This window comes from Physcomitrium patens, chromosome 6, assembly GCF_059467195.1.
Source record: "Physcomitrium patens ecotype Gransden chromosome 6, ASM5946719v1, whole genome shotgun sequence".
NCBI classification, from domain to species: domain Eukaryota; kingdom Viridiplantae; phylum Streptophyta; class Bryopsida; order Funariales; family Funariaceae; genus Physcomitrium; species Physcomitrium patens.
In genome coordinates, this window is record NC_143415.1 from 2,860,812 (window position 1) to 3,004,990 (window position 144,179).

The following is a 144,179-nucleotide window of genomic DNA, read 5'->3' on the forward strand; positions in this document are numbered from 1 at the left end:
GTCTCATTGGAATCAACTCCAATAACTTGAGAATATCTTTTGGCAATCAACCTAGCCTTGTATCTCATAATATTGTCCATTGCATCTCTTTTGATTTTAAACACCCACTTACAATCAATTGAAGATCAATTTGGTGGAAGTTGAGTCAATTTTCATGTTTCATTGTCCATGGATGATTTGAACTCTTCTTCCATGGCATTCTCCTTTTTCATAATATCCGTGGACTTCATTGCATCATACAAACTCAATAGATAAGCAAGGAGTACAACATTGGCATGTTCTTCACTTATTTGAAGAAAGATGTGGTTCTTCTACCATGCAGCAAGTTGTTTTCAATCTCTCAAAAGATATCTCCTTTCATTTTATGAAGATTCATCTTCATGCACTCCAAGAGCTCTTGGAATCTTCTTTTCTCTTAAAATTTTTTTCTTCACACTTAAAAGTTAGTATTCTTCATCACCATCATCATCTTTAATATCTTGATTGTCTTCGTTGTTGGTTTTTACAATTATAGGCACCTTGTGATTTAACTTCTTTGATTTTTCAACTTGATTTGGAATTCTATCATCTTTACTTGCATCATCATCATCTTTTTCTTCTTTCATTGATGGATTTAAAGATGTGTCCACAAACACACCATTATTCCCACTTGGACACATCTCTAATTGCTAACAAGCATTCTTGTGCTCCAAAAACTCTACATCAAAAATTTTAATGATTTTCTTGGTTTCTAAATACATGAGCCAATATGCTTTGGTACTTTCATAATATCCAAAAAATATACATTTTTTTTCCTTTACATCAAGTTTGGACCTCATACAATCTAATATCTTTGTATAAGCCATGCATCTATAGATCTTTATGTGTAAAACACAAGGTTTTTTGCCACTCTAAGCTTCTTGTGGAGTCATTGATGTGAGTACACTTGTTAGACATCTATTCCTTGTATACATTACATTGACCATAGCTTCTGCTCAATATTCATGCCCAAGATTTTGTGCATGAAGCATACTCCTCACCATCTCTACAATGGTGCGATTTGCTCTTTCAGCAACCCCATTTTATTATAGAATGTAAGGAGTGGAGCTTTATCTTACAATGCCTTTATTTCTCAAAAATTCATCAAAATGCTTTGATATGTATTCACTTCCATTGTCCGTGTGTAATACTTTCATCTTGCACTCACATTGCTTCCCTTTAAGTGCCTTGAATTCTTTAAATCTTGAAAAAAACTCACTCTTGGCTTTTATGATGTATATCTATACCTTTCTTGAGAAATCATAAATAAATGTCATAAAGTACCTAGCTCTTCTAATTGATGGTGTCTTCATTAGTCTACAAACATCAAAATAAACCATCTCCAATAATTTATTTGCACATATTACAATTCGACTTAATAAAAAAGCTTTTTATTGTTTGCGTCAAATACAACCTTCACAAGTAAGTCTCATAGCATTGTGGCTTAATTGTCGAAGATTCAAGTCACTTACCATAGATTGAAGTTCTTTCATGCTTTTAACATTCAAATGACCAAGTTGTTGATGTCAAATGCCAAACTTGTCTTGGTTTTGTGGAAAAACAACATATACTGCAACTTCAACTCTATTTACCTTTTTACAATTGATGAAGTAGAGGTTGCCATCTCCAAGGCCTTTGGCAACATGTTATCCACTCAATGTCTTCACAAAACTCCCATCCATGTTAAATTGAACTTTATAACCATGTGATACAAATTGACTCACCAAAAAAAGGTTCTTCTTCATCTTTAGTACATGTAAGACTTCCTTCAATCTGATCATCTTCATTTGATCCTTCACTACAATCTCTACTATAATAGAGCCAATTCCAATGGCTTGTACTATGCCATTATCTTCCAATCATACTTTTGATGCTGGAATTGCTTCATAAGTATCAAATGAATACTTGTATAGTGTCATGTGCTAAGTGGCACCCAAATCCATAATCCGCTTAGACATGCCAGCCATAGAGGCTCCTTCACTTGCCAGGAAAGCATAATCATCTCTACCAAAACTATCACTAATATTATTTGTATTTTTTCTATCTCTTCTCTTGGCCTTATAGCAATTTTTAGCAAAATGACGTGCTTTTCTACAAATAAAGTAATTCCTTATGTTACTTTTTGAATTATCACATTGGTGTAGAAAGCTACCTTTGCCTTGTCTTGAGAATAGAGCCGAATCATCACTTTAAAGCTCTTTTTTTTTCCTCTTGGTTACTTCATGTGCAAGTCTTGATGTAACATAATTCATGGTAAGCTCCTTCATGTTGATAGACTCCAATGTCACAATGAAGTAGTTGTAGGACTCGAAAAGGCTCATGAGCAATGTCAACATAATTTTTCTATCATTGACTGACGTGTCAACAACTGCTAGTTGATTTGCAAGTGCTTTTACCTTGTTGACATGAGCTATGAGGTCATCTCCTTCTTCCATCTTTATCATTAAGAACTTCCTCCTTGTCTATAGAATATTAGCAAGGTTTCTACTTTCATAGATGTTGCAAAGAGTCTTCCATGCTTTCATTGGTCCATTGCAAGCAATTACATGTGAAAAATTGGCATCATCAAGATTTGTGGCAATCATGCCAAAAGCCTTCTTTTCATGTCGTTTGTACTTTTTCTTCACCTTGACATCAGCATCATCACTAGGAGGCTCTTCACTTTCATCAACAATGTCCCAAAGGTCCAATGAAGCTAGCAAAAGTTCCATTTACTTCTTCCAATAGTAGAAGTTGTCACCTCTAAACTTTTCAATCACTCTCAAGCCCTCACCCTCACTTAAAGCCGTGTCAAAAGAAGGGATGGATCAAAGAAAATCAAAAAAAGAGAAGATAGAACTCTCAAAATCAACAAAAAGATGTTCTTACATTAGAAACCCAAAATGCCCTCTTTATGAGTAAACAAGTGATTTCACTCTTTCATTACTCTCAACTTTACTTATAAGACTTCTCACAAGTCTTATACACTATCAAAACCTCTCTTACAAAGTTTTCCACTCTTTTATCACCTCTAATGCCTCACAACACCTCTTTTGACTATAAGAAGATCTATTAGGAACTTAACCACATAAAAGTTCAATGTTAGTATATCAATGAGGTAGGTTAGCAAAAAAACACTCCACTAGTGTTCAAAAATAACATTCTAAAGTATATAACAATCTCCAAGTCCGTGAATGCACTTAATAGCAAGTAAGAGCATAACTACATCAAGAACTAGATGCAAAAGGAGATTTAGAAGATAGCAAACTCTAACATCAGCAACAACCATAAGATCTACTCCTCATAACAACAAAACAACTTCAAAGAACTTCAAAAAGCACAACTAAAGGTGAGTGGGCCCATAACCTATTGAAAAAATAGAACTTTGAAGTCTCAACACATAGTATCAGCAAAGTTGTATACAAAGAGAGTATGGAGTAAGATATCTCTCTCTTCCAATACCCAATACTTATAGATTGTGGTTGTTGCCTACAAGACAACTTCCACTCATTGACTTTTACACATAAGATCCTTGGTCCTATGATCCTTTTGTATCTAACATACCTCAATGGTATCCTATGGTCCTTGGATCCTTTGGCATTTTACTAACCACAAAAGTATCCTATGCTAAATACTTATTACTCTTATATAATTTATGGATATTCCGTAGTTCATACTTTACCCTCTTGACTTTCACTCTTGGTCCTTGACCTTATCTTATATCCATAGGATGTCTTTTCTATATATCAAGAATCAACTCTTTGACCATTAGCAACTTATCAAAAGTAATATCTTCTACAAGGTAACTTATTTATTTTTTTACTTTTACATCAACAAGATTTAATTTGAGTTAAAATATCGTTGTTTATAGACCATCCTGATTCAAATGTTTTAATAAGATTGAGTCTATGTATAAAAAAATTTATTTGTAGACTATATAAATTTGATAAATTGAATTTATATTCAAAAATATACTATAAAATGAATTCCACAATAGAAGCTTGAACAAGAAAAGACCAATTAAATTTGGTATAATATTTTCTAATTTTTTACAAAATAACTAATAAACTAATCATAATACTTGATTAAATATTTCAAAAGAAAGAATAGATTATTAATGGTCTAATAAATAATATTTTAATATTTTATAAGATAATTGGATAAAAATTTAAATTATATTAATTAGATATAATTAAAAATTAAAAAATTAATTTACTTATAATATTACTTACATCTTCTAAGTTCTTTATTTTCCAATCTAGTTTAAAAAGATAAGTAATTTGGTGAAGTTATATCAACTTTAATCGTACATTAAGTATAACCATATTTATGTAAATAAATAAAAATAATAATATATTTTATATTAATATTCCATTAGCTAGTTTATATAAAGACAAACTAAAAAAGAAAAATTAATTCTATCTATAAAAAATATGAAATTTAGCTTGTTACTTAATCAAATTTATTTTTAAAAAAACAAAGATTGTTGATCCATTTTTGAAAACCTTATATTTTTAAACATTAAGATGAAATATTTTTGTAATATTTAGCATCCTCATTATAATCTAGGCTAACATCTTATTATAAAAATGAAATTTACATTAGAAAAATGATCACAAATAAAGGTTAATATATAAAACTCCCAATATAAAAACTTAATATGTCTAACTAATAGACCTTCAATCGTCTATGGATAAAGAAATCTATTTAAATTTTTTGAATATGTAATAAAAAGCATAATTAAGGTTGAAAAGTATTGTAGGAATAGGCAAATTTGCATGTGCATCATAGCAAAAATCCAAAAGGCTCTAGTTAGAAATAGAATATTTTTCACTATTTACTTTTCAAAATTTCCAATTCATATAATTCAATTATGATGGCAAGGCAAGAATTATAATCATATAATTTTTAAATTTTTATTGTATTATATTTGGTGATCAAATTTTAAAAAAGTAGTAGTCTTCCAACTTAATTGCAAGAGACTAGAAGGATGGACAAGTAGTAATTATATTCTATTGGTCACTAAATACAAGACATGTGAGAGTCTTACAACTTGATTGTAAGGCAATGGAAGGAAAAGTAAATTGTAATTATAATTATATTCTATTGATGACTATATATAAGAAAAATGGTTGTTCTATAATTCTATTGCAAGGTAGGGAGGAAGATGAATTTTGTAATTTTTGACCATGTTTGTATTGCATTTGATCACCAAGTAAGAAAGGAGTAGATATTTGATATAAGTATAGTTGTAGATAAGAAGAGGGTGAAGATAAAGAACAAAGTATTGCTCTTTAATGATTCTAACATCAAGGATATTACAAAAACTCAAACAACATTACAAAATTTCAGCAATCAATAATTACAATTATAATTAGTAATGCAATATTAAAACAACAATGTTAAGTTAAAAATACATTCTTTAAGCAGTAATAAAAAAAAATGAAACAAGCCATAGTAGAGTATCAAAAAGATATAAGCAATAATCAAACAATGATAAACCATGACAATCCATACACAAATTTTAAAAAGTAGTGTTATGAAACGCAAACATCTAAGAAGAGAGGATTTAAAGAGACGATAACTCCCAAGAAAGGGAATAAGCTTTTAAAGTACATTTTAGCCATGTGCAATAGAGACCTAAATTAAATTTCTATAGCTTGAAAGTATTGAAGAAACACAATAAGCAAGACATAAATAAGTAGAAAACAGCAAGGTTAGACACAAGAGAAGTGTGGAATGGATACCTCTTACTTCTAATACTTTTTACTTATAGGTAGAATTTACATCCATTTTGGCTAGTGTTCATCTTACTTTCATCCAATTAAACCCTAGATTCTTCTTAACTTAGCCGCGACTTTAAATCCTAGCTGCTACTCATAATCCTAGCCACCACCTTAGTAACTTTCTTTCATCCTTTTGCTACCCTTTGACCATTAGCAACTTATCTAAGATAATATCTTTTACCTTCTAACTTATCCTCTATTTACTTTAACACTCCCACTTTGCTATTGATCAAAGGCTAATAAACCTAATCCCTTTGTCAATTTGTAATGTCTATCCTTCATCAATGCTTTTGTGAATAAATCAGCAAGCATGTCTTTAGTTGCACAATACTTCATGTCTATTATTCCCATCTCAATCTTCTCTCATATGAAGTGATGTTGAATGTCAATGTGTTTTGTCTTTGAATGATACTTTGGATTCTTGGCAAAAACAAGGCATTCTTGATTATCACACTTCATTGGAGTTGCTTCCAATTGCACAAGTCTAATGTTTTCAAAAACTTGTCTTAGCCATATTGCCTCTATTGCATTATGACTTACTGCCATGTATTCCGCCTCCATTATAGACCTTACAATTGTAGGATGTCTCTTGCAATTCCATGAAATTGCTCCTACTCCAACAATGAATATATATCCCATTATTCATCTTCTATTATTTGCATCTCCAATCCAATCCGCATCACAATATCCATGCAATGTAATACTATCACCTCCAAGGCACAATTTGAAGTTCAAAGTGCATTTTAAGTACCTCAAGATCCTCTTAATAGTTGCTCAATGAATTGGTCTAGTCTTTGACATGTGTTGACTCACAACACTCATCGCATATGCAAGATCCACCCTTGTACCAACCATTGCATATATAAGTGAGCCTACTGCTGCTTTGTAAGGAACATCTTTCATTTCTTCTTCAACTTCAGCAAATTCTTCAACTGTGACCTTCAATAACTTCAAATTTGCCTCCAAAGGTGTTCTAATGGACTTGCACTCTTCCATGTTGAACCGTTTCAATACTTCTTCAATGTACTTCTTTTGGCTCAATGTAATGATCTTCTTAGCTCAATTTTTCACAAACTCCACTCCTAAACAATAGTTTGCTGAATTCTTTGCTGAATTTAAAGATGTGACTACAAACACACCATTACTTCTACTTGGACACATCTCTAAGTGCTCACAAGCATTCTTGTGCTCCAAAAACTCAACATTACGACTTTTAATGATCTTTTTAGTCTCCAATCACATGAGCCTATAAGCCTTTTTACCTTCACAATATCTAACAAACACATATTTTGTACCTTTTGTATCAAATTTTGATCTCATACAATTTGATATCTTTGCATATGCTATGCATCCAAAGGTCCTCATGTGAGAAACACAAGGTTTTCTCCCATTCCAAGCTTCTTTCGGTGTCATTGATGTAAGTGCACTTGTAAGACACCTATTTCTTGTGTACATTGCATTCACCACTACTTTCGTCCAAAACTCATGTCCAAGATATTATACATGTAGTATATTCCTTGCCATCTCCACAATGGTTTGATTTGCTCATTCAGCAATTCTATTTTGTTGTGGGATGTAAGGAGTGGAGGTTTGTCTTGTAATACCATGCATCTCCAAGAATTCATTGAATTGCTTTGACATATACTCACTTCCATTGTCCGTACGTAATACCTTGATTTTGCATTCACATTGTTTCTTGACAAGTGCCTTAAACTCCTTAAACCTTATGAAACACTCACTCTTTGCTTTGAGGATGAAAATCCACACCTTCCTTGAAAAGTCATCAATGAATATAAAAAAATACCTTATACCTTCTATTAATAGTATCTTCATAGGTCTACAAATATCAGAATGGATAATCTCCAATAACTTGGTTGTAGGTGTTGAAACTCCACATTGAAATAAAGCCTTTTGTTGTTTTCCTTGAATACAACCTTCACAAGCAAGTGTCATAGCATTGTGGATTATATGACCAAGATCTAAGCCATTTACCATGGATTGGAGCTCCTTCATGCTCTTCGCATTCAAATGACCAAGGCATCGATGCCAAATACCAAACTTGTCTTAATCTTGAGAAAATTCAGCAAATGCTGTCACTTCAACTCCATTCACCTTCTTACATTTGATGAAATAGAGGTTGCCATCTCTAAAGCCCTTTGCAATATGATCTCCTTCCAATGTCTTCACAAAACACCCATTCTTATCAAATTATACTTTACAACCATGTAAAATAAATTTACTCATCGAAAAGAGGTTTTTCTTCATCTTTGGCACATGTAAGATGTCCTTCAATCCAATCCTCTTGGTTTGGCCTTTCACAACAATCTCTATAACAATGGAGCCCATTTCAATAGCTTGTACTATGCCATTGTCTCCCATGAGAATATTTGCTGTTGAAATCTCTTCATAAGTGTCAAATGAACACTTGTATGGAGTCATGTGCTTGGTGGCACCAAAATTAATGATCTACTTGGACATGGCAGCCATGGAAGTGCCTTTACTTGTCATGAATGCATAATCATCACCTCTATATTTATCATGAGCATTGTTTGTACTTTCTCTATCTCCTTTCTTAGCCTTGTAGTAATTTTGAGCAAAGTGACCTGGTTTTCTACAAATGAAGCTAAAACTCACATTGCCACGTTGGTTAGAATGACTTCCCTTGCCTTGTCTTGAAAAGAGAGCTGAATCTTCACTTTGGAACTCTATTTCCTTCCTCTTGGTCACTTCATGGGTAAGTCTTGTTGTCACATAATCCATTGTGAGTTCTTTTAGCTTGATGGACTCTAATGCCACAATGAGGTAGTTGTAAGACTCGAGAAGGCTTACAAGCAAGGTCATGACAATATCACTCTCTTCTAAAGGCTTGTCAATAATTGCAAGTTGATTAGTAAAGGCCTTTAGGTTATTGACATGAGCCATGAGGTCTTCACCTTCTTTCATCTTAGAAGTGAAGAATTACCTTCTTGTAAAGATGATATTAGACAAGTTCTTACTCTCATATATGTTACAAAGAGTCTTCCATGCTTATGCTGGTCCTTTGCAAGACATGATGTGAAAAAAGTTGACTTCATCCAAATTGGTGGCAACCATGCCAAAAGCCTTCTTTTCACATCTTGTGAAGTCCTTCCTTTCTTTAGCATCAGCATGCATGCTTGGAAGCTCTTCACTTTCATCTACAATGTCCCAAAGGTCCAAAGATGCCAACAAAAGCTCCATTTTGACCTTCCAATGGTAGAAATTGTCACCTCTAAACTTCTCAATCACTCTCAAATCTTCACCATCACTTGAAGCCATGTCTTAGAAGAGGTCTATCAAAAAAATATCAAAAAAAGGAGTCTCTATGTGCTTAAAATCACCAAAAAAAATTTATACTTACAAAATCTTAGAATGCCCTCTTATGAACAAATGAATGTTTCTTCACTCCAAACACTCTCAAGTCAACTTTTTGAAGCTTCTAACAAGTATGTGAACTCCAATCAACCTCACCATCAAGTTCTTCTACTCATAAAACTCACTTTTTCACCACAACACCAAAGATACTATGAAGGTCTTTGTATAAGGTCTTAATCATTCAATCCTAGGAGTTAAGCACCTTCAAATTGATGTTAGAGATCTATAAGGCCCAAATCAGAACCTCCACAAGTCAAAACACAAGATTAGATCATACAATCTCTAACATCAATAAATACTATAAGTTCTCTTTCACACAAGGACAACAACCAGCAAATGACTTCAACTTATTTGAATAGTACAAAAAAGTGTGTGTGGGCCCATAACCTATTAAAGAAATACAACATACAAGACACAAGTAAGTAAAAATCAGCAAGGTTAGACACAAGAGAAGTGTGGAATAAGATACCTCTCACTTCCAACACCCTTTCCTTATAGGTAGAGTTTATATCCATTTTGGCTAATATTCATCTTACTTTCATCCAACTAAACCTTAGATTTTTCTTAACATTGCCGCTACTTTAAACCCTAGCTGTCACCTTAGTAACTTTACTTCATCCTTTTGCTATCCTTTGATCATTAGCAACTTATCTAAGATAATATCTTTTACATTCTAACTTATCCTTTATTTACTTTAATAGAAAGATTGAAGTTTTTAAAACCACTAGGACTCAACATATTTCATTCAAAAATTAGATTTTGGATAATAGCTAATAGAGATGGTTTAAAAACAATTCCTTCGAATTCATAGTGAAGATGATAAGAATCCTTGCATCTTCTAAAATGAACTTTTTATGTATTAGACACAGAATAAAGCTTCCATAATAAATAAAATAAATCGTATATATTGCATGGATATCTTTAAGACAAGATGTAAAATTGTGACAAGTTTGGTATGCAAACAAGAAGAAACAATAGTATGCTTATCATAGTTTGAAGAAGTACTTATCACATACATCTCTCCATTCTCAATAAAAAAAAATATGGCTATTAGTATTGATCTACGTCAACACAACATGGTTAGGCATATTTTTTTATTACACTTTTAGAGAAAGACCTTTTTGACAAAACTATTTAGAAAAGTACAAGCTAAGTACAACCATGGCAATGCAAATCAAGACTTAGATGACCAATTATCTATTCTTTGTGTGGATTTTTTTACTTTATTAATAACTTAGGATGACTTTGTGATATTTTTTCTATCCAAAAACATCTATTGATCTTTGATAAATATGCAAGCCACATTATTATTGAAGTGGCAAAACTTGTACTAGACGTAAGATTAGACATTCTAATCTTATAATTTTATGCTATATAGTCTCTAGATATATGTGTATCTAAACCAATCAAGACTTATCTTAATGAATATTGAAATTATGAAGTAATAAGAAACTTAAATCAACCTACATAAAAAAAAATTCTTTTGCATTGGATGTTCTTAAAGTTAAGGCATACCTTAATAATAAAAAATATTACCAAAGACTTTAGCTCTATTAAAATTATTCTCTTAAGCAAAATAACAATAGACAATCACATGCGCCAAAGCAAAACCTATTTGCAATTTGTATAACAAGTTGGACAAGATGAAAATGAGGTAGTTGAAAATCCTATAAAGAATGAAGGCAAGAGTATGAGATTGGTTGGTAAAGACATACTTGCCCTCTTCCTTAATGATATCCCAATCAATTTAGAATTGGTTACAAATTCCACCAATGAATATTTTTTTTGTTGATAAAAACATATCTTATTTGGAATTGACAAAAGAGGTTGGCAAATTAGACCCCACTTATCTTAACTCAAAATCTATAACTTGATTTTCAACTTTATCTACCATCATAACATAGTCCAACTTAAAAAAATGCAATTTGAATTCTATAGTAAATTTTTTAAAGTTTCTAATGCTAACTTCAAAGACATATATGAATATAGTGTACTAAATCTAGGACCAAAATCATAAAAAAGAAACAAAAAAAGAAAGAGTGCAAATTTAACAAGAAGAATTCAAATAGTGAAGAATAGTAGATTAAGAGTGATGAATATTTTATAAGAAACTCACTTGTGCGATTTGACAAAAAATTATACTCACAAGGCTGTAGAGCAAGAAGCTATGGCAAAATAGTGCACCCGCAAGGCTATAGAAGAAGAGGCTATGGCAAAAGAGCAAGCTTATAAAGTTGTAGTATGGGAGGCATTGGTATAGGAGCATGCCTACAAGGCTCCAAAACAAAAGGATATAGCCAAAGAATAAGCCTGTAAGGTGCCATAGCAAAAAAACGTGCTTGAAGAAGTGGTGCACTTAAAGGTACATGTAAAGCATATTACAAAGCTCCACGTGTATAGCACTAGGCTTTGCAAGCTTGCAAATCAAAGACTGTGAAGAGTTTATAGAGAGCATCACAATGATTCAAAACCTCAACTTATGTATAGATTATAAAGAAGAAACATAATCTAAAGCTTCATATTCAACATGCAACCTTGTCAAATTTTGGTCCAAACAACATGTATTATTGCCATGCATTAATCACCGACATGCACTCTTGCCATCACTATACACTAATTCAATATACAGCTCACAATAGTGCATTTTACTACAATTCTTAACATATGATTTGTATTCTATGAATGGCACTAATTTATTTTTTTTTGGAAGCCCATTTTAAAATTATGTCATCCATATATAGTCCATATTACAATTGTAGCAGTTGTCTATCCACTCAAACCTTGCTCAATTCCAAAACATTCAAATATCATATTTGTGGCCTATGCAAGCTAATGTCAGAGAAAAATCTTCAGAGAGTCATTAGAATGGAGCTAGAAGATGAAAAATATGGGATGGGGTTTGGAGATGATTAAAAACAAGGAATTGGTTGCAAAAATTTCACTCAAAACTAGTGGATTACATACAAAATGGATGTTTGAATTCCAAAAACTTCATCCACACATTATTGGTTGTAGGTAGTACGGAAATAGCTATAAATCCCATGCAAAATAAGGTGCCACTCTTTTCAATTACAAAAAAGGAGGATTCACAATTGTGAAACTAGTAACTAGTCAAATTTAGGTAGCCTATATCTTGTCTAAGTGGTGAACAAAATCATCAGCTAAAACATTAATAGTAATAATATGTATGGGCAAAACTATGTGATAACACCTTGAATCTGAATTCTCCTGATCACACTTTTCATACACGAGGAAGATTTAAATTATTTCATACACATTTTCCAAGATATGCTAAAATGCTTAAGTTATCAGAAATGGGTCTGCAACGTTAATCAATAACTGTAATGCATGGTGCAACAGTACCCCTTCTGATAAAATTAAACGTTCGTCCAAACTCATGATCGATTCTGACTTTCAAATCAGGGCACTCACACACCCAAGCGACTTCCGGATGCGATCCATTTCCCAAGCGACGGTTCACATGACATGGATTTTCAGTGTGTGCAAACAGGATTCTGGACCATAGCAGAGGAGCCGGAGCGATGGAGGAGGAGGGAGTGCTCCTTTTCCATCCAGCCCGCCAAAGCTGCGACGAAAATCCGCAGAGACCCCTCGCCCAGCGCGGCACGCAGCGTCGGCGAGCCGTGGCTGTGGACTCGACCGACCTCGAGAACCCGGCATTTCCCAGGTCGGAGAATTGCCGTTCGCCCTTGTCGAACAAGCTCACATTCCACGTCGCCCGTTCACGTAGCTTGTGATGCCATCCTTACCACTCCGTTCCCGATGTCTGCCACTCTCTGCCCTCGGTTCATTCTCGTTCCCCTGTTCCCACTGTTCCCCCTGCCCACGCGCTGCGGGTGGGAGCAATAATTTTCTACTCGGCCACCAGGTACTTTTGGATCATCGGGTAAGATCTCTTTGGATATCCCTTGGGTGGAAATGGCAGGCAAGCACCGGATGGAATATTCCAAAAGTACCCCTTGACCGCGTCCTACCACTCTGGGTCGATATTTGACGAGCGGAAACTCACAGCGCATGGCCATCCATGCGTTCTTACCCCCCGTCCCCCGTCCCAACGCCACCTGAAAGTTGACCCAATGCCACTGAAAAATCTCAGTTCTCCGTCCTATGAAAGTCTGGTCGCCAGGGTTCTCACCCCTCCCAGCCAGCATGCAGAGAAATACTGCGTACGCTGTAGCCGTGATTCATACATTCGTTCGTCTTCAAGTGGTGCAAGTAAAGACAAGCACCGGCACCTCTTTACTTCTTTCCCATGAATGATTGTTTCAGCTATGCATTCTGATTGTGTCAATTGCGAATGGAACCCCATCAATAGTAAGGGGAGGGGAGGGGGGATATATTCTCCCTATGTCCTGCGTCATAGACCAATACATTTATGATCCACTCGGACACAATAAATATTTATCTCTCCATTCCACCAACGCCGTCCACTCAGTTACTGTATGCAATACTTGGTTGCAGCATGAGCACGCTCACTGATGTCATGGACCCGCATTTGAACGGTCGAGGGTTTGTTTTCGTATCAAACTTCAACCTTCATTTCTTTACCAGGCAGCGAAAACTTTTAGCTTTTTTAAAAAAAATTCCATCCAACTTCTTCACCTTGTTTTACTCCCCAAATTCTGTTCTCTTCCATTATCCTACTTTGTGTTTCAGATTGTCACAGTGTCTTCGTTTTTGTCTTTTTTGACTCGTGATGTTTGTGATGGTATTTGATTCTGAATATTTGCATCACAGCTACCTGTTGTAGAAGCTTGGTCTGGTTTGTAAGCTCGTCTTGCAACAAGTTCCACGCGCCCCTGTGTACGCTTAGTGTTTTCAGATGCCAACTCAAGACATCCAAACAAACATTAAAAATATTGTGTGGCCCGAAAACCATCTCCATCGTATGGAATTTCTTTAAAGAATAAGAATAAGAATAATAACACAATTTTCTTAATAAAAAAAAATCGTGCTATTCAAGAGCTCACAATCAGTTGCAAAATGTACTGATGTTATTGTTTTGCCTTGTGATTTGCTATTTTTGTTTTAGTTGGGGACAATAACATGAAGCGGGTTACTACACACATAGTACCCAAAAATAACGCATGGAAATGGAACGATTAGTATTTTTTCAATCAGCTAAGGAATGGTCTGTAAAGATGGTAGCAAAGCACGCGTATTCGTTCTCGTGCAGCCTCGAGGCCAGAGGATCGTGAAAGAGCGTCTTGGACGTGGAACAGAGGGAAAGAACACTGGTTACTCCCTCGAGTTATTGCAAAGCGCTCCAGTCCATTGACACCCTTTTCTTCCGAAGTAGTAAGTGGATTTGGGATTGAAGACCTCGGATTAGGTTCAATTCTCAGAAGTGGTGCCGAATGTTAGGTGCAACGAAAGACGGGGTGCAGTGAATGAAAGAGAATCACGAAGAAGAAAATCACACTGACACAGGGCTTCCAAGATACGAGGTCGATGACGAGTCAAGGGATGGAAATGCTGGATTTACAGGGTTGGCATGCTGTGATGACAATTTGAAGGAGGGGGTGGGGAAACGAGAGAGTAAGATCAAGAGAAGGAGCAAACGAATGGGCACATGATGGGAGCAGGGGAAGAGAGCGTGCACAAATATCAGCCCAAACAAGGCACCCAATGCGATGCATCAAACTGTCGTCATTCCAGCGTGGAAGTGCCACGCAATCCGGGTGAGTCCAGATGGGGTCTTCTCGGGGCATCCGCACAAGCGGAATCGCCGCCGATCGCTCCTCCTTTTCATCCGATATCGAATCGGATCCATTCATCTCCCCGACGCTCTCCCACCACCCTCGCCCATTTCCCCTGGTTCCTCAGCCGAGCCTTCCGGTTCGGGTTCGGTCCCGATCCTTGATCGGCTCTCTCCGCTTCCGCTATAAAGTTCCGCACCCTGTTAGGAAGCAGAACATCCGACTACACTGCAGCGATCAATCATATTATCGAGTTATCTGTTTTGCCCCTTTCACACACTCGTGCATCGCCACTCTGATCGTCGGAGCCTGTGCGATCCCATTCCAATTCTAGTCGACCACCATGGCTTACGACATGGGCTACAGCTCCAAGAAGGCATCTGGATACGGTGATGACGCCGAGGGCGAATACAAGGCCAGCACCTACGGGGACGACAACGAAGGCGGGTACAAGAAGTCTGGAGGCTATGGAGACGACAACGAGGGAGGGTACAGGAAGTCTGGAGGCTATGGGGACGACAACGAAGGAGGATCCAGGAGAACTGGTGGGTACGGCGGAGACGAAGAGACCAGGCCCAGGCATGGCCACAAGAAAGACTCTGACGGCGATGGCATTCCAGACGAGTTCGAGAAGAGCCAATACAACAGGGAAGATGTAAGTGCGCAATGCGACAATCGTGTCCCCCTCTTGTTTTGTAGCAATGTCGTTCGATCGATCGCCCTCCCGGCATCGCGCGGTCCAGTGCAGTCATGTCTAGCCGGGACCGATTCGCTCAGGAGCTGAATTGTACAGCGGCGAAGGTCCTGTGGACAGATCGCAGTCTGACGATCGTCATTTCGCGCAATGTGCAGGTCGAGGACTTGAAGAACCGCACGGACATTGACGACGAAGAGAGGGATCACCGCCGGAAGGTGTTGATGGCCGAGGTTGCAGCAGGCGTGGTGGGAGCTGGAGTGCTCGGAGTCGCCGGCTACGCGGCGTACAAACACTTCAACAAGGATGACGACGAGGAGAAGGAGGGCGAGGAGGGCGAAGGGAGGAGACGCACGTCCAGACGCGGAGACGATGAGGAGGGTGGCCACAGGAAGAGCGGGTACGGCGACGACGAAAGAACCGGCAGCTACGGGAAGAAGAAGAGCGGGTACGGCGAAGACGAAGAGGCTGGCGGTTACAAGAAGAGTGGGTACGGCGAGGAGGAAGAAGGAGACAACAGGAGGGGATGCGGGGAAGAGGAGGAGAAGAAGAGTTCATGGTTTTAAGTCTCCTGGTGCCGCGTGGACGGCTCCCAGCAAGGGTCTGTAATTGTTGTGAATTATCAAGGGCGAATTGAACATAATTGTCATTTTGGGAACATGTAACATCTAACAGCTCAGCTGTGGAGGTTCCAAGGTTGCAATCCTGGACCTGAATGTATACGCGACTGGCCTACTGCTCTGTCATTTGGCGAAACTCGGTTTCGAAGATATAATGAAATGAACGGGTTTCGCGTCTCTGATATCTGTGTCGCATTCATGGTGTTGCAAGTTGTGTCGGACCGTCTGGGAATTGGTGGGGGCGAACGATGATCGACCTTGAGGTCAGGCTCGTGCACCGGTCGAGAACAACCGCACAGTTGCGAAGTGCGGCGTTGCGTCGAAAATGGCACTCGCCAGCCGAGAATGGTGCGGAGGGAATAATAGTGCTCCGGTGATGAGAGCTTAGAAAATCTGACACGGTGTGCACCGACCGGATGCGAGATTCCGCAAGGTCGTCGGAGCGACCAGAACATCACCAGAGCAATTCGCCACGATCGGAGTGAGTGGCAGAATGACAAACACACCAAGTGGCTCACTGGAAGCCCCGCACTTGTTCGACTAGATACAAGCAGAGCATGTGGATAAGAAACAATTCCAGAGACCGGAAATCTGTGTCACGGGAATATTTGTATAGAGATCTGTGTTCCGATCGGGGACGGGTAAACGAAGTACAGCAAGACGCCTGGACACTTTGGACTTTCACCAGCGACCCGGTCTTCCATCCGCGCCCCCCTCTGGCTAAGATTTTCTTTTCCGTCGTCAGCTACTCTTCGGCTGCATCGCAAATGCGTTCGCATGCTCCCGAAGTTCCCGATATGGACGGGCCACGAATGGGAGGCGTGACGTGACGTGGAGCAGCAGCAGGGCAAGGTGTTGGCAAGGAGGGTTCTGTTCGGATTTGCTCTAATCAAACAAGAAAACACAGCAGCCAATCCTTGGGAACCATCCTTTGCGAAGAATATCAGGGATTCAACTTACAGGGTGGTGTGTGGAAATGACGACATGCAGATGAGTAAAAGGCACCAATTCTACCTCTTTCTCAATGAAATTTTCAAGGCAGGAGGTTGTCGTTCAGTAGTGACCAATCATTTACATATTCTGTATACACGGTTCGAGCTTTTGGGTTGTTTTGTCATTTATATATTTACACAACCATCAAGATGTAATCAAGATGTACTTTATGTTAACTTTTTGAGAAGCATGTCAAAGATTATTTTTTCTAGATGTGTTGCATGTTTGCCAAGGCTTTATATACTATTTGTAAACACACAAGAAAATGTTGTAGCCACTAGTTTAATTTGCAAATCCTTCTCTTTGAGATCACATAACTAGTAGGGTGGAATCCTTTGCCCAACAATTTTCTTGCAAGTTTGATAGCATTGCCAATTTGATATGATACATTATTATATGATATCTATATTGTTTATTGATACATGTGCAATCATCATCCTTAAACATTTTCTTTTTACACATATTTTTGCATTCTTTGTTATGTCCTTCTACAAACAATTTTTTTTATTGCATATATTTTAGTAACAAAGATTGTGTTTTTGTGCATTTTGTCTATTATCTTTATTTTCTATTTCTTCAAATAGCATATATATATATATATATATATATATATATATATTTTTCTTTTGTACAGATATTGTGGTTTGATTGGATAAACTTGGTCATCTACCTTGTATTTGTTTTAAGAATAGATTTTGTACCAATATGGTTGGTATTACATAGAGCTCTTTACAAGCATATTAAATTGTATTTTTTTGTAGAATAAATAATTTTTTATGACATATTACAAATGTTCAATGATACTTTTATATGACAATATTGTATTTGCTTGTATCTCTATAACTATTATTATTAATTTATTTTGCAAACATATAATCATTCTTGTTAGCACATACATACTTTGAAAATATGTGGACATGGAAGTTATATTGAAAATGAAAAAGACTCAATACAATATTCTAATAGTGCATCTAATATTACTTCCATTGTTATATGGTACTATGTAAGATGCTTTTTATTCAATATCATTTGATACTTTGTCTTATAATAGATAAAAACTTGGATTGTAAGAAAGTTACAAATTTGTATAGAAGATATAGTTGAAACAATTTCATTTGTTTGATATTCTTTAAAAAAACATCAGTCTTCTATAGAAAAGACAAAGATATTTTCTTCTGTAGAAAAGACAAAGATATTTTCTTCTGTAGAAAAGACAAAGATATTTTCTTCTGTAGAAAAGACAAAGATATAACTTGAAGGTAGAATTTGAACATAATACAAACATCTTTCACATACAATTTGATGAAATTGCCAACATGCAAATTTTTAAAGGCCCTTGCTTTTCTCAAATTGCTTGTGGTTTTAAATTGTTCGTTTGTTGTGAATCAATAATGAATCTTTGAAATATATTGAAATTGCTAGTGTCTCTTTCTAATGTATGTACAATTAATGCTAACTTGAAGTAAAATCATTTATAATCTTTTATTGTGTAAGGTATGTGCATTTACATAGAAAATGGTTTTAAGCTTAACTTATCTCAAACATCAACTTATAATTTGTTGTATTTTTATTTATTTATTTATTTTAGTTAATGTAAATTATGTTATGTACTTTTGAGGATGTGCTGTTTTTGTAATTTACGAGTGCCAATTGACAATCCATGATTATGATAATAGATTTTGGAATCTAAGTAAAGATATTGATAGCACATTAAAAAAATAGAGACATAGTAAAGACATTTTAAAAAAAAAAAAAAATAGATATTTTGTAAAGAAAATTTTGATAAATGAAGTTAAAATTTTTACATTAAAATAAGGATTTAGAAATTAAAAATATATAATTTATATATTTAATTTTTGAATAGTATTATTGGATAGGTGTAGTTTTAACATATTTTTATGGAGGCTTGTATGAATACATGAGTTGTATGACCATCAAATATAATTAATTCATAATTATAATTTATTCAAAAATATAATCAATTCATAATTATAGTTTATTTACAAATATAATCAATTCGTGATTATAGTTTATTCACAAATATAATTTATTTATATTTTATTTTTTTTTCTTTTTTTAAATAAAACTTATAAGAAATAGTTTAAATTAGTTTTTAAATATTTAGTCCATTGCAATAATAACCATCTATATTATTTTGGATGGATTTTGAGATGGTTTTAGCATTAAAGTTATTGTGGTGGAAGATTTTTAAGGTTTGATACAAGTGCAATCTCAAAACAAACATCTCTTTAATTCTATATTCTTCTTTTTTTAATCAATCAATAGTAAATTAGATATTTCTACATCTTTTTTGATTTGAAATGGTTGTATTGTACATTTTTTTTGTTTAGAAGATCTATAGACAATTTGTCCTTGTTTGATTTATTATCTCAAATAAACATCTAGTAGGTACAAACTTTAATTGTCTTTGATGCTTCAAATTTTCTTACAATAGCCTTATTTAAGATTATATATTTAAATCATATCTAAGTTGTATCTTCAACATTTTTTTAAATATTATTTATTTTTATATAATAATCCTATCTAGAAGATTTTTTTAGAAATATATATATATATATATAAAGATTGTTGAGTATTTTCATTAATTGGAAGGTTATATTATAAAATGACATTATGAAGTTTAGAACAATCTTGTGATATGGATAAGACGTATTAGATTTCTAAAAGATAGACATATGGCATATTTAAAAACCAATAATAAGTAAAAATAATCACTTGCAATTAAAAATAAGCTACATTGGATAAATCACAAAAGTACAATGGTGGTGAAAATAATATAAGTCATAGGTTTAAGAAACTACATTTAATTTTTATTTAATAGAGAATTAAAATTTGTGATAATGATGTAGAATCTAAAAAGATTTATAATTGCACAAATAATATAAATATTGATGAAGATTTGTGTGGACAACAAAGTAAATTAATAGATTTAGCTTTGATGAAGAATTACTAGTTTTGCTATCCAAGCAAAGATAAGAGAAAGTGGCAAGCAAATGAATACAAATTAAGTATGTGTTAAGAAATGTAGATTTTTTTTAAAATGTATGAATATTTTTAGCTTTGAATATATGCCAATAATTATTTTAATTTATTTGTATATTGTAAAATTAATTAACTAAATTACATAATAGAAGATCTTTGGATGTCATTAGGTATATGTCAATAATCTTGTTAATTTTATTTTGACATAGTTTAAAGAATATATATAATAGATATTCCATATTCCTAGTTAACATCTTAAAAAAAATCTTCATTTATTTATTTATTTATTTTTATAAATCTCATATATATATATATATATTATGATTTTATTAGACTTCATATATTTCTTATTTTTTAAAAGTTTAATTGTTAGATTAATTATTACATAAAATAATCTTTATTTAGTCTTTTTCAAATAACTCTATTATAATTTTATTAAGAACTTATATTTTCTATTAAATAAAATAATTTTTTTTATAAGTCCTTAATAGTAAAAAAATTATGATAAATAAAAAGTAATGTATCTTTGTTTTATTAGAGAAGACATAATATTAAAGAGTAAAGATATGGATATAAGATAAAAATTAATCACAATAGCTATTGCCAAAGACTAAGAAGCTAAAGTTTCTTGGATCAAGATTAAAATACAATAAAGGCATCAATAAGTGTAATCATGGCCTCACTCTTATCTATTAGCTATCAAAAAATAGTCTTATAGAAGCCTTCTATGAACCATAAGATTTGTCATTCAAGTATAAAATTAAAAGTTGATTCAATTATAGCTTTTTAAAAGTAAAAAGCTTGTGGCACATTTTTTGATAGCTACATGGCATACTAGTAGGAATTTTATAATCTAAGTTGTATCTAAGAAACTTCTTCAATTTTTTTCAAAGAATATACTATCTATTTAATATGATTCTTTGTCATATTAATCTATCTATGGAATATATGTAATAGTTTTATTATAATTTTTTTAAAGATAAATGCCACAAAGAGTGATCCAAGTATTTTATAAACTAATGGAGTCCAAGATCCTTAAAATGATATTAATAAAAAGTTCTAATCTTTTTTTTTTATGTATGTGGTTGATTAGTTCTTTCAAGTATAATAATTTTAATTATTATATAATTAGATTTATTTATTTTTAGATAATAATTAGATATAATCTTTGATAATCCAACTTGCCACCTAATTGATTAGTCTTAATAATTCTATAGAATAACTACACATGGACACCCACTTTGAATAAAAGTTGTTACGTTTTGAAATAATTAGCAGTAATTATTTTTTCCTTTATTCTTCTTTTGTTGTATTTTTATTGTTGAATTAAGATCTTTTATTCTATTTTCTAAATATTATGTTTTTGAATTTTTAAGTTTTAAAAAATCAAAAGTATCCATGGATTATAACTAGAATTGATAAAAAATTGAGTGTTTTAAAGAAAAGAATATATTGTATTATTATTTAGTTTGTTTTGCTTATGACCAAAATATTTTTCATTTGTCTTGGTAATAGTTAATACTACATCATAAACATTGCTTCAAATTTTGATTCACATATATTATTATTAATAATACTATTATTTTGTCTATTACTTAACAATGAAAAAGCTAAAGATAATTTAATAGGAATCTTTAATATGTTAAAATATTTCTTCTAAAATCATGATATATAGTAAGGCCTTTGATCACATAAAACTTTACTTAGAAGTTTAAGATATGGATAAATAAACTTTACTTAGAAGTTTAAGATATGGATATATTAAATGCACCATTTTAATTAAACAATCCACCATCACAAAAAAATAGTCATAAGAAATTAAGATTAGAAAATCTGAAATAAATTCTATCATAATAAATAATCAAGGGTGTTTTAGAATAAATAGTAGTTAAAAAAGTTTTTAGGATTGATGATGTAGATTTATTGCTTAAGAAAAAGTATCACAAGTTTAAATGAATACTTTGATAACTTTGTATATTTGAAGCCACTAAAATCATTTAATATAATTTCTAAAATTTTGTCATATCTAACATGTCTTATTGTTAGAAAGTTGTATTGTGCTGAAAGTACATGTGATTATATTTGACCTTATAGAATATTTGGTAGTGTGTTATTAGCTATAGTTTAGTTGGAGATCAAATGTTGTGGTCACATTAGATACTATTTTGAGACTATTTTGAGGTACTTTTAAGAAGCCAGCTAAAAAGAGAGAATGCATTACATTAGTTGAGTTCATTGAAGAAATTGCAATATGGAAGATATGTCAAAACAATTCTAGATGGAGATCCAAATATAATACCTCATATGCCAAATAGCTATTGTGCAAGGACAAATAGAAGCATGTAGGCCAAGAGAGTCAACATCTGCTAGACTGAAATTATATAAGTCCAATACATACTCTAAGACTTTAAAGCAAGAAGACATATGCCAATTGCTCTTTAGCATGCAACAATACCTTCAACTATTTAAGACAAACACCATCAAAAGAATTATGTATGCCGCCAAGTATTTGAAGATTGTGGTAGCCATTTAGTGGTAACATCAAGTTTCAAAGAAATAGAGTTCAAAATGGATTTTGTGATTGAAAGGAGTTTGAGACCAAGTTCAGAAATCAATTTTGGCCTATTAATGCAAAAAAAATAGCAAGAAATTAGTTGGCTAATCTTATACAATGTAGATTAGTACAAAATTATATCTTTCAATTCAAGTCTTTATGTCTCCAAATTGGCAATGTTTTAGAGGTGGAAATGATAGATCAATTTTTACAAGGATTGAAACCTATGGTCTAGCAAAAGGTGGAATTAAGGGATCCACAAATATTTGACTCTAACTAAGATTGAAAAGAAGATCAATACTATAAATTTCAAAAATTATGGAGCACGATGAATAGCACAAAATTCTATGCCGCTATCTAATATTATGCTACAACAATTAACATTGATGGAGATTGATGCCTTATAAGGATTATTGTCACTACAAAAATAACAAATATTGGTGAAAAGGGATTATATTTCTATTGTCAAGAGCTAGGCCATCAGATTGGAGGTTATTTGAAACGTTAAAATTTAAGTACCGACAAATCAAGGAAGATTTATAATCTTGAGATTCATCAAGTCAGTAATGAAATGGAGCAGAGAAATGAGACTTTTTAATAAAGATACCAAAGGCTAAAATTAGTAATAATTACTATCATTCAAAAATAAATGATATGGCCTCAAAAAACTATCAAAAAGATTGATTAATATATCTGACACGTCAATTAAGAGAACAATCATATTGAATGCTTATGGATTGCGACTCCACAAAAAAATGCATTTCAATTGGAATTACCAACTAACTTGGAATTAAAACCAAGGTGATCAAAAGAAAGAGTATATATCTAATAGATGTTGAAGAGAACATATTGAATGAAACATGTGAAGAGAAAATCTGAAGGTTGAATGATAATTATATCTTAAGAGATGGAAGTTTAGGGTAACAAAGCTTAGACATGATGTTATTCTTAGTATGCTATGGCTAGAGGTGAAAAATAAGCAAGTTGATTAGCTAGCAAAGATAGTTTGTTTCAAAGATGGTAGATTCTTTGTACCTCCACATCAAGTAAGATAGAAAAGCAATTTGTGTCTAAAGGCTTACTTGTAGGGATGATTTTTATGAAAATGTAAATATAATATAAGCATCCATTATATATATATATATATATATATATATATATATATCAAGAGAGCGAGAGAGAGAGAGAGAGAGAGAGAGAGATATTTTTCTTATATTTTTATCTTAGATCAAGATTCTTTAGGTTTTTTAGACTTGTCAATAGCAATTTCAATATGTTTATCAAATAAATATATTTTTTTTAGTTCTTTTTTCTTTTTCCAATTGTGTATAGATATACTTTCTTTTTACAATTCTATCTAGATTTGTGTCTATATCATTTAGTTTCATGATTAGGAATAAGTACTTCTATAATTCCTTTATAAATTTAAATTTTATATGGGAAGTATTTCTTGTTACACAATGGATCTAGAAGCATTCTTAGATCCAATTGTATTAATTAAGCTACCTAATTTGTTTTTTAGGATAAATTTATTTCAATTTCTTGAATTTTTCATACCTTTTAAATTAAATATTTGTAATATTTTCGATGTAATATTTTTATATTTAAAATGTTGGATTGTATATGATACACTAAGATTATATAACTAAAAGATATATTAATACAAATAAAAAGGAATAAATAAATGATCTTTAATATGGTACTACATTGAAATATGGTACTACATTCATATATTTTATTAAAAATATTTAAAATAAACTATTAAAATATTTTTTTTAAGTACAAAAATTTACTATAGCTATTAATATAATTCCAAGTCAAGCTTGAAGGAAGCGTTTTTCTTAAATATCTGAAGTGGTAATTTTTACGAGCATTAGTTCATGGCTTGAAGAAGATATTAAAAATACTTTTGTACTTGCATGTCATGGAATTAGATTGAAAAACCAACGTACTTGTGAGAAAGTTGTTAAGTTCCACTTCGATTCTATTGAAGACAATATTGGCGACTGGTATTAATGAATTCTGTTAGTGATGTATTCTGTTGAGCATGAATCCGTCCACACCGATGCGTTTCGTTCCTGCCCGCAGGGTCCGCCGCTCCGCAAGCGCGGAGCACCCTCATCGTCGTCGCGGGTGCCCTTCGTGGGTCGTTCAAACGGAGTTTGCTGCTACTGCTGAGCTCGGAGCCCCGGCGAGGTGATCGATGATCATGCGCCAGTAGAATCCCGCCGCTCTGGGTTGCGTAAGGTTTCGCTGCCATGGGGTTGTACCAGATCGTGGAAGCCTTCCTGTTGATGACCAATGCTGTCGCTATTCTCAACGAGGACCGCTTCCTGGCTCCATGTGGGTTTTGCCTTCGCTACCCTCCCGCCTCTTTGCTTATTCACCTTGGCTGCGTGACCTATATCTTTTGTTGTCATAATCTCTTTCCACATGAAGCCGTCTCGTCGCTGCGCGGTTGTCACTGCTGTGGGCTTCGTGAGCTCTAATTCCCATTGTGTCGTTTCAATTTGGCAGATGGCTTAGGTATGGCCGATATGGGAAATGGTAGGGTATCACCATTCAAGAGTCAGTTGATTGGGTTGATACACGCTGTGCAGTATTTACGAGGTGAGAAGCATAGATCTAGTCCTTCTCATTTCTTTTGTAACTCGGTATAGACTGTTTAGGGAATATTGCTTCAAGCTGTGACCATGTTCATTTTTGTGTCTTTTTCGTATGGTCGTTTGTTCGGTGCCTACATGGGGTTGATGCGCGGTATGCCGATCCTTCCGTGCTTTCACTCTATCGGCTGGACGCGCTTGGTCGTATCAGACCGTGGTCTGTAGGGTTCGTCTTTTTGACAGCTTGGGTGTGATGGGTGGTTTTGCAGTTCCGCTGATTGTTGCCAATAGTATTGTTATCGTGAGCAAGTTGCTCTTTGGATGATGCATGTCCTCGTTCGTGCGCTTCCGAGTGGAAGCCGCTGGTTGTCTTACATCGAGCGCTACAGTTAGTTGCCGCATGCAATATTGCGGCTCTGTCATCTCTGAGTGGAGCAGGAGCTTGTTTTGGCAGCTGCGATGAATTCTGGCACGAACATAATTGCAATGTACAGTGTACCATGTTAACGCACTAAATCGATCTCGTAGTCCGTGGCATCCTAGTTCATGTTTCTAGAACTTCACAATAGGAATATTAGGGTTTCGAAGAAGTCTGCAGAACTGGTTCGGATATTGGTTTGTATATTTGGGCATGTTAAGCCGCTCTTAAATCATTAACAGATGCTGTGCACGTTGAGCCTGTATCTTTTGAAATGTTTCGTGAAAAGAATGTAATGCCAGTAAAGTCGCCTCCGCATTCTTCATGCCAAGGTGCACAGCGGCCCCCTTTTCTTGCATTTTGTTTCTTAATAGATTACGCACGTATTTGGAGTACAAACTGAACGTTGTAGTTATTGAGTGGTGAGAATTGTTCCTCAGTATTGTACTCTGCACGCGATTATTCAGATCTTAGTGCAAATGCATGTTAAATCACACTGAAAGACTGTATTAGGACCCTCTCTATTTCGGGCTTGATGTCGCTGCCCATCCTAGGGTAGACGAGTAGACACCTTCGGTGCTTCACTGTAATCTTATTCCAAGTTGCGATTGGGTTCCTTTCTAATCAAGCTCAAATCCAGGCTTGGCCACCAGGCAGAGGTTTTCAAGCAGGCTGACAACGCTTAGTGCTCAGGCCTGTCAGTGGCGCCCTGACTGAACACTCGATGAAGATCTCGAGCAAGTTAACTATTGTCAAGGAGACTATTGTGTTCCCTGCGTTTAACGCTGGGCAAATTCAACGCCCTGCTACTAAAGGAGGAAGCCCGCAACAAGTGGTACTACTCAAATGGATCTACCCCAGGATTGGCAAGGATCTTGTTTGGATTTAATTTCACCCAGCTTTTGTACGATGTTGGGTCCTGGTGAAGTTAATCTGCAGTTAATAAGGCAACAGATTAAAACAAAGTCTTAGTATGCTTTTCTTAGATTGCAAGAATGATGAAGGCTTTGCAGCTCTGGCCATATGATCAGTTGTTAAGGTTCACGGCACCTCCCTTCTCCGAATCCTTCAGAGGAACTCTCTTACTTGTATTGAGAAGCTCCCTGTTGAATAATTAATTGCCATTAAATCACCATTACACGGTATCATTGCATTTTTGTGAATTGCATTTGCTTTTGAAATGCATATTGCAAGAATTGCCAAAAACAACCCTGTAACACGATTGCAACTTGAACATCTGAAGAATGAGTTAGCCTGCAATTGTTTTACGATGATGATGACTATTTAAGGACCGAAGCTCTTCTTTTTTTTTTATTTTATTTCTATTCTGAAATTGAATCGGTTTTCAGGCGCAAATAAAATGTAATGTACTATGCGTGCAAAATGTTTTAAAGCCAAAGCTCTTCTCACAAGGTATTGATGGTATGTACCATACAGTGCCTCTCAAGAGCAGAGATTAAACCTTAGAGGGGTCCACTTCTCCGGTAGTATGGAACCACTAAATTGTCTTCCGGTATCTGTTACTAGATCAAGGTCAAACCTCTCAATTCCAGACTGGTAATTGAAGTAAAACCTGGAATTTGGTGATAGAAGTTACAATTATCAACTGCACTGCAAGAGAAGGCCCGTCTGCTGAATTAGAAGTCTAGCGCAAGGTGCATAGAAATCCAGGAAGCCTAGGTGTATTTCATTGCAGAAAGTGAAAAGCTTAGATGGCCACCCAGGGCTACAATCCGATTTCGAGCTTGGAATATAAGTTGTTCACAAACTGGAAGATACAAGCAGGTGAGGTAGGGCTTCGAAAGATAAATGAGGAGATAATTTATGATAATTTATTTGTACTCAACTGATTTCTGTGCATCTTCAACATGCCACTTTCTTTCTTCCTTTAGCTGAGATGATCGTATAATTCTTTGAGGAACACTCAATCACGAGATAACGAAGCATGCACATCGCTTTTTCTCCAAAGAATCGTCCATGACGTGCAGACGTCCAAGATCCGAGGAATCCCTGGCAGTATTGCCATGCAAAACCGTCACTTCTGATCATCAGTCGTTTAGATACAGTACGTGGATCACATGCGAATGATTCCGTTTCTTTCATTTCAGCTGCAATAGCGTCACAGACAGACGAGCGACGAGGTGAGGTGAGATAAAATTGCGCCGGCATCCTGGATTCCACCACTCCGATTATGGATGATTACGGGTTCTGTATGCAAGGCTGGTTGATGTTGTAGCACAAATGGTCAAACTAAATCTTAGTTAGACCTAATTTAGAGTACCAGTGGTTAAATAAACTAGTATTAGTTGATTCAATTAACTTATACTGTGACCTAATTTTGTAAAAAAAAAAAAAAAAAAAAAAAAAAAAAAACTTAACAATACGAATTCTTTGGTGGACTTACAAGAAAGCAAAAAACTATATTTATTTTTACATGCCTTTACTTTTATATTCAAAAATAAATAAACTCTAAAAAAATTAATTATCAAAAGAATATATAATATTATTGCTACTAAGAGAATGTAGAGTATCTTAATTTTTTTTATTCCTAAAAGTTTCATCATTAGTGCTTATTTTACTTGCATATAAAGAGGAGTTTTATAAACAAACAAAACAAACAAGAATTAATTTTTGACAAGTAGAATTTTTGAATTAATAAAGATTTTAAAAAAAAATGGCATGAAAGTTTTATGCACACATAAAAAGAATAATAAAAATATAATATAATATAACATTGTCTATGTTCAATTCTTTAGCACAGAAATTCGAGTTAAAAATTTCTATGTTAAATTTATTTCTGTCCATAATCAATCAATTACTATTTAAAATTTCTTAAAACAATAATAATGAACTAGAAATAAATATTGTAAGAATAGAAAAACATCACTTTAATTTATATAACAAGTATAAAAGGTTTTTAGATGTATAGAAGGCTTTAGTATATTATAGAAATTTTTAGAAGTAAATGTTCATCACAATAATTCATTCTAATTTTGAAGTAATAAATTTTATAAGAAATAAATTAAATCTATTCTTAAAAAATGAATAATACATGTGTCAAGTATTTCCCATTAGCTAATATTTTTTACTAGTAATTATATAAATTTCAAAACCTGAAATTAGTATTCAAAATCATAGTTCAACAACCATATATAGATTTGGTTTGTTTTGGTACTTAAGTAAGAGTTTTTAAATATGAACTTTTTACCAAACATATACATTAAAAAACTTCAATTAGTGATTTTAAATAATAAGAATCTAATATAAAATTAGGTTGTTGCTAATGTCACAATGATTTTTACTACTACCACCACAATTTGTTATCCACTACATATCACTTATATCCTTTGTCAATGCTTATATATATATATATATATATATATTTAATTTTAATATTTTTAAAGATTATGATATAGAATATATATATATATATATATATATATATATATACACACACATATTTTAAAAAATTAATTAAAAATGATATTGATAAACTTTTTTTATTAATTTAATGAGTTTTTAATTAAAATTAATTTTACTTTCTAAATAATCTGAAAAAAAAAGATAAATATTGGAAATATTTAACAAGAGAAATTTTTGGATTAATAAAACTAAAAAAATGTGTTGAATGGGTGGCAAGTTAGGGAGGGAACAACAAAAATTCTAACAGCATTGGCAATACTCTAAAATGATAATCATACAAAGGTTTTGTTCTTAAATATAGTTTTAAAGTTCTTTCTCTTTTTTTCTTTTTTCTCTATTTTCTATTTTATTACAGCTTTTTTAATGTTCAAAAAAGAACTAATCAAAATTGTTACAAAAACATGTGTAGAAATTTAGATAATAAATTTGACTAAAAAACTTCTTGAAGAAGTTTTATCTAATAGCTTGTTTAATAAGTTTTTAAAGTCTTATTCTATAGCTCTTAGATTTTATAAATAATCTACATATAAAAAAATAAAAAATAAAACTTTTATTTATAAAAAATAACTTTTATTCATAAAAAAATATTTTAATAAATCTTATTAGAATTATAGTTTTTTTTTTTTTTTTTCATTTCAACATTATACTTTGATATTATGCTTTATTTTTAGTTTTACTTTTAAATTTTGAAATTAATCATAGATGATTTTATCTATGTTTAAAATATTAAAAAATATTTATAGTAATATAATAAGAATTAAAAATATAAAGATTAATTTTAAATTTTAATATATGTACTATTAGTACCTTAAAAGTTCTAGATAATCCAAATATTAATAAGTATAATTCCAATCTATTCATGTAACTGCAATTTAGTTTGTCATTACTTTCTGGAGATATTAAAATTATATAAGGTTAGAATTCAAATCCAAGAACTAATGAACATTTTGGATTATATAACAAAAAAAAGAAAGTCTATGGCATTATAATCAATATATATATATATATATATATACTTACTCCTAATGCCACAATCATTTTTGCTACTACTACCCACTCAATATATTTATTTAGGTTTTATTTTATTTCAATAAAAAATATATACATATATATATATATATATATATATATATTTGAATTTTTATCAAAAAAAGTCGTCTTATTAATAACATTTACAAAGAATGTAGATGACATGTCATGGATAAAAAGTTGTGATGGCAATAGCAAAAATTATAGTGGCATTAACAATACCTTTATGTATGTATGTATGTCAATATATATATATATATATATATATTAAGTAAAGTACATCAGGAGGTGGACCAATTATAGACTAACATCTTGATCTGAAAGCTTCAAACTAGCATCACGTAAAGTTTTAAAATTTATTTCTGACAACACTGTCCTAAAACTACCCTCCTCAACTTCCACGTTCCCAAGGAAAGGAACGGAGGAGCCAGTCTCATCAGGGGGGTCACCCTGCGTTTGCGAGGGTCGCCCTTCACCGTGGCCACCGCGTGGCGAAAGGTCCCTCCTCGCCGCGTCTCGCCGTTGCTTTGGACCACATCTTTGAAGGAATTCCGAGTCACGTCGATTTGCGGAAGGAGCCCCGCATTCGTGTGATGCAGTCCGACCGACGTGGAAGTCCAAGGTCCTCGTGTCACACACCTCTGCGCTTCGCACATCCATTTCCTTGATTCACTTCGGCCGCTTTCCTTCCGCAGATTTTGGTGCCAAGGGCGTACTCGACTTCCATAGCCAAATCCGTGGCCAGAATCCACTGTGTCTGTTTCTTAGTCTGTATGTGAGATCGAAGCAGAAACTTGTGCCACCGCCTGTAGACCAATTTCTTTCTTTCGGGTGTTCGGAGCTGCACTTCCGTAGAGACCGTTTCGTAGTGAAATTCGATCAAGATTTGATGTAAGTAGAATTGTCGTTGTCGTGGAGTTTTCTGATTGTTGAGGCGTTGCTTGCACTGCTTTCAGTAGGATACTGTACTACATTAGCGTAAGTGATGAGGTTGAGTTTTTGTAAGGGAGTCGGACCAATTTTTTTATCGTATTGCTGTAGTTTCGAATTACTCAACCTTATCAATGTTCATCGCCTTTCGTTTCGTCCCGGGAGCGGTTTTTTTTATTTATTTTATTTTATTTTTAAATGCGCTTCATTAGGAAGTGTTTCAATTTCTTTGTTTCATATAGTTTGTGATTGTTTGGACAGAGGTGAAGATATTCAATGTCCTGACAATCATTGTGATGATTCTGTTTATTTTTCTAGTATGAGGTGAATATCACAAGGTTTCTCACATACACTTTTTTTTTTGCTGACTGTGCGGCGTAGATTAGACGACTGTATCGTGATTACTCTCCTTCATCGGTGGCAACAAGGCAGTTTCATGGCAACCCTGCAGGCTTCAAACGCTACAGTCTCTTTGCAGGGACAGAATTCCGCTGGAGCAAAGCAGACTTCTACTGCCTTGTCTAGAAGTTCTTTGTTCGGAACCAAGCTACCTGTGTCACTTCTCGAATGTCCAACTTCTCCAAAACCATCATCCCTTATCTGCAACGCCGTGGTATGTGGTCATTTTTTCGGCAATCCGGCACTGCTTTAAAATAGGGAGATGAGTTTTTTGTTAGTAGTTTAACTGCATGAGTTATGTAGTTGAACTGGTAATTTGTTCTTTTCAGTATTAAGGTCGTATCATCAGAATGTTCATCTGCACCTTTCAATGTGCCAGAACTATAGTTCAAATCCTGCCAGATCTCTTTATAGATCTTCATGTGTATGAGACGGCTGACGTGACAGGTGTGGTGGTCTGATGCAACCAAAGAATTGTTACCCGACTGGCAGGTATTGTCATTAGTCTGTTCTGTCCAAAATGATTTTGCAGGAGTTTTTGGACTTGGATTTGCAATTTCTAGTGCGTTTTATTGATTCCGTTTGTTTGGGATCACCTCCATTTGTTTGCTTGCGAAAGCATAATAAGTATCGACAGCCACATTCGTTATTTTCTTCAGAAAGCTCATTTACGAAGAGTTGAAGCGCTTGAGGCTTTAGAGCGTGATTACGAAGCAGGGAAAGAGCCCTTCGTTGAGCAGCCTACTATTATCGAGGAGGTTTTCGCAATAGGGAAGGATGCGCTCTTTGGAGGCGGAATAGCGCAAGAGATGATTATTGGAAGAACTGCGATGTTGGGATTTTTCGCTGCTATGACTGTTGAAATTGAGTCAGGATGCACTGTATGGCAACAGCTGAGTGTCAGGTACAACATCTCTGTAGCAGTAAAGATTTCCTAGTAAGGCCATCGCTGGGAGTTGTACTTGTTTTGCTGTCTATCTGTGCTTTTGTTTCCCAAGTGTGGTATGTCAACTCCCACCGCAGTTAATCTAATCATCCTACTTCGAAAATTGTTTTGTGCAAATTTTGGGCATACGTTAGGTAACTATTCCCTGCATGACCAGAGCATGAAAGACATGATGTTCAAACGATAGTCGTGTGCAAAGACGTTCTTTTCCTAAATTGATCATGACTATGAAGTACTCTTTTGCCGCGATAGATGCACGAGTTCCACATTTGAAATGCATCACGAAGTCGCTGTTCCATTGAATTAACTTGTTCGTGTTGTATTATCTTTTAATAGGGGCGGAGCAGCTTTGATCATGGTATCACTTGCAGTAATTGCAGGCTCCCTTGCGCCTAAAGTGAACGAACTACTGAAGCGTGAATTGGAAATGCCTGTGAAACCATTTCGAGGTTTTACAGCAAATGCTGAACGATTGAATGGTCAAGCCGCGATGGTGGGGTTTGTTGCTTTGCTCGCCACTGAGTATGTTAAAGGTACTGCAGTATTTTAGGCGCCTCTTGCATTCCTAAACCTCGAGGCGATGGTTGCTTAATAATTGCTGGTTCTCGAAACAGTGAACAAGCAGATGGAGTCTTGAGCGGATGTTCCATCGTGTATATTGTTCGGAGAAAACTCTCCAGAGTCTCCATTGAGAAATCACCGAGTGAAAACATTTTCATAACATGTAGTATTGTACTTCATGTAAGTTTTGGATCTTGATTACGCTTTATATGACTATTTAGCTGTTAAATCACTCTACCAGGACAAGACGTATATTTATTTATTTATTTATATATTTATATTTATGTATAGAACACTATTTAGAATTCAGGTTCACTTTTAGTTTATCGCTTATATTGATTCCTTTAAGTTCCTGTTCTCATGATCTTCCACTTTAATAGTCCTAGGCTGGGTCACATTTGTTGCATTGCTTGCATTTTGCTTGAGCGATAGTATTTACACGTCTTTCTTCATTTTATTTCCTCCCTTACCTATGTGTCATTCATTTTCCAGTGACTTGTACAAACCTTACAAATTCAACAAATCTAGTTGTTGTATTATCTACAAATGCATAAGAAGCAACATTGGACTGCAAGTATTAATATGAAAATTATAGTCAGCATGATATTTACTGTACTATTAATCGCATTCTGTTTTGAATTTTGGCATTACTCTATAAATCCAAAAACAAAAGAAAATTAGCCCATCTTAAATGTGCAGTCAACTTTTGTACCCAGTACAAAATACATCATAGATCTGTACCAGTGGAACATTCCAATGTTCAATAGAAGCGTACAACTTCATGTGACATCCTATTCAGACAATCACACCGAAGTTTGTTTGTCTGCAACAGTGCGGTTATTTCCGACCTAAATTCTCCACATGCCACCCCATCTACGGTTGAGTTGACGAGGAACCGTGAACATTTTCTTACCATCAAGATGATAATGCTAATTCGATTATTCACATCCCGTATTTACCAGTAATTGTTAAAACGTTTAATCTTCTATCCTCCCTTACAAACGGCATCAAAACCAAAAGTGAAATCGTTATTGATCGTGGAACAAAGTATGACAAGAAATTTTTACATTCCATTGTGGCATTCAGGTTATCACAAGAGAACAGACCTAGAGTTTCAGTTATAAAAAGCATGAAAACCACTATCTCTACATCCCAGGAAGCTGTATCATCTCTATAAGCCAATAACGGCATATTGTTCATGATACACTAGAAGCAAAACTAAGGGCAAGCATGAAATGACACTACAATTCGTTTGACTAGCTACACTGGAGTCATCATGATGTATTTGCTGAGCTCAAGAACAACACCCTAAAATTTGCTACTGAGATCTAAACTGAAAAAGTTGCCAGATTTCAAGGACCAGCAAAAAGCAGGTCAAACCAGGAAGAAGCGTAGCCTGGTCCTGAATTTGATTACATTAATTGGTCTGCATAGCTTCTGTATGATATGCTTCTAATTCTTTGTCCAGATCTTCCACGGACTTCTCTACAGCAGGGGCCCCACTTCTACCTCCGCCTCTGCCTCCGCTTCTCCCTACACCTCTGCCTGCACCTCTGCCTACACCGCGTCCCCTGAATGCGCCTCTACCTCGGAATGAACCTGGACCCCGCACGAAAGGCACACTACAGAAACACCATAACAGTTCATTTGTAAGAGGCTAACCAAGACTCTGCCAGCACGTTAAAATACCAAGCAGGACCCGCATGTTAGAAGACCTCAGCAAATCAAATACAATTCTATATGAGAAGGGTCTCTGATGAATAAGAAGAAGAAAAATTGAAGAACTGGACAATACATTGTTACTCTACAACCTGAAGCGATTCAAACGCGAGTTTGGGATTCGGGCACTTAAATAAGCTAACGATTCACAGGAAAAGGAACAAGAAATAACTGGAGTTATTTGCAGGACTGATACCTTCTAAACACAAGATCGTTACGCAAAAGAGCCTTCTATAAACCTCATTGCAAGCAAAGAAATTAGAAAACTTGAATCAGCAAGAAGAAACGAAAAGACAAGAAAAGTAAATGAGTGAAAATGAAATTACAATGGTGAAGCAACAGCGCGTCCACGACCAGCAAATACTGTTAAGCCTCCATTGAATCGCGCAGGGCGTAAATTTGTGCCAATTATCTCAATCTTCATTGGCTTTCCATCCAGCTGGACATTATTATATCTCTTCATTGCACTGAGAGCATCGGGTTTCCTTATGAATACTACCTCCGCTGTTCCCTACAATTCCGCAACAAAGGCAACAGTGAAAATTAATAAAAACATCGACCTCGTATTGTACAGCTAAGACTAAGACGTCTCAAAAGGACTCACTTAAAGAAAACTCTGATGTAAAACTCGCGCTATTTACAGAGAAGGATAAAGAAATAAATAAATAGATAAATAATATTACCTTAGAACGACCGCTTCGATCGTAGTTAATAGAGCATCTCTTCAAATCACCAACTTCCGAAAACAATTCCTGAATGGGTTGAAATGAGACATAGAGAAATCAGTAAGGATACACGTGAAAACAGCCCCCCAATTTGGACTCAAGGATCTGATTTAAAGGTACAAAATCGGATGTGAAACAAAGATTGCAACTAGGTGTAAAATGATGACAAGGATAACACACGGAGAGCCAGTACGAACCTCGTACACATTATAGCAACCAGAAATAGTCGCTCGTTCTTATTACTAGATTTCGTTGCTTAACAATCATGCGTAGTGCAACCTTACCTTAATGTCATCGTTCGAGACTCCATAATCAAGGTTGGAGATGTACAATTTGGTCCCAGTCTCAATTCCTTTACCCATTCCCCTACCACCTGCCGGTAGAAAGTTGTCCGCGTACTGGAAAGCATAATCCGGGACGCGGCGCATTAACTGTTCACAGAGAAAACAAGTGATTGGCGGTTCGCACCACCCATGTAATCTATCAGCAAAAATACCCTCTCACGCAAACGCTTTCCAGAGCCACACATCACACCCCCGCCAACATGCACACACAGAGCATAAACACGGCATATGTACTACAAACGCTGCAGAAGAGGCGAGCCACATCCTACAAATTTTAGATATGGATACCTCCTCCCAGGACAAATGCGTCAAAGTAGAGAAGCTCAATATGAACGTGTCAAAGCGCTGATTGAATGGAAATCATCAAAGTAGGCCCCCAGCATTCCAGCCGAAGATGAACTACAGGCACACCACGTCCATAGGGTCTCCAACAGAATTCCACCCTTCTTTTTGACATCCAAAACACCAAACCCTGCTCCCTTGAAACAGTAAATGTCTTCCTTATGAAAGCTTGGCCCGTTGCTCATATCAAACTCAGACGATTTTATCACTCAAGATATTGAATCCTCAGGCCTCTTTGTGCCTGATAAGTATGCTTCTTTTTTTTTCTCTCTCTCTCTCTTTCTGTTTCCTTATCCCTACTGACTCTTTCAAGGTCTGCCATTGCCACTAAGTGAATAAGTGAATAAGGGGATGCCGCTTTGCTTGCCTTTGCGCTCGCGTAAGGCGTTGGCCGGGCGACTGCCCGGCCCACTTGTCTGCGGGCTGGCCCTGAGGTTTTGCCTCCGGGGTAGCCTACGGCAGCACCGGCGGCAGCAGTAGCTCCTCCTCGCCGAGACGCAGAACCTGCGCCCCGACCACCGCCCCTCCTACCGCGGGTGGAACTCTTGTTGGTCTTAATCAGGTCATCCAACGACATGTCCAACGCGCTCGTCATGATGCCTGTAGCCGAGAAAAACCTGTACTCCTCAAGATCCCGCTCCAACAACCCGTAAAACGCCCTCCGCGCCGAAACCCTAACCTCGACCGTCGTCGTGCAGTCGCCTCGATAGTCCTAAATGCCAACACGTACCACCTCAACACCTAAAACGGTCGCGAGCGGCTCCACGTTCGTATCCAAACTCAATCACAAGAAACCTCCTCAACAAAACCAGATAACCACCAAACCAAGTATCCTTTTCATCACCAGTCGCTAGCGTCGACCTCGTCCAAAACCTCTCAAAAAAGCCTGAAAATATGCAGAAAGCTTACTCCTGAGCGAAACGAAACTTGCAGATCACGGTCGATCGGGCGAAGGTCCAGGAACAGAAATCACAAGGCAGGAACGGCACAGAGAATAATAACAGCAGAGAGATGTCCAACTCCGGAAGCGAAATGGAGCCGAAGCGTGAGGAAGGAACGTGTCGTAAGGGCAACGCAAGGGAGTGCAAAGAAGATAGACAAAGGGGCTGTGGCAGCAAGAAGGGAAGGGAAAGTAGGAAAGGAAGGGCAGCCAGCGTGCGTGGGAGACGCAGGATGAGAAGTAGGACACGAGTGAGCGAGGCCACCACGCCGACAGGCAGGGGGCAGTGCAGTAGTGCGTCCGCCAGGAGCGCAGACTCGCTTTGGCGTCGAGACAAAGTCTTCTCATCCATCCTCGCGGATGAATCTCCCCTTCCGCCGCTCCCTCCATGTTCCGTCCTTCCTTCCTTCCTTGCCCTCCACGACTTCGTCCTCCTTCCGTCGCTTCCTCGACGTTCGTCCTCCCTCGTCCACCACCTCCTGCTCACACTTCCTCGTTCAAGTCTGAAGCAAGCAGAGTGTTCGACTTCAACTGATAATAAGAATATTATCTCTAATGGTGGTTTATAGTGGTATTTATAAATTACCTGCTGCTATTTTCTGAGTATGAAATTGATGTTTATGTGTGAATGAGTTGTACTATTTTTAGGGACACACGTATAAGGACCTGTAGAATTGTGTTAAGGGTCTTGACAGTTTGTAGTGATGAGTTGCAAAGAGAGTGCGTTTTGGCATCTTTAGGTGAAAGGAGACCATCATTCATGACTTTGTTGTGTTGAAGTGGATTGTTACGGACGTCATACTAATTGTTGTTTGTTTGAAAGGCACCATTTCAGAGAATATATTGCTGCCTTAATTAAGGGAAGGAAGGTAATGTACAAAAAGAATTGCGGCAGTTTTTGCATTACTTGTAATGTGAAACAACGAACACCGTGGAAGATTTCGTGGCAACATCGAGTTTGATGTTGGTTGTTGTGTTTCCAAGCCATCATTCTAAATTCACTTGCCAAACCTTGTGTTCCGAATCCTTTTCATCCCCTCAGCGAACTTCTATCCAAAGCAGCTTCGTGTCGCTCATATGGCCTGCCATGGCCTCGAGTTTTCCGCTGTGGTCGACTGGCTTCGGCAATAGTGACGCTCTAATTCGAGGCAAAGGCCAAGACTAGTGCAAACCAAGGTCACCGTTTTGTCCAAGGGACCATCCCACCACTGAGGGCTTCTGAAAAGCGATGAACCTGAATTTCCTTACGACTCTTTCTGCATGCGCCTCAAGTCCAACTGGATAATTCACTGGGTTCATAATGCGTTGACTGACCCTCTGATTCACTGATCGGAACATCAAAATGTGTGACTTAGCAATAGAGGAGCGAAACGGCTCTTGAGCAAAACGAATGCACGCAAAGTTGAATAAATATCTGATTTCTTGGAGGGTCTGCAAAGCGCCTCCTACGGTGAGGCAGCATCCCTTTGCTTTGCGATAAGGGATACCAAACTTGCTCCCACAGCCACAGCACTCAAACATGACTTGGGGCTATTTTTGGTATTATCGCGTCCATCGATCTGCATCAAACAATACCATAACCCTCAGCGTGAAGAAGAGCTACGATTTGCCGTCACAAAAATCATTTTCAGAAATCAAGATCTATGGGTGCTGTTGGCAGTTGCTTCTCATTTTACTAGAAGTTTAAGTTTATTCTGCAAGTGCCTACATAAGATTGTGCTTGTCAACCAGCAATGTAACTTCCAAGGATTTATTGTTTGTACCTCTGATCCAACGCAATCCAAGACAAAATGCTCGTCAAACGCTACACTGGCTTTTTCCACATTCAAGCCCCTTGACTCCAGTAGTTCCATGATGTCCCGTAACAGCCCTGGTCGTTTCTCACATTCAATGTGAATTTTCAATCCTTCTTTGGTGCTCATAACCTCCACCTGATCATCGAAATGTCGCAAGATCAGACTCTAGATACATGCAAGCCACTGGTAAGCACACAGATTTACCTTAATGTCACTCATTTCATTCAGAAAGCAAACAAATGGAACAACCTGCGAGATCCTCACAGTAGGTTGCGAACAGCTCACAAAGCCAGTCTCTAATGGGGCGTTCAAGTCCACTGGCCTCTGTTCTTCCTTGTAGGACGGGCTCCACCCATCTCCAGAACAGACCCAATCGTCTTCGTAACGACTATACTTTGAATCAAGCTCTGAGTCCAGTTCCTTCACTCGTGTTTGCAACTTCTCAATATACTCGTACAATTTTGTCAGGATTGACGCAATCTCGTCCTACAAAACCAAAAATATTCTTTGGCGGTCACATATCTCAATCAGCAATCCCTGCCTATTTTATACTTCTCACCAAGGTCTATGGTAACAGGACACAAAACGCCTTCGCACAACTTCGAAGTCCAATGGCAGAAACTTACTAGGACCCAACCACCTTAACACTGCCTACTTTTTCCACTCTCGAGGGCTTAACGAAACGCACCAATTCCAATCGAAAGTACTCACAGTGCAAGAATTCAGTAAGACTTCTTGGGAGAGCCGAAAATGCTCATGAATCCTAAGCCTTAATCTTAACTCCGGCAATGCTGCACTGTCAACAAACACGCCGGAACTGCGCGATTTGGGAATCTCTAAGGTTCTGTGTACAAAACCGCACTCCTCCTCGTAGTTCTCTACATCCGTCAAGTCTGAAGAGTAGTCTAGGTCCGCGTGGTTAGAGACACCGACAGCATCGCTGCACTCCACTGGCTTGCCCATGCTCACACTCAATGCAAGTCGCACTTTGCACCAACCTTTCCACTTCAAACAACTCGACACACCGAGCGTCACCTCACACCACCAGGCACACCACCATGCAATCACCCTCAACGGCGTTCCTTGCCGCAACCGTCCAGAATTTCCTACTTACAATTTAACACTCTGGAGCGCCACAAATCAAGCCTCAACCCACGAAGATGATGAGAAACAATGCTGTCCCAATGAAGAGCGGAGGCAGACCGAGTAATGGCGACACATGCGGCCGTGAAAGTGATGGTGGTGGCTGGGCGAGCAAGTTGACAAGTTGGTCCGGGTGTCGTGCTATTACATGCATGAACCTGAGCAGGAAGGAAGGGAGCGAGAGAGCGAGCGCAATGAAGCAGGCAGTACCTTCGTGCGAGTTTTAAACCGTGAATGCCCGGTGCAATGTCGTCGCAAAATACTGGGCGAGTGCACCAAGACCACCTCCACCGTCGGCGTCGTGGTTGTGCTAATGTGTGCTCGTGTGAAGGTGCTGCTGCTGCTCCTGGTGCTTCTGCTGCGATGGCCTGCCTGCATGTTAGGAGATGCGCTCCAACCTTAGATGCTCCGCTTTCGTGATCCCCCCCCCTCCTCAGCGATGACCTTTTCCCCTCATCCTCGTTCACACCTGCCACACCCCTCGTTCACTCTTTCAAAGCCTCCAAGTGATCAACTCCCATTGATGATGAGTCTACGGAACGAAGCAACTCCAAATTTGAGATCATTCATTAAGAATAATTACAATGACTCTGTAAAATAAAGGATTTGTAAAAATTATGTAGTTTTCAAGAAATTTATTTTGTGAAATTTTGTGCTGCAATCTTCGGCGCATGGTGTTTGGTATAATATGCATGGCAAAACTTTCCTTGATGTAAAATGAAAAACCATTAGCTTCACATTGGCATATGACATGTGGTATTAAATCCTGTTACTCGCAGACTGACATACAAGAATTGAGATAAATTATAAAGTACCCACAAAGATTACAATGAAAACCGGGGGGCTGCAATCTCGGGAATATTGCGGCCCGTAAAAGAGACGCAGTGGGCACCCTAAAAGACCGGTCTCTACGACTCATCTATTCACAAACTACTGAAGGGGCTCCATCTAATGTACGTAAATTCCGCTAACAGAACTAAAGACAGATTTCTCCTTGCCAAGGAACCCTAAAAGCTGGCCTTCATTAGCTTGGGCTGAGCTGAAATGTAGATCTCCCCGTACGGTTGCGGTTGCTCAACATCCACGTAGTCCTTCGTCTTCAATACCTACCCAGTCCATATCAACAAGTGCATGAGCTCGTATCAAAACCTGGAGGGAAATCAGTCACATGCACCTGCCTCCTTGCACAACACATCCAAATCGATCCTCTAACAAAATGCATATCGCGTCCGACAACATCAGTCCACAGATTGGTTTCGAGGTTGGAAAGGTTACGCAATCACAGGATTCCTGGCGCACTCATTTCACTTAACCGTCACGGCAAAAGGTGTTCCAAAGCCTGGACACTCTAATGCACAACAATTGCGTCTCGTTTTGAAGACCTTCCGAACAACTGTGGTTACCATATACAACACCCTACAATATGCCCCTCTTCATGCAACCCTCGTACAGCCTCAGCAAAGTGCATACCAAGGTCTCGAAAAACAACCGAGCCGCTTCTTTCCTCGTCTTTCCCCGAAGTGTGTAGTCGAGCCCGATTTTAGGAGACTGCTCCTTTTCTCTAATCTCTGCACCACCGGCCAAGCCGGCGAAGACTCCTTGCAGGTATCCACCTACAGCCCTGTATAAACAACCCACCGTCTACCAATTAAAAGAACACAGACGACCAAGACAGCACTGCGTCTCAAACACCACCAATATGTGCACTACGCTCATATGTCCACACTTATTGCAACCGGATTACTACCCATCCGCCGCCTGCCTACTGAATACATGTGAACTTGCATTTTGACAACAGCAACCCATTATTATCCCGTAATGGAAAATCGCAGCAAACATGCTCCTGCGACTGTGAGGTTGTCACTCCATATGCAATCCTAAACTGGAGAAGTAAGATTTGCCAATCTGCCTTACCTCGTGCGAGCTGACCAGCCACCAAACCCTTGTAATGTTACATCTTGAACACTGTCGTCATAACTCTCAGCCTCCTCGTGCAGATCGTCGTCAACGTCTTGAAGGAACACTGCAGTTGCAAATACACGATTCTTTTCAGCAACGGCGTTGAAAACGTCACACCCAAGGAACCGTTCTCAGCACAAAGTACGCCCATCGCCATGCAACAACCAAGTAGGTTCCATCACACATCATATAAGCACAAATAACACAAACACAACAGCAGTGTTCAAAAAGAAAACAGATGAGCGCAAAAGCCGCATGCTGCACCTGTTTCTCTTGGCTCCCCGAGAAACCCAAGTTCCTGGTCAAAAGAACACAAGTTAGCATGCTCCTCACCAGACGTACGCAACTCATGCAGTTCAAAACTCCACCAAGGCTCTTCATGAAATCATCTCCAAACCAATCCTATGCTGGAAATAGCATTAAAAGCTCCCCCTCCAATCTTCCACTCACGCATACCTCTTCCTGAATCTCCTCCCCAACAACTTCTTCCTTCACTCCAACCAACGAAGATGGGCCCTCGTCAATAATTGTCCCGTCGTCCTCCAGCACGATAATAGTTCTTCCATCCACTCCTTCCACGACTACGGCCTCCCCTCCCGCAACTGCCTCTGCTACGGCCTCTGCTTCTGCAGCAACTTTGTGCAACAACTCCGATTCGATGCCAGCAGCTGCCTCTCCTACTATCTCCACGTCTTCTTCCATCGCAACCAATTCCTCTGAGGCCGCTTCCGCGAGAACTTCTTCTTTAACTTCTGCTTCCTCTTGTGCCTCCGACTCCAGCAACAGAATGGGTTCTGCTGTTGGACCCGATTCAGGCACAGGAGGTTCTGAGACTATGCCTGGCTCCGTCTCCAGCATTGGAAACTCTACGCCCTCCTCCGTGGGAACGGAACCTGTTCGATGCCAAGCAAACCTTCGTTTCAGAACCGTCCGTAAATATATTGGGGCACAAAACCAAAGCAAGACACTTCACTACCCGAGACCCTCAATATGGCAAGAGAGGGAGCACTCTAAATCCGACCAACAACTCAACCTCAGGTTCATAGTTACTGCCAACTCAGAAACATATCTCCATGCAATTCCATACCTTCCGCCAACTCAGCAGTTTCTTCTGGTCGAACTTCAGATTCCAGACGGGTATCCACCGCGGCTGTAAGATCCTCACCTGAACACAAAGAATCCAAATATCAAAACTCGGTCAAACTGAGAAATCGGCCTTCTTCCTTCACTTGCAAGCTCTGGACGAAACCTCAGGATCCCGGCACCGGAAATGCCGGCACCACCTTCCAACCCCCTCTACCTTAATATCAACACCCAGGAGGTCAACCTATCGACAGTATTGCAGAGCCAATGCGGACCCAAACATCACGTTAATCACCTCACCCCCTCAACGTATAAACCATCACCATAACAACACTCGTGAACACGCGGAGGGCGTAGGATTTACACCTGCTTCAGGTGGAAATTCAGCAACTGCATCCATGACTGGCTCCACCACAGCCAACTCCAGACCTGGCTCCTCGACCAACTCACCGGCCGGTTCAGCACCCGCTGCTCGCTCATCTTCTGGTTGCTCCCCAGCTGTACTCCTTTCGGCAGTGTCGGGCTCCTCCACTGGAGCTGCAGCGCCCGGGGTAGCGGGAACATCCTCCCGGTTTGCCTCAGGGGTGACTTCCCGTTCACGCCCAGCTGATGGCAAGTCCGCAGCACCAGTCACTAACACACGGTCATAAAGCACCCGCAACGCGTTGCTCACACCTGCACAAACCATCAGACCTCACTTCTCACTAACAGCCCAACATAAACAAGATACTCTCCATCACCCGACCGAACAGACCTCTCTCAACCACGGACTCGTCACAAAGCCGAATCCGTACAAAGCCCAGAGGCAAGGCAGCAATCGCACACAACGACCACAATTGCTGGCACTTCCCACCATGTCTCGGCCCACGCTGCAATAGTAAGACAAACGTTGATGGGTACCAGGCACGGAAGGCTCGCTAAAGATTTGTTGTCCTATTGTCTGTCTGTGCACGATCCACAGCTCACTCCGAGTGCATGGAGCTTTCTTGCGCACCCTCCGAATGTCACTTGAATTCGCCAACTGTTGCCTCATCACGCTGAACACAGTTCATCTCAACCCAAGTCAGCACATGCCTCTCCAACCAAACGCAACATTGCATGTTTCTCATAACCTCAATCATGTTCCACAAAATCCACAGCGATGGACCAATAACGCCTCCTTACTCTCCATGCAGAACCGTCGCCGCGTCAAGCACAAGCTTCCTCTTCTTGCCCACAGCCTTCGGACCTCGCCTCACCCTCCGAGCAGGAGCCTCCTCACTGGGAGTAGCCATGACTCTCAAAGATGGTGTAGCCCTGGCCCCTGTTACCAGTCAACGCTCAGAACCATGCTCATGTCATGCATTACGCAACATACAAGTATCACCACCATCTGCGGATCGCTACTCATCACGGATACTCTAATCAACATACCCTTCAGATTCATTCGCAACCATGACCCAGGGCTAACAGTATCTGCAACACCACAGGATGTAACCACCATAATCCCACTGAGCACATTCTATCACATTCTATCAGAATCTCCAGCTCCTAGCCGGGACCACCAACAACGGCAACACTGTGAAACATCTTCTTCGAATCACACGACTCAACGATAGTGCCACACACCTAACAATGTTGCCAGCACATCGTCATCGCGTGGTAGATCAAGACTGGGCCTCCTCCTCGGTGATGTCAGGCCTGGAATCGCTTCTACTGAGGCTTCTCGCAGTTCCTCTGCAATCTCAGCAACCTCCAACGGCTGCTCCATCGGTTCAACGGTGTCCCTGCATTTCCATGTACACGTTACAAAATCATGCCCAATACCCGCTTGCTGTACTGCTAGAGGCTCCTTCTTCCAACTACGGTCTACAGAAGACCATCCACCGCTGGTCTCTCCACCCATATCGTCTCTAAATACCATGCACACTGCTGAAACTGAAATAAACACCAACTTCTGGGGCTCAAGCACATCACAGTAACACTCACGAACCCTCTAAACGCCAAATCCAACAAAACCTTCCGTACCGAACACTAAACTCTGTGCGTTCCAAGACAACACTGAATGCCAGTTCCTCGTTATCACACTCGAGTTCCCAACCTACAGTCTATAGATATTTACCTCGCTGATACGTCCCTGCTCGACCTCGCCGTTTCCCTTTCGAAAGCGAACAGGTCAGTGGCCTGCTCAGTCGGCGCATCCACTGCAGACCGGAGAGTCTCCACTTCCGGCACCTCTTCCGCTTCCAATCCCAAACGAGGTGGAGAGACAACCCTGGGTAGTTCCTCTGCGGCACCTTCCAAGGCTGGAACCAACTCGTCAGGGACTTCCACGACTTCTTCCCCTGCCTCACCTTGCCCTTCCACCTCCATTGGCCGGCTCACTTCTTCCTCCATCTCCGCAGCGGATCCAACGCGAACCTCTGCTTCAACCGCCCTCGGCTCTTCCTCAAGTTCCATCTCTACGTCCACAGGACCCAGCTGCTCTGGCACTTCTGTGACAGGCGCTAGTTGTTCAAGTTCTTCAGCCTGCTCCACAGGGCGCTCCACCAGTTCTTCCTCCACTCCTACCACGGAAGGGTGAGCTGGGGTCATCGGCTGCAACTGCTCCATATCCATGGCCTCCATCTGGTCCAACCGGTCAAAGTCGATCCGATATTCCTCCACTGCTGGTGCCACTCTGGTTCCACACAACACGAACATCATGTTAAAATCACCCGTTTCTTGCATGAAAACCCCGTGCACGCTGCAGGCAATGTGTACACTGAAAGTATGCATGTCCCGTCCAAACCAAGCACGAACAATAAGCAACGACTCTGCATCATGAAAGGACGTCGTATTTACTCCTCCTCTAAACTCAATCTTGGGCTCCGCTCACGTTCTCGAGCCTCCTTCTCCCTCTCCTCCTGCACACACAACGTCCACACAGTACATCATTAAAACAACTTCAAGACGCATGCGACCCCTCGTCCATCACAAAGACCATCACAAAGATTGCTCTAAACGGCAGGCAGCTGTTGCTGTGAAACAAGCTGCGGATGTATCACGTAGCATAGCTCAATACGATATTTGACCATTCTTCAATGTGGTATGCCACTGCTCATTCACTTAGAGTATTACTTCGACTTCCCAATAGTTGCGACACATAAACCATTTACAGGTCACGCAGATTTCGATAGCCAGTTTTAAGGTCTGCAACGCACGGATGCAGGGATGTCCACAACATCCAACCCGCAATCATCCATCTCCGCCAGGATTTCCATCAGATCTTTCTCTCTCTTACACATTCTGTGCCGCTTCACACAAATATCTTCGCTTCATAAATTCGTGACAAACAGGCTCTTGAAACAGTCATGTTTCAATACTCATTTAATTTCCTTCCTTCTTTACACCAATTCTCCTCATTACCCACAGATTGCCAGGTCATAAACTTTAGCTCTTTTCGTCACGTCTAGCTACTTATGACGCATTTAGCACATACACCTTCCAACAACCAAACGCATGTTCCACAAAGTCTCCTGGCACATGTTTAATCTGGCAATTATTCTTTGCCTCCTTCTGCCGAAACTATGACATCCATCCCAAACTTGTGAGTGTAACTAACCTCTTCAAAATCCAGTCCAATGCGTGGCAAATCGGCTTGAGGAAGTCTCTCTGCGCATCACAACCAGCCAACCAGAAATCAGTCAACGCCTTATGTCGGGTGAGAATTCGGACGGACAGGGTCGTCTTCATGTCTTCCCTTTGTCGACTTCCAATCACAACGACAGGGCATAGCACTTTATGTTCAAGTTGCAAAGTGCTTGCATCTCTTGACACAATCAACGCCTAACGACTTCATCAAAACACTCAACACCACAATCCCCATCTCTCCCCTGTATATGAACAAGAACAAAGGGACAAAAAAGAATCGAAAATAACACCACAGACATTACTATGTGCAAAAGTTTCCTCTCCACATTCTGTTCGCACACCCTTCATCAATAGTTTCACTGGCCTACTGCAAATTAGATTCTCAGCAAGACCCCATCCCATACCATCAAGATCGAATTGCGATCCGAAGTAGATGTTTTCCTCCATCTGATCTTGCAGCGTGATGAGTTCACGGGTAGTGACATGTTGATCCGTAGCCCTGTTCATCCGACACCACCCATACAAATCCCTCTCAGACCAAACTTCTTGGATGCTCTCAGAGTCAACAAGTCACTTCAATTCCAATACTCACATGGACCGCATTCTGTTTGCAAAACCTCCACATAATCCCAAACACCAGATAGGCACTCAATCACAAGTTTCACCAGGCAACACTTGAATCCCTCTCCCACGCCAACCACCAACAACCAAGTCACCCGTACCCGCTGGCAAGAAGCACACTTTCCCTTTCCGCAAGAGGCTCGAACTCGTCAAGATCAAAATTTTCTGGCAGAGTGATCGCATGAAATGGAGCTGTCGACGACTCCGGCGGAAGGTCCACGGCCCCCGCATGAAACGCCTGCTTGATCTTCGTTAGCGCTTCGCTGCAGTCATGGAACAGGTAGTTCACCTTTCGGGAGTAAATCCGAACTACACCCAGCAGCAGGTGCCCAGACAACCTCAGAGCAATAGGAGCTTCCGGGAACAAAATGGAGTCTGCCAAACCACCAAACCCACATTGCGACGTATCAGACCACCTACGACAAATGCATGCCTTCTCTCACGTTCTCCTCCAAGACAAGACCAGATCACACAAAACCCATGCATATCACCTTGCAGTTGGATATCGCGTGCTAGTGTTCAAGTCACCAACCAAATAATGCCCATCCGGCTTACCACACATCACATCTCTCAGCAGTTCAAGGGTTTCACCCCTCAACTCATCCACTACATCATACAGCACATTCCGCACAGATCTTCAAATTAACCCAATCGACATACTCCGTACCCCGCCACAAAATCTGGAGCATCATTGAACCACGCAAGAGTCCTCAAACGTGCTCAAATTGGCCCAAGGGGTACCAAGAGCATACTGACACAAAAACATCTACACCCAGATTGAAAGACGTCTCGAAAAGAGGAATCAGCGTCAAGGTCCCTTGGCATGAAACGTGCAGCACGGCATACCCGCATTAATCAGCTACATCTATTGTACAGCCTTCTCCATTTCCTGAGCGTAAGTACGTGGCTACACGCCCGTTCTTAACAAACCCTCACACCACTTCCTTGACATTTTTTCTCGCACCGGCAGGACATGAGGAATCGAAATCGTCATTCCATCCACTAACCCACCCTACGTTTCCCGTTCATTCATTAAGATACCTCACTCAAACCCAACTCTACTCAGTCTGTCTGACTATTGCCTGCTACTTGTTCATACATTTTTTTGGTTACACGACTGCAAACTGACTTCCAGATGTGTCACCAGGAGTAACTTACAAAGACTGCTCTCTCCAACGTTCGGTTTCCATGCCTTAAACGAGTTAGGAGCACACTTACCGACGGATACGCTAATATTTGTTTCCGTGACCTGATTCTTCCGCAACTTGCGCTCCAAATGAGCAGCTATCCATATGGTCCCCAGCGGACCCTTTTTCGCCAATATCAACTGCGAGTAAAACATCTTGAACCTCGCTTACTCGCCCTTGCCGCTCCAAAGCTTCACGGCCAAGCTCCAACGCTACTTTCTAAATATGCCCTAAAGGCGAAGGTAGGAAAACAACTTCTCGCGATTCGCCAAATGCTATATCCCAACCGGACAGCCTCGCTCTACTATTGCGAGGGTTTCATCCGAAGGTAAATCCAGATAAGGCCTGCGCACGAACCACTGCTCTTTTGCAACCAAAGCAGTGAGCCTCCATCGTCGACTTCAGGGCCAGATATTTTTTATTCTCCTGCTATCTCAGGCCACAGATTTTCACGAAACAGCTAGTTCTTCGAACTTTGATGCACCCCGAAATCGAATATTGAACATACTTAAAAGAATTCTGAGTCGGCTGTGCAGATGGTCTTCGGAAAGGGCAAACTTTAGTCGAGATGCCGCGAGTCAAACACAAGAAAAGATCTCTTTGAATAATGAGCAGCGTCTCAAAACTTGCTCTGTGCCGCGCAGTCAGGGCCCGAAATAGATATGCTTCACGCGTGCAAGACTATGCTTCACGCGTGCAAGACTACGCACTCAATGCAGAAGCCACTTCGTAGAGCTTCAGAAAGCGCTAAACAATCTTGCAGCTTTACCGCAACTCTAAGTCTTTTTTCTGAGACTGGTTGGTGGCAGAGTCCAAAAAACCAGGTAATAAATTTCAAGAAGAGTCACTGTTACATCAACTTCTCGAGCCCGCTGGCGCTCTTCAATGCCCTCGCCGAAGCCCACGAATTACAACAATGCTTAGACAAGACCCACTGTTTAAACTCCTCCCCACGCCAAACTAGCGATGCCCCGTTCCTGAACTTGTTTCCAACTACTCTTCACCTCTATTCAATACCGCTTCGAATGATCCCAATCTCCCATTGAACTGCTGCCGCGCTACACTCTGACCTCCGAAACGCCCAACACGAAAATATCCAAAAAAACAATAGAACAAAAAACACCTGCACGCCGGACGGGGCCTAAACAAGCACCACCGGCGCAACAGGCCAGGCCTCGACCACGATAGTTCCACCTCAAACCCTCATGGAGAACCCGAACAAATCATGGCAATGCACACTGATCCACGACAATCCAGTTCCGCACATTCCAGTACCTTCAAACCATAACACTCCAGCTCTAGGGTAATATCCTCGTTTTAGGGCCGTTTCTGCAGCTGAGAAGCTCAAATAAACGCAACTAAAACACGGAATGAAAGCGGGGATCCGTGGAAAGGAAAGAAAGGGGGTGGGGGGGAAAACGTCGGCGCGGGCCACGGTGGAGCAGCGAACAAATCACGTCGAAATGGTTGGCATCCAAGAGGCGGGGAGGCGTTTGGCGTGAAGGGAGTGAGTGAGAGTGCATTTTCTGTGACCCTCGCAAACTCTCACTCCCTCTGTCTCTCGCAAGGCGTCGCAGCTCTGGAGCGGGCCGGGCCGGGCTGGGCAGGAAAATACGCCAACCCATCCCTCGCCCTGGGGAGCCCGGCCAGCGGACCTCGCCGGTCGCCAAGCTAGGCTGCACAACAGTTTGTTTCTCCATTATTTTCCCTTTCGCATCTGCTGAGAATAGATGAACACTTTTCATCTAGTTTCAATTTCATCCCCCTCTGCCGTTCCCTCTCTCAAAGGAACCAAGTGCGTTGATTCCACGGGCTTCGCCACGTCGTCCAAATATCGGGAGCACTTCGTGGCGGGAATTGCATGGCAACAACACGTGGTGGAATTTCATAGGATTGGCGATGTATGCAATTGTGTGCTATTGAACGGCGATAGGAACTTTCGGCTCCTTTGCACCAGAGCTTAATGGGCCCTTTCACGGGACGGAATTGGGCTCCATGTTGTGCAGGCATGACCGTGGACATTAGAGGAGCCTTTTACCACATATTGGTGCTTGTGGTCCATGATTTGATGTAAATTTTAGTAATATTGGCAAAAAAGTTGGAAGTAGAGGAAAAATTCAATGATAATTGCTAGCTTATTCAGAACAGTTGAATTATTTGAAATAAATTATAATAAAATATACCTTACATGTATTGTGTAGAACTGTATTAAGAGTAAAAAAATTATTGTTTTTGACCACAAAAAAAATTATTAAAGCTTTTGGTGAATCTGTTGCTTGAGCGAAAAAACTTGTATCAAAACATATCATGGAGATGTATGTGTGGTTGGATTTCTTTTCTATAGATACTTTTTCCTTGTTTGTATCATACCCAAAATCTCTTGCTTCTATTTAAATACGTCTATTCCTTAAAAAGGTTTTTGAGGGAAGGTGATACATATTCCTATTCATATTAATTGTTTTTCATGTGGTCAATGTATAGACATACATTTGACACTACAAACATGATTAACTCTTACATTGTGCTAGCAGTATTGTAATCGACTTAAAAATCCACTAGGTTAAGAGTACGAAATAGATGATTTCGTGAAAAAAAAATTGTCTAGTTTTGTAATATATAGTCTTTGCTGAATTAGTAATAAATAGAAACCTGTGACTTAAAATAGCACACTATCAAGGGTTATATAATTATATGGCTTTCAGTATATTTATTACATTAACTAATGTGTTAGTCTTTTACAAATTATACTTCTGGTGATTTTATCGTCAAACAATTTAATCATATATATATATATATATATATATGATTTTTATGTGTATTCTTTATTCTATGTTAATTGCCACAAAACATTTAAATGATGTTTATTTAAATATCACATTGCTACAATTCGTTGAACTCTATCACATGTAAAAGAACAATTAGTTTTGAAATGTGTAGTTTTGGATGTTTACATTTTTTAATTTTTTAAAATTTTTAAATCTTATCCATACCAGTGGCAGATCTTTAAAAAGTCTACTGATTTATCAATTCAAAATAATTCTTTAGTACAAATAAACAAGCATTCTGTTCAAGTTTAAAAACTTAACGGTATTAAAATCTGGACATAATACTTTGTGTTTCCATTACAGTATGATAATTTGGGAAGTAACCATGTAAAGACAAAGAAAATTTATTACTTGCTTCAAAAACAACAGATTGTTTTAAGGAGGGAGTATGAAAGTGGACAATACCAGAAGTTAATGTAATTATATATTTTTTTAATCTTTTTCCAAAAGAATATTGCAATTTTTTGTTTTAAAAAGAGTTAAATTTTTACAGCGAGCTTGTAAATTTGGAGAGGTAGAGTTTTGATAACAACTTGGGTGTATAAAGAATCAATAAGGTGGTTGAGTACTAGTTCTATAGCATTTGAGACAAACCACAATAACTAAAATGTCAGAACTATTAAAACCAATGGGAACAATTTTAACAGTTTTGTTTTAAAGAAGATTAGTTCAGAAGATGTACACTCATTTTTAATATTTGATGTTTAACCTATACTTGTATTATTTTATCATTTTGTTAATGTGTATGTAGTGATAACGCACAATTCCGTTGAAAAGTAATACCATCAAATAAAGGAAGCTATAAAATATGTACCCAAATTTATGATAGTTTCTATGAGAGATTTGAAATACAAAAAATGACTGTTATTTGGATTCCATATATGTGTGTAACATAACAACTCAAAATTTTAATTTTAATTTTATTTAATTACAATATAGACCACTTGACATACTAGATTGTGAATTTTAATGTCTGATTATATTCTAGAAGTCATTCTTAAAGAATGAAACGTATAAAAATTCTTAGATATTTCCCAAGCACAAAATATTTTTCAAATAATAGTGACTAGTTCCAAACTGACTTTCAGTAACGTTTTAAAAAAAATACCTTCTAAAGTTTGTCACAAAGTAATGTGCTGTCACTGCTTTGTAATCTAAGAGTAACTAATAGATACATTTGATGTCATTTGCAATTCAAGAATCACATTTTTTTTTTTTTCAAGTTTTGAATTGTGTTTACGTTGTTATTCATAGATTACCTTTTTATTTTTTATATATAATATAAAATTTCGTATATTTATATATATAAAAAATAATGCATGTTTTTTTGAGAAAAAGTAGAAAGTGTCAAATACATGGTTTTTACAGAATATCTACGAATGTTTTTAAAATGACAACTTTATAAACTTTTATTATACTAGTATTATTATATTATTTTATAATTTTGATTCTTATGGTGTATATATTTTCAAACCAGTTTTTTGTGTAGCATATTTTGTTTTACATGTTACTCATTATACATACATACATACATACATACATACATTTTTTTTTCTCTCATGACACTCTTTGTCGAAATGTAAAATACACACATTTAGTTCCAAATTCCAAGTTTGAAAATTATACTCGTAAGATTAACATCCCCAGCTGTAAAAAATTAAACATGAAATTTCCTTTGAAAAACACTACATCACAATAAAATTTTAATATCCACGAGCATGAACATTTACTACAATTTGAAAAGCAAATAAATCTACCTGTCAACCAGATCAAAATCAACGTCAAAATCAAATCATTCCTATTATTGTTCTCAGGGATAAAGTGATCATGTTAAAATACGGACATTAGTTAATGCACACTATTTCGACTAGATACTCCTTCTTAAGTTTATAGGCCCCTTCAAGACCCACAGTTACAAACCAAAAAGGTATCTGAATGATGCGGGAACCACGTCACACTCACAGGAAAAATGCCTCGTCAGCATCGATGGATGAATGAAATCGATCGATAATGGGAACCAAGACGGTTTGACATGAGTAACGAGTCTGGGGAGGGTCTTGGTCGAGGGACTGGGCTTGTCTTTCCACGAAGGCGACATGGAGTTGACCTTGTGAAGACTTTGGCTTTTTGTCCTTATGCACACGTCGACTCGGCCCATTCAAATTTTAGATGCACTTCCCGCCATGCGTCCCGCCCATTATGGGGCCGAATCCCCGCCAAGCTCCCGCCCTCGGATTCTGGTTGGAACGGGGCAGTTATTTTTTTCGTGTGTCTCGGCTCCGGGGCCTGGACCTCGGAAGAGACGTTGGCGCATTGCCCCGCATTCAAAGGCTCCGGCGCAGCCCCTGGATGCCATCGCTGACACGAAGAAAAACAACCAAAACGATAATCGACGCTTCAGGAGGAGACGTTCCCCTACTGCCACACTCTGTCTGGAATCGTTATTCCATTGCATCCGATTCTGTAGCAGGTGGTTGACGATGAACTCAGATTACAGTTGACATAATCGATGTTGTTTTTGTGTCGGTTGTATTCAGTTTTCCCTTCACATTCAAAGAGTTTGATCTTGTTTCCATGAGCAATGTAAGAAACCGAATCATCCGCTCACCGTCTGCGGAAAATAGATAATTTCTAGACCTGGGAACTTTACTAATGTTAATTACTGGATATTTTTCTCGATCTACAGTGAAATTGAGTATAGTTATTGTGAATACTGTTGTTTGTAATGTTGAACATGTTTTTAGAATCTGCAAGTGCAACTCAAAATCATCTCATTCAAGGATTTACCTTGATTGTTCATTCACTGACGTGTTTGATTCATGACATTAATGTTATAAACTGGGCCATTGTAGTAAGCCTCTGCAAGATTGGTTGTACAACATCACCTCCCTTTTACATACTACTAAGTAAACAAATTTGCACGTGACATTTGTAAAATGCTATACCTAGAGTTCGTCATAGCTGGTGCGTATCTTCGCTCTTTCGCTGTTTCGCTCTTTCGCCTTTTGCTTCAATTTCGATCCAACCTCTAATTGCGAAAATGATACTTTGGTCAACTAAGCCCCACTTTCAGTCTTAAAATGCAGATTTTGTTGGCAGTGCCTCGATAGAAGCATCTCAAAAAAATGTTTCAGCACCAGCTTGATACTTTCAGCACAGCATGCTGACAGTGCCTTCGACAATGAAGTTTCTTTTCATGAAGGATCTCACCTATCTGTTGATTCCGATCCGTAAATCCAAGTTTGTTCAACGGCAAGCGTAGTTCGGGATGTCTGCTACTTCAATCATTGCCAGTGCCAAGTACTGCAGCTAAACTACACAAGTGGAATCTTTCGAACTTGGGTCATACTAAAGCTTGAGACTGACTCAATGTTTCTGGAAAACATGTGTACAACCATTATCCTGTTCAATTAAACCATGAGTCATGAAATTGGGAGTCCAGGGAGTGAATGAATGCTGCGAGGATAACCCAAGCGTGAAGTGAAAGTTTCTCACCATACAACTAGTTTGTGTGCAAGCTCAATCCGTCAAAATACAACAGCATGAATATCATCAAAGTAGCTTGGTGGCCTGTCGTCAAATTTTTGTTCTAACTTCGCCACGGAACCATAGCCAATGGATTTTGAAATGATTACAACCCTCATCCGTCAAATGTATTTCCAGTGTTACGTACACAGCCCGCACTGGGTTCATATGCCGATGACCAATATAAGAGGTGTTCAAGTACTCCATTTCTCTCAGCGGCTTAAGTGCAGACTGGCCATCTTCGTGTATTTCTAGGTACTCGCGAATCTTCCAAACCCTAGTCCAAATCCCTTGCAATTTGGATGTTTAACAGTTAGTGTTTACATCTGCATAATTTTTTTTTATGTTCTTTTTGTTGACGAGACAATACCTCTTAGACATTCTAGTGCCATTCCCAAAGCAGACGAGCACGTTCCACATTCCGCCTCTAGGTCCATCCTTGAAAGGTTGAACTTGCGAATTGTCAACAAACTCCGCAGACGTCATATCCATCGTCTTTTCAACATCCTTAAGCCTGGAGTTTGCGTGGATTGAGTCCAAAATGTTGAACAACTCGCTCGGCCAAAGTTTGAAACATTGTTCGTACACTAAGAAATCACCCATTGAGGAAGAACTGACAAGTGGTTGCCTTCACAAGAAGTGCGGTGTCGTAGGCCATCTCCAAACTCACCATCTCCTCATGCGTGATGATCATGTTAAGAATCCAAATCCAATTCATAAAACGCAAGGTCTGAGTTCAATCTTATCAGGAAATCAAACGGAAACATTCAAACCTTTCCAGACTTATTACCTGGAAAAGGATATCGACCACTGACGTCAAACTTGCCGAATTAGCTATGTGATTCCTCCGAACGCGCAAAAAAAGCTATCCGCATAGGATCCTTCGGATTCCAGGAACGACCGCTCTAAATTTGGAGGCTACGACACCTAGGACACAACAAAAAAGACCCGGAAGCCGACCCTTCGTGAGAAAGCGATATCAGCAGTGGTTCAATGAACTCATGGATAAATTCTGACGGGCCCTGAGTAAGAATCTTCGTCCCACTCCTAAAAAACAATCCTGACAAGGTGACCGCGAAGATCGAGACAAATCGTCGCGATTACTAACACCTCGAGCCGTTACGGAACCAGACTGTTCCGCGATTAAATAGATGAACGAGGACGGTCATCCATATTCGACGAGATTATTCGTGGATGAGAACCTTGGCTGTGAAACACTAATTTAAATAAATACGGACTCTTGCATTGAATTGATCCCTTTTGTTTATGGCTACACCTCAAGGTTTAAAATTGAAGCTTAAGAATGGATTCAAATTCACTAATTCTTTTAGTATGAAGGAATGGACAGATATTTGTTTTTTAAGTATTTGTGGTGATTATAGCATTCTGTTTGAGAATGGACAAGTGACGTGAGCTTCCACAAAATGTTATAATGTTACTGAACTGTTACTAAAATAGTGTAATGTAAAACATTCATTTTGGATCTTGAATAGTATGATTCAATAACCAGGTCAATCAGTTTTTGAATAAAAATGATTAAGAAATTACTTTGATCAATTAAAAATGTTTTTTATTTTATTAAATACATGATTTTGCATTAATTTATTAACACCCTCATCAAATTAATCAATTATTTATTTTTTAATCAAAATTTTGTAGAATTATTTTGATAATTGAGCCATGAGTTTAGGTGAAGTTGTATACATTAAAAAATTATTTGTGTTTTACAATAGTGTTTTAAAATTATTTGTGTTTTTAAAAGGAACTCTTACATAGAGACCCCCTTTTATAACATGGACACCTCCATGTCACACACTCCCACATATGCACAATAATATCAGTCATATTATTACATCCATATTTAGCAACATTGTTTTTTTTCAGTAATTGTGAAAGGTTAGTTTAGCTACTATACTTTGCAAGGCTAAATTTTTAATCTACTCAACAAGAATCTTCTATAGTCAAATTGGTGGAGAATGGTAAAAGAAAAATTACTAGAGAGAGTAGAGAAATTGGGCATTATAAACACAATTGTCCACAATTGTTGAGATGGGCAAGGCCGTAAATTAAATAATACTAATATGATGATGATATTACTGTGTGTATGAGGCATGGAGGAGATGTCCTCATAGTAAAGGGGGATGTCCACCTTATCTTTTATTGAAAGTTTACTCTCAATGTTTCTAGTGTAAATAAAAAAATTAATGTGTACATGCGGGGCTGAGTGGCACAAAGAAAAGGGGATGTCCATGCAGTAAAAGGGGGGTGTCCACTTAACAGTTATCTAAATTTAAACCAAAATATTATTTAACAAAGTCATCATAACTCATGTTTATAATTTTTCTAATTAACTGGAGTTATTTAAATCTGCTTAAGCATGGATTAATATTAATGGATTAATAATGTGTTTGGTTTATTTCATTTAGTACTCCTCGATGGAACAGAAAAGAGAATCAGGGCGCAGTGTTGGGAATGCAGAAGGAGCGCAGTCGGTATAATCACTTCTGACGTTCACACAAACAGTCTTCGCTAGATGGAGGGGTCGAACCTCCGACCTTGTGGTTAACAGCCACACGCTCTAACCAACTGAGCTAATCCAGCCGCTGCGCCAATGTGGTCATCGCTAGAAATTTACTAGGTATTTTAAATACACAGCGAGATATTTCTTACACAGGTACGGTCTTGCCGCGCATGGATTATCTTGAATGTTGTCGTCATCACTGTTCCTACCGTTTAGGCCTCAGCATCCTCTCTTGTTGAGAATTGGGAAGGGGTTGCAGCGTTTACCTTGACCGAAGCTACCTCACTGCACGCGGTGAAGTGCGCGTCGAAGCTGTTCAACAGGCGCTGCGTATAGTCACCTTGTCTAGACGACAAACATTGGATTCGCCTCCTCACTATGGCCGTTGTCTCTCGCGTGATGCCACTTGAATCTGCAATCGTCAGTGAGAAGCAGGTTGCATAGCATCATTTGCTACTCTTAGACTCTTCTTGGACCCACGAAAAGCTTATGCAGAAACCTTTGCTGTCTGGCTCTCTGACCAAATGCCACCTCCAGAAACCTAAAGCTGATGTATCCGTTCTTAACGAGCAGAATCCGCCCTTTGATGCTGTGAGAGGATCGATGTATACCCGTTAATATGGGAAAGCTTCGTCGATGCCCGGGTATCGTATGCACCTAGGTTTCATCCGAGCATCATTCTAGCACTCATTCAAACTGAACGGTGTTTTCACATTCTTCTGTTGTAGTTCTCTCATTACTCGGCACAACATCGCTTAGACTTGCTGCTTTCTTTGTATTAGCTTTTAGCTTCCTTGCCCTTCGTCTTGGTTCCTTAAATTCCTCTACTTGTAAATTAGTGTACCCTTACGTCATCTGCCGCATTTTTCACGTTGTTGGTGCTCACTCCTCGTCAACTTAGGGCATTGTAATCCTGTTTCAACGGAAGGTGCGTTGTCAGGGTTGCGCTTGGATTTTTTGGGCTTTCTGCTGAACAGTTTTTGTATTGGAGCCGTAGATGACTGGCGAAAAGTTCGATGTTTGTAGGTTTTGGTCGTCTATTATCTAGTACATTGAATTGGTGGAAGTAAATTGTCGACGGCCGTTTACATTACGCCTGCGGCCTGTCCAACTCTCGAGTGTAACTGTGAAGATTATTGGCTAGGTTTAGGGTTTAGGTTTCGGGTGATCGAATTTGGGCACGGAATTGGACCGTTTCGCGACTACTGCTAAGATTTTTGGCAATAGGCAGTAGAGTTCTGGAAGGGGAATATGGCAGGCGCCGCGCAAGTGCCGACAAGCTTCGGTCGCGAATTGCGCGTTTGTTTGCGGTGCTCTCTCATGAAAACCTACGATCAGGTTGGTTTGTTTAGCTCTCTTTTGCATGTAGCCTAAATTAGAACAATTCATGAAGAAGACGTTTGGAGGCATTTTAGTTTCTGGATTGATCTTCCTCATTTGCTAATGCAGTGCATGCCCTTGCTCCTGACGTTGGGGAGCCTTTTAATCCAGATTAGTGCTCCAGAAGAAAAAAACCAACTTAATTAGAGCTTGACGTAGTAGAAGTAAAAAAAATCCTTACTCGGAATGCAAAGTTGAACTAGTGGAATCGCAGGTTGAGTTGACCTCTAAATGTCTAGTTTGATACATTGAGGTATATACTAAGCTTGTCTTCACATGTGTTGCGAAATCCAGTTTAAGGAAAATGGCTGCGAGAATTGTTTGTTCTTCAACATGGATAAGGATCACGATCGTGTCTTGGAGTGCACAACTCCCAACTTTGCAGGGTAGGCGATCTTGCTAATTTCCAATGGTTAGGCAATGTCCAACTATAGTTAATAAGTTGATCACGATGCTAACTTCACATGTCTCATCCGGTATTAATGGCTGCAGGACTATGCTTTAAACTGATTCTTGTGCGACGTTACACCCACTTAATTGTCTTTTTCGTATCACAATTTATTTGTCTCGATTTCTTCGATATATTAGTCGAGTCATGCTAAAATTGGCCTAGTTTAGCGCTACACGTTACAACAGTTTTGCATCTCATGAATGCCAACTTCTTGCAGGGTAATCTCATGCATGGATCCGACAAGTAGCTGGGCATCTCGATGGCTGCGAATAAGTATGTTGCCATTTTCTTTTCACGTTTTGCTAATCAACTGAACAGGCTTCTTGTGGTGGTTCCCATGTGAATGGTCAGCTTTATGGTGTATCTGGTTTTATAATCAATGAAAAATCTAAGGATGTGCTGCTTGTTAGTCTCCGTTGTGCCGTAATGGATTAAGAAGCATGCATTTTTACGTTGGATCCACTGAGGTGTGGTAGGTTATTGGATTCATGGGCTCTGGTCAGTACCGGCTAGTCCTAGTTTTGAGTTGCTAGAAGGCAAGGATGGTCTTGTTCTAGTCTGGTGTGCTTAGACTTACGCTGTGTAGGGATTCTCAATGTAGTTGGTTTCCTGTATTACTTGGAGCATCTGATGAGATATCCGTGCCAGAATCATGCTAAGAGTGCATAGTTTGTACACCTGTATAAATTTATCTGTTTTCTGGTTGAATGCACACAAACTTTCGTATAAACTGCTACAGGAATCAGCTGACATATCATTTTCTTCTTCGTGCAGGTAAATTTGTTCCTGGTTGCTATGCGCTCACTGTCACTGGTGAACTATCTGAAGAAATGCAGGTACTCTCGTTTTCACACACATGGCTCTTTCACAATTTTTAATTATATTTCCTTTCGTGATTGTTGGTAATTTATGTTGGCATTCTTTTGTATTTTCTGTTAACTTCTACTTCTGATCGCTTTTTGCAGGCTATTTGCGATGATAATAACATTCGGTATGTGCCACGGTCTTAGGGCCACTATATAATCTATACGAGTTTTGGGAGTGTTTTAATACCTTCCTCCTAATCATCAATTGCAAGAGTTCTTGATGCAAAGGTAGAGATGATGTTGCTACGATGGATCTACTGAAAAAGTCAACAATGTGCCGATTGGCTTTACACAAACAGTAATTGTACATTGATACCATGTTAAAATATGGTGCCCGTTCAGTCAAGAGACTGTTGCATTCAGAACAGAAGATAAGTTGGTGTGGAAATTATCTCCTAATTTTGTTTTGAACTAAAGAATATCGTGGATCTTACTGAAACCAATGCTGCTTGAATTTCGTTTATGTGCTATTGTATGGCTCTTCTGTTTTTAAGTTCAAGCACTGTAATCCCACGTTTATCTAACACATACCACAAATTACCATAACATTCTTTCAAATCACTCAATCTGAATCCGCTAGGGTTGAAGTATTCATATTTCTCCCTTGGTCACGTATGGAGCACATGTAGAAAGTAGCACTGAAACTAAAAAAAGAAAATTTTATGCGCAAGGCCAAGTGCGGATTGAGTAATGATAAAATAGTACGTGAAAGCCACAGCGCAGGTTGTGGAACAACATACATGGAGTCCTGAACACAACATCTGAGGAGGCAACTAAGTACTAGTCAACTGCCTAAGCTGTTATTTGGATAATAACCTGAAATTGCTATGTGCTCACAAAACACAAGTTCAGATAATCATTGAACGATGGGTGGCTCAGAGTGTGGTTCGCTGAAAGTGCGATATTGAAAAAGCTTCTCTGGAATGAGAAACTTGTTGCATCTCCTAATATCTAGTGGTTCTGCATTTGACTGCAAGCATGTGATGAGTCCCTTGTGGTTCACTCTGTGTCGTTTGAATGTTTTCTTGAATTTCCGCTGCTGACGATAACCCTCGTAGAACTATCTTGCTAAAACAAAGCATTACTTTGTGCAATTGGGTTGAAAAATTTGCCACCAACGCATGAGGGGGGGGGGGGGCGGGGGATTCTGCTCGCTTGCTGGATATCATGGCGCTGTTTGTTTGTTTGTTTGTTGCATGGGTGGTTCCGCCTGCAATTTCTGTCTGAGATCATGGAGACTATGTTTCGCAGGATCTATCTGATAGCAAATCTCAAGCCCGTAGCTGGTTGAAAATTAATATCCAAGGTTATGCTGGAATGGGGAACTGCGAGGATCACAACCCGCAATGGGACTAAGCACCTCATCACCATAGTTTGTGTTAAAATGCACATTAAAATGTAGTGTATTAAATTATTACAATTCGTATTGTTTTAAGTTTTACTTAGTAATCACTTGTGGTATTAAGTAGGAGGTTAAATTATAGATATGTTGGGATTTATAACCTTGTGTTCTTTAGAAATTCAAAAGCCGTTGAAAAATATAGGTTATATGTTTATTTATATATACTTAATTCTTAAAATGATTTAACAATGATAAATTTTAGAAATTTTTGGTGAACACTCCTTTTTATAGCATAGACATCTTCCATGTAATTTCATTAATTAATTAATTATTTTTAAAATCAAACAAATGTTGTTATATTTCTAAACCAATATGTGCAATTATTGTGTAAATTTGAATAGTGTGCATTCTTAATTAGTATGATATATATTATTCATAGAAAAGAGCTCTCTAGCTGCTTCTGGAAGTAATGGTGATAGCTATTGTGGGCAGGACCTATTACAAGGCTATACTTGATTTACTAATTGTGGCAATTTTGTGCAACTGATTAAGGTAATGAAATCCGAATTAGACATTTTTCTCAAAGATTGCATTATATGAGAGTCATCTTATAAATAAGCATCTAACCTTAAATACAGATGAGACAATTTTTTTTATATTTCTTTCTTACATACATACATTATTAAGCAAGAAGATGCCTCTCCCCACTTCAATATGCAAGTCCTTTTTGGCATCAATTCTTTTGCAGTTGTAGAGGTCTATCTTTTGAATGTATTATTATAACTCTATTTATTCAATAGATACCTTGTTTGTTTAAATAAAGTACATATCTCAGAGGATATGTATAAATTTGAATAGCTCTCATTTAGGTGAAGCCTTTGCTCGTTTATTTGACAAGTTTACTTGCAAGATGTGGAAATTTTTGTGAATTTGACATCCTGTATGTAAACTTGTCAATATTGATTTTTTTTTTTTTTTTTTTTCTTTTTCCTTCAATTATTGAATTTTCTACTTTGTTTTTGTTTTTTGTTTTTTGTTTTTGTTTTTTGTTTTTTTTGGTAAAAGAAACAAATTCAAGCTAATTTGTATTTAAATAGATGCACACAAAAAATTACATTTTATTTTGTCATTAAATTCATTATTAGAATTTTATATGACCAATACCTTATATACATTGAAGTAATATATATAGGTGCATCTTATATATATTGAAGTAATATTATTTCTTGGTATTGTAATCTTGGTATTCCTACTTCTTATGAAAGTGGTGTGGACTTTGTATGTACATACAAAAGACTTAAAATAGATTTGGTCTTTAAATTTTTAATAAAAATTATCCATGTTTACATATAATAATTGATTATTTACTTAAATATGGCAATTAAATGTGGCTGTTTTATTAAATAAAGCAAAGGAATGAGTTTAAAGAAGCTCACAATATTGAAATAAATAGATGGATTGGATGACATGCTTGTACAAATGTGACTAAATACACAAAGGATTTTTTTTTATCTTATGCATTAGGTTATATTGTTATAAATATAATTTATTTTTAGTTTGCTTGATGTATTAAATTATATCACATCCAACTATACAACTATTACCTCTAAATATCAAGGAGTTTTCAATAAGTGGAAAAATATTGACTATCTTTTCTTCATTGCCTATTATAGCAAAGTTTGCACATAGACAAGAGAATAAAGATGAAAGAAAGGATGAGAAGAAAAAATAGAAACATAAAGAAGTTAAAATCCATGAGAAGAAGCAATAAGAGAAAGAAAATTGGCATGGACACAAGTGCAAGCTTAGATATGTATCAACACAATATATCAAGATTTTGTAATAGATGATCATGGATGAAGCTAACAATAATAAGAAGAATTTATCTGAAAGTGTAGTTTGCATCTTCTTGACAAACTTTTACTGTAGCATGAATGCAAATTGTACAAAAGCTAATTGGTGGTAGAATGACCATGGAAAAAATTATGGCCATTATTATAGAATAAAAAAATATTATTTCTTCTAACCACAAATAATTTAAAAATAGGAAGAAAATAATTTCTAAGATTGGACCTAGTTAGAGATTTAAACAAACATAATAGATGGAGTGGTTGTATAATAAATAGGTAGAAGATTTTAATTGGTATTGAAGTAGGGATAAAATTCTTGTCAAATCTACTTAAGGATATTGTCAAAACTATTAAACATCTTGTCTTCTACTCCTAGTATATTAGTAATAAGCAGCCATTGTGGAGATAATTGATTTTTATTGCATCTAGTGCTTCATGGATGTTAAAAACATTATATAATAAGTACAAACTAGCAATCTCATAATCAATACAATGAAATAGCACAAATCAAATATGAAATTATATACCATTTGAAAATTGTTAAATGTTAATTATTAAATATTAATAATTAATAATTATTAAATATTAATAATTAATAATTATTAAATATTAATAATATAATATTCTTTAAAATATATTTCAAATTAATTGATTTCACTAATATTCTATTTTATTTTGTAGCTAAGTTTTAATTAAGGATATTAAATAAAAACTTAATGGAGAATGTCAATAAGTCATATTTTGTGATTTACATGGACAATATTAAGGATATGAATCTCAAAAGACTAAAAGATCAAGACACTCTTGTGCCTCTTGAAAAGACTAAAAAATTACTTAAAAATAATATAATATTAAATTAGAATGGATATTGCAAAAGACTAGAAGACTAAAAAGTTTTGAAATAAGACTAAAGACTTGAAAGGCATTGATAAGAGTGAAGTAAGTTTCATTCTTGCCTCTATATATACTATCTAACTAGGAGCTATATAACAATGTTCTATAGGACCTCTGACATGTGTCCAACTTGAAAGACATGTGTTTTAATTTGTAAGGTAGTTTTCTATATGTATGCTACATAGTTAGCTTTCACTACAAGCTATCAACATATGCCATACATGGCTAATTTATTGGCCAAGTTTTAAACCTATCAATCAGCTACAAATACATATAAAATCAAATCTGCTTCTATGAAGATTTTAGAAAGCTTTTCTATAAGATATTATTAAATTTATTTATTTTAATTTACTTCTATCTATTTATATTATCTAGATAATTATTAAAGTTAATATATATATGTCTATGATATTACCTTTTCTTTTAAAAATAAGTTCTATAAGGAGTTGTGATTCCATATTGATGAAATTCAAGATGCAATAAATTATATTTGCCACATATTCTAATCTTTGTTCCTTTTGAAGATAGTTGATAGGTCTTCTTAGTCATTGATAATATCCTATTTTAGGACAAAAAGACCACTATATTATTTGATCATTGTTGAAGCCTTTGTAATTCCCTTCAAATATAATATTTATAATTCCATCAAGAATTGTTCCTACCTCTAATAAAATTATCAAACATTGGAATTTTTTTCCAATGTTGTGATACTAAATGTATTATATCTCACCATCTATTTAAGAAATAATATCTTGTTTTTAAGAATCTTCATCTGTATTATGTTATCTTAAAGGCTCCGATAATTATAATGTTTTGATCAATAAATCAATAAATAATAGCTTTTGAATTGAATTTGTTGATTGTTGGTTTTCCATCTTCTTAACAATATACATACAAAGAAACTACAAACAAAGATAGAAGATAGAAGATAGAATACATTTTTTTTAAATTGTTGTTGTTGTTGTTGTTGTTGTTGTGTGTTTTTTTTTTTTTTTTTTTTTTTTTTTAAATTTTAATATCAGAAATTTATTATTCTTCATTTTAGTTTTAATAGATATTGTTGATGAAGAGCATCAAATATTTTTTACTAGATTTGTAAGATTCTTAGTATGCTCCAATGTCTATTTATCAATATCATATATGTACTAGTCAATAAACTATTTCAACCTATTTTGGTGCCACCTTAAATCTAAAACTTCTTCTACCTCAAATTCTTAATTATTATTCACTTTTATAGGAAGATGTAACATTTTTCTTCTTTTCGAAATATTCACTTTCTTATATTGCTTAAAAAGAGACATATAAAATATAGGATGGATCTTCATAGACTCTAATAGATGTAATTAATAAGCAACTAGAATGATATGTTTACAAGTAGGAAATGGTCAAAGCCTATGATAATCCAACTTATCATTATGATACTTAGTCTTGATATTGCAAGAAAGTAATCATATCTTATTGCTAATATAAAATTAAGGTTTTTCCTTGCAATAAAGAATCATATTAGTCTTTTGTTGTTCTTGAATTTCTTTTAATTGTGCCTTCATTATTGTATATAGCTCAAATAAATAATCCACCACAAGATTATTAAATTCTGAAAAATCAAAAGCATCAAGTTATAGATAATAATCATAATTAGAAAAAAAAGATATTTATTGTGTAGAAGAATGTATCATATTATTATAAACAAACTTTGCTAATGATAAAAGAATTTTCTAATCATCTTATTAGTAGCTGATGATATACCTCAAATACTATTTCAAAACTTGATTTACATGCTCTATTTATTTATTGATTTAAAAAAAGTCAAAAATAGCTTTATATCTATCTTTAAAATCTTAAAAAATATTCTTTAAAATCTTACTATAAATTTAGTCCTTATATCTAATATAATATCCTTGAGCAATCCATAATAGTGATAGGTATTATCAATAAAAAGCTTAATTATTTCTTTACTTATAATAATTTTTTTATATAGTAAAAAATATGTGTCAAGGACAAGAACTCAATAAAAAAACAATCCAGATAAGTGAGCCTTCACTCAAAGAAAGGTAAAAAAATATAAATAAATAAGTATGTATATTGAAAGAAAAACTAGAATGGCTATTGCCAAAAGACAAGAAAACTAGAAACCCTTGAAACTAGACTAGAAGCAAAAAAGGAGTTGACAAGAGTGAAGAAGGCTTCACTCTTGTCTCTATATATACTATCTAACTAGGGGCTACGTGGCGACGTTCTATAGGACCTCCAATATGTGTTGACTTTGTAGGACACATGCCTTGACTTACAAGGCAATTTTTTTCTACATGTGGGCTACATAGTTAGCTTGATCTTCAAGCTAACAACATGTGTGGCACATGGCCAACTTGTTGAGCACGTTTTTAATCCAAAAATTCAATTAAAGATACCTATGAAGTCAAAGCAGCGTCTATGAAGCTTCTAGAAAGCTTCCATATTAAATACTATAGGATTAACTTACTTTTAATTACTTTTACTTACTTCTACCTATTTGTATATGTAATTACTAGCTTATATGAATATATCCGTGACATTACTCCCCCTTCTACGGACGAGTTCCACGAGGAGCAGTCATCATATGTTGAGGAAATCTATGATGCGATAAATTGTATTCGCCACATACTCTGATCTTTGTTTTCTTCGAAGATGATTGATAGGGCCTCTCAACCATTGGTAGTGTCCCATACTAGGGCGGGAAGACCACCCAGTTATTTGATCATTATTGAAGCCTTCATAACTTCCTTCGAATAAAATATTTGGAACACCATCAGGAGTTGTTCTTATGTCTAGTAAAATCACCAAACATCGGAAGTCCTTTCCCAAATCGTGATACCAAACACATTGTATCTCGCCATCTATTCGAGGAAGAACATGTCGTTCTTGAAGATCTTCATCTCGATTGTGTCGTCTTGAAGGTTGTGACAATCGTAATGTCTCATCCGGTAGGTCAACAAATGAAGGCTCTTAAGTCGAATCCACTCGTTGTTGGTTCTCCATCTCTTGAACGTCACAACTTTAAAGAAGCTACGAACAAGGATTGAAAGTAGAATGCTATCTTGCCTAGATGTTGTTTCTTTTATAAAGAAGGTTTTCATCTTGATTTTGATGGATGTTGTGGAAAAAAAGCCTCCACTGCCTTTGTTGCATTTGCAAGATTCTTTATTGGCTCCCATGTGCATTCACTAATACCATATCTGTGCCAATTTATGCCAATTTATTCCAATTTATGCCAATTTATTCCAATTTATGCCAATTTATTCCAATTTATGCCAATTTATGCCAAGATATTCCAATTTATTTCGGCGTCGCCTTGAATCTAAGACTTCTTCTATTTCAAACTCTTCATTATTGTCCACTTCTATAGGAGAAGGTGGAGCTTGTCGTCTTCTTGGTATGTCCACTGTCTTGTATGGTTCAAGAAGAGACACGTGGAATACTGGATGGATTTTTATTAACTCCAATAGATGTAAACGATATGCAACTGGATTGATTTGTGCAGAAATAGAAAATGGTCCCAGCCTTTGATAGTCCAACTTGTCACAAGGATGAGTGGTCTTGATATTGTGATGAAGTAGCCATACCTTATCACCCAAGAAGAATGGTGGTTGTTCCTTTCGATAGACATCTGTATTGATCTTTTGTTGTTCTTGAGCCTCTTTTAACTGCACCTTTAACGTTGCATGTAGCTCTGATAAATGAATCGCCAAATCTTTTGCAGCAAGATTATCAACTTTTGAAAAGTCAAAAGTATCAAGTCATAGATGATAACCATAATTAGCAAAGAAAGGTGTTTGTTTTGTAGAAGAATGTACCATGTTATTGTAAGCAAACTCTATCAATGGCAAAAGAGTTGTCCAATCATCTTGTTGGTAGTTAATGGTACATCTTAAATATTGCTTCAAAACTTGATTAACACGCTCTGTTTGTCCATCAGTTTGAGGATGGAATGCCGAAGATAGTTTTATATCCACTTTTAGAATCTTGAAAAGAGTCTGCTAAAATCTTGATACAAATTGGGTTCCCTTATCTGATATAATATCCTTGGATAATCCATGATAGCGATAGATATTGTCAAGAAAGAGCTTAGTTGTTTCTTTACCTGTGATAGATTTTGTACATGGTACAAAATGTGCCATGTTGGTAAAACGATCTACTATCACGAATATAGAATCATAAGAACCTGAGATTGAAAGATCCGTAATGAAGTCCATAGAAACAAAAGACCATGATTGTTGTGGAATGAGTAATGGCTGAAGAAGTCCAAAAGGTCGATGATGAGGAATTTTTGATCTTGAGCAAATATCACATGATTGTACAAAATCTTTGACTACCTTCCACATTTGAGGCCACCAAAAAGCCCTAGATATCAGCTCCAAAGTCTTATTATATCCAAAATGTCCTACTGTTGGGAAGTCGTGACGAGCTTGAAGAATACGTAAATGTGCTTCTCCTTCTGGAACATATAGGCATCCTTCAAAATAGAGTAGATTGTTCTTGAATTCAAATTTAGAGGGATTATGAGATTTAAAAGAATTATTCTTGATATCATGAATAAGAGGGTCTGAAGATATACTTAACTGGACTTGCTTAAGAAAAGTTAAATCAATAGTCAATGTTGATTTTATTGCTCGAAGATGAAGTTGCTCCGGCTTCAAGAGAACCATTTTTTGTTGCTCAAAAGCTGCATCTCTTTCTTTTGGTACAAGATAAGAACGTCTAGACAAGGCATCGGATAAATCTTGTTATTTTTCTGGCCGATAAGTGATGATGAACTCGAATCTTGATAAAGACATGCTCCAACGAGCTTGATGACGATTTAATATGCATGCTGACATAAAATATTCGAGGTTCTTGTGATCCGTATATATGGTGATTGGACTAGCAGCGCCTTCTAGATAATGATGCCATTCTTGAAAAGAATCCACAATTGCAAGAAGTTCTTTATCATGGATCTCATAATTGATTTCTGCTGTTGAGAATTTTCTTGAATGAAAGGCTATTGAATGAAGTTTGTCATCTGTTCCCATTTCTGATAAAACTGCACCCAGAGCAAAGTCTGATGCATCTGTTTCCATAAAGAATGCTTTGGAAAAATCAACACGATACAAGATTGGTGCAAAAACAATTGCTGTCTTCAAAGATTCAAAAGCAACTTCCGCTGCTTGATTCGATTGGAGTTTGTCTTTACGAGTCAAACGTATAAGTGGAGCTGCAACTCGAGAGAAGTCTTTGATGAAGATCCGATAGTAGTTGGCAAATCCCAAAAAACATTGGACATCTCTTACCATTTTTGGGATCTTCCAATCTATAATAGTTTGAACTTTCTTAGGATCCATCATAAGTCCATCATTTGAAATGATAAAACCTAAGAAATCGACTTGAATAGTGTGGAATACACACTTTTCTATCTTAGCATAGAATCCTACATCTCTTAATTTTTGTAACACACGACGAACATGACGTTCATGTTCTTCTGGATTCTTAGAATAGATCAAGATGTCGTCTAGATAATAGACAACAAAATCGTCCAAAAACTCTCAAAAAATATCATTCATTAGATGTTGAAAAGCTGCTGGTGCATTTGTAAGTTCAAAAGGCATGATATTGTATTCAAAATGTCCATACCTAGTTCGAAACGTAGTCTTCCATTCATCTCCTTCTTTGATGCGTACTAGATTATATGCTCCCCGAAGATGTATTTTTGTATAGATGTTAGCTTGATTCAGCTGATCAAGAAGTCCAGATATTAAAGATAGTAGGTACCTGTTCTTTATGGTAATCTTGTTGAGTCTTCGATAATCAACACACATCTGAAATGATCCATCTTTTTTCTTCACAAATAGAATTGGAGCTCCTGCCGGAGATTTAGAATGGCATATGAAATTCTTGGCTAGATTTTCTTCAATATACTCCTTGAATTCAGTCAACTCATTTTGTGATAAATTGTAGATTGGTCCAAATGGCAGTTGTGCTCCTTCTTGAAGGTCAATTGAGCAATCATAGGGACGATGTTCCGGAAATGTATCCACATTTTTTTTTTTGAATACATCTTGAAATTCTTGATATTGGCTTGGAATGCCACTTGAAGTCTTTTCACCAGTAGGAACAAGTATAGCATAAATAATATGGTGATTCTTTCATAGCAACATGCAAGAAAGCTTTTGCACCTATAAATATGGATTTAATTGAACTGGACTTATGACTCTCTACTTGATTAACTACACTGTTAGTTATACTTTTAGAGAAAGTAAGAGTTCGGAAAATCCAATCTATTTGAGGGTTTTATTCTTCTAACCACGATAAATCTAAAATGACTGGATTAGAGGGAGATCTAATGATATTAAATACTACAAAACTATTATGACCATTGATTATTACTTCCATAAGAAGGGTTTCATGAGTAATATCTCCAGAAGATAATGGACGACCATCTATGACTTCTACATGAACAGGTTTAGTTTTCTTTACTAAAGATATGCTATGTCTTTTAGTAAATTCTTCATCTAAAAAATATGTTGAGGCTCCTGAATCTAACAAGGCAGAGACTTTGTAATGTTTAGGTTCTAAAATAATATTCAATGTAAAACAAGGAGAAGGCTCTAAGGAGAGAATAGGACCTTTACTAGATGTTGTGCAAGGTTCCAGCCGCACGGTCCCTATTGTAGCTGGACAAACTTGTTTTCTGACATATTATCTTCTTTCACAGCCATACTCCTCATTTTGTGATTATATCGTTTCTTTGGACAATGTTGAGCAGTGTGCTTTGGTTCTCCATGATATAAATATAATCCTTCTTGACGACGAAGAGTCTTTTCTTTCTCAGTAAGAGGTTTGAAACGTACTGCATTAATTTGCATATCCTCTACTTTTGAATATATGTGTTGAAGAAGTGTTGGTGTTGCCATTGAATTATAATAACGTTGAGGTTCACTTGTACAGTTCTCAGATCGGAATTCAAAAAGGTGATTGTCGCACTTCACACCAAAGTCAATTCCTTGACTCAATGTTTGAGGATCAGGTAAGTTGAACATTAATTTTTTTACCTCATATTGTAATCCATAGAGAAATTGGCTAATAAGTGCAGCATCATCCCACTTGATATCAATTGCAAGTTGTCAAAATTGTGAAGCATACAATGTAACTGATCCATTGCCTTGTCGTAAAATACAGATCTTATTGGTTGTAACACGAATTGCATCATGTTCTCCATACATGGATCGAAATTCCATGAGAAAAGCCTCTAAATTATTCAATATTGGATCTCATCGTTCAAGAAAAGATGAAAACCACGATAGTGCTAAACTTGAAAGAAGCGTACCAATGAATCTAACTTGTGATCCTGGAGTTGGATAGCTTTGGAGTTGAAGTTCAATCACAAGTTGCACTTGATTGATAAATCCTCGAAACTTGGATCTGGTGCCATCAAACTTCTCGGGTAGGGTAATTCTTGGTTCTCTAACATTGGAAGGGCGTTCCACCATAGGAGAAAGGACATGGTTTGGTGCAGATGTTGAAGCAGCTCCAATCATTTCTATATCTTCACTTCCTACCAATCTTATTGCTCCTTGTAGTGGTAAATTGAATTGATGCATTGCAAGCATTAACTCCCTCAATTGCTCTTGCATTTGTGCCATTGCATTCTTCATTTCAACAAGTTCTGCCATGATAACACTTAGAAAAGAGAAGATGTCTAATATCGCTCAAGACAAATAGAAGAGAGGACTTGAGAACAAAGAAAATACTAAGAACAATATCAGTTTAGAAGAGGGTAATCTGCAACTTCTAATATGCATATATCTTATCAAGAAAAAGGGGTAATCCACTCTTAATCAAGATTAGACAAAGCTGTGATATTGTAGGTGTACTCTTGTCAATCTGTCAAGGACAAGAACTCGATAAAAAAACAATCCAGACAAGTGAGCCTTCATTCAAAGAAAGATAATAAAATATAAATAAATAAGTATGTATATTGAAAGAGAAACTAGAATGGCTATTGCCAAAAGACAAGAAAATTAGAGACCCTTGAAACTAGATTAGAAGCAAGAAAGGAGTTGACAAGAGTGAAGAAGGCTTCACTCTTGTCTCTATATATACTATCTAACTAGAGGCTACGTGGCGACGTTCTATAGGACCTCTAATATGTGTTGACTTTGTAGGACACATGTCTTGACTTACATGGCAAGTTTTTTCTACATGTGGGCTACATAGTTAGCTTGATCTTCAAGCTAACAACATGTATGGCACATGGCCAACTTGTTGATCACATTTCTAATCCAAAAAGTCAATTAAAGACACCTATGAAGTCAAAGCAACGTCTATGAAGCTTCTAGAAAGCTTTCATATTAAATACTATAGGATTAACTTACTTTTACCTACTTTTACTTACTTCTACCTATTTGTATATATAATTACTAGCTTACATGAATATGTCCGTGATAATATGCCATTTTAAAAAAATAATCTATTATTATGAATTTAGAATCATAAAAATTTAAAATTTAAAGATCTATTATAAAATCCATAGAAATAGAAGACCATAGTTGTTCTAGAATAGATAATGGCTGATAAAGTTTATAAGATCCATGAAAAGGAGTTTTTAATGTTGAATAAATGTTACATGATTTTACAAAGTCTTTGATTGCCTTCCACATTTGAAGCTATTAAAAATCTTTGAATATTACCCTTAAAGTCTTATTGTATCCAAAATATTTGGTTATTGGAAAATTGTAATGAACTTAAAGAACATCTAATTGTACTTTGCCTTTTAGAACATATAATCGTCCCTTAAAAGAAAGTAGATGATTTTAATACTTGAACTTAAAAATATCATGAAACATAGAAGAATTATTTTTAATATCATAAATAAAAAGATTAGAGGACATACTTGATTGAATCTGCTTGAAAAACATTAAATCAACAATCAATGTAGATTTTATTAATCAAAGTTGAAAATATGCCAACTTCAAGAGAATCATTTTTTATTGATTAATAATTATATTTCTTTCTTTGGATATAAGAAAAGAATATCTAAAAGTATTTTCTATTAAATTTTGTTGTTTTTTAAATCAATAAGTAATCTTGAAATTAAATCTTGATAAAGACACACTTCAATGGATTTAGTGACGATTCAAAACAAGTGTTGCCATGAAATACTTAAGTTTCTTATAATTCATATATATAGTCACTAGATTGAAAGTACCTTCTAGATACTGATGCCATTCTTGAAATGAATCCATGATTACATAAAATTCTTTGTTGTCGATCTTATAATTGATCTTGACCCCTAAAAATTTCTTAGAGTAGAAAGATGCCAAATAGAGTTTATCATTTATTTCTATTTATAATAATATTTTATTTATAATAAAGTTTGATGTCTTTATTTCCATAAAAAATACCTTAAAAAATTGATGAAATTAAAAATTAGTGCAAAAATAAATATTAACTTTAAGGCTTCAAAAGATGCTTCAATTTCTTTATTCCACTGAATTTTGTCTTTATACATCAAATGTATAAGAAGAGCCACAACTTAAAAAATATTCTTCATAAAGATCTTATAATAATTGAAAAATCTCAAAAAATATTATACATCTTTGATTGTTTTTGAAATCTTCTAATCCATGATAATTTAAACTTTCTTAAGATCCATCATATGACCATTGTTTGAAATAATGTATCATAAGAAGTCAACTTGAGTAGTATGAAATACACAATTTTCTATCTTGCCATGTAATCTTATATTTCTTGGTTTTTGTAATATACAACTAATATGAAGTTCATGCTCTTTTGTATTCTTAGAATAGATTAAATTGTGGTTTAAATATCAAATGACAAAGTCATCAAGAAATTGATGAAAGACATCATTCATTAGATGTTAAAAAGTAGATAGTGTATTTTTAAGTCCAAAAAGTATAAAATTATAATCAAAATTTCTATATATGGTTTAAAATATAATTTTCCATTTATTTCTTTCTTTAATGCATATAAAGTTGTAAGCTTCTTGTTCTATTTTTATATAGATCTTTGCTTGATTGAATTAATCAAGAAGTATTAAAATCAAAGATAGAAGATACCTATTTTTGATGATAAACTTGTTGAATCTTCAATAATCTACACATACTTACAGAGATCTATCTTTTTTCTTTACAAACAAGATAAGAGCTTCTATTAGAGGTTTAGATTGGTATATGAAGTTTTTAACAAAGTTCTTATCAATGTATTATTTAAGTACCACCAATTCATTTTATAATAAGCTATAGATTTGTTCAAATAGTGGTTGAGCTCTTTCTTGAAGTTTGATGGAATAATTACAAAAACAATGCTCTAAAAGAATATTTATATTTTTTTTTTCAAAAATGTCTTGATGTAATCTTGATATTGGCTTAGAATGCTATTTGAAGTTTTTTTTCTATTGAAAATAGGTGGAACATATAAAATGAAAACTTATCTTTCTTTTACTGCATGCATAAAAGCTCTTGCATCTATTAATAAAGGTTTGATTGTATTAGACTTATGGATTTTTATTTTACTAAAAAAATCTTAAGATAAACTATGGAAAAAATTAAGATTAAGAAAAATTCAATCTATTTGAGGATTATACTTCTTTAGCCACAATAATCCTAAAATAATTAGATTAAAAGAAGATTTAATGATATTAAATATTACTAAGCTATTATGATTTTTAGTTACTATATCTAAAAGAATTGTTTCATGAATAACATCTTTAAAAGACAAAAAATAACCATTTATGATTTCTACAAGTAAGAATTTATTTATTTTTGATTAAAATATTTTCTTATTTTTTAAGATAAGCTTTGTCTATAAAACAAGTTAAGGCTCATAAATCTAACAAGATAAAGACTTTTTAATTTTTTGATCCTAAACAAATTTCTATAGTAAAACAAGATGAAAGATTTAAAGAGAGAATATAACTATTATTGGATATTATGTAAGATTTCAGCCACATAGTTTCTATTATAGTTGAAAAAACTTGTTTTTTAATACATTATCTTTTTTGGCAACTATCCTCTTCATTTTGTGATTACATTGCATCTTTGGACAATGTTAAACAATATGCTTATGTTTTTCACAATAAAAGTATAATTTTTTTTGACAATGTCAAGTTTTTTTTTGCTCAATAAGAATTTTGAAACTTATCTTATGGATTTGTATAAGTTCCAACCTTGATGAATAAACTTATAAAAATTTAAAAGTTATTGCCATGATTTGACTTCTATTTGTTTTTGGCATCTTTTAGAGAACTAATTGTTGCATGCATATAGTAATATTATTCTTATTTTAATTTTTTTTAATAATTACATAATTACTTTTGAGAGGAATTATGAAAAAAATATATAAAAATTTAAAATTAAGTTATTATCTTATTTTTTCACCTAGATATTTTGATATAACAAATTAAAATTGAGATAAAACTACTCGCTGATTACATCAAGTCAAAGGCCACATTAGATCATAGTCTTGTATATATATAGGTTGTTGTCATCTCTTATTAAGTTGACACACCTAACTGCCTTTGCTGCAATCTTAAGAAAGAATGTCTTCTTGAGGTTCTTAATGGCTTCTTCATATCCATCAAATTATCATTCTTTATACTATTGAACTTATGTTGATCCATAAATTTGTCCAAGAATCTTCAATCTTAAAAATCACAAATTTGTTGCATGATTGGACCTTGTCAATTATGTGCCCAAAAAACTTATAAATGATGGTTCTTAATACTACAAGACTTTTCTATCACTGATATACATATTTACTTCAATAATTATTTTGATAATATGAATAGATGTAAGTAGATTAAAGTAGATAAATTTGATAATAACTTGTAGAAAACTTCTTTGAAGCTTTATAGATGCAAATTTGACTTTACATGTATTTTTAGTTGATTGAATGGTTAGAAACTTGACCAAGAAGTTAGCAATAATTTGAATGAATCTACTCTTGGCATTAGCAAAAATAAATCTTTGATATTGTCTTTCAACCCATATCAAAATTAATTGATAAAAGCTTTTCCATTTTAATCCATGATGTAAATAAAGTTTTGGAATTTTATAGTATATATGATTGTTGAATGTAATCCTTGTCATAAAGATAGGAATTTGGTCTCTACTATCTTTTCTCAATTACTTTTTCCAAATACGATTGTAAAGACTTTTAAGGATGAATTGATATTACAAAAATGTTATGAATTATTTTCTATCAAAGGTGCAAATCAAGAAAGAACACTCTTAAATAGAAATATACCTATTAATCCAACTTGAATAAATTTAATAGGGTATTGGAAAGCATACAACCTTAAATAGAATTTCACTTATTATAGAAATTTTTAAAACTTTGATGTTATTTTGTCAAACTTTTCTAGCATACTTATTGTTACATCTTTTATATTTGTAATACCAAAACTTATCACATTCAATTATGAACTTGATTTACTTGCTTTTCTTAATTGCTCAATTTCTAGGCATAGAATTTGAACATTATTATTCACTTCTTTCATAGGAGTAGAAATAGTACTTTCATAGTTTACATTAAAAATATGTGATATTTTAATCCTAAGAGTGTTGATAAGCTCATGAAGATCTATAATATTTGTAAATCTATTTTTGCTTCTATCAAGAATAGCATCTATAATTTTTCCTTCTATAGACAACTTAAATAAACTCATAAGTCAAAATAGAGGAGAATAATTTACAACTTCTAATACCAAATAGAAATTTCTACAAAGAAGAGTAATTTAATCTCTTTAAGAAAAAAACTAGTATTAAAAAACCAAATTATTAATTTAAAGGTAAGTAGTTTGTAACCTTCAAAATACAACAATAGAAGTAGAACAATTTATTCACTTCTAAAAAAAAAACAAGAACTTTGAGTTAGCACTCTTGTTAAATTATCAAGGACATTAATCTCAAAGGACTAAAAGAGCAAGATACTCTTGTGTCTCTTAAAAAGACTAAAAAAATCATTCAAAGATGGTATAATATTAAATTAGAATGGTGGTTGTCAAAAAAAAGAAGACTAGAAAGTTTTGAAACCAGACTAATGACTAGGAAGGCATTAATAAGAGTAAAGAAGGCTTCACTCTTGCCTCCATATTTATTATCCAACTGGGAGCTATGTAACAATATCTTATATGACGTCCATCAAGTATAAGATATGTGTCTTAATTTTTAAGGCAATTTTTTATATATATGCAACATAGTTGGCTTGTACTACAAGCTACCAATACATGTGACCTATGGCTAACTTCTTAGTCAAGTTTCTAACCATTCAATCAACTAAAAATACATGTAAAGTCAAATTTGCATCTATAAAGCTTCAAAGAAGTTTTCTACAAGTTATTATCAAATTTATCTACTTTAATCTACTTACATCTATTCATATTATCAAAATAATTATTGAAGTAAATATGTATATCAGTGATAGAAAAGTCTTGTAGTATTAAGAACCATCATTTATAAGTTTTTTGGGCACATAATTGACAAGGTCCAATCATGCAACAAATTTGTGATTTTTAAGATTGAAGATTCTTGGACAAATTTATGGATCAACATAAGTTCAATAGTATAAAGAATGATAATTTGATGGATATGAAGAAGCCATTAAGAACCTCAAGAAGACATTCTTTCTTAAGATTGCATCAAAGGCAGTTAGGTGTGTCAACTTAATAAGAGATGACAACAACCTATATATATATACAAGACTATGATCTAATGTGGCCTTTGACTTGATGTAATCAGCGAGTAGTTTTATCTCAATTTTAATTTGTTATATCAAAATATCTAGGTGCAAAAATAAGATAATAACTTAATTTTAAATTTTTATATATTTTTTTCATAATTCCTCTCAAAAGTAATTATGTAATTATCAAAAAAAATTAAAATAAGAATGATATTACTATATGCATGCAAGGGTGGATGGCACATGGAGTGTCTATGTAGTAATAAAAGGAGAGTGTCTACCTTGCAGTTTTAAAATTAACTTACAATAATAAAATTAAATTAGCTACTTGGCTTAGTATTTGAAAATCAAATAAATTGAATAGTAAATTTTCATAGGATGTTATAATTTGTAAAAACATTAGTTAAAAAGTATCCCATTTAATATAACATTTATAACCAATTGTTAAGATTGTGAAGTATATATTGATATATAATAATTTTAGTATTACAGAAGCTAAATTTTATTGGTTGTTGCACAATATATATATATATATATATATATATATATTTGAAGTGTATCAAAACATTGTTAGAAATGCATTCACTTTTATAAAAATTAGATTTTTTTGCTCTAGAAGTAATAAAACCAAGGTAAAGACTATTTAGTCATTACTTTTCCTATAAATTTAACTTAAAATGCAACAGAGAAGGAGTGATCAAGGTCTTAAGTCAAAAATGTCGGCTTCGAGAGGATCAATAGAAGCGGAGCCAGCAGGTGCCACAATAGCCTTTCAGGCTCCTGTCTTTACCACCGGAGCTACAATCCAATTCTATCGCAACCTCTTCTACAAGACACAATCTCTTCAAATTCTTTAAAATTCCACAGAACTAACATCGTCAGCAAAGTTTGTGATGAATCAGTTAATGTGCCACAACCGGTACAAAAACAAACTTTCTCCGGCAACTGCTATCTAAGAAGACTGCCTTTGTTGAGAGACTATCTCTGTCAAGAGACTACGTAAGTGAAGCAGTTCATCTCCATCAGACACTAAGGTCGCAAATATAAGCAGTCACCTGGAACCTATAGCCATCTCATTGTGGATTTTTACTATTACAAATTCTGCTTGTGATGAAACTACTCTTGATCCCAATAGACACCTAAATTGAACGTCAAAATACAACCACACCCTTGTTCTTGTTACTAAATTCTGGACACGCTTAACGCAAAATTCCTCTCACAAAAGTTTCAGCGCGTAGTAGAAGCATGCCTTCTAGTTTTCAGACTAGGGACAAATTCTGACAAACCAGAGGCTCACCTATCGTCGAAGTCCAGACCTCGACTAGAGATTCGTCATCCTCTAAGGTTTGAACCTGACGTTGGTTCTCGCGGCTTTAACCTCAGATATACATGCAGACATAATACTCACTCCACGAACCGAAGCATTTCAAGTTCCACCGAGAGAGCAGTTCGTTCCTTCCAACCACCGTGTTGCGAATGAGCGAGGGATTTCGAAATCTCTACCTCAAGAGCGTCGCCGCAGCAAATTACGACTCAAGAATCGGTCATCCTGCTAAACTTAACACTAAAATAAGCACTCTCTCCAAGGATCTGATTGTAAGGTGGAAGCAGGAGGCATTCCACTGACACCTGCCAACGTGTCACCGTCTGTAGGCAGTTAGAGAGGGTGCTGTTCTAACCGGTTTTAGTATTTCTGTTTGCTACAGGGAATATTAGTTTGCGTTTTTGCATTTCACGCCGAGCCTATTTAGCTCTTATTCTACTTCAGATGCAACCTCAACAGTAGCTGTGAGGAGAGCTGATCATTCTGTCTTTTCGTCATTGACGCATCTGTTTCGCCGATCGGATCCAGGAACATGGAAAATCATCAAGTGTCTATTCGATATAAATTTTTGTTTGTAGGCAAGATGGTGGTGCTTTCGTTCTGAGTCAGTGGATGTGTCAACGAGCTCTCGTTTTTGGTATATTATTTCATTCGTGATGAGGTATGCGTTTTGCTGCTCGAACACCATTGAGGGCCGAGGACCTATAATTTTTGTAATCAATGTTGAGGTTGGCAACTCTCTTCTACAGGGATCCTAGTCAGGGCTTCGCTGTGACCTCGGGATGTCAGTTTCGACCTATTATCACAAACCTGGTATTCAAATTTCTACTTCCACGTTTTGATGTTGTAAATTCATTAAAGAAAAATTTGAGGAGCAGTGAAATCGCCCCTGCATCATTATTAGCTTCATCAACATTGTTTGTTTATGCCATTGACATCTTCAATTTGTTATCATGCTCGATCAATGTTCCGACACTTGTCTCGCATAAATTAAATTATAATCGTTCTTAGGTCTGTGAATGACAAAAGGGAATCTCTTAACTCTCGTTTCCTCGGATAATTGCTAATTCATATTGAATTGGATTGGATTCTCACGCTTAATGCTTTTATTTTCTCTTCAAAAAATACGTTCGTCGATTTTAGTCAATTCTTTCTGATTTAATTGCGAAGTTACTTGTAGACCGAATCTGAGGGGATTGATTGATCATTGAAATCTCAAGACAAGAGCCCTTGGCTGAAAGAAGCTCTCGGCTGATATGGCCTCATCTCCACCATCCTCTCCAGCTACTGCATCTGCATCGGGTGACGCCGCAAATGATTGCTTCTCTGAGTTGGAAGACGTGAACATGCAGCTTGCACCTGTAAGACCTCAAGAGTAGAATTAAGCCTTGTGAAATAAAGTCATGTTTGTTTATCTCGTGAGCCTTCACTGCGCTTCCACGCCCATGCTTTGCGAACGTTGTTGCAGCAGGTAAATGGAAGAATATTGGGATTCTTCTGTCATTCTAAATTGCTCTCTGGTCAAAAATCTTAGAGAGCTATTCATGGCGTTCTTGCTGTGTCTGGAATCTACTGCCAATACTCATCAACAAGTTTGATTATGCATTGCGACTTACTCCTTAATTCAGGATACGGTTCTGCAGGGATTGAACGACTCCAGAACTGAGCTACTTAGCCGTGTCCAGAACTTGAAGCAGGTGAAATTTGTAACCTACATTCGTGACTATACTTCCCGAAACTGGTCCACTGATGTGCTTTATGAGTCTCTACGTACTCTTATAGCAATAAGTAAATGGTTTTAACATATGATCAAAGACACTATGGAAAACATCATTTAAAAAATACTAAAATGAACGTTCACCTTCTTAACTTGATATATTACTTTGATATCGATCACATTCAACATCTACGCCCGGTAAACAACCTTCGCTTTCAATGCAAGTGCTGATCTCTTTGTAGTGTAGTTCCCTCTGACTGAATGTGTTTCCTTTTGCAGGATCTTCATGATTGGAAAGGGAAATTGGATACAGAAGTTAATTCTTACAATGAGGTGTGTTCTTTACATCTTGTATCTGCGTCGTTCGTACCACATAATTTATCCAGCCAATGCGAGCAGTTTTGCGAAGAATTGATCCGTGAACACGATGCCGAATCAGTGAAACAACCCCTACATGATACACAGGAACTCAGTTAGTTTGCGACATTACAGTTTATGATGAGGATTGTTTGCCACTTTCTTGCATTTAGTAGAAATTTAGCTGGCGACACTCTCAAGTATCGTTCGAATCGGTTTCAGTCACAGTATTTAGATATCCGAGCAAAACTGCGACGAAGATCTAAATGACCATATATCGTTCGTGATTGCTACAGGAGATTGGAGACCTGAAAAACTCCCTCAATTCAGATGTTGAACAGCTCAAAAACGTAAGATTCAGTGTTTCTGACAAACCGTATTTTTATGGCCCATTCATTTAAAGGTTCATCTGTTTTTATTTTAGTTGTTCGTGCTTAGACATCTCAGCCTGTAAACTGTGTGAAAAGTTGGCATGAATGGCTTACTACATTCTCTAATACTTGGTGGTTTTATCCATACTTACCTTGGTAAATGTTTGAGCATTTTGTCCCTCGAACATGCTACTTAGTGCCATCACATGCTCAGAATATCTTAACGCTTTGTTTCAAATTTTATTTTAAAAAGCCTTCTGAATCCCCGACTTCTGGATGCGTTCTGCCAACCAAGAAAGTGCATTCATTGTATGCGTAGGTCCATGAAATTTAAATGCGAGAGCGTTGTAATGTTTGATAATAGTGTAGCCCTGTTCAAAAACAATCAGTTGAGTTCGTCTCCCTAACTCCAGGAATTCCAAGAGCTGAGAGACACACTGAAAGGACAATTGGCAGCCGCCACATCCAAATTGGCCGAACTCGTATGTGCCCTGCGTTCTCATGTCTTCCTCTCTCATCCCACACGGCCTAGTATGAAGCTGTGCATGTCTCAGTTCATTTACCTATCAATCGGCAATCATGTAATAATGTTCTAAAAACTATTTACAAACAGATGGCGCAGTTTTGACACACTAATGGATCTTGAGAGACCCTCGTGGCTCTGCAAATGCTGCCGACTGGTTGCACATTCGATATTTTCTGCTAAGACATTCCGATGCTTTGACTGAGGGGTGTCCAGGATACCTCGGTGGTCGATTGTACACATTACCTTGAAGGCCTAACCACACACTGTGAGCTTGAAAAGGAATTATTTGATGATCTGATAGCAGACATTGGACTTCAGGTAGTAGACCATTTTCCCACCAACATTTTGCTTCTTGCCACTCTTGATAGTGGTTCAATGAAATTGTCGTGAAGTAGGTTTTCGTGAAGCAGGTTTGCAGAAAAGCGTAGATAATATTAGATGGAGATGTGTTTCCATCATCAGTTATGGTTAGCTTTAACTTTTTGGTGAGCCTAGTTACATGCATGCTTGAATTCTGCATGGTAATCTGGTCGGCATCATTTCCTGCTTCGTCAAAAGGAGATGGTGACACCAATGATGAACAGCTTCAATGTTTTGGTCTCATGATAATCTTTCGTTTTGTCTCGTCTTGCAGGATTTAGACAAGGAGCACTCAGCTTCGTTTGATCATTCTAACCTGGAGCATGCCCATGCGGCAACGGTAACACTAGAAGAGAAAGTTGTGGACTAGACTTCGCAACGGCTGGATTCTCATCCGAGGGCTTCGTAGTCTGGTGGGTGGATCATCAGCTGCTGCCACTGAGGTGAGTATCTCCCCACTTCACAAGAGGGGTCTGAGAGATGAGGGTCCATGCAGGCCCTCCTTTTCCTCCTCCTAAACTTCTGACTTGCTTTTCACTTGGCGAGGAATCCAGTATGGGATGGAGGTCGCATTTTCTCTGCACCAGAAAACGTCTCATTCCCTCTCTCCAACACTGCATTACTTCCATTGTTTTGAGAATCTTGTCTTTATTTTCTAGTGCATCGAAAAGTACAAAAATGAAAAATCATTTAGCGGCTCATTTTCACACAGATGGTTTTTTAACTGTTGGCATAGTTTTTAAATGGATATTCCGATTTCAGATTAACTGATGTGATGGTTCTAGTAGACAAGTAGTTGTATTACGACTTTCTTGCGAAAAACTAATATAACATTTTATGTGGAAGTATATTTTGTTCTATATATCACAGATTAGTACATGGATTTATAAAAAAAAATAATGGTTGATGTTTTAAACTAATTTCATAATAAAATAAAAATGTTTTTTATTTTTTTATTTTTCATTCCATTACATAATTTAAATTTTATGCATGATATTATGAAATATATTTAAGGTATTTTTTCAAAAAAAAATTCACAAATCGTTTTTCATATTAATTTTTATTACAATTACATATAAACATTACTTGAAGTGTTATGATTTTTTGAAGCAGGAATATATTTCTTCATTTGATTTATTTTTTTCTTCGTGTCCAGATTTTTTCCATATTTGCATGTGTGTTGCTTGCATTTTAAAAATTAATTACAATTCTTTTATTGATTTTTAGGTATAAGGTATAAGCTTTTGATTAATAAATGATTATCAATTAGTATTTGCAAAAACCATTCTTTTTTGCCTAGCAGACATCGTGTATCATAAAAAAGATGAATTCGAAACTTTCTATGTCCATACTTTCTTTTCTTTATTTTTCACATTAATTTACTTTTGCCAATATTTTCTCACGTACAATATTTGGTTAAGATGTTTAAGGTAAAGTGTAAGATTCAAGCTTAATACAATATTTAACACGGCTTTGAAGTTGTTTTAATTGTATTAAATCAAACAATATATATATATATATATATATATATATATATATAATTGTATTAATTGTATTAAATCAAAGAATATGTATATATATATATATATATATATATATATTGACATCTTCTCTCATTGCACAGTTTAAAGTCTGCAAATTGAGTATAACAGACTCAGATATATATAAATATATATATATATATATATAAGAGCATTAGTTATTATTTTTGAATAATTTATTTTTTCTTTATTTTTTTTGTATATGCATGCAAGTTTTCACTATGTATAAATATTATTGATAGAATGGAAAATGATTGTTGTTATGACATTGGAGTAAAGAATATGGGTCCATGTAAAAATGATGTGAGGATGATGATTTTTGTTTGCTTTTTTAGAATGTGACTTGAGTTTTAATTCTAGAAAATGAAAATAGGTAAAGACTTCATCCATCCCTATTCAAACTCTTTCAAGATTCAAAATACTCTCTCTTTTTTATATTATAATGTCATTCGTGGTCCACCTTCCAAGAATTAATGTGTCTTTTTTGAAGAATTTATAAGAAATTTATACATCTTGAGATTATTAATATTCAAATTTTTAATTGGTTAAATTAGATTTTGCAAAAACAATAATACCATCCACTTTCTGTTCCTAATAACATAACTGCTCATCATTGTGTTTACTAGGTGATATATATATATATATATATATATGACAAGTATGGAAAAGGTATTAATGATTTTTAAAAATTAGTAACATTCATATTTAAACAATCTTGCATCTATTCCCAATACCAATTTCATAACTACACAAATGTGTATTGAATTTTGCATACATGTCCGTGCATGCCTACAATTTGTTTGTATATTTACTGATTGTGTGATTGCAAATCAAGAACTTGTTTGACTTATAGATACATGAATATATATATATATATATATATATAGACACACACATACCAATTAATTATCAAAGGGGAAGAGGGAATGGATTAGAATATGGGCATTGTGTAGATGCTGAATCCTATGTTCACAATGGAGTCATGAGAAAAGGGACCAGAAGAGAGCTTATTACAAGCCACCAAAACATCAAAAAGTAATATTTTGATTTGGCATTTTTTCAGTATTATTTGCAACATAAAAATAGAGATCAGATTCTACCATTGTTTGTCTCTATGAGTATGTCAGCTTTTTCCAAGCATTCAATTTGTTTTAAATATTTATCATTTTGTTTTAATCATAATCCTCATTTATTGAACTGTTTTGCTTAACAGCTTGATGGAACTGATCATATGGCAATTGAGTGTTGGCTAGGCTTTGGTGAGAGACAGTATTCATCTGATTTCTAATGATGTTTTCCAATTCCTCCTCTTCCATCAAAACTTCATGCCCCTCCATTTATACTTGCATAATACATTTAACTACATACATTTCTATTTACGCATGTGTTTGAATAGACCCCCCCCCCTGCAATCTTATGAAATGGAGGGAACCACCAGAATAGAATAAATAGTTACAGTAAAAGTAAAAAAAATTAGGGTGCCAAACCAAGCCCATAAGCATTGAGTTAGGCTCTTGCAGTAACAAAACTTCAAAACTAAAATATTCATTACCATGAATGTGCTCCTCAAATGCCATGAGTGTTGGAAGATCACTAGATTATTACTCCAACCCATCCCCCCCACTAATTTTGACATATTCAAAGATGAAAAAGAACCTTTTTTATGAGAGTAGATCAGGGTAAGCGTGGATCACAATGGAGCCACACAAGGAGATTCACAATAGGACAAAATTGCTCATGTGTACGTAGAGTACTTTATTCTTCACACGCATCCTCAATAAAAACAAAAGGCTTTTTTACTTTTTACCAATAATAAAAAATTGCATGTGAAACATAGTTTAATGGAGTATGCAAGGCAGATCTGTTAATTTTGAAAACTGGAATGGATGAGAAGCAAAATTAGAAAGAGGGGACAACAATTTCAACAAGCAAATTTGATGGGAACACGGCACACATATTGCCAAGGAAATTGTTTGTTTAGAAGGCAGAGTTTCTCGGAAGCCCCACCCCTTAAAATTAAAACAAGAGTCTTATTTGACCAACTTTTAACCTTTATGGCTTTGAAAGCATCTGCTGATTAGACCTGGGATTAGTCAGTCATATGTTATTTAGAAAAAAAAATTATTATTATTATTATTATTATAAACAAAAAAACAAAAGCAGAAGACATTTTTTGGCATCGATGCAAGCTGGATGAAATCTTGTCAACTTTATGTCACTACTTTTTGCAAACTAAAAGGATATTCGCATTATTATTATTATTATTATTATTATTGTTTTAGAAATGTTAGTTAGTGAGTGGATGAATGTTGTTGAGATCATTAAATATAGCCGGCGCTCTCCATAATATTTACTGTAGACTACAATAAATACCATAGCTACAATATTTAGAGTCTAGTGGAGAAGTATTGTTTATCTTCTCCTCTTTTCTCTTCTTGTATATGAGACACAACCAGATGAATAGATTTTGTATGTGTGAAGCTCTCTCTCCTTAGAAACCCTCTTGTGTGTATGATTTACTACTACTCTTGTGTGTATGTATGATTTACTATTACTCTTGTGTCTTTCTAAACATTCTCAACACGTTATCAGCACCACTCTCTTCTACATACTATTACAGTTTTTTGCTCTAGTCTTTGACTCTTCAAACCTGTTGCTACTTTTGCTGAGTGTTTGCCTCATGATCTTATTCTTCTTGCTGGCCCTACACATTAGCTGCTTGCTTAGAGCACTTGTTCCACTCTCTACCTTGCTTGCTTAGAATACTTGATGCAGCCCAACTGCACCCCAGCTTGTTCCCTGCTCCCTACTGCGCCTCGCACCTGCCGTCGAACAGTTGCCAAGGTGCCGTTGAATTCGTCACTACTATCGCTGCCACCCTGTCGCTGCCCTAACGCCGTTGTTGTTGCCACCCTGCCGCCCTACCGCTGCCGCTGCCACTACCGCTGCTGTCTGCCACTGCCCACCGATGCCACCCTATCGTCCTACCACTGCTTGATGCTGCCATCTTATTGTTGTTCTGCTCCCTTAATCTACGATTCTCTCTTTCAAATATATATATATATATATATATATATATATATATATTTTCAAGTTCAAGTTTATCATTTTATTTGACTTTATATTTTAAGGTACGTTTTACTCAACTTTTCTACTTGATCTTGTATTTTCTTTACAAATTTATTTATAATGAGTGATTCAACATCTTCAACTGCTTCTACTATGGTTCCAACTATTACCAATGCATCCCAACATTTTCAAGCTCTTTTATTTCCACCATTGACTGTGGATGGAAACAATTATCTATTATGGGCAAAAATGGCAAAAGCAAATTTATTTGCAGAACAACTCTCGGATGCCATTATGTTTGAAGAATCTCCTACAACAAGTATTTCTATATCTCTTGCTATTCATTGGAAAGCACTTCTTCTCCTTCGTCGTCATCTTGTACCTGCATTACAACATCAATATTTGAAAATGGAAGATCTTGTACAACTTTGGAAGAATCTTAAATCTAGGTTTGATCATCAAAAGACCATTTTTCTTCCACGTGAACATCATAATTGGACACATTTATGTATCTTGGATTTTCCAAATTTAAATGCTTTCAATAGTGAAATGTATAGTATTGTCTCACAATTACAAATATGTCGACAAAATATTTCTGAAGAAGAAATGATTGAAAAAACTCTCTCTATATTTCCTCATATATTTGTTGTGCTTTCACAAGAATGCAGGAACATGAAATTTTAGAGTCATTCTGATCTTATGTCCTATCTACTTCTTGCGGAGAAGCAAAATGAGCTACTCTTGCGTAATGTGGAAGCTCGTCCTATTGGAACTACAGTTCCAGAATCTCATGCACTTAATATTTCAAAGTCTAAGAAGAAATTATATAAACATGGAAAATGTGCTCATAAGTATCAAAGTAGTCATAGTGAAGACCATTTCTACCCATATGAAAAGAATAAACGTTCTACTATTAATTATAGTAAAAAACAAAAATCAGAGATGCGTTCTTGCCATAAGTGTGGAATGATTGGACATTTAGTATATGTGTGCCATACTTCAGAATATTTTATTAAAATATTTTAAGAAAATAAGAAATTATGAGCTGAGGCTCGTGAAGTTCATACTATGGATGCATCCATGGATTCAATTGGTGTTGATGACTTAGAGGCTTATATGAATGGTAAAACCTCTAATGATGAATCAAATGATACGCTCATTGATTCTGCAATAACACATACTATCTTGCGAGATAGATGATTTTTTATTAAAAAATCTTCAACTTGGCAAACTAAAAATATAATGACCATGCCTGGAGTAAATGCGTTTTGTTTCCAAGAGGGCACAACCATGGTAAAATTACCTACAGATTCCATCATAAAATGTAAACATGCGATGTTTATACCTTCAGCACCTCGAAGTCTGATCAGCTACCGAGATGTGCCTATTAATGGTTATCACCTCTCGACTACCACTTTAAATAGAAAAGAGGTTTTGGTTCTTACAAAGAATTATAAAGTTGTTGAAAAAGCTTTTGCTACAGAAAATGGTTTATACCAAATTGTGATTCGGCCTCCCATTATATTTAATTTTACATCATCTATCTCAGAGAGTCGTTTTTCTCTCTGGCATGGACGATTGAGACATCCAGGATCCACATTATTTAGAAAGATCATTCCATGTATAACTGGGTACAATTTAAAGCCTGCAGATGTAGACTCTATAGAATTATGTCGTGCATGCGTGCAAGGTAAAATGATTACTCAGCCTTCAATTTGGAAACTTCCACAAGAATTACGACCAATGCTTGAAAGATTGCATGGTAATATTTGTGGTCCTATTAATCTAATATCAGGACCATTTCATTATTTTTTGGTCCTTGTTGATGCATCAGGTAAACAATCACATGTTTCATTATTATTAACTCGAAACATGGCGTTTGCCAATCTTATAACCATGCTTATTTGCTTTCAATCACATTTTCTTGATTATCCTATAAAAATATTGTGTATGGACAATACAAAAGAATTCGCATCAAAGTCTTTTGAAGACTATTGTACTGCAATAGGAATCGAGTTGACATATTGTGTTCCATATGAACATGCTCAAAATGGACTTGCAGAGTAATTTATAAAGCGTATACAACTCATTATCCGATCACTCCTCCTTCATGCAAATCTACCTGCATCTATATGGGGTAATGTAGTTTTACATGCTGCAGCATTAATATGCCTCCGCCCTTTCTTTCTTGAAATTGTTTCACCACATGAGCTCATTTCGGATCGTGTTCCAAATGTATCTCACTTACGAGTATTTGGTTGCCATGCTTGGATTCCAGTACCAGAACCTCAATGGCATACCATCGAAGCTCATCGACAAGAAGGCATATATGTTGGTTTCGATTCACCAAGCATTATTCATATTGTTGATCCATCAATTGGCACATTATCACGTGCACATTTGTAAAATTGTTGTTTTGAAGAAACTGTATTCCCATCTCTTCAAGGAGGAGTATCTAATCAACAAAGAAATAAAGTACTCATATTTGAAGCACCAGAATTATTTACAATGAATCTCAATCTTAGAACATCTTTGGCAGAAATTGAAGTTGCTAAGATTTTGTATTTAAAATGGATCATGGATGAAACACGTGATGGCTTCAATGATGCACCTAGAATTACAAGAGTTCTTATTAATGAGGCTCAGAATGCACCTGCTTACATTGCAATGCCATTGATTACAATACCTCAAGTTATAACAACAACAACTAAAAGAACTCGTGGACCAGATAAGCAACCACGTAAGAAGAAATCTATAAAATTAACTAATTCTGGTATTATTTCTCAAGAAATTGCCACTCATCTTGTAGGACTACCGATTCATGATGATATATCCATGCATAATGTACCTTCAATTCCTATGAAAAACAATCTTGGAATTGGAAAAAATAAAAATAAGTTGAGTGAAGAATTATCTATTCTGTATTGTGCTACAGATGATATTTGAGACAGACCATCTATTACGGTAGATGAATCATTTGCATATATGATTATAGAAGCCTTTTCTTGTGAGGAAGACGATCCTAAACCTCAAACCATCGAAGAGGCAATGCGTTGCTCAGATTGGTCAAAATAGAAAACTACTATTGAGGAAGAGTATGCCTCTTTGCGTAAGAGAAAAGTCTTTGGTCCAATTGTAGACACTCTTACATCTCGCCCTGTGGTATATAAAATGGTATTAATATGCAAGCGAGATGCTCAAGGCCAAATAATCCGCTATAAAGCTTATCTTGTTGCTCAAGGATTTACTCAACGATTTGGCATTGATTATGAATCCACATATTCTCTAGTCATGGATTCAATTACACTTCGATATATTATTGGAATGACAGTTCATGCTACCCTTGAGATGCATCTGATGGATGTAGTAATTGCATATTTATATGGTTCTTTTGATGGTTCTCTTGTCGCATATCTATATAGATAGTCAACATGATATTACCATGCATCTATATATGAAAAAAATTACAATTTAATTAATGTAATATAAAATTATGACTACAATTTCTTTTATTGACATTCCTTCAAAAATCTATGAATATTCATATGTTCCCATTCTTATACATATATAAAAAAGTAGTCTTTAGTTAATTTTATTTGTTTAAAATTTATAATTTTTTCTATTCAAATACTAGAGAAAACCGAATTAGCAAGCTAAGTTTTTATATAACTATTGCAATAACCTTAAATCACTAGTATTTGTATATAATAGAGAGTTTTTTTTATAATTAAAATGTATTATTAAAAAAATTACCAAAAAGCATTTCAATCTTTAAAAGTTATATGATATTATTTTGGTAGAAAATATTTTTTTTATAATAATTTCAACCTTCTTAATGTTATTTTTACATTATTTTTTCACAAAAAAATGTTGTGGAAAAAATTAAAACTCATACACAATATACATGAAAAATGTGTATTATAAAAAGAACAAGATATATTAAATTATGAAATTTACTATATTTATACATATATATTAGGAATTGATTATTATTATTATTATTATTTATTTTCTTTTTAAAAAATCATATAAAAAATATAATTTTAGAATTTTAAAAACTTAATTTAGTATTTCACAATTCTTATTTGTAGAAAGTCACTATCATAACCAATTTAAAGAGTAATGAAACTTAAGAAATATATATATATATATATATATATATATAGATACATACGTTATACCAAGCCAATGACCTTTTTTATCCTAGTAAATTCAACAAATCACAGAAGCGCTCTAGATAGATGTTGGGAATGGGGACAGGGGAATGGGACGGTCAAGATGAGGACATAGGACAATTCAAGATGAAATAGAACTAATTTTAAGCCGTTTAAATCTTTGATTTTAAATGGTACTAACAACCTCAACCAACTATTAATTTATATGAACATACAAACAAACACCATCTTCTCATATAAGTATATAAATTAATATGTTTTAATATTACCAATTTGTTTATAAAAGCTCAAGTATTTAGTTTTATTCAAGTTTAATGCCTTAGAAAATACTATTATGTTTTATAATTAGAGCATATTTATTTGTGTCATTGTTTTATTATTGAAAAAATACAAGTTAACTTACAGTTAGATAATTAACTTTTATAAAACCAAATTTGAAGTGATTCATAATATAGATGAACCATTTTTTTATTAATATCATTTCTTGAGATGATGTGGTTATAATACACTTTCATGTGAATTCAATGACTCCATCACTTTATAAGTATAAAAGCATTTATAAATATTACTTTAACAGTAGCTACGTCTTTATGTATTTTTAATAGACTTTTTCCAATTGATTCATAAAAAATAAAAAACAAAAAAAAAAAAAAAAACAAAAACAAAAAAATTTGTTTCTTCTATAGTTTATTCGAATTTTAAGATTTTTGGAACAATCATGACATTTTGTTGGTTCAAGTTATCACACTATATTTTGTGGAGTGATTTAAAAATTATTTTCACCACAATAAAATTAATTGTTAATTTTTGACATTACATGTTTATGCCACATGAAGCTAAAACAATTTTACATTATTTCATAAAGATACTATAAGTCTGTATCGTCATTCTATACTTTCACTTAGACTATTGGTATGATTCGTATGATTTAAATAAATATATCAAAATGCAGAATAAATTATTTAAATTTTTATTTAATTTAAATTATTAATAATTTAAAATTACTTTAATATTTATTATTAGATAAGTGTGTTGTTTCTTTTTTTTACATAGAACTAATAAAACTATAAATTATAAATTTATCAAAATTATAACCATAGTATAAGAAAACATTTAAACAAATTACAATTTATAGACTGAATGCAATAATAATAAAATAAAATAATTGAGATAACTCACATTTTTATAAAATCACAGCATGTGTATGTGTATATATATTATAATACTTATGAAGAAAATTATACATTTAAAATAAAATTTCATAAAATAAAATATACGTATTTTAAAATATTTACATATATGTATGATTGTAAAAAGTTGACAAAAAAGATTTAAGAAATGCAATCACATATTTTGAATTATTTTTAATCCTACAAATAAAATGATTAATCTTTGTAAGATAGATATATCAATAATTAAATCTGTAAATGAATAATAAAGTAAAATTTATATTTGTAATCTAGCATTTTTTGAAGTTAGACTTTAAAAAGAAATACTTGTAATTAAATTTAAATAGAATTTTAATTTATAATTTGAAATGTTTTTTATTTTTTATTTTTTATTTTTTACAGAAGTGTGTTGAAATTAAAAGTAGTATTTTTTGAATAATAACTTTTTGTAATCTAAAAAAACCAAAGAGCATGATATTAAAACTTTTCAAAAGGAAATGATAATTGTTTTTACTAATTGGTTGATTAAATATCTTTTAATTATTGCAACCTGGCAATATAATTTTAAAAAGAAAAAGAAAAAGAAAAAGAAAAGTCAAATCAAATGACTGCACTAAAAGGTATGTGTTAGCAAGATAACAATATAAAGTTGTGCTAAAGGATCAAGAGACCCAAATTAACAGAATCAATGAAGTTGGGTAGATGCCTTTCATTTAGAATATATATATATATATATATATATACACACACATACACAAAACTTGTAATTTGTTTTAAAATAAAATTCCTATCAATTCAATCCTCTATTATTTTTAATAATGAAAATATTTATGGCAAACAAACCATTTTTTTTGTTTATTTTCACATTTTAATCTTTCCGCCGTAATTTATGGATTCTGTAAAAAGTACAACCAATGAGTCAAAAGGAGCTGGTAGAAGAGGAAAGAGTGGAGTGGATGGGGTCATTCCGGCATGGAATTGCATGTGCATGGAAACGGAATGGGAACAACATGGGGCAGCTGGCTGCCAGATCAGCTCCGTCTACTGACGTGGACGGGATGGCCATGAGCCTCAGCGAAGCTACGCGAGCAAGGAGGGAGGACGTGGACCCAGCCACGTTGACTGAAGATGCCACGTCCTTCCATCCACGTCACTCTCTCACTTCTCAGGCTTTATCCGAGGTCCCCAAATTCCTAGGCAACGCTTATCCTTTTATTTCTTTCCCAATTTTTTTGTCTTCATTTGACCTAAATTTATTTTCCCATCTACGCCATGTGGGTCCTTGGATTTTGATAGCTATACTTGGATGATAGGTTCCAAAGCTTAGAATTCATTACTTGTTCAAACAAATCACAATAACCCCTCGACCAATTTGAGGATTCCATTCTTTATGTTTCAATTCTTTATGAGCCTTTGAGCCTCAAAGAGTTCTTTCTTATATTCACACCAATAGTCACAATTCTCATTTTGTATAATTCATTCAAAAATAAAACTAGTATTTAAGATTGCACACTGACCACGAAGATGGCATTTAAATTTTTATTATGGATGAATGTGTAGTATTAGCATCTTGAAGGAATATATATATATATATATATATAGTATTATTTTAAATTCGACTATTTAGATGAAACAAATTTAAATATAAAAAATGATGTCTTTATAGAAATTAGTTTAGTAACATGAAGCATGGTTTAATGTTGAAATTTGTGTGAATATGTATGATTTAAATAAGATAGAAAATCAACAATTGATGTTTGTGACATAAATGCACATGAAATAACCAATTAATCATGAAATATTCTGTAGAAGTATACAAAACTTTTGTGTGAGCTTTATTTATTCAAGTGAAAGAATGCATTTAAGTTTAATGTTATGAACTATGTAAAGCTAAGTCACTAGCACATAATATAATTAGGTGAATGTTAAATAAACCTAGGTTTTCAGTGAATTGACCTACCTATGATGAAGAATATGATAATCATGATGAATGTGGTTGGTTTTATTGATTTTGGATTCATTAGTGGAGAAATAAATGTAGAGGTCACTTTTATATATATATATATATATATATATATATTTTCTTTCCTCATGATGGTTGGAATGAGTGGATCAATTTAGTAAAAGCTTGGGTGTATTTGATATTACCATATATATATATATATATATACATAAATTACAATTTTTATAGATGTAAACTTTTTTGTGTGTTTAATTTACACAATAACAACTGCACATCCTTACATCAACATCTTAAGTTAACAAAAAAAAAATAAATAAAAAAAATGAGTCATTTATTTATTTTCAATGATTCAATCAATACAAAAGTTCAATCTAAGAATAAATTTAAATAAAATAAAATATCTGTAACTTTAGGATACATAAGAAATATGCCAACTTTAAATTTAAATATATGATCTATTCAATTAAAACCAGTTGAAACTTTTTGCCTGTGCACGAAATGATAAATTTGTACTTTTGTAGTTTTGGTCCAAGATTGCAATGATCCCTCAAAAGCAATTCTGTTATACGGGCAAAAAATGTGTTGGCTATTAATTACCTTTGATTCTGTAGCCTAAAAAGGAATCTTTGAAGCTTATAGGTTTTATTTTTTAACAATCATTTTAGCAAATACTCTATGTCCCTATAAGTTGTTTTCAAGTTCCATCCTTCACAAAACAAACAAACAAAATTAAATTAAATTAAATTAACACATGCAATTATAGTATTCCACCATGTTGTAATGTCAATGGATGAATGATGTTGGTGAATATGAATAAATATCTCACATGCACTTATTTTTATTTCCAGACCCATGTGATTGTTAATATAAATGTAAATATCTTTCTTCCAAAGTTTCATATTCATTTAAAATGGGCGAATGTGCACTGAAAATCTATTGTTTATAACATGCTTAAAAAAATGAACATATTATGATTTTCATCATACATGTAGTGAAACAAATTATACCTCAATTAATAAAAATTTAAAATATTAGTTATGTATTTTAAATTAATAAGTAATAAGCTAATACTATGACATGAAGTTCATTCATATTTCATTTGTTTATAAGCTGGAGATATTTTGCAATGGTTTTTGAGTTGTTGGTTGTTAGGCATACACACATGGAGACACTAAGGATTTAAAGAGACATACTCAATCTACTACTTTCATTGGCAGGTTTTAGCTATAATAAAAATATAAAGAGTGTTAAGAAAACCATAAAAAAAAGGATTTATTTGAAAAAAAATCCCATTAAATATTGATGTGGGCTATCCAAAAGCATGTCCAAAAACCATCAAAATTAAAGGGAAATAAAATTTATTAAAGAAAAGCTTGGAATTTTTTTAATGAATTGTATTTTAAAAAGAAGTTCATAAAAGCACAGAATAGTAATACCTCATATATTCATGTAAATCACTATTATTTTCAAAATCAACGATGGTAAAAGTTCAATTGGTTACATCACTATCAAAATAAAATGAATCTAGCACACACATAAAAATGTAAAAATCTGAAAATCATTCACAAATCAAATGGGATCCATGTCTACAAACCAGAAATACAAATTTCCTTAAATGGAATTCACATAACACAGAAAATATGAAACATTAAATTATACTTTGTGTAACTACAGATGCAACCTCAAGAAAGTGTTAAAGATCAGCAATTGAAAAGGGTTCATACACTGCCTTGTTTTGTTAATCAAATTAAGATACTAGTTAATTTTTCAGCTATACGTTAAATTGAATTTTCTGAAAGATCAAATCTAAAAAGTTGTAGTTCAGGGTGTTTTGTTTAATGTGGTCTAATTTCAAATCATTATGAATACAGTACTGATCACATATGAAATGTCACATGCAAAACAAAACTCACCCATATTTGAATTGGATTTGAATGTAGAATATAAAACTCAATAAAAATATAATAACCTCACATATAAATCCATCAATAAAATTAAAGATCTTAGTATTGATTTACAATTTTCATACTAATATTGGATACTCTTACAGTACTTTTAACATTGCATAACATATGATATATTTTTTTTAATGTTTTACTTTCATCACAATTATTAAAAATGGTCAATAGTTCTTGTTTCAATCATGGTTTTGTACTTGGATACTTATTTTCATATGAAAAACTATATGTATGAACTATTATTAGAACTTGAAAATTTACATTTAAATTTAATTCTAATAATGTTAAAATACACATGAAATGTGAAAATAACAAGAATAAGAAAAGGTAAAAGTTATACAGCTGAAAACGTGGTCAAATCAACTAAATTGAACCTGCCATGCGTTTTTCATGCTACACAACCCAAATCTAAAGGATACAGAAAACGACTCTTGTTTTCTTCAAGATTTATGACACAGGCTGAATCATGTATCAAACAATCAAAAGAATATGCACCTTTTTCTTAGCTTTTTTACTTTTTCCCATAGCAAAAAGATGACCATTAAAAAGGTACTTGCATGCATGTGTCAAGATGCTTCAAAACTCATCTACAACCGCACCATCCTTCTGAGAGTCCTTTCTTTAATATAATCTTCCCTTCTTCTACAATCAAAGCTTCATAATTTGTACAGAAGAACACCCAAAATCCCATCATTCACTTGTACACCATGCATGAATTTTGAATCAAATTGCTTTAGTGCACCAGTTTAGTTTTGTCATGTTGAAAAAAACACTGCAGAATCTGGAGTTATGAGGCAGAGCTGCCTTTAAGCCTCCTCATGCTTGCCAGCTTGGAACAACCCATCAGTGGGTGAACTGGCACAGAATTCTAAACCCATGCAAGCATCTCACTTTAGCATTTCATTTATTGATCCAGAGTAAATGGAAAACTTACACACTGGATCCTCTGATATTTATTAAAACACCCAACATCATCATTAATAATTAATAACAGAATTAGCTTCCACAAGATGTTATCTATGGGCAGCATTGGGTGAGGTTGAGGTAAACTCATTTCTGCTCTGTAAAGCATTTTAGCATATCTGCAATATGGGTATAAAAAATTAAAAATCCTCCCTGTTTAGGGAAATAGAATTCAGGAGGATTCCAGGTTTTTTCACATCATTTTGACAAAATAAAAAATAAAAAATACTTTGAATTTTTTAGTTAAAGATTTTGTTTGATATAAAACTCAACATATAGGTTAACCTGATTCCAACCAATGGTTTGTTACAAAATTAAGAATGCTTGATCCTTGTACTTGAAAAGTATGGCACATAAATATGCTATCAAGCTCCACATGTGATACCTATAATGTATTACCTATGGATGATAATATGATAGCATATCATACTATGCTACCTACAGATGGTAATATGTAGATGAGGCAATTGATTGTAAATTATCAACCATTTTTAAGCCAGATTTTTGCAATCAGGTTTCCATGTTTTCAATCATCTCCAAATCCTAGTTCACACATCTTCAAGCTACTGGATCTCTTAAGACATCTCTTAAGATCTCTCTCCAACATTGGGTTGCATAGGCCACATAATTTGCATGTGATATGGTATTGGAATGTGTTGCAATTGTGTCAAGTTTGAAATCTTATGCAACTATTGCAATTGCAGCATAAATCATATAGGGATGATACAATTTTGAAGCAAACTTTCAAACACAAAATATAAATCACTCATGAGCTAAGAATTATATGGTATAAGTTGCCGATCAATGCATAGCAATGGCACATGTTGAAATAGATCAGTTCATGGCAAGGTTGCATATTGAAACGGTGACCCAAAATTTTGTTCCCCTTTTGTATTCCATATTGGAATCAACACACCAAGTTATTGCACATTTGTGCATGCTGCCTCTTTTTCCTATGTCTTACAAGCATGCTCTTCTACCAAATTGTGTTTGTGAGTTTTTTTTAAAATTCTCCTCTCTTCCTAATCCATCAATTTTCTTTATTTTGACTCTTTTTGTCAAACTTGTGTATGTGTGTGTGTGTGTTTTTTTTTTTTTTTTTTTTTTTTTTTTTTTCTTTATTTCTTTCTTTCTTTCTCTTTTAATATTTTGCTCTTGGATTTGTTGTATAATGTTCATATATACCTCCACATTTAGCATTAGTAATTTAAAAAAATCTACAAAAAAATCTATATTGTGTCTCCTTGGATTGGATCTTTTTGTGATAGTAGGTAGAATTCAAAAGTAAGTTATGGATTCTAGATTTAGGCAAGCAAGGTTTAATCTGCCAACTTATTTCTTCAACTCCAAATTGGATATGTCTACATCAACAAAAAATATATTTAGTGATGGCATTTAAAATGATTTTTAAGTCAAATGTAATATTGTTAAGCAAAAAGGTTAGTATCTCTTTACCATCCAATTTCATATCCAACCTACTTCTATCTTTATTTTCTATGGAATTTTCAATTACATAATTTTCACCTTCTCCAACTTATTTTATAGATTATATGTATGTTTTACTTGGGCCCATATATTTGTCTATTGTTTTTCTATTTAGTTAAAATATTCTACTAGGTTTTAAGTCTTTGATAATATTATTTATTATCAAAACCGACCTCAAGCTCAAGAACATTCAATGCAAAAGAATTTGTTTTTGTACAAGTTGAATTACGTTTCTAAATATCCAATGATCTTGATGTTCCTTAAAATAGATCTTGAATAGTCCAAATATACATGTATCTAGAAGTTGCATCACATAGGATGTGTAAGATAATAGGATTAGAATATCTAATATGCATCTTTTGCTAATTTTTCCACTTGAATAATAATATGGTTTGCATGACCATCAATGATCAATATATATCTTTGGATAGAAGAAATGTCACTAAGTTGTCTCATACTCTTAATAAAATAAGAAATCTATGCAAAGAACAAATAATTGGTCATTTAAGCCTTATATTATATTACCATAATTATACATGGCTTGTATTATTCTATGTAGTTTTTGTAAAAATGATTATCTTTAAAAATATAAAAGGATGATATAGTTAATTATATTGTATTGATACAAACCAACACTAAAAGCCATAGCTTTAGATCTTTAAGCTATGACAAGCACACCACTATTTTTTCTTACTTGTATACCAAACTTCAATATCTAATCTAAAAGATATCCATGCAAAATATATAACTTAATTAACTTATTATAGAGGCTATATTTATTTCCTTTACATAATGCCTTTATTTTAGAAGATGTAAGAAGTTATGTTACTCTCAATATAAGTGTCATGTGATGGTTTTTAAACCACCTAAACTATTTGTAAATAAAAATCTTATTTTTTAAGTATAATATATTGAATACTAGTTATTTTAAAAACTTTAATTTTTAACGTTGTAAGAATTAAACCTAGGCCCCTATTCTACATAGTTAGAATGTACTATATAAGCTTACTTGTTTTTTTTCTAAATTTGTATCTTTTTGAAAGTTTGTACACCATAATACCATTTTTTAAAAGTTGAGTATAGAATATTTTAATTTATTTTTGCTTGTGTAATGCTTTATATCCTATTGAGACTTTACTAAGGCTACTCTCATTTGCTCATTACTCCATAAAGAAATTTTTTGTACCTTGATAATGTCTCTTCAGCATTACATTGATTATTATGGTTGGAATTATTGATTGATGACATCTTGTAGTATGTTTGAGTGCATGTGATGTCAATGACATTGAGGTTGAAGAACAATACTCTACTTTCTTTGACACCCTCATCTTATCTATAACTATCATGGACAAACACATTTAAATCAATAATTACCTATACGATTAAATAAAAGTAGGTAAAAGTAGGTTAATTCTATTATATCTTCTATAGTAGCTTCCTAAAAGCTTCATAGATACTCATTTGACTTTGTAGGTGTCTATAATTGATTTTTTAGATTAAAAAACGTGGACAATAAGTTGGCAATGTATGATACATATTGGTAGCTTGAAGAACAAGCTAACTATGTGGCCTACACGTAAAAAACTTGCCTTGTAAGCTAAGACATGTATCCTGCAAAGCCAACACATATTAGAGGTCCTATAGAACATTGCCATATACCTCCTAATTAGATAGTATATATAGATACAAGAGTGAAGCCTTCTTCACTCTTGTCAACTTTTTTTTTTGCTTATAGTCTAGATTTAAGAGTCTCTAGTTTCCTTGTCTTTTAGTAATAGCCATTCAAGTTTCTTTTTAATATATATACTACTTTATTGCTATTTTATCACTTTTCTTTTAATGCATACTTTTCAGTTTTATGCATCTTCTTCCAATTCTTGTCCTTGATAATAGCTCCACCTTAATTGTTATTGTCCCTGTCTTGATGGCTACTTCTCTACTTACTCAAAATCCCATTGCCTTGGCCCTACCTACTAAGACTTCCACCATCTCTTTCAACTCTTCTGTCAACTTCATCACTTTGAGAAATTCTCTTGAGATTCTCAAGTGCCTCAAAATTACCAATTTGAATTCCAATAGGAGAATTTGGCTTACTTTTGCTACTATATTGATTACATTTGCTATTATCAAAATTGAATTCAAGTTGTTGACTCCAAATTCCACCATACCCTTGATGAAGTATGTAGTTAAGTTATAATAGCTCTTTTCTCTTGCATTAACTTTACTACATCTTAAATCTTTGATTATCTTTTATGCAATGATTTAACTTAAATTATAAATTATAAAGTTATGTTTTTTTTGTTTTTTTTTTGTTTTTTTTTGTTTTTTTTTTTCTCTTGCCTCATAATCATGATGTGATGGCTTTTCTGCCTTGCTCTCACTTCACTGTATTTTGAATTATTGATTACCTCTTATGCACTAATTTGACCATAATTATAAATTACAAAAGAATCCCCCCTCTCCTCTTTGATTTATAATCAAGCTACAATAGCTCCTTTCTCTTGCTTCTACTTTATTTCACCATGAACCGCTGATTATTTCCTACGCAATGATTCAATTTGATTTGCATTTAAGTTATAAAATTATACGAAGTATAAATATGGAAAACTTGAAAATTAGTTGTATTTAATTTTTAATCTCAGCCTTTTAGATCTTTGCCATATTATTTATGAAAATCTACATATTACAACCACACTTATCTATCATAATATGAATTAAAAGTAATCAACCATCAATACAAAATTATCTACTTCAAATATGCAATTTTACTAATATACAATTAATTTTTACATTATCACTCATATCCATTCACAATATAGTTAATTTTAAATGTTACTTATTACTAGCTATCAATATAATAAGCCCTAAACCTATTTTCAACCATGGGGTGTTAGAATTAATTGCAAATAGACCATCCTATATAGCAAAAATGGAGGGGTAGTTGAAAATGGGTAGTCTACTTTAAATGATTGTACAATTTGAAGAGAATAAGGATTTGCTTAAATAGCTATGCTATATCAATTTGTAGATGGTAATCAAATTTTGGATAGATTATTGAAGAAGGATTCCCTTCAATTTGATTCATTAAGTTCTTATGCTACATAGTTATAATAGTAAAAAAAAGAAGAGATATGGAAAAAAGCTTATGGTATATAATAAAATTTTACCTTTTAGAAGTAGCTATAAGATATATCTATAATACAAATGAAGTAGGAGCATGTATTTTTATATTTTGATTTTGTCTAATATTCAACATCTTATAAATATTGGAATTTCTATTACACTATAAAGGATTATTGATTATTCTCAAAAATGTCCTAAGAAAAAAACTAGAATTAGTTATAACATATGCATCAAATAGCCATTATAAGAAAATTTTGAATTAACATAATTTAAAACTACTTAGTTAATATTCTACAAATTATTAGAAATTATTAGAATATGATAGGAAAATACAAAAATAAAATATCTATATGTAAAAAGATGTTAATTTAAAAAAAATATATAAGAAAAAAAAATAGTTAATATTTTTTTCAATAAGAAGAATTGTAGAGTATAAATAATTGTATTAGATAAAATATAAATATAACTCTAATGTAGCACAAAAATAAGATTTTCTTATAAGATACATATAACTTATTATTAAGATCCATTAGTATCAAAAAAATCTTGCAAATATAGCCATTTTTTTATTTTTATTTTTATTTTTATTTTTTTTTATTAATAATGACTTTTAAAAAAGTGAATTTAGATTATTTATTAAATTTTTTAAGTCTTCTTGTTAAAGATAAGATTTAATTCGAGCTGGAAAAGAATATAAATTAAATAAGTAATTTTTATTAAAAGAAGCCTACATAATATAATATAAATAAATAAAATTTATTTTTAATTAATTTTTGTCAAAATTATTAATCCTAATTAGTATTATTTTTTTCTATATATTTTGGATAGTCATTTTTTTAATAAAAAATAAAATTATAATAAGCATAAATACCTAAAAAATATTTTTTAAAGAAAAAAATAGGATTTTTCAAAGTATATTATGAAGTGACAAAAAACTATATATTTGATGTTTTTAAAAATTTGATAATAATTATTTAATATTTTTAAATTTCTATTTGTAGAAAAACTAATAGATTTTAGTATAAATAGCAACATTATCTCTAGATTTAAATTTTTTTAAAGAATAAGATAAGATTGCCTTTTAATTTCTTACTTATTCTTTGTTATTGAAGAAAAGAAAAAAAAAATTAATATTAAACATTTTATAGTAGATGGTTAAATTTAAAGCATTAAACTTTCTAATAGTAGAAATTTAATTTATATTAAGTTAATATACAAAAAAAATTATGTTTTTTTTAAAGAATATGTTAAAATATTTATAAATTTAGTAGTTTTTATAAAAAACTTATCTATAATCTACATTAATCAATATATTTTTTTAAAATTAAAATATATTAGAAAAATAAATGAACAAACAAACAAAATCTTAGATTGCAATGTATTAAAAGATTTGAATGATTATAGACTATAATAAATAAATTTATTAGATAGTTGAGCATCTACTCAAGTCTATGTTTACAACCTCACAATGTAGTCTAATTTTTGTAAAGATCGTATACAATACAAAATTAACTATTAATACATAATATGATATAAATAATTGAAATAACTATAAATTTTCATAACATCATATTTTTATCTTATTACTAATCTATACTTATTTGAATTATTTTTTTAAAAGCCATAGAAGAAAATTAATCTATAATAAGAAATTTTATTTTTAAAAATAATTAAATAAAATTTAAGATTAAAGTTGTTTAAAATTAACTTTCTATAAAAATAATATTTTTTTTGTAACACCTCTAAAATTAGAAAAATTATTTTAGAATATTAATTTAAAAAATTAATGATAATATTATTCTTATAATAATTATTTGGAACTTCAAAACATAAAAAATTCTAACATTTAAAATTTTATTAAATATACATTGATGATTATTAAATCCATAATACTTAAATAGTAATAGCTATTTTTTTTTATAGAAATTCTATTTTCTTAATATAATTTAGGTCTAATTTCTAAAGATTAATTTTAGATTGAAAAAGCATAAATAAAAATATTTAATTATATATAGCTCTAATCTCTTATATATAGCTCTAATTTCTAATTTCCTTATTTTTTTTAAAAGAGAAAAAATAAAAAATAAAAAATTAAGAAAATAAGTAAATAAAAAATAGTAAAAAATTAATAAAAAATAAAAAATAAAAAATAAAAAAATAATATATTTTAAGATTATATTTAATAAAAAAATTCTCTATTAGAATCTAGAATTTTCAAATATTTTATATAAAATAGATATATTAATATTTTGACATTATATTTGTATTGATGATAATTAGAATTTTAAATTAAATTAATAAATTTGATAAATTATTACATAGACTATTATTTTCAATGATATGAATCACAAAGAACTAAAAGATCAATACACTCTTATGTCATTCAAAAAGTCTAGAAAATCACTTAAAGAAGGTATAATATTAAACTTGAATGGCTATTGTTAAAGACAAGAAGACTAAGAAGTCTTGAGATAAGACTAAAGACCAGAAAAACATTGATAGGAGTGAAGAAGGCTTCATTCTTTCCTCCATATATACTATCCAACTAAGAGCTATATAGCAATGTTCTATAAGACCTCCAACGCATGTCCAATTTGCAAGACATGTATTTTAACTTATAAGGTAAGTTTCCTATATGCGTGCCACATTATTAGCTTGTACCACAAGCTACCTACTTGTACAACATATGACTAATTTATTGGCAAAGTTTCTAACCTACTAATCAATTATAAATATATAAATCAAATGCACATTTATGGAGCTTTTAAGAAGCTTTGTTATAAGACAATATCAAATTTATATTTATTTACCTTCTATTTAACACTTTTATCTAGGAAAATATATTTGTCTATGACATTAGCTCTTCTTTTAGAGACGAGTTCCAAGAGGAGCGATTATCATATGTTGAAGAAATCTAAGATGTGGCAAATTATATTTGCAACATACTTTGATCTTTGTTTCTTTCAAAGGTGGTTGATAGGTCCTCTTAACCATCAATAATCTCTTATTCTAAGATGAAAAGACCACAGTATTATTTGATCATTGTTGAAGCTTTTGTAACTTCCTTTAAATAAAACATTTATAAGACCATTAAGAATTTTTTCCTACTTCCAATAAAATCACTAAACATCAAGAATCTTTTCTAAGGTCATAATACCAAATGCATTATATCTCACCATCTATTTGAGAAAGAACTTGTCATTCTTGAAGATCTTCATCTTTATTACGTTGTCTTGAAGGTTGTAATAATTGCAATGTCTCATTTAATAAGTCAACAAATGATAGCTTTTGAATTAAAGACAAGGGGCCATAACTACTATTCTCTTAGAATAATTCATTTTTGCTAAATTTCAAAGATTTGTATTTAAAAGTATTTAGATTGTTTTGATATTATTTTGATTATACATTTAAATGTAAAAAATGAGTTGGAATGTAAATATGAAAATTTGGAATAACATGAAAATTAAAAAATTAATTTTGGTTTATATTACTAGAATACGGATATTAGTTGTAGCAATACAAAAATAAAAAAATCAATCAATATATATTTTTTAAAAATTAAACACCCAAAATAGGGTTTAATTACACACATCAAATCAAATGGAAAAAAAAAACAGTAGCTACATTTAGAGAAAAAGTCTATTTAACATATTGTACCTCAATGCCCACCTTTCTTAAAGAGATATCAGGACTTCTGATGCTGGTTCTAGCTTCCCTTAATCTTAGCAAAAGGTCCACCTCACTTGTGTCAACAAAGCAAACAAAAAAACACAACAGAAAAATGTCATTGTCTCTGAAAATGAGTGAGTGAGTGAGTGAGTCGGAATGTGTCATTAATAGCGACATTCTGCATTGCGTGACCTTTCACTTTTGGAAGAATTAAAACCCCCACCAACTCCCAGTTCTTTTTAATAAGAAGGGGGATTGGGATTTGGAGGGTGTATGCAGTGAAGAGGTGGCAATCAGATCAATGCAAAGATAGCAAACTCAATAAGCCACATTGCGCAGCAGTTTGCACGTACGGGGACTGTGCATTGCGTCGTGCTATATTCACACCTGGCGGTGGATCTAGTGCTCAGATCCCTCAATAAAACATACTAAAATATATATTTATATTTGTATGTATATGTATTTAAAAAGGCGTATGGAGGAGAATGTACTTTTTGCTGATTATTGTCATTTGCACTGTTGTAAACGTTGGTGTGTTTGCAGCCGACCGAAGAGCGTGGTCCTTTTGTGAGGAGATCAAGGAGAGTCTGAGAGCTGTGTCAGATTCGGTGTCAGTAGCAATGAAAAGGTAAAGTGGGTGGGAACAAGCCCTTGAATGAAGGATTCGTTCACTAGAAAGACGATAGAGTTCATGGAAATGGGTAAAGCCAGTTTGGGATTTGGGGTGAGCGTTTCGAAACACTCTTGGGATGGGTTTGAAATGAAACGCCGAGGCTCATATATTTGCAATATATTTGAGGAAGCAAATTATTTAAAAGAAAAGAAGGGGAGAATTGGTACATCCAGCCAACCATCCCCCACCCAAATGGAGATTGTACATGTTATTAAGTTTCGACCAGTAGGTTCTGTCCAGTCAATTCTCTTCTGGACACAAACGATCTGAACCAACTGCCGATTTTTAACAGTAATATATTCAGTAGATACAATACTTTTTAAAGTAGGGATTTGCCGTTGTTAGCCTCGCCGCTGCGTGCAACCTCGTGTCAAAGCCACCATTTGTTGCTGAGTTCATAAGTTAGTGTTGTGCGTCATTCAACTCACCGGAGATTTGGGTACATGTGATGAGCCGACGCGTTGATCGACCGGTGAGGTTTAATAAAAGGGCAGTGGAATGTGGAGGGCTCTTTTCTTATACAAGAAACTCGACTATTAAATATGCAAGATGCTTGATGAACCCTGTCCAGAAATTTGTCGGTGGAGAAGCAACACACGAGTGTACTACCTACTCCATCACTAGTTTTTTTAACACACCAACCGATGCACGGTGCAATGAACGAGTGTATATTTGCATTAAAAAAACAAACAAAAAAAAAAAATCTCCTTCATGGTCTTCAGTAATCCAGTGGTACGACTCTTCAACTCATGGGCTTGTGAATTAATCCTCATCATGTCGTACCCAAACATTCAAATCACCAAATCATCAGCTCCCCGAATAGTGCAGCATTCTCAAGTTCAGCGGCAGACATGTTCTACAATACACAGAGTGCAGTACCAACTCTACAGGTGGAATTTCGGGCTGGAAATCTGTCATGAACACGCAGAGAAGAACACCACCAACAACAACGACAACATCACCAGAAACAGCTAATCCGAGCTTCTACATCTCGACATGATCTCGTCAGCAGCTGTGGGCTACGGTAATGGAAGAATCAGCCTTAGAGTCTCGTGCTGTCCGTCGTCGCGGAAATATGGTCTCAGTGGGGACACTTTTGTGTTGCGATGGCGTCAAAAGTCCACAAAAGTGTCCCCACTGAGCACAGTACGACTGAGACACAGAGATCCAACGACGTTCCGGTGAAGACTGGAATTCGTCAAGTATTTTTGTTGAGGTGGAGTGGAAGCTGAGGATGAAGTCGTGCGTGTCGGTGACAAAATCCACCTGTTCGATGAGGGGGTTTGGACCGTGGAGAACCGGCAGCGCATGCATACGCCTGCAGCCATGAAGGCTGTACGAAAGACGCGTTAACTCGAAGACTAGTTATAGCGGTGGGGATTACAATAAGCGAGGGATTAAGGAGATCGTTAATGAACGCGGTCGGAAGGTACGCGGGGGAGATATCGAGCCGTAGGCCTTTTTGCATTAAATAAAAATAAGAATAAAATCATGCGGCCCACCTCTCGTGGGGCGGGACCAGACCAAGCGGAGATTTCAATTTCCGCTTTTCCGAGCAGCTGCTGCTACTACTGCAGATGTTGATAAATATTCGAGCTCAGTGGTCTGAACATGTCTCGAAGGCACGCATGGTGAGATGAGCCCAGTGGTTCTCCAAGCTATTTTTCCTCCGTGTTTGGAGTTCAGCGAAATCTGATGCTGCCACCGTCAGACGAGCTGGCTCTCGGAAACGGTGTGAATCTGTCTATCCTCGCAACAGACAGCGAGGTGTATTGAGGAAGAGTGACATAGGGTGAGCCGTGAAATGAATTTTTTTTGTACAAAAAGAAGATTGAGAGTAGGGAATAACCGAAGGGAGATGAGAGTGTGAACTGTGAGGGTTTGGTGAGCAGAGCTGGATAAGTAGCTAGCAAAGGCAGATCTAAGGAACAGAAAGAGAGGAAGACAGAGAGAGAGCGAGAGAGAGTGGTGGTGTTGCGACGCTTCCTGGTGATGGGAACACGGGTGCAGTGCAGAGCTTTACTGCGGCAATGCTAGGATACACAAACATATCCAAGTACTTCTCGGCAACCGGAGCCTGTGAGCTTGTGCTTGTACCATACGATTGGCACACACCTAGTACGAGATGGCGAGCTTGGGGAGAGGTTACGGTGGTTCCAATGTCACGCTTGTGCGAAACGAGAGCTCGAACGATACCTTCGTTGCCATGCTTACATCTTGTTCTCCTGTAACACTTCAAGGTTCTTCGTCTAGATACTCTCTTTCTTGCTCTCTCTCTATCTCACTCCTTTCATCTGTATATTTGCGTGTTTTATCATGAGGAATCTGAACATGGCATTACGTGGTCTTGCTCATCGAATCGTGAGCACAACATTCCTTCGTTCACCGGTGGAGGATGAATCAATTGAAGATTGAAATACTGAGAGTGGGTCTTGTTGAATTGAGAAAGTCTGGCAGTAGTTAGCGTACGTGTGGACTTTGGAGATCATAGAACTGTTTAGATGCAGTGTGGATTCGAAAGCTGCCTTGAGAGTTTAAATCATCACACAATCTTATATACGACTTACAAGATTGCTCTAAATTCCGTATTACGATCGCCGCAGAACTTTTTATGTAACAGTGACGCCTATTTGCCTTATCTAACAAAATGTCCGCTCACGCATTGTGCAGTTCAACGCGCAGATGGAAGCCTAGAGGATGCAGTGACCAGTTTTGATAAGAAGCGTCCCTTCTGTGCCGCGTTTGAAGCGTCCGGTGAAGATCCAGCAGAAGAGGAAATTGGCGATGACTTCACACAACAAGTGGAGAAGAAGAGAAGACTGACCTTCGATCAGGTCAGGTCACTGGAGTACAACTTCGAGATTGAGAATAAACTCGAGCCCGAGAGAAAAATGCAGCTCGCGAAAGAGCTTGGACTCCAGCCCAGGCAAGTGGCTGTGTGGTTTCAGAACCGCCGCGCACGCTGGAAAACGAAGCAGCTGGAACGCGATTATGAGGTTCTCAACCTGGACTACAACCGGCTGAAGAAGGAATTCGATGCTGTGATTCAAGAGAAGCAAGAGCTCCAGGACGCGGTGAGGCTCTGATCTTGTCACAACTCCAATTTAAGAGCTCAATTTATCAGAGAAAGAGGATTCGTTCTTTTAGGACTTACTTTCGTTCGTTCTCCTCATTCGTTGCATTAGGACTCTTGGGCGTTTGGCATTCGAATTTTTGGTTGTACCCCACAAAAAACGTCTAGACGATTTAGATCGCATAGTAGAGGTGCTTAGTTTGGTCACAGCACTATCATGAGCGATGAGATTGTGAAAAGTCTTAGTTAGATAACGATGACAACTTTCAGTTCTATTTGGTTCTTGTAGTCCAGCACACTCAGTAACCATCTCTTCCTGCGACCATGCTATTCACCTACATTAAATGCTCCGTAAGATCAGTGAGCTCATTCTGCTGCCAGAAGTCGAAAACCATCTTCAATATTGTACCTGCTCCCGTGGAATTAGTTGTAAAGCAGTCTCGTCATCTGGGAGCAATGGCTGGAACTGATTTTTCATTCCAAATGTGTTTCTTAACAGGTTAAGACTCTGAAAGAGAAGTCGCCAATGCCACAACCAAGCCCAGCCGGGAATCCACAAGAGAAGCTTAAGAAACCGAAAACGGCGACGCAGCCTTCTCCTCCGCGGACCTCCGAGGCACCTGTAAAGTTGGAACGGACAAGTGCTGCGCACAAAGCCAGGAATGGTGACCTGACGCGGCCGCATGTGGGAGCAGGTTTGAGGGTGACATTTAGCTCCGACAGCCTTTCAAGCGAAATATTGAACGCAGACAGCCCTCACACAACGTCGGACAGTGTCTCCCTCCCCTCTCTAGATCAGATCACTACCGATGGCCTTATTTCTGGGAATTCCATGGTGGACTCCAGCATCATGGACATGAGTGACAGCATTTGCGACCAAATTCTCTCACCGCTAGCTTGCCAGCGCGTGTCTGTGAAGCTCGAGGAGGGTTCGTGCCAAGATGATTCATGTAATTACATTTTATCACACCTGTACGAGGAAAAGTGTGTGCCCTGGTGGGACTGGCCTTGAGCTCTGATTCATTACGCAAGCTTTGGGAGGAGAGTCTTTCTGACCAAGGTTAGTTTTCTCAATTCCTCAAGCACCGTAGCTAATTGCATCACCCTCGCCACGGCTCTGGTTTCGGTTCAGATGCGCAAACCCTCGCGCTTCCACCCACTGCAGCTCATTTTTTTCGTGTCTACGAGCCTATGACTACCACGCCGAGTGCTTTCAAGTCGAACTGATCACGTGACACCGATTTCTCACTGTGAACACGGACATTAGACTCCAGAGAAATATTACAATGGCTCATGCTGTTGATGTCACTTCCATATTGCTAGAAGAGAGGTCTGATATGACGTGAGAACAGGCCAAGTAATTTTTTTACTCTACTCTTAGAAGTATAGATATGAAACAAACGTCCTTTGACTGTAATGAGCGAGCTCAGAATTTGTTCATGGCTGCACCGACTCAAGGAGGGCTCACGCATTCTAAGCTTGTTCAATGTTAATATTTGTACTCTTGAAACAAACTCCTCGTACCTGAGTCTTCAAAGATACAGAATCGTAAATTGTCATACACCAATGATATGGGATGTGCCTACGAATTCAGTCAATATTTGATCTTGACATGGTTGAGCGACACTAAGTTCACATGCTGTGGAATGTCTTCTGTGTTCAGTCTTGATTCAAAGTAGTTCAAACTTTCACAATGATAGGACTGTAGTCTTACCATAATCTTATTGAAAGTTCATTTTTGGATTCGCTCTTTCTCATCTCGTGTACACTGAGTCCACCGCGGTTTGAAATCGAACAACTCAGGACACTGACCATCCAAGAGGAAGGAACACACAATATTTTTTCTTCTACATCAATGTTCAATGTGTCATTCATCGAAGCAACCTGGACACATCGACTGCACGCCCACAGCATTCAGTGCATCATTTCGTATGGTATGTGGAAATATACCCTCTACAGAGGTACTTCACAAGCACTTGGAAGTGTGCATTGAGGAGCAGATGGCGGAGCCAGCGCGGCAACTGGGCGTCGTCATCATCGTCGAAACTTCCACCATTTCACAGCATATTGATAATTTACAGGCAACTTGGAGTATGAATATTCGGGAGAGGAATGCTGAACAGTGGGTGTACAAGATTTTCAACCTTTACCATCCTTGTTACTTTTATGGCTCTCTTTATGTGTAGTGCTGGCGGATCTGGGGTCTTTCTGTATTCGCAGACGAGAGCTTCGTCACCAGATGCAAGCTCTACGTGTGCTCCCCTTGAGTAGAACAAAGTATTCCTTGTTATAAGCCAAGCAGCAGTCGGCCATCATTCCGGAAGCCTTGAGTGGCCACTATTGAAGCCATGACATGTGCTGTGTATTTGACTGTACGGTAATACTTGTTTGTATCTCTTCTGCAAAGATCTGCTCCCTACAATTAGAAATCTGGGAAGACCGATTCACAAACTCGTGTTGAGATGCCCAATTTGGCATTGGTCTTTTCAGAATTAGCTTGGAAGGTAATCTTGAAACAGAAACACACACACACACACACACACACACTCGGGATCGGTTCATCTGAATTCATGAAGAAACAGGGGGGTTATATTATGATCCTCTTTTGTGACTCCCAAGCACTGCCGAGGGCATGCGTGGTGTGAGATCGTGCACGGTCTGGATGCTCCGAAATCATGTGGAAGAGGTACATGAGTCTGGCAGGAAAAGATTACATATGATATTTTGCTACGGTTGCTTTTACCCTTGAAGATGAAAGGCTCTTCTAGTTATGGTTGCTTCATCCAGCCTGACACAAATAGATGCTAAAAATCTGGGGTTGTAGAACAGGGGTTTCATTGATTCCACAAGCAGAGTTGTCGGTCTTGCGCTGACAAGGTAACTCTCGTGGCGTAGGAGGTTATGTTTCAGAGACTCGCGTGTCCACCACACTCTGGAATGTAGCCGGTGCTTAAAGCCAGCTGCAACTGCGCAATACAATTGTTAAATACGCACATCTGCGTGCCCTTGGTCATTTCGCCATCTCTACTCCACGAAGCATTAGAACGGGTTCACCGTATCTGGAAACCCTAAACCAAAAGCGTCGTCTGCACCTTATTAGCATGTGCTAGAACATCATAGACGTCCTCGTCACCAGCTGATGACCTTTCCCCTGTTCAATTCCCTCCTGCAGACCAGGTAACCATTTCCGCAGGTCTGGTTTCGCGCTTCTTGTTGCGGAAGCTTAACAACCCAGGACCATCAACAGCTGTCTTTTACTCCGTGCAACGCCATCATCAAATGAACAGTGCAAATCAATTGTTTTCCGCTTCTTCTGTTTTTTTCCCTTATGGGTCTCAAACCGAGCTTCGGGTCCTTTTCAACGACTACCTCGCAGGCGCAGCGGCTTAAAATGGTAAGTGGGACCCGCGCCTCGCAGAAGGAAAACCCGATTTCGTCGTCTAAGCGTGAACTTTAAGAGGGGGACGACTCTCGCTTTCGCTAATTCAATGAGGGTAGTCTTTCCCTCCCCCATGTGCACCTAACGTCTGACTAAGCCACGAGTGTTGGCTCCAGGCCATAATTTCCTGTCTGTCTGCGTGCCCTTGCGACGACGTGGTTGTCAACACAGCTGGTTCTTACCTCGTGATGACGACCATGATGTCTCTTCATCAATCACTTCATGGTGTGCAGGACTGGCGGACGAAGCATGCGCCCTTGTTCATTTGGCCACCACCGAACTCGCCAGGCTCCACAACACCCGTCACGTCCACCTCTTTCCCTCCCTCTCCCTGTCTATCTATCTGTCTGCCTCCTTCCCTGCCCTTTTTGGCCTTTCTGCCAACCCTCCCCCCATGAGCTTCGCGCAAACACAGTGCTCTCACCAGCCTTGCTTACACATTTCCCTTGCAACCGACTGTCTGCAACCCCCACGGTATCCATTGCCCTGCAGTATTGGAAAAAAAAAAAAAAAAGAAGAAGAAAAGAAGCACACTCATACATACAGCCCCTGCGTTTGCTGCTCTAATCTTCTATCCTACAATTGTTGTGTTATGGTTTACTAGATTTTGTAGTTTTTTCTTTGCTTTTTTTTTTTCTTCTTTCAATTAAAACATGAAATAAAAAATAGTAAAAAAAAAACATAGTGAATAAAAGATCTATTTGGCATGCTTGAGATATGTCATGGACATATACATGTAAGCCAATAATTACTTGTATAAATAGGTAGAAATAAGTAGAAGTAGGTAAAAGTAAGTTAATTCTATAATATCTTTTATAAAAGCTTTCTAGAAGCTTCATAGACATTGCTTTGACTTTATAGGTGTGTATGATTGACTTTTTGGGTTAAAAAAGTGGTCAACAAGTTGGCCATGTGCCACACATGTTGTTAGCTTGAAGATTAAGCTAACTATGTGGTCTACATATAGAAAAATTGCCTTATAAGTCAAGGCATGTGTTCTACAAAGTCAACACATATTGGAGGTCCTATAGAACATCACCACGTAGCCCTTAGTTAGATAGTATATATAGAGACAAGAGTGAAGCCTTCTTCAGTCTTGTCAATTCCTTTCTTGCTTCTAGTCTAGTTTCAAGAGTCTCAAGTTTTCTTGTCTTTTGGCAATAAGCCATTCCAATTTCTTTTTAATATACGTACTTCCTTATATCTATTTTGTTACTTTTTTTTTGACATGGATTTCATTGATTTATGCATCATCTTTTAGTTCATATTCTTAATAGATTAACAAGAGTACACTTACAATATCAAAGCTTTGTCTTGTTTTAATTAAGAGTAGATTACTCCTTTCTCATGATAAGACATAAACATATTTGAAGGTGCAGATTACCCTCTTCTACATTGATATTATTCTTAGTATTTTCTTTGTCTTCAAGTCCTTTCTTCTCCTTGTCTTGAGTGGTATTAGATATTTTTCCAAGTGTTATTATGGCAGAGCTTGTTGAAATGAAGAGTGCAATGGCACAAATGCAAGAGTAATTGAGAGAGTTAATACTTGCAATGCATCAACTTAGCTTACCACTAGAAGGGTCAACAAAAATGGCAAGAAGTGAAGATATAGAGATGATTAAAACTGCTTTAATATCTATATCAAATCATGTCCCTCCACCTATAGTGAAACATCCTTCAAGTATTAGAGAACCAAAAGTTTCTTTGCTCAAGAAGTTTGATGGTACAAGATCCAAATTTTGAGGATTTATCAATCAAGTACAACTTGTGATTGAACGTCAATCTCAAAGCTATCTAATTCCAAGATCACAAGTTAGATTCATTAATACACTTCTTGTAGGTTTAACACTATCATGATTTTCATCTTTTTTTAAATAACAAGATCCAATATTAGATAATGTGAAGGCATTTTTGGCAAAATTTTGGTCCATGTATGGAAAATATAATGCAATTCGTGTTGCAACCAACAAGAACCATATTTTACATCAAAGCAATCAATCTATAACATTATATGCTTCACATTTTTAACAACTTGTAACTGATATCAAAGAAAATGTTATTGTACTTATTAGCCAATTTCTCTATGGATTATAATATGAAGTAAAGAAATTGATGTTCAACTTATTTGATCCTCAAACATTAAGTCAAGCAATTGACTTTGTTGTGAAATGTGACAATTGACCTTTTGAATTTTAATCTGAAAGTCGTACAAATGGGCCTCAACGTTACTATAATTCAATGGCAACATCAACATCTCTTCAACACGTACATTCAGAAATAGAGGATATGTAAATTAATGCGGTATGTTTTAAATCTCTTATCAAGCAAGAAAAGATTCTTCATTGTCAAGAAGGATTGTACTTATATTATAGAGAATCTAAATAGACTACTCAACATTGTTCAAAGAAGTGACGATATCTCAAAATGAGAAGCACATTTTTCAAAGAAGACAATGTATTGGAAAACAAATTTATTCAGCTACAATAGAGATTGTGTGGTTGGAATCTTGTATAATTTTTAATGAAGGTCCTATCCTCTCCTCAAAACCTTTTCTTTGTTTTATAATAGATGTGCGTTTAGGACCTAATAATTATAAAGCCTCTGCCTTGATAGATTCAAGAGCCTCAACTTGTTTCTTAGACGTAGAATTTGTTAAAAGTTATAAAATACCGTTAGTACAAAAAATCAAGCATGTTCATGTAGAAGTCATAGATGGTCGTCCATTGTCTTTTAGAGATGTTACTCATGAAACACTTCTTATAAATGTAGTAATAAATAGTCATAGTAGTTATATAATCTTTAATATAATTAGATCTCCTATTAATCGAATCATTTTAGATTTATCGTAGTTAGAAAAGTATAATCCTTGTATAGATTGGATTTCTCATACCCTTGACTTTTCTAAAAGTATGATTAAGAGTAAAATTAATCCAGTATAAAGTCATAAGTCTACTACAATTAAACTTATGTTTGTAGGTGTAAGAGCTTTCTTGCATGCTACAAAAGAAGGATCACCTTGTATCATTTATACTACACTTGTTTCTAATGATGCAAAGACTTCAAATGGCATTCTCAACCAATATCAAAAATTTCAAGATGTATTTGAGAAGAAGAATGCGGATATTCTTTTAAAACATCATTCCTATGAATACTCAATTGACTTTCAAGAAAGAGCACAACCACCATTTGGACCAATCTATAGTTTTTCACAAAATGAATTGCCTAAACTCAAGGAATATATTGAAGAAAATCTTGCCAAGAATTTCATTTGTCATTTCAAATGACTAACAGGAGCTCCAATCTTATTTGTGAAGAAAAAAGATGGATCATTGCTGATGTGTGTTGATTATCAAGGACTCAACAAGATCACCATCAAGAATAGGTACCCTCTATCTTTGATATCCAAATTTCTTGATCAGCTGAATCAAGCTAAGATCTAGACAAAAATACATCTATGGAGAGCATATAATCTAGTATGTATTAAAGAAAGAGATGAATGGAAGATTACGTTTTGAACTAGGTATGGGCATTTTGAATACAATGTCATGTCTTTTGGACTTACAAATGCACCAATAACTTTTTAACATGTAATGAATGGTGTTTTTCAAGAGTTTTTAGATGATTTTGTTGTTTGTTATCTAGACGACATTTTGATCTATTCTAAGAACACAAATAAACATGCACTTCATGTTTGTTGTGTATTACAAAAATTAAGAGATGCAAGAGTCTATGCCAAGATAAAAAAGTATGTATTCCATACTATTCAAGTTGACTTCTTAGGATATATCATTTCAAATGATGGACTTATAATGGATCTTAAGAAAGTTCAAACGATTATGGATTGGAAGATTTCAAAAATAATAAAAAATGCCTAATGCTTTTTGAGTTTTGCCAACTATTATCACATCTTCATCAAAGACTTCTTTTGAGTTGCAGCTCCACTTATACGTTTGACTTACAAAGACAAACTTAAGTGGAGCAAAGAAGCTGAAGCATCTTTTGAAACTTTGAAGTCAACCTTTATTTTTATACCAATCATGTATCATGTCAACTTTTTTAAGACATTTTTTTTGGAAACAGATGCATCAAACTTTACTTTCGGTGATGTATTATCACAAATGGAAACAAATGATAAACTTCACCTAGTAGCTTTTTATTCCAAATTTTTTTTCAACAGTCAAGATTAACTATGAAATCTATAACAAAGAGCTTCTTGAAATTGTGGATTCATTTCAAGAATGGCGTCATCATCTAGAAGGTGCTTTTAATCCAATTATTGTATATATGGATCACAAAAATCTCAAGTACTTTATGTCAACACGTATTTTAAATCGTCACCTGGCCCGTTAGAGCATGTCTTTATCAAGATTTAATTTCAAGATCACATATCAACTCAAAAAATAACAAGGTTTGTCAAATATCATTTCCAGATATTCTTATTTAATATCAAAAGAAGGAGATGCATCTTTCGATCAGCAAAGAACAATGTTTTTGAAGCCAGAGCATTTTTATCTTGACTATTGATTCGACCCTTGTGAAACAAATCTAATCAATTATGTCTTCTAATCTTCTTGTTCACAATATCAAGAATCCTTCTCCTAAGTCTTAAGATACTTCTAATTTTGAGTTCAAGAACAACCTACTCTATTTTAAAGGTCGATTATATATTCCAAAAGAAGAAGCACGATTAAGTGTTTTTCAAGTACTTCACGACTTTTCAATAGCATGACATTTTGGATACAACAAGACTTTGGAGCTCATATCTAAAGATTTTTGGTGGCCACAAATATGGAAAGGTGTGAAATATTTTGTTCAATCATGCAACATTTGTTCAAGTTCAAAAACTCCCTGTCATCGATCATACGGACTTCTTCAACCATTACCTATTCTAGAACAATCATGGTCTTCTATTTCTATGGATTTTATCACGAATCTTCCAATCTCAATTTCTTATGATTCTATATTTGTGTTAGTAGATTGTTTTACCAAGATGGTATATTTTGTATCATGTACAAAATCTATCACAAGTAAAGAAACAACTAAAGTCTTTCTTGACAACATCTATTACTATCATGGATTATCCAAGGATATTATATCTGATAGGGAGAACTCAATTTGTATCAAGATTTTGGCAGACTCTTTTCAAGATTTTAAAAGTGGATATAAAACTATCTTTGGCATTCTATCCTCAAATTGATGGACAAACAGAGCGTATTAATTAAGTCTTAGAATAGTATTTAAGATGTACCATCAACTACCAATAAGATGATTGGACAATTCTTTTGCCATTGGTAGAGTTTGCTTATAATAATGTGGTACATTTTTCTATAAAATAAACACATTTCTTTGCCAATTATGGTTATCATCTATGACTTGATACTTTAGACTTTTCAAAAGCTAATAATACTGTGACGGAAGATTTGGTAAAATATTTGTCAGAGCTACATATAACAATGAAGGCCCAGTTAAAAGAAGCTCAAGAACAACAAAAGTTCAATGCGGATGTCTATTGAAAGAAACAATTACCATTCCACATGGGTGACAAGGTATGGTTACTTCATTGCAATATCAAGACCACTTATCATTGTGACAAGTTAGACTATTATAGGCTTGGACCATTTCCTATTTCTACACAAATCAATATAATTGCATATTATTTATATCTATTGGAGTCAGTGAAAATTCATCCACTATTCTACTTGCTTCTTCTTAAACCATACAAGATAATGGACATACCAAGAAGAAGATAAGCTCCACCTCCTTCTATAAAAGTAGACAATAATGAAGAATTTGAAGTGGAAGAAGTCTTAAATTCAAGACAACGTCAAAATAAATTGGATTATCTTGTCCATTGGCACGGATATGATAATAGTGAATGCACATGGAAGCCAATAAAAAATCTTACAAATGTAGCAAAGATAGTGGAGGCTTTTCATCAACGACATCCATTAAAATCAAGATAAAAATCTTTCCTATAAAAGAAACAAGATCTAGGTAAGATAACATTCTACTTTCAATCCTTGTTTGTAGTTTCTTTATATTTGTGACACTAAAGAGATGTAGAATCAACAACCAGTGGATCCGATTGAAGAACCTTCATTTGTTGACCTGCTAGATAAGACATTGCAATTGACACAACCTTCAAGATGACACAATTGAAATGAAGATCCTCAAGAACGACATCTTTTTCTTCAAATAAATAGCAAGATATAACACGTTTGGTATCACGACCTTGGAAGAGACTCCCAATGTTTGGTAATTTTATTAGAGGCAAGAACAGTTCCTAATGGTGTTCTAAATATTTTATTTGAAGGAAGTTATGAAGGTCTCAACAATGATCAAATAACAAGGTGGTTTTCTCGCCCTAATATAGGATACTATCGATGGTTGAGAGATCATATCAACCATCTTCAAAGAGAACAAAGATCTGAGTATGTGGCAAATACAATTCGTCCCACCATAGATTTTCTCAACCTATGATGACCACTCTTCATAGAATTCGTCCCTAGAAGAGGGAGGTAATGTCATGGACATTCACATGTAAGCTAGTAATTACTTGTATAAATAGATAGAAGTAAGTAGAAGTATGTAAAAGTAATTTAATTCTATAATATATTTTGTAGAAGCTTTTTAGAAGCTTCATAGATGTTACTTTGACTTTAAAAATGTTTATAATTGATTTTTTGGATTAGAAAAGTAGTCAGTAAGTTGGCCATGTGCTACACATGTTGTTAGCTTGAAGACCAAGTTAATTATGTTGCTCACACCTAAAAAACATTACCCTGTAAGTCGAGGTATATGTCCTATAAAGTCAACAGATATTGGAGATCCTATAGAATATTATTACATAGCCCCTAGTTAGATAGTATATATAGAGATAAGAATGAAGCCCTCTTCATTCTTGTCAATTCTTTTCTTACTTCTAGTCTAGTTTCAAGAGTCTTAAGTTTTCTTTTTTTTTGGCAATAAGCCGTTTCAGTTTCTTTTTAATATACATACTTCCTTATTTCTATTTTGTTACTCTTTCTTTTGATATGGATTTCATTGGTTTATGCATCATCTTTTAGTTCATGTTTTTGACAAGATATCACCATTGGAACTTGAACAATCAACCTCTCCAGTATTATTTTTGTAATTGTTGTATATAACTTATGACACTATAATAGTTAAAAATCATTTTGAATTTTTTTTAAATAAAATTTTGGTATTGAAATTTATAACTCATATTGTGGTCGAAATAATAAAATTATTATTAAATATATATATATATATATATATATATATAGTGATTCAAAAAACTATTTTAATGTTGTCATATTTTATAAAAAATAGTGTATTATTGTCAAAGACAAGAATATCATAAAGACAAATAAAAAAGTGAGACTCCTATCAAAGAAAGATGAAAAAATAGAAATAATTTAATATATATATTAAGAAAGAAATTGGAATGGCTATTGCCAAAAGCTAAGAAAACTAGAGACCCTTGAAACTAGACTAGAAGTAAGAAAGGAATTGACAAGAGTGAAGAAAGCTTCACTCTTGTCTCTATATATAATATATAATTGAGGGCTACGTGGTGACATTCTATAGGACCTCCAATATGTGTTGACTTTGTAGGATACATGCCTTGACTTACAAGACAAGTTTATCTACGTATGGGTGACATAATTAGCTTGGTCTTCAAGCTAACAATATGTGTGGCACATGGCCAACTTGTTGACCACGTTTTTAATTCCAAAAAGTCAATTAAAGACACCTATAAAGTCAAAGCAATGTCTATGAAGCTTCTAAGAAGCTTTCAGATCAAATATTAACTTATTTTTACCTACTTTTACTTACTTCTATCTATTTATATATATAATTATTAGCTTACATTTTTATGTCCATGACATTACCCCTCCTTCTAGGAATGAGTTCTACGAGGAGCGATAATTATATGTTGAGAAAATCTATAATGCAATGAATTGTATTTGCCACATACTCTGATTTGTGTTCTCTTCAAAGATGATTGATAGGGCCTCTCAACTATCAGTAGTGTCCAATACAAGGGCGGGAAGACTGTCTAGTTATATGATCATTAATGAGGCCTTCACAACTTCCTTTGAATAAAATATTTGGAACACTATCAGGAGTTGTTCCTACCTTTAGTAAAATCACCAAACATTAGGAGTCCCTTCTAAGGTCGTGATACCAAATGCGTTGTATCCCGCCATCTATTCCAAGAAGAACATATCATTTTTGAAGATCTTCATCTCGATTGTGTCGTCTTAAAGGTTGTGACAATCGTAATGTCTCGTTTGACACATCAGCAAATAAAGGCTTTTGAGTTGAATTTGTTGGTTGTTGGTTCTTCATCTTCTGAGCGTCACAATTAAAAAGAAGCTACAAACAAAGATTGAAAGTAGAATGTTATCTTGCCTAGATGTTGTTTCTTTTATAAAGAAGGTTTTGATCTTAATTTTGATGGATGTCGTCAATAAAAAGCCTCGACCGCCTTTGCTGTATTTGCAAGATTTTTTATTAGCTCCCATGTACATTCATTAATATCATATCTACGCCAATGGATAAGATATTTCAATTTATTTTGGCGCTGCCTTGAATCTAAGACTTCTTCCATTTCAAATCCTTCATTATTGTCCACTTCTATAGGAGGAAGTGGAGCTTGTCTTCTTCTTGGTATGTCCATTGTTTTGTATGGTTCAAGAAGAGACACGTAGAATATTAGATGGATTTTTATTGATTTTGGTAGATGTAAATGATATGCAACTGGATTGATTTGTGCAGAAATAGAAAATGATCCAAGCCTTCGATAGTCCAATTTGTCACAAAGACAAGTGGTCTTGATATTACAACAAAGTAACCATATCTTATTATTTATGTAGAATGGTGGTTGTTCCTTTTGATAGACATCTGCATTGACCTTTTGTTATTCTTATGCTTCTTTTAACTGCGCCTTCATTGATGCATGTAGCTCTGAAAAATGAATTGCCAAATCTTTCGGAGCAGGATTATCAACTTTTGAAACGTCAAAAGTATCAAGTCGTGGATGAAAATCATAATTGGCAAAGAAAGGTGTTTATTTTGTAGAAGAATTTACCATGTTATTATAAGCAAACTCTACCAATGGCAAAAGAGTTGTCTAATCATCTTATTGGTAGTTAATGATACATCTTAAATATTTCTCCAAAACTTGATTAACATGCTCCGTTTGTCCATCAGTTTGAGGATGGAATATTGAAGATAGTTTTATATTCACTTTTAAAATCTTGAAAAGAGTCTGCCAAAATCTTAATACAAATTGAATTTTCCTATCTAATATAATATTCTTGGATAATCCATGATAGCGATAGATATTATCAAGAAAGAGATTAGCTGTTTCTTCACCTGTGATAGATTTTGTACATGGTATAAAATGTGCCATCTTGGTAAAACAATCTACTATCACGAATATAGAATCATAAAAACCTGAGATAGGAAGATCCATGATGAAGTCTATAGAAACAAAAGTCCATGGTTGTTGTGGAATGGATAATGGCTGAAGAAGTCCAAAAGGTTGATGATGAGGAGTTTTTGATCTTGAGTAAACATCACAAGATTGTACAAAATCTTTAATTGCTTTCCACATTTGTTGCCACCAAAAGACCCACGATATTAGTTCCAAATTTTTATTGTATCTAAAATGTGTTGCTGCTGGAAAGTCATGACGAGCTTGAAGAACACATAATCAAGCTTCACCTTCTGGAACATGTATGCGTCCCTGAAAATATAGTGGATTCTTCTTGAATTCAAACTTGAAAGTATCCTGAGACTTTAAAGGATTTTTCTTAATATCACAAATAAGAGGATCAGAAGACATACTTGACTGAACTTGCTTAATGAAAGTTGAATCAATAGTTAGTATTGATTTCATTACTCAAAGATGAAGATACTTTGGCTTCAAGAGAATTGTTCATTGTTAATCAAAAGCAGCATCTCCTTCCTTTGGTGGAAGATAAGATCATCTACAGAGTGCATCTGATAAATCTTGTTGTTTTTTCGGTCAATAAGTGATCTTGAATTCAAATCTTGACAAAGACATACTCCAATGGGCTTAGTGACAATTCAAAACACGTGTTGACAAAAAATATTCAAGGTTCTTGTGATCCGTATATATTGTGACTGGGCTAAAAATACCTTGTAGATAGTGGTGCCATTCTTGAAACAAATCCATGATTGCAAGAAGTTCTTTGTTGTGGATCTCGTAGTTAATCTCAACTGCTGAAAATTTTTTGGAATAGAAAGATATTGGATGAAGTTTATCATCTGTTCTCATTTATGACAATAAGACACCCAAAGCAAAGTCTCATGCATCTTTTTCTATAAAAAATGGCTTAGAAAAATCGATGTGATACAAGATTGGTGCGCAAACAAAGGTTGTCTTCAAAATTTCAAATGCTACTTCTACTTCTTGATTCTATTGAAGTTTGTCTTTGCAAGTCAAACGTGTAAGTGGAGCTGCAACTTGAGAGAAGTCTTTGATGAAGTTCCAATAGTAGTTGGTAAATCCCAAAAAGCATTGAATATTTTTTACCGTTTTTGGAATCTTCCAATCCATAATAGTTTGAAGTTTCTTAAGATCCATCATAAGTCCATCATTTGAAATGATGTATCCTAAAAAGTCGACTTGAGTAGTGTGAAATACACACTTTACTATCTTGGTATAGAGTCCTACATCTCTTAGTTTTTGTAATACTTGGCGAACATGAAGTTCATGTTCTTCTCGGTTCTTAGAATAGATTATGATGTCATCTATGTAACAGACAACAAAATCATCTAAAAACTCTCGAAATACATCATTTATTAAATGTTAGAATGCTGCTGGTGCATTTGTAAGTCCAAAAGGCATGAAGTTGTATTTGAAATATCCATACCTTGTTCAAAACGCAGTCTTCCATTCATCTCCTTCTTTGATGGGTACCAAATTGTATGCTTCGTATAGATCTATTTTTATATAGATCTTAGCTTGATTCAATTCATTAAAGAATCCAAATATCAAAGATAGCGATTACTTATTTTTTATAGTGGTTTTATTGAGTCCTTGATAATCAATACATATGCACAATGATCCATCTTTTTTCTTCACAAATAAAATTGGAGCTCCTGCTCGAGATTTGGAATGGCGTATGAAGTTCTTGGCCAAATTCTCTTCAATAAACTCCTTAGCTTGAACTAACTCATTTTGAGATAAATTTTAGATTGGTCCAAATGGCAGTTGTATTCCTTCTTGAAGGTCAATTGAGTAGTCATAGGAATGATCTAGAAGAGTATCCACATTCTTTTTCTCAAATACATCTTAAAAATCTTGATATTGGCTTGGAATGCCACTTGAAGTCTTTCCATCAATAGAAAAAAGTGTGGCATAAATGACACAAGGTGATCTTTCTTTTGCAGCATGCAAGAAAGCTCTTGCATCTACAAATATAAATTTAATTGTATTAGACTTATAACTTTTTACTTGATTAATTATGCTTTTAATATACTTTTAAAAAAGTCAAGACTACAAGAAGTCTAATCTATTTTAGGATTATATTTTTTTAACCATGATAAACTTAAAATGACTAGATTAGAGAGAGATCTAATGATATTAAATATTATAAAGCTACTATGACCATTAGTTGCTACTTCTATAGGAAGAATTTTATGAGTAACATCTTCTGAAGACAATAGACGACTATCTATGACTTCTACATGAACAAGTTTAGTTTTCTTCACTAAAAGTATGCTATATCTTTTAGCAAATTTTTTATCCAAGAAACATGCTGAGGCTCTTGAATCTAGCAAGGAAAAGGCTTTGAGATGTTTAGGTCCTAGAATAACATTTATCGTAAAACATGGAGAGGGTTCTAACGAGAGAATAGGACCTTCAGTAAGCGTTATAGAAGGTTCCAGCTGCACGGTCCCTATTGTAGCTAGATAAATTCATTTTCCAACATGCTATCTTCTTTGATCGTGGTACTCCTCATTTTATGGTTGCGTCACTTCTTTGGGCAATGTTGAGCAATGTGCTTAGATTCTCCACAATATAAACACAATCCTTTTTGACGACGATGAGTCTTTTCTTGCTTAGTAAGAGGTTTGAAACGTACTGCATCAATTTGCATGTCCTCTACTTTCGAATGTATGTATTGAAGAGATGTTGGTGTTACTATTGAATTACAGTTTTGTTGAGGTCCACTTGTACGGTTCTCAGATCAAAATTTAAAAAGATGATTGTCACACTTTACAGCAAAGTCAATTGCTTGATTCAATATTTGAGGATCAAGTAAGTTGAGCATTAATTTTTTTACCTCATATTGTAATCTGTAGAGAAATTGGCTAATAAATGTAGCATTATCCTACTTGATATCAGTTGCAAGTTGTCAAAATTGTAAAGCATACAACGTTACTGATCGATTATCTTGTCATAAAATACGGATCTTATTGGTTGCAATATGAATTACATCATGTTTTTCATATATAGATCGAAACTCTACCAAAAAAGCATCTAGATTATCCAATATTAGATCTCATTATTTAAAAAAAGATGAAAACCATGATAATGCTGAATCTAAAAGAAGAGTACCAATGAATCTAACTTGCGATCTTGGAGTTAAATAGCTTTGGGGTTGAAGTTCAATCACAAGTTGTACTTGATTGATAAATCCTCTAAAGTTTGATATGGTACCATCAAACTTCTCGGGTAGGGCAATTCTTGATTTTCTAACATTAGAAAGGCGTTCCATCATAGGAGAAGGGATATGATTTGGTACAGATGTTGAAGCAACTCCAATCATTTCTATATCTTCACTTCCTGCCAATCTTGTTGCTCCTTGTGGCTGTAAATTGAGTTGATGCATCGCAAGTATTAATTCTCTCAATTGCTCTTGCATTTATGCCATTGCAATCTTCATTTTAGTAAGTTTTGCCATGATAATAGTTAGAAAAGAGAAGATGTCTAATATCGCTCAAATTGAAGAGAGGACTTGAAAAAAAAGAAAATACTAAGGACAATATCACTTTAGAAGAGGGTAGTCTGCAACTTCTAATATGCTTATGTCTTATCAAGAAAAAGAATAATCCACTCTTAATCAAGATTAGACAAAGCTTTGATATTGTAAGTGTACTCGTGTCAATTTGTCAAGGACAAGAACATGATAAAGACAAATAAACAAGTGAGACTCCTCTCAAAGAAAGATGATAAAATAGAAATAACTTGATATATATATATATATATATATATATTAAAAAAGAAATTGGAATGGCTATTGCCAAAAGCCAAGAAAACTAGAGACCCTTAAAACTAGACTGGAAGCAAGAAATGAATTGACAAGAGTGAAGAAGGCTTCACTCTTGTCTCTATATATACTATCTAACTAGGGGCTATGTGGCAACATTCTATAGGACCTCCAATATGTGTTGACTTTGTAGGATACATGCCTTGACTTACAAGGTAAGTTTTTCTATGTGTGGGCGACATAGTTAGCTTGGTCTTCAAGCTAACAACATGTGTGGCACATGGCCAATTTATTGACTACGTTTTTAATCCAAAAAGTCAATTAAAGACACTTATAAAGTCAAAACAGTGTGTATGAAGCTTCTAAGAAGCTTTCAGATCAAATACTATACAATTAACTTACTTTTACCTACTTTTACTTACTTCTATCTATTTATATATGTAATTATTGGCTTACATGTGTATATCCATGACAATCATAGATGAATTGTAGTGAATAATGACATGTGGTTTGTATAGCAAATAAAGATCTCTTTTATAGCTACCAAATGAGCTCAATTTGAAAAGAATCTATTAAGTAATTATGGATCTATAATCAATCTAATTTGAAATAGTATTGAAATAATTTTTTGAGTGTGGTGTCTAATTTTTGGATTCTATCAATTATTGAACATTATAGTAATCTATCATCATCAAATTTATTATGAAAATATTATTACTAATTTAATGACATCATTAATGTTTACTAGCAGCTATAAAATTACCATTCTTAATCACAATTTCTAGCACAAACATATTCCAAATTACCACATTCTAGGACCTTTTAGAATCTTCTATAAATTTTTAAAACCTTATAGATACTTATAGAATCTTCTACAATCTTTTAAAATGTTCCATAGGCTTCTAAAAGCTTCTTTAGACTTCTAAAAACTTCCATAGAAAGTACCATAGATTTTTGCAACCTTCATTATAGTATAAATGGGAGTCTTTGGAACCACTTTTGGTATCAATCTCATTCTTTATTTCTAATCTTGACATATTTCTTTGTCAGATTCTTATATCTTTGACAATATCTTGAACAACTATGAGACCTATTCTTTCCTCCCTCCAAGACAACATTACCTGTGGTCTTTTTTATTCTCAAAAATCTTATGGCTAAATTTCTTCTAAACTTGGCTATAGTAAAACTACTATTTATAAACTAGCAAAAAAGAGCACTTTTATTAAAAAAAACCTTAAATTATGTAGATCCAAGAAGCTCATTGTAGGAGATGAAAGGACAATCATTTGCTAAATTAACATTAAAAAGGCTAAACATACTGTTGAAGTTGCTAAAAAACTTATTATTATTATTAATAATCTTGTATCAACTCAAACTATTTGAAATATTTTCAAATAATGGAATATGAAAGCCATAGTAAAGAAAAAAAAAACCACTATTATCTATCTACCATTGGAAATAACACTTAGATTTTGCTCTGAAGTATAAGGAATAAACTATGGAGGATTGGAAGAAGATTATTTGGTGAGATGAGACAAAAATTAATAAATTTGGATTAGATAGGAAAAATTAGGTGTAAAAATAAACAAATCAATCTTTATTTGATAAAAAGATCTAAGAAACAATCAAGTATAGGAATGGAAATATAATGGTATAGAGTTGCATGGAATGGAATGGAGTTGAGAGGATGGCAGAGGTTGAAGAAAGGATGGATGCCAAGCAATTTGAAGAAATTCTTGAAAAAAACATGTTCCCTAGCATTGAAGAATCTAACATTTCTGAGGATGAGGTGATTTTTTAGCAAAATAACAACTCCAAGCATAATTCAAAATTAGCATGGAAGTAGTTTGATCATTATGGAATTAAAGTAATGGATTAGCTTGTTTAGTCTCTTGATCTTAATTCCATTGAACATCTTTGGGAGTACCTCAAATGCCAATTCAGCACATGGAAGATGAAACCAAAGAGAGTTCGGAAATTATGGAAAAGAATAGTTATGAAATAAAATAATATTGAAGTAGTTTTGTACCAAAAGTTAATAGAAAGTATATCTAAGAGATTAGAAGCAGTTATCAAAATCAAAGGAGATCCTACACAATATTAATATGTAATTAGATATCACACTCAAAAAAATATTTTAATACTGTTTCAAATTGGATTGGTCATAACTCCTCAATTACCTTTATGGATTTTTTTCAACTTTGATTTATTTGATAGCTATAAAAGAGTACTTTATTTGCTATACAAACTACATGTCATTATTCACTATAATTTATTTGTAATATACTATTCTTTCTAAATATATCAATATTAAAATAGTTTTTTGAGTTATTATGTAAATATATATATATATATAAATAAATAATAAAATATAAAGTTTTTTAAAGTAGATAATTCTTAAATATAGTAGCATAAAAAGATATTATAACTTATTATTAAGTCATACATTGTCGTACTGTAAATACTTACAATATGTAAAAATTAGTTAAAACATATTATATGTTAATAAATCTAGATGTGTGTTAGAGTGGTTAGTAGATTAAATTAAAAAAAGTTGATATAAGAAACTTTACTTTGTTTCTTTACTTATTTTGATTTTGACATAAAATATATAAATATATATATATATATAGGACCTAAATGTTTAGTATGAAGCCTTGGGAGAAGGTGGAAGCCTAAGGATGAAAATCTAAACGAGTAGGAGGCTAATTGGGAGGGATGAAAGCAAAGCATGGTCGGATGAAGGTAAGGAATGGAGAACTTCATCCCTATTGGTCGAATACCATGCCCAATGGACTTTGAGGAGGCTGCCGGCGACCTTAACAAGGGTTTCGGTGACTTCAAAGAAAGCATTCTGAGATTAAAATCTAGGATTGTAAAGTTTAGAATTTGGGGTACAATCTTTATGCAAAAATTAAAGGATTTGGAGTTAGGATGAAGAAGTTATAGCTGTTTGAAGTTAAGGTGTTAATTTAAGACATACTGTTACTCTTTTGAGGATACGAGGAGTTTTACAGCAGCTTTTGAAGATCGAAAGGTGCGACTAGAACGGCAATTTCAAGGCCTACATTTTTTACGAAAGAATTATTGCTTTTGGAGTTCATATGAAGGAGTTATAAGGAGTTGAAGACGGCACTTCCAGATCAAAGGCAGTAAGTAAGCGGTTTTGTTTGTAGTAATGGTTGGAGCCATAACTTGAGTTTCTAGACGAATTTTTGGCTCAAAATTTTTGGAGAATATAAAATTTTGTGTTAAAAAGCTATAAATACAAATTTCGTGGCATTTTAGATTATATTTTGTGAGATATGAAGAAGATTGTACGCGGGTATATAAAGACAAGGGTTTGAAGCGTCTGTTAGGGTTTTTAAGATATTTCAAGATCTGCAACGAATTTGTAGTTGAAAATTGTTGTAAAAGTTAATAAGAATACATCAGTACCTCATGTAAAATTTGAGTTTGTTTGGACGGTCGGATTAGGAGATATGAGGTATTGAAGTTTGAAAAAATCTCTACATAAGAATATACAAGGTTTTAGAAGATTTTATCATATTTTGGGTATTGTTGGTTACTTGAGGCTTGTGTATTTGGTGTTATTGCTCAATAAGGGAAAACATTATATATAAACTTAGGGCTTCCCTTATTTTTAAGTTTGATTGAATAATCAGTGACAGCTAGAAGCCCAACGTTTTCTTGAGGCAAACTCTGTCTACTCCGACAACATTCTATAAGTGTTTTTTGTAATAGTAATAATGTATATATTATTTTTTTTTCTTACTTTATTTTGTGTTGCTAATTAAACTTTCATTAATAGTGTTAGTACAATCTTATGTTATTTTAATTTTTATACTAATATATATATATATACTTTTATAAAAAAATTTAAAAAATAATAACCATTTATACTAAAAAAATACTCTTTGAATTAAAATATATATTATATTTTCATATTTTAATATTTTTCTATTATAAAAAATAAAAAAAGAAAAAAAAACATATGAAGAATTTTTTTTATTATTAGATAATATCAAATCAACATTGTAATATAAAAAATAATGATTGGATTTTTTTTCTTAAAATTAAGATTATAATATTAAAAATAATAATAGGAATAATAAAATATTAATAAGATAATATTAGATATATATTATTACAAGTTAAAAATTTTATTTATTTATATTTTAGTAGTTATATATATATATATATATATATATATATGATTTTTTTTACTTAATTAAAGAATATTATAATTAATATAATACTCATCTTCAATTTTTTTTGAATAAATCCTTAAAGACATAATCTTATGAATTTTTTGATTTACATGTGATAATTTATAGGCATCAAAAAAGAACTACACTTATCTAATTTGAATAAAATAAAACCAAAATTATCATAGAACATATCATATTTATTCATATGATATAGCTAATATCACCATAGATTTTGCTATTGCTACCACAACTTATCACTTGCCATTTTATATATATATATATATATTAAATTGATCTCAATTTTATTTAATCAATCTGCTTATTAAAATCATCATTGCATTCTTTTGTCCTTCATCTGCTATCTATATTCTCTTCATTCTCAATCCTTGTTCCTACTTTCAATGCTTATTTCTTGTCTCCATCTATGTTCTCTTTATTTTCAATCCATGTCTCCATTCTCAATGCCTATCCTTAGTCCATATTTTCCCTATTCTTAGCATTTGCTTCCAATTTCAATGCTTATCTTCCATCTCTATTTTTTTTATTTTTTTATTTTTTTTCAAAATCCCCCCTTTCTTCTCTCCATCTTCATTCCTTTTCTTATCTTTATTTACAATCCTTGCCTCCTGTCTTTAATCTTCTTTCTTATCCCTTGTCTCAAAAATATTTTCAAATCTAAGTTATATTGATAATGCGAGTTACTTCGGTTTCCTATACATTACAAGAGTGACAATCTCTTTATTGCCTTCTTCATGACTTCTTCAAAGAGAGCTACTTTCAAGAACTTTTTACATAAGCATGATGCCAAATTCACTAACATACTACATTTTTTTATGCTCAAGTGATCAACAATGAAGAAAGCTGAAAGAAAATTCTTTATAGTGATATAATACAAGGCAAAATGATCAAATTTATTGGAGCATAATCACTTGAAATATGTGATTGCAACACATAAGCCCTCATTAATGGCATTTAAATTAAGAAGGTTATTACTTCTTCAGTAGTTGGTATATTACACTATATTAGAAATTTTGTTGAGTGCATTTAAACAAGTCGATGACCATAAAGATAATAAAAAATTAAATACCATGTTAGAAACCTCCATCATTTAATTAGTGGCAAAAATTCAAAATTTGCTCAAGGCATTAACTTGAAATTTGAAGAGTTAATTTATTCAAACTTATCAATTTCTTTTAACAAGCTCTATTTTTGAATTATATTCCAATCAACGATAATTAAATGATATAGTTCTAATTAAGTTGCATTGAGTTGTGAAAACTTAATTAGATTAAGATATATAGTAATAGAATTACAATTTGTATTAATATTACTTTCTACTATCAACTATAGATTGATAATTTGAAATCATTATTTAAAAATCAAAAAAGAAATTGCTATCTAATATTTTTTTTACTTGAATTTTCATATCACCTCAAAATTGAAGCTTTCTAAAATAAAAATTTTAAGCCGATGGAGATTTATATGTCAATAATTCTATTTGTATACTCACAATTGTTTACAACTTCTATCTTTGATCAAATATTCTAAATCATCAAATCCACCTTATAGATTTTATACTCTTCTATAAAAAAAAATTCAATTATATAAGATCATCCACAATTACTACTATGGTAATTTAAAATTGTTACCAATTCCACATCCATGCAATATTTTACTTGACAAGTTGCTAATCTAAAACCAGAAGATAGGCCAAATGCTTATCTTTATAAGGTATAGCTAGCATATCTTAGAAACTTTGTAATTTTATCTCTGAAGGACATGAATCTCAAAGAAAGAGAATCCTCAATACACTCTTCTATCACTGAAGAGAATTAGTAAGTCACTGAATATGTGATGTAATATTAACTAGAATGGCTATTGCCAAAAAATAAGAAGACTAGAAAACCTTGAAATAAGACTAAGAATAGAAAGGCATTGAAAAGAGTGAAGAAGGCTTCTTTCTTGCCTCTATATATATATTATCTAACTAAGAGCTATGTGGCAATGTCATAGACGACTTCTAACATGTGTTGACTTTATTAGCCACATGTCTTAACTTGCAAGGCAAGATATCTTTGTATGTGCCACGTAGTTAGCTTGTTCCACAAGCTCCTACATGAAGATAACTTCTTCTATAAGCTATCAACACATGATTAGCTTGTTGGCCAAGTTTTTAACCTACAAGCACATCTAAAGTCAAATCCACATCTATGAAGCTTTTAGGAAGCTTATTTAGAAGACTTTATGAAATTAGTTTATATTTACCTACTTCTACCTAATCATATAAGTAACTATTGAGATAAATGTATATGTCTGTGACATTACCCCCTCTTCTACAGATGAGTGCCATAAAGAACAGTCTTCATCTTAGTTTTGTCATCTTGAAGGTTGTAACATTTGCAATGTCTCATTTGGTAAGTTCGCAAATGAAAGCTGTTAAGTTGAATCTACTGGTTGTTGGTACTCCATCTCTTAAGCATCACAAATACATAGAAGCTACAATGAAAGATAGATTGTAGAATATTATTTTTCTTTGATCTTGTTTCTTTTATAGCAAAGGTTTGCTATTTTTTATCTTGGTTTTGATGGATGTCGTTGATGAAAGACTTCAATTTTCTTTGTTGTATTTGTAAGATTCTTTGATGGCTCCTATATGTGTTCATTAATATTAATCTACACCAATAAACAAGATATTCCAACCTATTTCTATGCTGCCTTGAGTCTAAGACTTCTACCTCAAACTTTTAGTTATTATCTATTTCTATAAGAGGACGTGGCATTTGTCTTCTTTCCAAGATATTCACTATCTTATATAGTTTAAGAAGAGATACATAAAATACAGGGTGGATCTTCATAGACTTTAGTAGATGTAATCGATAAGCAAAAGGATTGATTTGTTCACAAATAGGAAAAGGTCCCAACCTATAATAATCCAACTTATCACAAAGATGAGTAGTCTTGATATTACGATGAAGTAACCATACCTTGTGACCCATATTGTATAGTCGTTGCTTCTTTTGATAGGCATCTGCATTGGTCTATTGTCGTTCTTGAGCTTCCTTTAATTATAACTTCATTGTTGTATGTAGTTCTACCAAGCCATTTGTTAAATCTTTTGCTGCAAGATTATGAACTTTTAAAAAGTCAAAAGTATCAAGATATAGATGATAACCATAATTAGTAAAGAAAGGTGGTTGTTGAGTGGAAAAATGTATTGAATTATTATATGCAAACTCTGCCAATGGTAAAAGAGTTTTTCAATCATCTTGATGATAGTTGGTGGTACATCTCAAATAATGCTCTACAACTTGATTGACCTGTTCCGTTTGTCCATCAGTTTGAGGATGAAAAGTCGAAGAAAGATTTATATCCACCTTTAGAATCTTGAATAAGATTCTCCAAAATCTTCATACAAATTGAGTCCTCCTATCTGATATAATATCCTTTGGCAATCCATGATAGTGATAGATATTGTCAATAAAAAGCTTAGTTATTTCTTTACCTGAAATAGATTTTGTACATGATATAAAATATGCCATTTTGGTGAAGTAATCTATAATTATAAATATAGAATTATATGCACTTGAGATTAGAAGATTTTTAATAAAATTTATAGAAATAGAAGACCATGGTTGTTCTGGAATTGGCAACGGTTGAAGGAGTCTCTAAGATCAATGGCAAGGAGTTTTGGATCTTGAAGAAGTATTGCATGATTGTACAAAGTCTTTGACTGTCTTCTACATTTGAAGCCACCAAAAATCTCTTGATATTAGCTCGAAAGTCTTGTTGTATCCAAAATATCTGACTATTGGAAAATCATGATGAACTTGAAGGACACATAATTGTGCCTCGCCTTCAAGAACATATAGGTAATCTTTGAAGTATAATATGTTGTTCTTAATCTCAAACTTTGAAATGTCATGGGACTTAGAAGAAGTATTCTTGATATCCAGAACAAGATAATTAGAGGATATGCTTGATTGAATTTGCTTCATAAATGTTGAATCAATAGTGAATGTTGATATTATAGCTCAAAGATGAAAATGCTTACGCTTCAAGATAATTGATCTTTGTTGATCAAAAGATGCATGTCATTCTTTTGGTGCAAGATAAGAATGTCTAGAAAGATTGTTTGATAGTCCTTATTATTTTTTGGATCAATAAGTGAACTTGAAATTGAATCTAGATAAAAACATGCTCTAGTGGACTTGACAACGATTGAAGATACTTGCTGACATGAAGTACTTGAGGTTCTTATGATCTATATATATGATAACTAGACTTGAAGTGCATTCTAGATAATGACACCATTTTTGAAATGAATCCACCATTGTAAGGAGTTCTTTGTCATGGATCTCATAATTAATCTTGACTACTAAAAATTTCCTCGAATGGAAAGTTACTAAGTGGAGTTTGTCATTTGTTCCCATTTGTGATAGTTTGACACCTATAGCAAAATCTGACATGTATGTTTCCATAAAAAATACCTTAGAGAAGTCAATACAATATAAGATTGGTACAAAAATAAACTCCTTTATTCTTGATATTGGTTAAGAATACCACTAGATATTTTTCACCATTAGAAATGGGCATAGGATATATAAGAAAAGATGATCCTTTTTTAGAGCATGCATGAAAGCTTTTACATTTACTACTAATGGTTTGGACGTATTGGATTTACTTACTTCTACTTCACTAACATAATATTGGATTATACTATCAAAAAAGTTAAGGTTATGAGAAATCCAATCTATTTGAGGATTATATTTTTTAGCCACAATAATCCTAAAATAACCAGATTAGAAGGAGATTTTATTACATTAAATACTATTACGCTGTTATGATCTTTAATTGCTACATCTAAAGGAATAGTTTCATAGGTAATAATTCTAGAAGAGAACGAATGACCATCTATGACTTCTACATGTACAGATTTAATTTTCTTGACTAAAAATATTTTTTGATTTTTGGCAAAATCTTCATTTGTAAAAGAGGGTGAGGCTCCTGAATCTAACAAGGCAAAGACTTTGTGATTATTAGGTCCTAAATATACTTCTATTATAAAATAATGTAAGGGAACAAAAGAGAGGATAGGATCTTTACTAGTTGTTGTACATGATTCTAGCTGCACAGTCCCTATTGTAGCTAATGAAACTCATTTTTTGACACATTATCTTCTTTAGTAATTGTGTTCCTCATTTTGTAATTGCGTTGCTTCTTTGGACAATATTGAGAATTGTGCTTAGCTTCTCCACAATATAAATACAAAATCTCTTGGCAATGTTGAATCTTTTTTTATTTTATGAGAGGTTTAAAATATATCATATCAATTTGCATTGGTTCTAGCTTTGACAAATACGTTTCAGAAAACTTGAGAGGTGTTGCGATTACTTAACTTGTTCTTCTCCAATCAAAACTTTGTTCTTGATGCCTTTCAAATAAATAATTATTGTATGTAATGGCTTGAGTAATGAATTATTCTAAAGATTCTATTTTTGGTATTATTAATAATAAGTCTTTGACGCTATCCTTCAACCCATATCAAAATTGGTTGATAAGTGCTTTGTCATTCCAATCTACGTCGCAAGCAAGGTTTTGGAATTTGACAACATATATAGTGGCTAATCATGATCCTTATTGTAAGAATAAAAGCTTGATCTTTGCTACTTGTTCTCAATCACTTTTTCCAAATGTGGTCATAAACACTTTTAGGAATGAATTCAAATCATAAAGGAGTTGTGAATCTTTTTTCATTAAAGATAAAAACTAAGAGAGAGTACTTCTTAATAGTAATGCACCTATGAATCCAACTTGGTTAAATCCATCAGAATATTGGAAAGAGTGTAATCTTCAATAGAGCTTGACTTGTTGCAAAAATCCTTGAAGTTTTGATCTTATTTCATCAAACTTCTCAAGCATACTAATCCTTGTCTCCGTCATACTTTTAGAAGGAAAAATTCTTAGATTTGATTGTGATGTCAATCTACTTGCTTCTTTCAACTGCACAATTTCTTACCGCAGACTTTGAACTTCTTCCATATGCGTAGGCATAGTGCTTCTATGATTCATGTTGGAAATACATGAGATTTTCTTTCTTAGAGTGTTGACAAGTTCATGAAGATCTGCCATAGTTACAAATCTATTCTTACTTTCGTTGAGAATAGCATCTATAATCTTTGCTTCCATAGACAACTCAAATGAATTCAAAAGTTAAATTAGAGGAAGATAATCCATAACCTCTAAGAAAAGATTCCACAAAGAAGGATTATCCACTCTCTTTAAAAAAAAGATCAATAATAGAAAATAAGATTTTTTATTTAAAGGTGGATAGTTTGTAACCTTCAGAACACAACAATAGAAGTGGAGTAATCTACTCACTTCTAAAATAAGACAAAAATAATATGTTAGCACTCTTATCAAACTTTCAAGGACATAAATCTCAAATAAAGTGAATCCTCAATACACTCTTCTATCACTGAAGAGAACTAGAAAGTCACTGAAAATGTGATGTAATATTAACAAGAATGGCTATTGTCAAAAAATAAGAAGATTAGAAAGCCTTGAAACAAGACTAAGGCTAGAAAGGCCTTGAAAAGAGTGAAGAAGGCTTCACTCTTGCCTCCATATATATTATCTAACTAAGAGCTACATGTCAATGTCCTATAAGACCTCCAACATGTGTTGACTTTGCTAGCCACATGTCTTAACTTGCAAGGCAAGATATCTATGTATGCGCAACGTAGTTAGCTTGTTGGCCAAGTTTTTAATCTATAAGCACATTTAAAGTCAAAACCACATCTATGAAGCTTCCAAGAAGCTCATTTAGAAGTCTTTATGGAATTGAGCTATATTTATCTACTTCTACCTAATCATATAAGTAATTATTGGGATAAATGTATATGTTCGTTGTCGTAATACATGAAGTCTTGCTTGAGAATGCTCCGGGCACCTGATTGTGGAAGGAAGAATGGAAATTATAATAACACAATCCTAATTCTAATAGAATACTAACAATGCTCTAATTAAACCATAATAATGCTAAACAAGCTTAATCAAATTCAAAAAAAACTCAAAGAAATTTCAAACAAACAATAAGAATTCTTAAAAAAATATTAAAAGGATCACAAATATCACTCAAATACATCTCAATTCAATCTTAATTTAATTCTAATTAAAATTCTATTGAACTTCATTCAAACTTTAGGCCAAAACTAATTGAATCTTAAATCCTAATAAAATCCTAAACCCTAGATCAAATCTTAAACAAACCTTAAATCAAACCCTAACCAAATCCTAAATCAAATCCTAAATTCTAAATCAAATCCTAACCAAATCCTAATTCAGATCCTAAACCCTAACCCAAACCCTAATCAAATCCTAAATCCTAAATTAAACCCTAATCAAATCCTAACCAAACCCTAAATCCTAAATCAAACCCTAACCAAATCTTAACCAAATCCTAAATCCTAAATCAAATCCTAATCCAAATCCTAAACCCTAAACCAAACCCTAATCAAATCCTAAACCAAATCCTAAACCCTAAATCAAACCTTAATTCAAATCCTAAACCCTAAACCAAATCCTAACCAAATCCTAAACCAAACCCTAGTAATTCCTATAACAGATTTAAACCTCAATAACTAATGAATAAACCGTTGATCTTAATTCAAATTTTTCATACTTCTTAAAAAATAAATTATAAATAAGCACAAAAAAAATTAAAAAGATCGGAGATACCAAAAAGATCATAACCTCAAAAATGTGCTCGGGTATTGGCCGGCTTCCTTCTCCAATCTTAATGCCAATCTTCCAGAGCCTATATCTCTCTTTTACATTATTCGATTGATCTCAAAACTCTAATACACATAGAAAATCAAGTCTAATATCCTCTCACATAAGTTTCACTCCAATCCAACTAATAGATTGCAAGAAATCTTAAAATCCGCCACTAGACCTAAAATTCCACTTTCTGAGACCTTGACCCACTTAAACCTCAATATTCCTCGAATCGACCTTTAGATCGAGCTCAAATTCACAATACATATAAAACACAACTATAACCATAAACCCACAAAATTTCACCCATAGATCTATTACAAAATCTTAAAATTATCCAAAACATAAATCCTATTTTATTTCATAAAACCCAAGTCATCTGAAACAAACCTTGACTTTGTAAAGCTTTTACAAAGTCATACCAACTTCAAATCACCCAAAATCAATGCCTATAGAAACCTTATCCAATCTTCTATCAAACCCTACTCTTCAATTTGCCAAGAGTCTTGGAGTCGTCGTCGAGACTCGGTTTTGTGCCTCAGGGTCTAATTTCGACCCTTATTCATAACCGGCTCTCTTCGGATATCAACATCTAGTTTTTTTTAAGTAATTTTTACTAGAATTTACTCTTAACTTCCTCTTAAAGATGTCTATATCATTTATTTTTCCAATCTACTTTATTTTGCCTTATTTTTGGTCCTAAAAAGTAAGTAGAAGCTATTTTTTCTAAAAGGGCAGTATTACTACTAAAAGTTTTACTATCTTTTTATCTTTTATCCATATTTTTCTACCTTTTCTTTTAACTTGGCTCATCTATAATAAGATCCATATTATCATCTTTCACCATATAGTCGTGCTACAATACGACACCGTGACATTACCTTAAATTAGAATAGATATACTTGATATATAGTTGATTGATAAACGTAGATTGAATGTTATCATGGCATTAACAAAAATTATGGTGGTATTAACAATATCCTATATTGTTAGGGACATAGTCCTGAGAACCTTGTAGAGATAAGTTTCTAGAACCTTCTAGAAGTAAGTCACTAGAACTTTCTAGAAGCTTCTTAGTTGGTAGAAGATGTTAGGGACATAGTCCTTAGAACCTTCTAGAGACAAGTTTCTAAAACCTTCTAGAAGCAAGTCTCTGGAACCTTCTAAAAGCTTCCTAGTTAGTAGAAGTTGCTTGAGAAGCTTTCTAAATGGGAGTATATATTGGAATCGAGGTTGAAGAGTTCTTGAGACTCAAGAACACATCTCTTGGAGCTCTAGCTCACCTCTCTGGTGTTGTTCTTGTATTCATCTGATTAATCTAGTTCTTGTCAATTCTTCTTGAACTTCTTGTTAGATCTCGGGTCTGTATTTCTATGTCCATGACAGTTTGTCGAGACTTCACTCACCTCAGATATCAGAGCTAGTTTCTTCCTCGTTAGAGTAAGGATTATCTCTCTACTTGGAAGTGTACTAGGATTTTAGAGGTTGCGGATTACCCTCCTCTAAACTGATACTTCTTTTGTTATAATATTGGAGTCTTATTCTTCTTGGAGAGAGTGGATTATCCCTTTTCTTAAAGCTCTTAAGGCATTTTAGAGGTTAGGAAGTACCCTCCTCTAAACCAATATTGTCTTCTTGTACAATCATTTCTGTCCTTTTCTTAGAATGGCCGGAGGTCAAGACATTAGTATGACGAAAAATTCGGAGTCCAAGTTGGATGCTATCATGAATGCCCTCACTACGTTATCACAAAGAACTGCAAAGATTGAAAGAGTCATGGCAAGGCTTCATAATGATGGAGCATCTCGAATGGTACAATCTAGGTTGCACCAGCCCTAAACTTCTGCACTTGGAGAAGTAACTTTGCCTCAGGTTCGACAAGCACCGCTGGTTCTACAACATAAGGAGCCCCGAGTTAGCCTTCCAGATAAGTTCGATGGTACGCGTTCTAAGTTTTGAGGATTTGTCAATCAAATCAAGTTGATAACAGTTTAATAGCCCGAACTCTATCCAACGGAGGAGTCATGTGTTGGGCTTGTTGGATCCTTACTTACAGGACAAGCTCTATCATGGTTTGCTCCTTTGTTTGAGAAACGATCGTCCATACTAAACAACTTTGAAACCTTTTTGGAGGCGTTTGCGGAAGCATTTGGTGAACACAACAAGGTTCGATGGGCTACAATAAAGGTCCGGTTACTACGACAAGAGATGCACTCTACATTAGTCTATACATCAAACTTCAAGCAATTAGCATGCGACATCAATTGGGACGAAGAAGCATTGATGAGTCAATTCTATTAGAGTTTAAGGGACGATGTGATAGAATTGCTTTTAACTCTTCCTGATCCGCAAATGCTCAACGAAGCTATTAGCCAAGCTATGAAGTGCGATAACCGCCTATTCCAATGCCGTCAAGACCAACGTTCAAAACAACATACAATTCGCCATGCCCCAACTATATCGACAAGTAGTGTGAATTCACATTCAGAGATAGAAGACATGTAAACTGATGTAGTACGTGTCAAATCTCTTACTCTAGAAGAAAAAAAGTGGCGTATTGAGGAAGGTCTATGCTTGTATTGTGGTGAAGAAGGTCACAAAGTTGGAAACTGTCCCAAGAAGCAAAATCAACGTATTGTCAGGACTAGGTGCGCATTTGTTCAGAAAAACGAGGATGCCCAGCCACAATAGGAACCGTGCGACTAGACAATGAAATATCGCAACAACAACCAGGTTCCTTTCTTTTCGCTCAACCTGCCTTTTGCTTTACAATCCTTTTGTTTATTGGCCCTTAGAAACTGAGAACCTTAGCATTATTAGATTCAGGAGCATCTGCTTGTTTCTTAGACGAAGAATTTGTGAATCGTTATAAGATCCCTTTAGTACAAAAATCCAAACCTGTTCACATTGAGGTCATAGATGGACAACCTTTATTGTCTGGTAGTGTCACCCACGAATCAGAACCTATAGAAGTGACGTTTAAGGGCCATAGTAGTCATATTATTTTCAATATTATTAGAACCCCATCAAATCCTATTATTCTTGGTCTTTCCTGGTTGAAAAAGCATAATCCATCCATAGATTGGAGGTTGCGGAAGATGACCTTTTCCACAAAACCACCCAAGAGCAAGTTTAGTAGAAAATCCCGAATAGAAAAATCCTTATTCATTGGAGCAAGGGCGTTTATAAGTTTGTCAAAGGAAGGCACACCATTTGTCATTTATGCGGCTCCAACTACCGGAGAGAAGATCTCGACAGCAAGTATACCTGAGCAATATAAGGATTTTAAAGTCATGTTTAAAAAGAAGAATGCCGACATGCTATCAGAACACCGACAATATGATTGCACCATAAACTTATAAGAAGGAGCACAACCGCCTTTTGGCCCAATCTATAATCTATTACAGACGGAGTTGGCACAGTTGTAGAAGTATATCGACAAGAATCTAGCCAAGAACTTCATCCGTCATTCAAAATCGTCAACTGGAGCACCCATCTTATTTGTGAAGAAGAAAGATGGCTCGTTGTGGATGTACATGGACTATTGAGGCCTCAACAAGGTAACAATGAAGAATCATTACTCGTTACCCTTGATTTCTGGTCTTTTAGAACAACTTGGACGTGCAAGGATCTTTACAAAAATTGATCTAAGAGGAGCTTACAACCTCATACGAATCAAGGAAGGAGATGAGTGGAAGACAGTGTTCTGTACAAGGTATGGCTATTTTGAGTATAATGTCATGTCCTTTGGTCTTACCAATGCTCCAGCAATCTTTAACCATATGATGAATGACATTTTTTGAGAGTATCTTGACGATTTTGTTGTCATCTATTTGGATGATATTCTGATATTCTCCAAAAGTAGGAAGAGCATGAAAAGCACGTTCGTTTGGTCTTGGAGAAACTATGCGAGCCAGGATTATATGCCAAGTTGGAGGAGTATTTATTTCACCAAATAGAGATGGAGTTTTTGGGGTTCGTTGCGACTATGAAAGGCTTGAAGATAGATCCCAAGAAGGTGGAAGCAATCGTGACTTGGGAGGTTCCAAAGACGGTTAGAGACATACAATGCTTTCTTAGTTTTGCCAACTTTTATTGGATCTTCATCAAGAATTACTCTCAAGTTGCTGCTCCTCTCACTCGGTTGACATGCAAGGATAAGCTGGAATGGGGATCTCTAGCGGAGAAGGCGTTTCAAGACCTGAAGACCGTATTTACTACGGCTCCAATCTTGGTACATCCAAACTTTACAAAGGCCTTTTATTTAGAAATTGAAGCTTCGGATTTTACTTTGGGAGCTGTACTTTCACAAATGGGAGAAGACAAGAAGCTCCATCCGGTTGCATTCTATTCTCGAAAGTTCTCTGCTGCTGAAATCAATTATGAGATCCACCATAAGGAACTTCTTGCTATAGTGGATTCTTTCCAAGAATGGCATCACTTTCTTGAAGGAGTTGCACACTCAATCACCGTATACACTGATCATAAGAATTTGGAGTATTTCATGTCGGCTCGAGTTCTAAATCGACGTCAAGTTCAGTAGAGTATGTCGCTATCTAGGTTCGATTTTGTTATCACTTATCGACCTGAAAAGCAACAAGGACTATCTGATGTCTTATCGAGGAGATCGTATCTTATACCAAAGGCTGGAGAAGCAGCGTTTGATTAACAATGTACGTCATTATTGAACCTAGAGCAATTTTGACTTTGCGCTACTATTCTGTCAATTGATGCTGACTTCTTGAATCAAATACGTGCTGTGACCATTGAAGATTCAGTAGCCATTGATATCAAGCAGCGTGCCAATGACGATAAGTTCAAGGTAGAGGGAGATCTTTTATACTTTGAAGAGCGGTTGTATATCCCAAAAGGACCAGCATGACTCCGAGTTCTTCAATCTCGCCACGATTTTCCAACTGCGGGACATTTTGGATTCAATAAGACCTTGGAGTTTATTTCTTGAGATTTTTGGTGGCCCCAAATGTGGAAGGATGTGAAAGATTTTGTCCTCTCCTGCGACATCTGTTCAAGATCCAAGAATCCTCGGCATCGCCCTTATGGACTCCTACAGCCATTGCCGATTCCACGTCGACCATGGTCTTCAATTTCCATAGACTTCATCACGGACCTGCCATCATCGAAGTCATTTGACTGCATCTTTGTCGTGGTAGATCGGCTTACAAAGATGGCGCACTTTGTTCCTTACAAGAAGACATCATCTAGTGAAGTCACAGCAAGGCTCTTTCTTGATAATGTGTATCGATATCATGGACTATTAGATGATATCGTATCAGATCAAGGAACCTAGTTCGTATCAAAGTTTTCGAGATCTCTCTTTGAGATACTGAAGGTGGATATCAAGCTTTCTTTGGCTTTTCATCTTCAAACTGACAGCCAAACGGAACAGGTGATCCAAGTCTTGGAACAATACTTACGATGCAGCATCAACTATCAGCAAGACGATTGGACCACATATCTGTCGCTAACCGAGTTTGCATATAACAACACCCTTCATGCGTCGACTCAATACACACCATTCTTTTCCAACTATGGGTATCATCCAAAGCTTGATTTATTGAGTCTGTCAATAAATAACAATCCAGCAGCTGAAGGATTTGCGAAACAACTATCAGAGCTTCAAAATACGTTGAAGCTTCAATTACAATCCGCTCAAGAATCCTACAAGGCGTCTGCAGATAGATTTCGGAATCAAGCACCTACTTTCAAAATTGGAGATAAATCATGGCTTCTTCAACGGAATATCAAGACCAAGCGACCATGTGATAAGTTGGACTATCAAAGATTGGGACCATTTATCATTCAGAAGCAAATCAATCTAGTGGCATACCATCTGGAATTACCGGCTTCTATGAAGGTACATCTAGTCTTTTATGTTTCTCTGTTGGAGCCTTATCGAGAGTCATCTTTTTCTGGAAGAGTGCAATGTCTACCATCTAGTATTGAGATCGAGAACCACGAGGAATACAAGGTTGAAAAGGTGCTGGATTCACAGCGAAGGTAGGACAAGTTAGAGTATCTTGTTCATTGGAGCGGCTACGATATTAATGAGCAAACGT

The 144,179-nt window shown here is 34.8% G+C and overlaps 9 protein-coding genes, 1 long non-coding RNA gene and 1 other non-coding gene across 18 annotated transcripts; 6 read left to right on the forward strand and 5 right to left on the reverse strand.

Moving 5' to 3' along the window:
- Positions 1 to 15,125: 15,125 nt before the first annotated feature.
- On the forward strand, positions 15,126 to 16,392 carry LOC112283797 (uncharacterized). Its single transcript, XM_024522967.3, has 2 exons — positions 15,126 to 15,551; positions 15,749 to 16,392. The coding sequence occupies exons 1-2, from the start codon at positions 15,240 to 15,242 to the stop codon at positions 16,154 to 16,156; spliced, it is 720 nt and encodes a 239-aa protein (XP_024378735.1). The 5' UTR covers positions 15,126 to 15,239; the 3' UTR covers positions 16,157 to 16,392.
- An 8,530-nt stretch (positions 16,393 to 24,922) lies between these two features.
- Positions 24,923 to 26,916, forward strand: LOC112283161 (uncharacterized). Of its 3 annotated transcripts, none has more exons than XM_024521535.3 (3): positions 24,923 to 25,103; positions 25,278 to 25,370; positions 26,422 to 26,916. In XM_024521535.3, the coding sequence occupies exons 1-3, from the start codon at positions 25,019 to 25,021 to the stop codon at positions 26,496 to 26,498; spliced, it is 255 nt and encodes an 84-aa protein (XP_024377303.1). In that variant the 5' UTR covers positions 24,923 to 25,018; the 3' UTR covers positions 26,499 to 26,916. The 3 variants fall into 3 exon arrangements, with proteins under 3 accessions (XP_024377303.1, XP_073390981.1, XP_024377304.1); XM_073534880.2 differs by having other exon boundaries at positions 26,435 to 26,916; XM_024521536.3 differs by lacking the exon at positions 26,422 to 26,916 and adding an exon at positions 25,633 to 26,056.
- Positions 26,917 to 30,936: 4,020 nt separating this feature from the next.
- On the forward strand, positions 30,937 to 33,402 carry LOC112283232 (uncharacterized). The gene is made up of 5 exons (XM_024521697.2): positions 30,937 to 31,124; positions 31,545 to 31,776; positions 32,010 to 32,054; positions 32,222 to 32,466; positions 32,845 to 33,402. Exons 2-5 carry the CDS (start codon positions 31,600 to 31,602, stop codon positions 33,056 to 33,058), a joined length of 681 nt encoding a protein of 226 aa, XP_024377465.1. The 5' UTR covers positions 30,937 to 31,124; positions 31,545 to 31,599; the 3' UTR covers positions 33,059 to 33,402.
- Positions 33,403 to 34,119: 717 nt separating this feature from the next.
- On the reverse strand, positions 34,120 to 37,291 carry LOC112283231 (THO complex subunit 4A). Of its 2 annotated transcripts, XM_024521696.3 has the most exons (6): positions 37,109 to 37,291; positions 36,567 to 36,911; positions 35,798 to 35,944; positions 35,472 to 35,540; positions 35,115 to 35,299; positions 34,120 to 34,691 (listed from the first exon to the last, which is right to left on the reverse strand). In XM_024521696.3, the coding sequence occupies exons 2-6, from the start codon at positions 36,792 to 36,794 to the stop codon at positions 34,487 to 34,489; spliced, it is 834 nt and encodes a 277-aa protein (XP_024377464.1). In that variant the 5' UTR covers positions 36,795 to 36,911; positions 37,109 to 37,291; the 3' UTR covers positions 34,120 to 34,486. The 2 variants fall into 2 exon arrangements, with proteins under 2 accessions (XP_024377464.1, XP_090107044.1); XM_090250918.1 differs by having other exon boundaries at positions 36,567 to 37,291.
- A 677-nt stretch (positions 37,292 to 37,968) lies between these two features.
- On the reverse strand, positions 37,969 to 40,038 carry LOC112283233 (transcription factor ICE1-like). Its single transcript, XM_073534870.2, has 4 exons — positions 39,647 to 40,038; positions 39,185 to 39,421; positions 38,903 to 39,070; positions 37,969 to 38,698 (listed from the first exon to the last, which is right to left on the reverse strand). Exons 1-4 carry the CDS (start codon positions 39,896 to 39,898, stop codon positions 38,585 to 38,587), a joined length of 771 nt encoding a protein of 256 aa, XP_073390971.1. The 5' UTR covers positions 39,899 to 40,038; the 3' UTR covers positions 37,969 to 38,584.
- An 821-nt stretch (positions 40,039 to 40,859) lies between these two features.
- LOC112283552 (sister chromatid cohesion 1 protein 4) lies at positions 40,860 to 50,051 on the reverse strand. The gene is made up of 16 exons (XM_024522377.3): positions 48,572 to 50,051; positions 47,455 to 47,728; positions 47,137 to 47,231; positions 46,704 to 46,753; positions 45,944 to 46,005; positions 45,222 to 45,779; positions 44,729 to 44,886; positions 44,285 to 44,423; positions 44,021 to 44,157; positions 43,487 to 43,795; positions 43,125 to 43,202; positions 42,494 to 42,930; positions 42,302 to 42,335; positions 41,993 to 42,101; positions 41,549 to 41,699; positions 40,860 to 41,184 (listed from the first exon to the last, which is right to left on the reverse strand). Exons 1-16 carry the CDS (start codon positions 48,693 to 48,695, stop codon positions 41,086 to 41,088), a joined length of 2,814 nt encoding a protein of 937 aa, XP_024378145.2. The 5' UTR covers positions 48,696 to 50,051; the 3' UTR covers positions 40,860 to 41,085.
- A 4,080-nt stretch (positions 50,052 to 54,131) lies between these two features.
- LOC141045497 (uncharacterized) lies at positions 54,132 to 56,005 on the reverse strand. The gene is made up of 2 exons (XR_012217665.2): positions 55,681 to 56,005; positions 54,132 to 55,563 (listed from the first exon to the last, which is right to left on the reverse strand). It is a non-coding gene; the product is annotated as an uncharacterized LOC141045497 (long non-coding RNA).
- A 1,412-nt stretch (positions 56,006 to 57,417) lies between these two features.
- On the reverse strand, positions 57,418 to 57,491 carry TRNAN-GUU (transfer RNA asparagine (anticodon GUU)). Its single transcript has one exon. It is a non-coding gene; the product is annotated as a tRNA-Asn (tRNA).
- Positions 57,492 to 58,159: 668 nt separating this feature from the next.
- On the forward strand, positions 58,160 to 60,454 carry LOC112283203 (transcription elongation factor SPT4 homolog 2). The gene is made up of 5 exons (XM_024521631.3): positions 58,160 to 58,749; positions 59,086 to 59,177; positions 59,460 to 59,515; positions 60,017 to 60,078; positions 60,208 to 60,454. The coding sequence occupies exons 1-5, from the start codon at positions 58,663 to 58,665 to the stop codon at positions 60,250 to 60,252; spliced, it is 342 nt and encodes a 113-aa protein (XP_024377399.1). The 5' UTR covers positions 58,160 to 58,662; the 3' UTR covers positions 60,253 to 60,454.
- A 19,143-nt stretch (positions 60,455 to 79,597) lies between these two features.
- Positions 79,598 to 83,430, forward strand: LOC112283411 (uncharacterized). 5 transcript variants are annotated; one of them, XM_090250917.1, is made up of 9 exons: positions 79,598 to 79,806; positions 79,978 to 80,041; positions 80,399 to 80,589; positions 80,857 to 80,925; positions 81,225 to 81,278; positions 81,599 to 81,652; positions 82,087 to 82,155; positions 82,413 to 82,517; positions 82,834 to 83,430. In XM_090250917.1, the coding sequence occupies exons 3-9, from the start codon at positions 80,485 to 80,487 to the stop codon at positions 82,927 to 82,929; spliced, it is 552 nt and encodes a 183-aa protein (XP_090107043.1). In that variant the 5' UTR covers positions 79,598 to 79,806; positions 79,978 to 80,041; positions 80,399 to 80,484; the 3' UTR covers positions 82,930 to 83,430. The 5 variants fall into 5 exon arrangements, with proteins under 5 accessions (XP_090107043.1, XP_090107042.1, XP_073390687.1 ...); XM_090250916.1 differs by having other exon boundaries at positions 80,409 to 80,589; XM_073534586.2 differs by having other exon boundaries at positions 79,598 to 80,041.
- A 24,503-nt stretch (positions 83,431 to 107,933) lies between these two features.
- LOC112283077 (uncharacterized) lies at positions 107,934 to 110,957 on the forward strand. Its single transcript, XM_024521361.3, has 3 exons — positions 107,934 to 108,587; positions 109,018 to 109,421; positions 109,920 to 110,957. The coding sequence occupies exons 1-3, from the start codon at positions 108,473 to 108,475 to the stop codon at positions 110,430 to 110,432; spliced, it is 1,032 nt and encodes a 343-aa protein (XP_024377129.1). The 5' UTR covers positions 107,934 to 108,472; the 3' UTR covers positions 110,433 to 110,957.
- The last annotated feature ends 33,222 nt before the right edge of the window (positions 110,958 to 144,179 follow it).

Coding starts and splice junctions, on each gene's coding strand:
- LOC112283797 (XM_024522967.3), top strand. CDS start 15,240: ATGGCTTACGACATGGGCTACAGCTCCAAGAAGGCATCTGGATACGGT. Junction 15,552..15,748: donor GCCAATACAACAGGGAAGAT/GTAAGTGCGCAA, acceptor CGCAATGTGCAG/GTCGAGGACTTGAAGAACCG.
- LOC112283161 (XM_024521535.3), top strand. CDS start 25,019: ATGGGGTTGTACCAGATCGTGGAAGCCTTCCTGTTGATGACCAATGCT. Junction 25,104..25,277: donor GGACCGCTTCCTGGCTCCAT/GTGGGTTTTGCC, acceptor TCAATTTGGCAG/ATGGCTTAGGTATGGCCGAT. Junction 25,371..26,421: donor CGCTGTGCAGTATTTACGAG/GTGAGAAGCATA, acceptor GCTCAAATCCAG/GCTTGGCCACCAGGCAGAGG.
- LOC112283232 (XM_024521697.2), top strand. CDS start 31,600: ATGGCAACCCTGCAGGCTTCAAACGCTACAGTCTCTTTGCAGGGACAG. Junction 32,055..32,221: donor AATTGTTACCCGACTGGCAG/GTATTGTCATTA, acceptor TATTTTCTTCAG/AAAGCTCATTTACGAAGAGT. Junction 32,467..32,844: donor TGGCAACAGCTGAGTGTCAG/GTACAACATCTC, acceptor ATCTTTTAATAG/GGGCGGAGCAGCTTTGATCA.
- LOC112283231 (XM_024521696.3), bottom strand. CDS start 36,794: ATGACGAGCGCGTTGGACATGTCGTTGGATGACCTGATTAAGACCAAC. Junction 35,945..36,566: donor CGCCTTACGCGAGCGCAAAG/GCAAGCAAAGCG, acceptor CTCTGTGAACAG/TTAATGCGCCGCGTCCCGGA. Junction 34,692..35,114: donor CGCGCTGTTGCTTCACCATT/GTAATTTCATTT, acceptor GTGTTTCTGTAG/TGTGCCTTTCGTGCGGGGTC.
- LOC112283233 (XM_073534870.2), bottom strand. CDS start 39,898: ATGGGCAAGCCAGTGGAGTGCAGCGATGCTGTCGGTGTCTCTAACCAC. Junction 39,071..39,184: donor CTACTGTGAGGATCTCGCAG/GTTGTTCCATTT, acceptor TTCGATGATCAG/GTGGAGGTTATGAGCACCAA. Junction 38,699..38,902: donor TGGATTGCGTTGGATCAGAG/GTACAAACAATA, acceptor TGTTTGATGCAG/ATCGATGGACGCGATAATAC.
- LOC112283552 (XM_024522377.3), bottom strand. CDS start 48,695: ATGTTTTACTCGCAGTTGATATTGGCGAAAAAGGGTCCGCTGGGGACC. Junction 46,006..46,703: donor TTGGACTGGATTTTGAAGAG/GTTAGTTACACT, acceptor TTGTGTGTGCAG/GAGGAGAGGGAGAAGGAGGC. Junction 42,931..43,124: donor AACTGCTGAGTTGGCGGAAG/GTATGGAATTGC, acceptor GGCATCGAACAG/GTTCCGTTCCCACGGAGGAG.
- LOC112283203 (XM_024521631.3), top strand. CDS start 58,663: ATGGCAGGCGCCGCGCAAGTGCCGACAAGCTTCGGTCGCGAATTGCGC. Junction 59,516..60,016: donor ATCTCGATGGCTGCGAATAA/GTATGTTGCCAT, acceptor TTCTTCGTGCAG/GTAAATTTGTTCCTGGTTGC. Junction 60,079..60,207: donor AACTATCTGAAGAAATGCAG/GTACTCTCGTTT, acceptor CGCTTTTTGCAG/GCTATTTGCGATGATAATAA.
- LOC112283411 (XM_073534586.2), top strand. CDS start 80,485: ATGGCCTCATCTCCACCATCCTCTCCAGCTACTGCATCTGCATCGGGT. Junction 81,279..81,598: donor AAGTTAATTCTTACAATGAG/GTGTGTTCTTTA, acceptor TGATTGCTACAG/GAGATTGGAGACCTGAAAAA. Junction 82,518..82,833: donor TAGCAGACATTGGACTTCAG/GTAGTAGACCAT, acceptor CTCGTCTTGCAG/GATTTAGACAAGGAGCACTC.
- LOC112283077 (XM_024521361.3), top strand. CDS start 108,473: ATGGCGAGCTTGGGGAGAGGTTACGGTGGTTCCAATGTCACGCTTGTG. Junction 108,588..109,017: donor TTCTCCTGTAACACTTCAAG/GTTCTTCGTCTA, acceptor CGCATTGTGCAG/TTCAACGCGCAGATGGAAGC. Junction 109,422..109,919: donor AGCAAGAGCTCCAGGACGCG/GTGAGGCTCTGA, acceptor GTTTCTTAACAG/GTTAAGACTCTGAAAGAGAA.